Genomic DNA, 144,179 nt, shown 5'->3' with positions numbered 1-144,179 from the left:
CCCGCTCGCCCATCGCCGCTTCCCCCGGCAAAGTGAGAGGAGAGAGAACGAGCCAAGGCAGGCAAGGCTGGCTCGCTGTCATTCTCTTGCGACGACAACAACCAAACCAACAACAGAAAAGTTCATCATCGTCACCACCACGGGCCACCGCGAACTGGCCTTCATTTCAAGATCAAACCAAGGATGATTAGGAGGATGATGATGGTGAGGATGATGATGATGATCACTCACCCGCCACCCCCTTCCTCGGATGCGCGCAACGATGCAGAAGGCGGTCACCGGCGTGGAACGGCGGCAACAGCAGCGGTGGCAGCAAAACCCAGGAACTGCGATCGACTGCGCTTGGCTTGGCTCGTCCGTGGGCTGGACAAGGCGAAGGATCCGCGGCAGCCAGTGGGCGTTCAGCGCAGGCGGCGGGAGGAGGAGGAGGGAGATCATGCCAGAGTGGGCGTAGCCCGTCATGGGGGTGGGACCCTTTTCAACGTTGGGGGCTCAATAGTTTCCTGTTCAATCTGTCGCGCATTGCCGGGAGATCCCGGCCTCCCGTCTCTCCCTCTACTGCACCGGCGGTGTAGGGCGGGCAGTGTGTGGGGGGGGGGTGCCACTACCACCACCAACCACCACCACCCACCACAACAACCACCACCATCAACCACCACCACAACCACCACCACCCACCAACCACCACAACCACCACCACCAACTACCACCACAACAACCACCACCACCCACCACCCACCAACCACCACCACCAACCACCACCCACCACCACCACCACCAACCACCACCACCCACCACCACCACAACCACCAACCACCACCAACCACCACCACTAACTACCACCACCACAACCACCAACCACAACCACCCACCACCAACCACCACCAACAACCACCACCCACCACCAACCACCACCAACCACCACCACCCACCACCACAACCACCACCAACCACCACCAACCACCACCACTAACTACCACCACCACAACCACCAACCACAACCACCCACCACCCACCACCACCACCACCAACCACCACCACCCACCACCACCACAACCACCAACCACCACCAACCACCACCACTAACTACCACCACCACAACCACCAACCACCACCAACCACCACCACCCACCACCACAACCACCAACCACCACCAACCACCACCAACCACCACCACTAACTACCACCACCACAACCACCAACCACCACCAACCACCACCACCCACCACCACAACCACCAACCACCACCAACCACCACCAACCACCACCACTAACTACCACCACCACAACCACCAACCACAACCACCCACCACCAACCACCACCACCAACAACCACCACCCACCACCTGCAGCACGGCAGGAGCAGCGCTGCTCTTTCGGTGCGCGCAGACCGCCTCGGGGCTGTCCGTGCGTCACAAACCAACAGCAGCAGCAGCAACATCATCATCAACAGCAGCATCATCAGCAGCGAGCACAGCGTGGTCATTGAACCTGGTTTCTTCAATTCACAAAATAAGGGTTTCTTCGCCTCCATTCTGGAAATGTAATGTGATCCTGCGCCGGTGTGATACAAAACACAAACGATGATGCCGATCGATGATCATCGCTGATCAGCGTTATGCAGCCACGCTTTTGGCACGTGAAATAATACAATCAATGATGCTCGTTTTCTAATACAGGAGAGCCTCACTCGTGAGGCTCATGACTTTTTAAGGAGGGTCCCGAACCGAGTATTTTAAGCCAAAGCCATTAATGAGGATTTTTTGTAATACTGTATTAGGGTACTGTAAGCTACTATGAATCATACATAGCCATCCATTCGCAGGTGTATCGTCACAGACTGATGTCATGCTAATGCAGTGTACATGCTGTATACTTTTTCAAGGAAAAAACGAATGCTTGTAGGATTAATCTGCCAGGTGGAACGAACATCCTAAAAAAAATTTGACCCAGAATTACTGTATTTTGGCAACGTGTCAATATTTCTGTTAATTTTTTTTAAAAAATCCCATTTATTACAGCTGCGTCGCACAGGCCGTGTTGCCTATACAGTACTTCAAAGCCTTTGTAGCTGCTATAAAGTGGCATTTGCCGGTTAGGGGGAAGGGTCTTGCACAGGTCTGGCTTTGATGATCTTACGGGTCAGCCTGAGCCCGTCAGTATCCCAGGGCGCGCACGTTTTTAAATGCCCCCGTGAAAACGCAGGAACATGAAAGCATTTTGTCGTACGGTCACGGCATAAACTTACAGCTCACCTTCCTTTACAACTCCCCGGAGTGGACTCGTGACAATACCCTTGTAGTAGCTAGCCACACGGTCTGGCCTTGCAAGCTTCCTATCCCCACCCCGCATGTCACCATAAACAAATCCCAGCGTTGAGCAAACCCAATCCACTTTTTTTTCAACGGCCCTCCCACCCCCCCAACTATGCACGCAACTCCCGGCCAATAAAGTCACACCTATGCCAACAGAGGAAGAAGGCACTGTTCCTCAATCCAGGCTACCAGATCAGCCTTGTTGTGGGCCATTTCAAAGTTGCAGGATAGAACCCATGTACCAGAACTGAAAAGTGAAAACACAAAAAAAACACAACAATACAGATACTGTACCCAGGTCTCTTATAAAGAGACTTCTCAAAGTACACTGTACTCGTATCTGGTTAATAGATGCCTTCCATTTAGTATTAATACAAACCATGTACAACAACGATTGCTTGAAATTATGTAATATATTTAAAATGTTTATCCTACTTCGGTGAACTTTTAACGTTTTTTCAACGTTTTGTAATCATTGTACTGTACGGCACTTTCTCAACCCACTGCTGGATGAAGGTGTTGCCCTGTAGGTCACGGGGGTTGCTACCACCATACTTCACTTTACCAGGCGGGCCAGTGTAGGTTGAAGGGGTTGCGGGTACCCAGAACTGGTTGAAATGCTGCACGTCACTGACCATGAGCCGTGACCGAGAATCGAACCCAAGGGTTCATCGTGTGGTGTGCGAACCACTGAGTCACTGCCCCACGTAAATAAAATAAATAATAATTAAACATCTAATTATTATTGAAGAAAAACAATTTCATGGCAACACCGAGGGCAAGGGGAGATAATCGTGACATTTTGAGCAGATGACTTTCAGGAAATGTGTTTTTGTGTTTTTAGCCCTGTGGTGATGTCCATTCCAAGCGGTGCACTTCACTCAACGGCGGTTAACGGTCAACAAAATATTACATTAAATAAAGTGACCAATACATATCTTTCCACCATTGCCGAGAGCAAAACAAAGTCTGCCCGTCATCAAGCTGGGTCCCGTCTCTGCGTGTGGTGAAAACTGCCCACTGCACACAATGCACACCCAACAGTGCCACCATATGGACGGAAAGTTTCCTGCAGTTGTTGTAGCCTTGGAACGTAACGACGCATCGATAATGATGATCCATCAACGTAAATAAAATCTTACGCTCGCAACACGCGCGTCGAATCACGCGGAGCTCAAAATCAATTATTTTAAATGGCCAGATAATTACACACAAACGATTTCGTAGTAAAAATTCTGAATGTATTTCATGCTCACATTAACATTTAGGCGGTGCTCATTTTACGTTTACAGTGGCGAAGAATTCCACATTCGTATGGTGGTGGCAAGACTCCGCAGACCTATCACCGTTGACTTTCTAACAAAGTGGTATTTATTTTATATACTTCGCAGGGATGATGGGCTGAGTCAACCCCCCCCCCCAACATTATTTTTATTTGCATTTAGTCTCCTGAAGTTAACTAAACTGTACGCACAACGGGAAGAAACAACAAACATCACATCGTCATTACGAGTAAAAAAGGAAAAACTTTAAATATCGACTCTTTAAATAAATCACGATTTTGATTTATAATAATAGGTTTAATCCTCTCTGGCAATAAAACAGGTGTTAAGATGTTCAAACACCTAACAGAAACCCTTTTGCAAGGAATCATGTCTGCATTTATCACACATACTTGTGATGAACATGCAAAAAAAAACATGCTCTGGTAATTGTATGCATTGTCTTTGAAACTCATTGGTCTACACCAGAGACAGCCTTCTTTAGGGCCTAGTCTCAACCAGTGTCAAACCAGAAACGCCAAAAGGGAAACAGCACATAGCCAATGTACTCAGGGTGAGCATCCACAACATGGGACCATTCTTGCCAGTATCACAGTATAAGAATAGGTTTTACTCTTTCTGGCAACAAAACAGGTGTTAAGATGTTCAAACACCAAACAGAAACCATTTGCAAAGAATGATGTCTGCATTAACCACACATACTTGTGGTGAACATGCAAACAAACACATGCTCTGGTAATATATGGATTGTCTTTGAAACTGATCGGTCCACACCAGAGACGGCTTTTTAAAGGCCTAGTCTCAACCAGTGTTCGACCAAAGAACGCCAAAAAAGCAAACAGCACAATGTTGAATTGTTGAGTCATGGTGCTCAGCAATGACCACGTCGGGCTGTCGTGCAGGAAGGTGCCGAAGGTCCCTGCTTACTAGCTATGCACACATTTTCATGCAAACCCACATCATGGGAAACAAGCTCACGGCAATATTCACCACCATCAACAGCCAGTTTACTGTAAATACCCCGTGCCACATGAGGCGTGTCCTGGAAACACCTGATAATGACCCGCACAACTTCACGGTCCAAAAAAACAGGCCCCTTTTTGGAAGTAAGCAGATTTCATGGACGAAGACAGTGAATGCATTATGTTGATTGTGCCATTATCTGGAAAAGGGGATTCATCAAAAGTGGATCGTTAAATGTTCCCATGATGCCGTAATGGATTAATTTAAAACTAAATACGTAGACGCGAGTTTCCAAGTCATTCCAGGGCACCGCCTCAAGCGAATTGACAGGGGCGCGGGAGAGTTGCAGAGCTAACGCCAGACAGCAGCTTCCTACAAAGATCCCCCGCATAGCCTGAGACAGACTGTTAGGGCAAGTGTTGTTAGCGAGCAGCACCGATAAAGGCCGGCTTGGCACACGAGAGGGTGGGTTGCCAAAACCACGTCCGGCAGCATTCGTATCCTCCAGTGGCAATGTTTACACACTGCGATCAGGTACTCATTTGAGCCGGAGTTGCCCTAGGAGAGGCCCAGGACCGGTTCAGATATTCGTCACGGTGTTGGCCGTGAGTGGTAATCGAATTCAGGTTCCCAGGTTGGTCGTGCAGCGTGCTAACCACTGCGCCACCACTCTCCACAAGCACGCTCCTTCCTTCACAGACATCACAAACCGATGCAATGCACTGTCATCTTGTATTTTAAATAACATTCAAAATATATACAACATAAAATATTCTAATATTTTTTGTGTTTTGTATTATATATCTCTTATACAAAGGTCACTCGTTCAATTGAGATTCTCCTGACCTCCTGAGTTCTCATCTGGTTAAATAAAATAAACTTGACTACTTTGTATAATTTATTGTATAATTTTATGTTGACCTAGACCCTGTATCTGAGATGGGGTTTTCGCCGATACACATCTTGTAGTTCACCAGCATTGGTTCAAGTAGGCTTGACTGCTGATGAAACACTGACTGTCGAAATCGGTCCATGGTTTGCTTGCGATGAAACCAATGCTGTTAAAAAATTTACCCATGGCTTATGGGATGTGTAACAAACACTTTTATTTTACGTGTGCTAAGGGGACATTATTTATTTCTCTTCTTAATAAAAAATACAGCAGTACAAAGGAAAAAAAACGCCCATTGACCTGTGCCAACCCACGCTTGTAGAAGCAATATAGTGTTCGTGTTGACAGTCCTCCTCGGAAGATTACATTTTGTCTGTGCCAGACAGGGCGAGCTACTGCACAAAGCCGGCTGGTGCCACGCTGCATTTACGGGACAATGGAGCGCCCACAGCCCACGCCGCTGGCAAACACCGCAATAAATAAATGAGACACCGGTCCTTGATTCATAACCGCCCACGTGTTCCCGTGCCCATCGATATTTACGCCAGTCTTTCATCGTAGTCGCAGAAAGCGCGAACAAGCGCCCACTGCGGTGACACTTCCAGACAGACGCTTGGCTCAGCGGAAAAAAAAAACACAACAAAATGCGGTCAACACGCCCCTGTAATTAAAGTGTAGCTTTGCAGTGAGCACGGTGCCAAATGTATGTCATTACCACTGCGGGTCAACGTGGGAGAACAATGACTCGCTGAGCAACCCGAAGCTCATTAACGCTAAGAATACTCCGTCTCTAATCAACAGGCATTTACAGGTCCCAGTTAGAGGGCACCGAAGAGTTGCTTATCTCCAGATGAGTGATTCAACTCGGGGGAATTGACCAGCCTGAAAAGGACCACTAGGAAACTAAGAAGGAGAGAGACCCATGGTTGTAATTTTAACCGAGAAATGATAGTGTACCACGTGGATGGTGGAAGAATGCAAATGGCAGTGGAGACGCAGTGGTTTAAGACAAGTGGGCTTGGGCCGGACACATTGCCAGAGGAGAGACGATGTCCCAAGGGATGAGACTTGGATGGAGGGAAACGCGTGCGAGAGAGCGTACGTCCACCGTGGGAGATGGAGCAATGAGATTAGCTCACATGGTGCAGGAGCGGGGTGGACTACGGCATTGGAAGACCACCTTTATCCAGCAGTGGAGAGATCACGTCCCTTTAAAAAAAAACATGTTAAATTTTGTACAAATATTTAAATGATCTAATTTCCGAACGTTGATTTATTACAGCATCAAGTATTAGATATTGCATTCTGAGATATAACAATTATAATAAATACACTAACTGCATCTTTCACAGATCCACCACTCCAAGAGACGCTTAATACGAATACTATACAATATACAATAATCATTAGCGTCGTAATGGAGAATATATAAGTAAATCATCCGAACGTTCACAAGCATTGCTTTAAACAAACCTGCTGCTCCTGCACAACGTGTCTTTTTTTGTTGTTAAGGAAAACGCCTTTGGCAGTGGAGGGTACAGGCGCAGCCCTGCAATGTCCTTCTCGCCGCCACCGCTGGGGTAAGAACCCCCCTCTACAGCAATGTTAATACATACATAGGGTTTGATGAAACAAAGTAGTTGTACTTCCGTGCCCGTGCTTAATGTGTGTTCGATAATGTACCTTCAAAAAAAAAGATCTGCCCATCTCTCGCACCCCCAAAAAGGGCATCTCGCACGCCCGGGGGGGGGAGCGTGCACCCCAAGTGAAGAACCACTGCTCTGGAGGGAGCTCAGAGGGTGCTTGGTCGATTCTCCCACGTGGTCCAAGTGATCTTGGCGAGGTTGGAGTATCGACAATATTAGCGTCTGGCTTGCAACGTCCTGTGTCTCAAATGTATCAAAAGGCTAAAAACATGACTACATTTTTGTTCCACCGCGCGCAGCGTGCACATTAGGGAAGACAATAGTGTGTACAGAGAAACACAATCCATCCATTGTGTGGGTTGTTGACTGCGGGGGGAGCAGTAGTGTAGCGGTCAGCGCACCGCGCTACGAGCCCAGCGAGCCGAGTTCGATTCACGCTCACGACCAACAACAGTGGCGAATATTTGCACCGCTCTTGGGGTCTCCCCTAGGTCGACTCGGCCTTAAATGAGTACCTGGTGCAGTGTGTAAACAGCCGCAATGGGGAGACAAAGGCTGCCGGGCGTGATGTTGGCCACCCACCCCCTCGTGCGCCTTGCCTGGCCTTGAGAGGTTCTCACTCGAAGCATTTGTCTGCCGAGGCTATACAGGGGACCTCTGTCTGTGATGTTGACCGTAAACATACCCTCCTCCCTATAGGGGCGAAACCAAACGGAGAAAGAAAATCACTGCTGAGGCTCCCACTCCCAACTCCTGGAGATTCACCAAACTCGCAACGAGAGAGCAATCGGATGTGGCACGGGCTGCTGCTGCTGCTGATGTCAACGTCACGAGAAAAACATCCACACGCGCGCGCATTGACTACCTTACATGGGCAGCACAGTTGAAGGTCACGGGGCCTGAAGCCGCAGCCTTACTATTACTGGCACGATATTCTTGGCCCGTCCTAGGACGGAAGCTGTAATATTTACGAAAATAATTGAGCGGAGTATAATTGTATCTTGTGGAAATTGAATGGCAGTGAATCTTGCACGAAAGTATGCCATCAAACACTTCACTTCATGTCACTGTAGCACTGTATATAACTGACCTTCAATTTGTTCAAATTCACTGCTCTGATACTTTATTCTCTTCTGCTTTCGGTCGCTGGGGTTGAAATAAATTGGAAATCGATACAATATCTGTAACATTATTGAGAAATGTCTATTTTACCATAATGTAAAAGCATAAATTAGTCTCAAATGTTGAAGAAATAAATAAAGACACCAAATCCACTTTGTTGCTGCGTATAATTATTTTTTAGATTCACTTTCAATAAAGAAACGTGAAACTTAAAGCGAATTTGCGAAAAAAATATTTCTGCTAGACCTTCTGTGTGAGTATAAAAATCCACCCGCTCATGAATATTCATGACTGGGGGGAGGGGGGGGTGCATGTGGAGTGACGTCACGCGCGGGACACACAGACAGACATTCTTGGCTCATTATGGTAGTAATACGGACGCCTCCTGTAAAAAAACAAACACCTGCAGCAAAACAAAAAATATCCTCCACTTTTTTTTATTATTATACAGAAACTTAGTAAACGCCGTGGATCTCATCGGATCTCGGAAGCGGAGCAGGGGTTTGAGCCCTGGCCGGTGGCTATGCACGTGGCCTGTAATTCAGTACTGTGGAGGTAGGCGATGGTTGGTGTGGATCAACCGCACAAATGTTGTGAAACTCCCATCCCGTGGGCGTCGCGGAGGTGGATGCCCGTACCGTGGCTCGCCAGGAGAAGGCGGTACACCACGTGGACTAATCGCCATCCGTTTCAATCTGTACAGGGCACAGCGCGTCGCCACCTCGGTGCGCGTGTCTTTTTGTTTCTTCTGCTCCTACGGGTGCTCCGGTTTCCTCCCACACGTAGGATGAATACACGCAACCATTTATTGGCTGAAAATAACTGAGTGTGGCTTTTCCTAGATAAACTAGAAAATAAAATGAAAATGTGCAAATGGATAGCGCCGCGATGGGTGATCGCCGGCAAGGATCACATTGGCGCTGTGGGCTGCTGCTGCGAGGTTAAGTTGTACTCTACTACGCACAAAAGTCTATGCTCCGCACATCAACAAATATGCACTGATCAGTGCCCCCCCCCCCCAAGACTGACCCGCCGTGGGGAGGCCCTCATCCAGCAGTAGATTAAAATAAAAGTCTGCGCGTGTATTTGGAAGTCAGAATGACGGGAGAGACCAATTCCGCCACTCAGGAAACAACCGCTTGCAGAGTACAGTACAGCGGTAGCCAACAGCGGCGTTTTTAACTGCCACACGATGCGAGGGCATTCCGTGCGTAGTAATTAAGTGAAGAACCACGTCCCGTATCAAATGCGCTTTGCGATACCTAATCTCATTCGGGGTGTACTGAGGAAGTGGAGAGAATTCCACATTCCTATGCCAGTCCCCAGTTTGTTTGATACAAAATAATCCCACAACGTAACGCAGTCCCCCCTCCCCCCCTCGCCGTGCCCCCACCACCACCCTCCACACAGATGCTGCTGGCGGTAACTGGTCAAATGAACTTTTTCTTTTCCTTGCAGTCACGAAAGCTTCAAATCTAGAATTAATGCCCTCTACGGGGAGGAATTCCACCTATCTGTTAGAGTTTTTAACAGACAAAGAGACAAGAAGTCACAGCTTCTCGAGACGCTGGCCGTCCTCAAGAGATGCCGAGATAACAAGGTAATACCCATCGCTTTCACACTCACATCCGCGCTTTTAAGGGATTACATCTTGAATCATTGCCTCACTTGATACAGCTAATCTGGCTGTGACGGTCCCACCTGATGACGGAGACTTGTGTTGCCTCCGAAACGTCGTGATTTTTGTTTTTATTTTATTTTACTTTCTACGTGACTTTACCGAAAAAACCTAAGAAGATGATTCCTTGCAGTCACGAAAGCTTCAAATCTAGAATTAATGGTCAAATGAACCTTATACCAGGATTCGAAGTCACAACTTTGCGATCGTGAGCCAAACTGCCGTCTACCCCCACCGCCGTATAAGGCCCGCGAAATCATTTGGTGTGGCCCTGCCAAGGCAACCGCAGGCGGGACTCGAAATTCAATAAATCTCGGAGCAAACCTGGAAAAGCAGTTGCGAGTAGCAGCAACATCATCAAAACCAGCTAACATCACGTGCCTCGCCAAAGAGAAGCAGTTCCAGCCATCGCATTAGGGGGCGAGTTAATGAAATGTTTGACCGAATATAACAGGCAAATTTTTAAGTTGATAATTTTGTATGGCCCGCGAATGATGTTATAAATATCCAAATGGCCCTTGGCAGAAAAAAGGTTCCCCGCCCCTGCACAATGCAACCCATTTAAACCGCGCTCCCGTACCGGAACAATAACAGCGCACTCATTGAACTCAGCACGGCAGAAGGCATTATTTTATATTTTTGTTACGCCAACGCAGCAGCAGTTTACCAAAGTTACCCATTCACCCAGACAACACGAGCGCCCGGCGTTTGAACGATCGCCCTGACAATGTTCCACTCTCGTCGTGCGGCAAAAGAGCGGCTTCCGAGAAGGGAGCCCTTGCTTCAAGGTCAAGCGAGGCAGCCACGGGCCCAACTCGGCCCAGATTAAAATCGCCGCGCGAGCCAGACGCCTGGGAGCCGCCCACCACAGCGACGACTTGCGGGTCAAGAGGGCAGCCGCGTCGCGCGCTCAGGCGCGAGAGGGAGAGAGAGAAAGGCGACAGAGCGGGAGGCACGGGACCACCGCTTCGACCACGGGTGGTGATCCGCGCGCCGCCACCCCACGGGACACCGCAGACAGAGAGAGATGGCTGCTCCATTAGAGCTTTGAGCCAATGCTTCGCGGCACTTTGCATTTGTCCCCGTCAAGATTCAATGTTTGGCTTTATTTGAAATATTCTACGCAGCTGTGGCCAAATACCTTGAAATGGCATTGATTCTGCAATGCTCCCTTCCTGTGTATATGTAGGGCTGATATGATGGCCCAGCTGTTTACGTATTTCCCACGAAGCCATTTTGCATAAACTTCAAGGTTCGTTTTCAAAAATCCGTGTTATTATTTCGGTGGCGATTTACTGAAACTGCACCATCTGCCACAGTCCTAGCTCAATTCCCAAACGTCAACATTATTCTTCTTGGTTCTTTCGGTAAAGTCACGTAGAAGGGAAGTAATAAAATAATAAAAATAAAACATAATAAAACAATTCTCACGACGTTTCGGCCACAACGCAAGCAGCCATCCTCAGGCGAAGAATGAAACACCCCATTCTTCGCCTGAGGATGGCTGCTTGCGTTGTGGCCGAAACGTCGTGAGAATTGTTTTATTATGTTTTATTTTTATTATTTTATTACTTCCCTTCTACGTGACTTTACCGAAAGAACCAAGAAGATGAATCCCTGCAGTCACGAAAGCTTTAAATCGAAAGTCAACATTATTTACAACGCCATTCCCAAAAAATCATAACGGGTCCCTAGCGAACTCCCAAGTTAATCAGATCTCCCATGAAGACACGATAATGGATCTCAGCGGGCCCGCGTACAGCTAAATAAAACACAATCCTAGAACGCGCCGCAATGTATACATCGCAGGCGCAGAGACAACATTGCTCATCTTGCATCCTATTGCTACGTACCTTCCCGCACCTCGTGGGGAAGAACAGCCTACGGGGCTGGACACATTACTCACTGGCAAGCCATACGCGGCACGAGTAAGCGGCGGGGGGGGGGCGTTGTTTACGTTCAAGAAGACAAATGATTCACCCTCGGCAGTGCCGTCTCGAGCACAACCTCCCCCACCCCCACCTCGCCTCTCCCCCCTCCAGAGCCTGGCCGTGAGACGACCAAAGCTGCTCAATGTGGCATCGCACGTCACTGGTCGCTGTTAATCGTTAAGCAAGATAGCCCCGGCTGGACTCTGCCATGGGCACCGCGCCCTTTGGAGAGAATATGCCGACCGGTTAAATAACGCCGTGTCGCATGGTTTCACAACTGTGTCGCAGGCCTGTTTGCGTTGGTGTAGAGCAGTGGTTCTTCACCTGGGGTGCACGCACCCCCCCCCTCTCCCTGGGGGTGCGAGATGCCCTTTCTGGGGACGCGAGAGATGCTAGATTTTTTTTTAGACGCTAAATAATCAAACCACAAATTAAGCACGGACACGTAAGTACTTCTACTTTGTTTCCATCAAACCCGATGCATTTATTAACATTTTATATTATTTAACGATCGAGAAGCAATGGGGCGCAATGCTGCAGTGAAGGCTAAGAACCACGGGTGTAGAGGGAGGCCCTTACCCGAGCGGTGGCGGCGAGAAAGACATTGCAGGGCTGCGCCTGTACCCTCCACTGCCAGAGGCCTTCTCCTTGACAAAGAAAGACACGTTGTGCAGGAGCAGCAGGGTTGCTTAAAGCAACGCTGCCGAACTGCCGGATGATTTACTTATATGTTCTCCATTACGACGCTAATGATTATTGTATGTTGTATAGTATTCTTATTAAGCGTCTCTTGGAGTGGTGTATCTATGAAAGATGCAGTTAAGAACCACTGGTGTAATGCAACGCTGTAGTTTGTATTAATTAATTAATTTAGCAGTTTTGAACCAATTCCTTTTCCCCGTGTGTTTGCGTATTTCTCACATTCCCCGAGGCTTCCCCTGTGAAAGACGGATCCATATCTCAATAGGATTTTTTTTTACCAGATTTAAGATATCAACCTATTAAAGAAAACACACCTATAGCATGACGCTGCTGTATCAGTACCGTGATGGAATTTAGCACGAACAACCTTTGCCAATCCACTGCTGCGGGTTAAGGCCTTCCGCGAGCCATGTCGATAATTATGAGAGCTGTTTGACCATACTTCACCGCGCCGGTCACTACAGGTTGGTAAATGGGTGCCCCATGACCTGTTTCAGATCGCCCTCGCCACCGGCGATAACCGCTGTCGGGAATCAAACTCAGGTGGCCGGGTTAATAATCACGTGGTCAGAAAACCACTGCACCGCACCGCCACTTCCCAACCCCGGCAATGCAATCGCATCTCGAGAATGAAGGTGTGTGTGGAGATATTCTGTTGGGGCAAGTGCTGTCAGCGAGCAGCTCTGAAGGCCGGGTACGGCACACGAGGGGGCGGGTGGCCAACACCACGCCCGGTCGCCTTTGTCTCCCTAGTAGCGATGTTTACACACTGCACCAGGTACTCATTTGAGGCCGAGTCGACCTAGGGGAGGCTCAGACCGGGTTCAGATAATCGTCACCGGTATTGGCCGCGAGCCAACGGTCTGGTCAGGCTATATGGGAGGGGGGGGGTCTTTGTCTATGTTTATTCAAAGGATGTCTTATTTTCCAAAAACGCGGCGCTCGCTGCGTGAATTCGAGCGCGTTTCAATAACCGCCGACGACGACGCCGCCTGTCCAACGGAGGGAGGGGATCGTAAACAAGCGATGCTCACAATGGCCGTTGCCAAGGCGAGCTCGGGGGTCATCACGGGCGCAGGGACTTGTTCCTGCGACGGGGCCATCCCACACAATGAGGGGGGCCAGGTGGACCGAGCGCGCGGGCAGGGTCAGGCCCACGGCTCGATGGGCCCCCCGTCACATCACTCGCTCGAGACCCGCGTGCCCGAGCCTCTTGAGCCGCGGCGCCGCAAGATAACCCAGCCACGACTGATAAGGCGCACGCACAAAGCACTCAATCGTATTTAGATTATTTTTTTTTGCACAAATCATAGTGAACACGCATACGGGATGATGAAGATTAATATTATTATTTTCTGAGATTTTTTTTTTAGTGGGGGGTGGGGGAGGGGTGAAGGGGGGTGGGTGCAGGGAAAAATATTTTCGAAGATAATAAGTGCTTTAAGGATTTGAAGCTTTCGTGACTGCAGGAATCCATACTCTTTGGTTCTTTCGGTAAAGTCACGTAGGTAGAAATATTTTATGAAATATTGTATTTCTACCTATGTGACTTCACCGAAAAATAAAATGATATATTGTATTAATACCTACGTGACTTTACCGAAAGAATCAAAGAGTTTGCTTTAAGGATGTTTGTGGTTGGTTAAGTCGATGAGCCGTGGCGGAGTGCTGAGCGTGAATCCGCAGCCACGGCCAACATCAGCAGCGAGTGGCACCTGAACCGATCCTGGGCACCCCTCCCCATCCTTTATCACCCCGCACTGACCAGCATTCTAAAGTATGGTCAATTAACCCCCAAAGCCAACGTGGCACTGAGAGGCCTTCATCCAGCAGTGAATGAAACACGCGGTGTACTTTATGTACTACAACAAGAGGACCTCTTTTGGGGGCAACAACAGTGGTGTTACTTTCGGAAATATTTGTCCCCAGCATAGGAACGAAGAACTTCCACCACTGGTTCATGACCTCTGGTGAAAATTCCCACCATTGCAAATTTTATTTGCGTGTGGTTAGCATGTACGGTGTACACTGCAATTAAAAAAATTCCCCCCCACGATGAATGTTTAAAAAACAGATGTATATTCTTACACCGATAGCTTGTCTCAATTCCAGTGTTGCTTCATCATTAGACCTCCTTTGCCAGTACCAAAATATTATAATAGGGTTTTTCCCCTTTTTTTCGTACGCCTTTTGGCGTCCTCTGGTCGAGCACCAATTGGGTCGAGGCTCAAAAGAAAGCCGTCCCTTGGTGTGGACCAATCAGTTTCAAGGACAATGCATTATATATTATCATAGTGTGTTTTTTGTTTGCATTTTGAATGCAAGTATTGCGGTTAATGCAGACATGAATCCTTGTAAAAAGGTTTCAGTTTTGTTGCCAGAAAAAAGGGGAAAACCCATGTTATTATTCCATTGTTGCTGTTCGTCGTTGCTTTTATCCCAATCATTTCTTGCGAGAGACTTTGCTTCTTTATGAGCTCTCGTCTAGGAAGACGATGAATTAAAAAAGTGTAAGCAAGGATTTTTTTTTACTCAACAGCGGATTATTTGTGTTCCACGCATAACGAATGGGTTACTTACACCAGCTAATAACCCCTCAATTAAACGAGCAAGTGCGCACCAACATTTCTACAAAACACACTGAGAAAACGTACCAGACTCCAATTAGGCAACATATATGAAAAAAGAATCAGGATTCTCTGAATTCCCATTTTTTGTCGTTGTCAAATGGAGTAATAATGATAATTATTTCCCACAGCTGCAGTAAATTGTTCTCCTTGTTAAGCACTTCGATTAAACAAAGAGGAGCGACGAAACTTGACAGCCCCTTGGTGTGTTCGTCGGTCAACCCGTAGCCACAGTAGCGGCCACACGTTCCCCGATAAGTGACGATGGCATCGCCACGGCGCTTTGTGCCACTCACCTCGGTGCCGGGTTACCCCAGTAGCACAAGTAGCTACACATGTAGCTACGGGCCCCGCACTTTCAAGGGCCCCGCGCTAAATGCTTTCAAGCGATCAATTCCGGTTCAGTGATTCTGCACTTGCTCTATTACTATAGTACTATACCGCCTTCAACTTTTATGAACGACTGGGTGTTTAAGGTTAGCGATTTGTGGCTGTATAGCAAATGAAACAATATACTAACTTTACAATGCAAGTAAAAAAATTTGTGTTTTAACAAAATATGCTACAGGCCACGCACTAACTTAATTTGGCACTGGGTCAGCCCACTTTGAAGCTACGTAAAGTGTGGGAAGGCTCGCTGGCAGGATGTCGCGGGACGGACAGACCCAGGTGTTATGGGTTGATCGAGATGACACGCAAAATGGGCCGCATGTGCTCCCCACTGCCAAATTGAACCGCCCGGCGCTCTGCTCGTTGTTGTGAGCGTTGCTCCTCTGTCCTCTGTTGATGATGATGGTGGTGGTAGGCGACTGCCTTCAAAGCCTAGAAGCTTTCCTTCACAAGCAGAGGTTGACACCACTGGTACCGGTCATTCGCAAGGTCACTCAGCTCCAAATTGTCTTTTACAACAACTTTATTCCCCTCTGTGCTCGGTACCAATCCCTGCCGTTTCTGTCCCCAAGTGCTGATGTTTATCCACGGAACCAGTCATATACGTCTCGGAAGGAGAGGTCCAGGCGGATAATCGCCAATATTCTTAGCCAGTGCCTGGATCCAACTCGGGTTGCCGGGTTGGTAAGCTCAGTGCGCTGTTAGCGAGCACCTATGAAGGTCAACACGGCACACGAGGGGGTGGGTGGCCAACACCACGCCCGACCGCCTTTGTCTCCCTAGTGGCGATGTTTACACACCTTACCAGGTACTCATTTGAGGCTGAGTCGAGGCCCAGGACCGGTTCAGATAATCGTCACCGGTCTTGTCCGTGAGCGGGAATCGACCTCGGGTCGCCAGGTTCGTAGCTCAGCGCGCTATCCGCCACACCACCGCTCCCCACACACACACAGAGACACACACACACAGCGACACACACAGAGACACACACACACAGAGACACACACACATAGAGCAGCACCCATTGTCCCATGACTCTCGACGCGAGCGATAACAAACAGAGGGCGTTCAACTCGCCGCGGCACCACGTGGCACCCTACGGCGACCTGTGCTGACGCGCCGTTTATAGAACACGGGACACGCCGTCGAACCCCAACGGCTCCATCATCGTCGTCATCATAATCAACGCAAATAAAGTCGAGGCATCAGCTGGATGGGTTATTTGCAATTCGCCCACGACCGCGCGCAAACCCCCACGGGAATCTCAGCGTCAACGCGACTCTTCCTCGACCGGTAGGAGGAGAACTCCTCACCAAAGTGGTCTTCATCGCAGCCGGATCTCTCCTGGCCGTCGGTGAAAAAGCAAACATCTAATTTCGCGTCCAGCAAACACCAACATCCCTCGCTATCGTGTCTGTGGCTTACTGCTCTCGCGGCAGCCCGGAAAATAGTTGAGTGAGAAATTAAGCCCTGGGTCGTGATTGATACGGCGCCGTGGGGGCCCAAGGACATACCAGCAGTCCAACTCGACATTCGCTTTACGCGCAGATCCGCAAACCTACTTGCTCCACTGCATCGCACAGGCACCACTCTTCCCCGTGCAGGCAGGCGTCTCGTGCGCAAGACCTCAGCGTTACCAACCAAAGCCTGGGGTCAAAGGCGGCGGAACGAAACATGTACTCGCACAGAATAGGAAGACTTAAACACATTGTTCTGCGGAGGGAGCTGGTAGGAACGTTGGGTTGCTCGGTCAATGGCCAGGGTCAACGGCGGCGTGGTGTATTCCGCAAATATGCCCGACTGTGAGGGCGGGCACAAGCCGGCGTGAGTAGGTGAAACGTTGAGTTTTATAAGGGCACCACGGGGTGACCAGCCCCTCCCCACCCAGCCCCACCCCTTCCACCCCCCACCCAACCCCACCCTCCCCACCCAGCCCCTCCCCACCCAGCCCCTCCCTACCCTCCCCTCCCCACCCAGCCCCTCCCTGCACGACGGACGGACACAATAATCCCCTGTGGGCTGGTGGAACCAGTGGGTTCCTACCAGTATCACATGTGTGTTTATAAAAGCATGGCCAAACGCGTACGTCTGTGTGTGTGATAGTGTAACAAGATGCTCGCTAACAGTACTTGCCCCCACAGCCTGTTGAGGCTATACGGGGGATCTTTATATTTTTTAGTGGAACAGAAGTGTAGTTGGGTAGCCGCATTGCGCTACGAACCCGGCTACCCGAGTTCGATTTCAGCACACGGCCAACATCCAGCCTCGGTGACCACGATTTGAGCCGGTCCTGGGCCTCCCCGAGGTCGACTCAGCCTCAAATTAGTACCTGGTGCGGGGTGTAAACATCAGCACTGGGGAGACAAAGGCGGTCGGGCGTGGTGGTGGCCACCCCACCCCCTCGAGAGCCTTCATTGATCCTCGCTAAGGGCACTTGCCCCAACAGTGTGAAAGGATACACGGGGGGGGGGATCTTTATCTTTTTATTATTTTACACGCTTTTATTATTTAACTCACTGTTGTTGTTGTTGTATCTTCAAATCTTGTAACTCAATTGTTACCCACTTCCCAATGTGGTATCGACTGCAAACTTGGTATACTTATGTCATACGGATGGCAATACTATATTCTATCATAAAAAATTTTAAGTATATCTTTTTTTACATTTTTTATACGTTATGTTTCGGCTCGGGTCTAATTGTCCACAATAAACTGACATTGGCAATAAATCACCAGGGTCCCTTACGTTATGGCAAGCTTGGGGGCCACCTCCTGGAGTCGTGGAGTTCTTCCATTACTAGTACGGTACAATTCATTAAAGCGTGTTTCCACATTTGTTTTTAAATATTACGTATTTTGTGTGTGCAAACAACCCGCGAGCCACCCTCCTCATATCGCGCGCCCGAAATGTATCACGGACATCGGGCGAGGCTGCGGGGCGTTCAAAGGTCAAACACGAGCGCGCGGAATTGAGAGCACCTCCTCCTCTTTCGGGCGTGCGCTAAGGTCCTCCGACTGCGTCTTCTTCCAGGACGTCTCTTCAATTACGTTGATGAGGGTGGCTGCATCGCCGCCGTCGCACAGATGATGCAGGGGGGACGACCACCACCCCACCCCCCACCCCCAATAGCGGGTGGCGAGAAGGATTCGCGTCCTCAAAGTGGCCTCGTCGTAGCGGCGAGCAATTAGGGCAGCGGCGAAGCAATTAGTCTCAACGAGCTCGAGTGCCCGGTCAAACGTAGCGAGCAGCAGACGCCACCGCGCGTTACGCATTGAACCGGGGGAGGGAGGGAGGGAGGGGAGGGAGAGGGGTCATTGCCCCTCCCCTCCCATCTCCATATTTGCTGGGTGTGCTTCTAGGATTCTGGAGATTCAACAGAAAAAAAAAATGTCTTGACTTAAAACTTTCGTGACTGTAGGAATGCATATGCTTTGGTTCTTTCGGTAAAGTCACGTAGATAGAAAAAATATAAAATAAATAAATAAAATATTAATGTAGACTGTAGCCTGGTTATTAGGTTTAGTGAGAGTACTGGCAGTATATAGTGTAGACTGTAGCCTGGTTCTTAACCTCGGTGAGCGTACTGGCAGTCTATAATGTAGACCGTAGCCTGGTTCTTAACTTTGGAAGGTTGGAAGGTTAAGAACCAGGCTACAGTCTACATTATATACTGCCAGTACACTCACTCCGATTAAGAACCAGGCTACATTAATGTTTATATATGTTTTATTATTTCATTTTTTTATTTAACATTTTTTTCTATCTACGTGACTTTGCCGACAGAACCAAAGAATAGAAAAAATATCCACGGCCTCCGACAGCCAAATGGCCAAATTGGGGCACCGTGAGAGGGCATGCGGGCCACGCCGGCCACGTCAGCGCACGCTCACTCGACCAACGGAGAGGGGAGGGCGGGAGGTGGTGGTGGGGGTGGGTGGAGCCTGTATCGGCCACTGAACGGCACGGAGAGGGAGCGTTCGTCTGTCCTTGCTTGCTAACAGCGAGCCTCTTCCCTTTTATAATTCTGACGACACTGCAGCGTATCCCGCGGAGACCCTCACGCCCGGCACGCATCGGCTGCGAAGCACTGCTATCGCGGGGACTCAAACATCGCGCCTCCTGCCACTGGCGCATCTCCATGAGTGGAAAATGAAAGACGAGCCACAGTGCGACTCTGGCCACGAAACCAAAACGGTGGACCACTTAGTAAACCACCGTAGTCTGCGATCCTTCGACGGAAGAGCAGCAAAGACGACGCAAACTCTCGTCTGAAGCCATTTTCGTGGCTAGCAGACCTCGACATTGGCATGTAGCCCCTGAACCATATTGCCATACGTAATAAGAGGTGTGAAAAGGTAACGACTGGCGTGCCTAGCATAGTACATGTACGGTGTATATTAAATTGCATGACTGTGAGAATAAGACTGATAGGTGACCGTCATTTGCGGTAAAAAAAAGCCCATTGAGATCAGGAGACTCATTTTCAAGGGACCACATGGGTTTAAGTAGGTACAATTATTTAGAGTGTCTAAACAATATTTAGACATGAGAATAAGTTTTCCCCTATTTTTCTGGCAACAAACCAGGTATTAAGATGTTAAAACGCCAAACTGAAACCTTTTACAAGGAATCATGTCTGCATGAACCACAATACTTGTGGTCAGAATGCAAACAAAAAACGTACTCTGATAATATATGCATTGTCTTTGAAACTGATTGGTCCACACCAGAGACAGCTTTCTTTTGAGCCTAATCTCACAGACTACGGCTGTTTTGTTGCCAGAAAAAAGGTGAAACCCTCTTCTCATCTTTTGGTACTGGCAAAGGAGGTCTCATGATGTAATATTTAGACATTTCACCTGCAGGATATTCATGCCAGTCAACTCTGCGGTAGAGCCAGCAGCTCCCAGCCGGAAGAGTGAGAGTTCAACTCCCGGTTGGGGGTTGACTCAGGCCCATCATTCCTGCGTGGTCAATAAAATAAGTACCTTTCTGCGGGAAAGTCAACAGTGGTTGTTCTACGGAGTGACTCACCCCTGCCACAGGAAAGCGGATTTTCAACTCAGGGCTCGTTTGTGTTGGAAACCACTTTGGCGTTTGACTTGACAGAAGTTGATAATTGGTTTTTTACCCTTCTATCTGGCAACAAAACTGACACCTTTTTTTACATGGTTTGGCGTCATCTGGTCCAACCCATGTGAGACTAGGCTCTAAGGAAAGCTGTCTCGGGTGTGGGCCAATCAACTTCAAGGACAGTGCACATTATCAGAGTTATGTTTTTTGTTTGCATTATGACTGCAGGTATTCTGGTCTATGCAAACATGACTCCTTGTAAAAAAGGTGTCAGTTTTGTTGCCAGATAGAAGGGTAAAAAAACAATTATCATATTTTTTACTGGCAAATGAGGTTCCATTGATAGAAGTTGTGTCTTTTCATCGTTAACAGCTTGAAGCCTAATAGGCGCATAGAGTGGCTCAAATGTGTATTTGTCTCTTCCCCGATGTTAACGGAGTTTGTGACGCACACAGGACTCGCGGAAGAACTGGCTGCGACGTCTCAAGGTAGTTGTCGCTTCAACGTGGTCACGACGCTCTCATTCCGCCCATTGAATTGTGTGCTCTCTCTCGCTCTCTCTCTCACTACGGAGGGTTCTGTTACACGGGAAAACCAAAAAAAACACACACCCATTTGTCCATATTAGCCTCGCGTATTTTGTAACCCTCCTTTTCACGAGCACCGTCGCGCGTTTTACAAGGGTCACTTCAAACGGGAATGTAATTTCACGATTTGAGTTCAAGGTCGAGAGGTCCGAAACAAACAAACCGCCGCCCGATGCCACCACGCCACCTGTTGCCACCATCGCATCCAAACTTCTGCGCCCCGTCACCACTCCTTTCTCAAAGTCATCGCCCATCCTTGGGAAAACTAAAAAATATATGTAAATAAACAAACACGTTTCAATAACTCGTTGTAGACGTAGAGCCATCTTGTCAACCCGCTGCTGGATGAGAGCCACGCCACACGCGTGCCGGTCTCTCGGTTGTTCATTTATGTCACGTGCTAATCTCCCCCTGAGATGGAATGTCTCGTTTGCGAGGAGGGGTGTCTCTGGTGTCAAGCGACGCATGCGTGGCGAGCAAAAAACAAACCTCCCCGATCCTGGTTAGTGACAGGTGAAGGCAGCAAGCATCAATGGGGGAGCGCAGTGCGGCACAGCAAAGCAGTTTCACTGCTTTGCCCTTTGCTGCACGCAGCGTAGCTCAAAGAAAATGCGTCAGTACATACTGCGTCGGGAGTACATCAATTCAAAACCGGTGCTTTTGTGAATTGAGTGCTTCCTCAGATTCATAATGGCCTTGGGTGACACATGAATAACAAAATACCGAGGGTTTTTGTTGTTGTTTCGAGAAGCGGTTACAGACCATGCGGTCAATTATCAAATCGTCAGCAATTGTTGCCACTTAATGAAACCAAAACAAGCTCAGAAACCGACACCAAACGTTCCGGCCTTGGCCCATTGAGTGAGACATTTGAAAGCAATTTCCTGCTTTGCATCCTGTCGGATGACTTTGTAAAAGCCCCCCACCCCCTCCCCCCGACACACACACACACTTTTCGCAGGGCTCGGAACATTTCTTTTTGACCGTGAAGGTTTTTATCTAAGCTTTCCACCGTGTGTTTTTTTTTACATTTCTTTTTTTGCACGGTGCGAAGCAGACAGCGCGCAAAGGGTCCGCACCACGACGCGCTGCTCCGTGTCGCCTGTTGCTCTTGGCACGGCGTGGCGCCGCGTCGCCCGTGGCGGGCATGGAGGCGGCTGGGGGGCAAAGACGTCGCGCCCCGCGCGGGTTCAAGGACTCGCGTCTCATTTCCTTCGCGCGTCGCCGAGTGCCTCGCGAGACCTCCCCCCCCTACCTCTCTTCCACCCTAGGGGCGAAGTCTGCTCCCCATCCACCCACACCGTACACAAACCAGCGTTGGTGTACGGTGTTTTTTTTCTGCAATATTTTGCTGTCTTTTCTTGGATTTTCTGTTTGCACTCAGTCACATATTCACTTTAAGATGTGTTTTGTTTGTGTTTTTGTTTTTTGTTATGCGGTTGCACCCGATTGAAGAGCCGAATGGCTCACAGGGCTATACCTAATAAATGAACTTGAATCCAGCGCACTGGCGGAGCCAGTGGGGGGAGGGGGGCACGTGCCCCCCCAATGATCCGATCGAAATCCCTCATTTCGATCAGATCATTGGGGTTATTAGTAATACATCGGCATTTTGCGAGTCCCACTGCCTCTGTATAGCATAATATGATGTGCCAGGGACTCTATGAGCTGATAGGACAATAGTCTGAGTCTATAATTGCCAATAAGTAATGGCAAAGCAGTTATAAGTGACTCAGAATTGTGCGCAGTAGCGTATACAGTCCACGACTTCCCTGAAGGCATCAACACCTTCAGCGAGCGCGATGCCGATCACACCACGCGGTTCGAATTCGACCCTCGATTGATGGCTGCGCCATCGCCGCACACGCGTCGAATGAAAAGCAAGGGACAAGTCCTTACTTACTAACAACTCCTCTATCATGTTTCATTGCTGGAGGGGTTGCCCCCTCTACCTGAAAATCCTGGCTTCGCCATTGCTTCAGCGGACGTGTACGGCCCATTGGATAAACACGGCGCTTGTGCGACTCGTGAGGGAGAGTCTCCTTAAATGTGTGTGGCCTTTGTCTCGTTACGAATGAGGTCTTCGGAGCAAATCCTTGTTTAGTGCAAAGGCACATTCCACGCGCCCAATGGATACAGTTTTCCCGACTGCTCATTCCTCTTCTCGAAGGCAACCAATTATACACTGTGTAACAAAAACAATGTGTTCCTGGGTAGCAAGTGTTATTTCCTAATTGCTTATGCCTCAAAAGTACAGAAAATGCCTATCATTCCTCACAAACTTTGCTTTTGTAACCAGAACAGCGATATTTTGAAATGCAGCCATTTTCAATGAGAAAACGTGGTGTGCATTTGTGTCTTTCGTTCGCGTAAAGTCCTGGTCACAAAAGCAAAGTTTCTGGGGAACAATAGCCATTTTCTATACTTTGTAGGCATAAGCAATTTAAAAATAAAACTACCCAGTAACAAAAATCGTGTTACAAAGTGATAATTATCAATGCAGCTTCCGTGTTACGCTCCATGGCCCGATCTATCCGATACGGGGTGACCGGTTTATTTCCTCCCATTGAGAGCTCCCAAGGGGCACATCAGAGGGCACGAGGACATGTAACCAATGGACAGTTTTCCAATCATTTCACTTTATTAACTGCGTCGACGATCGCTAAATATAGGCCCTTTAAACCAGCCGCGGTTATCCAATTCTCATTCGGCTCGTGAAATGCAACGTCCCAGAGGGCTGCGGTGGTGTGGGTGGAATTCCCACGCAGAATTTTTATTTTGTTTAAAAACCACAGCAGGGCCATGACTGTTTGTGGGTCCCATCACGTCGCGCCAGCGGTTTTATATTTTTTTAGATACTTTTCACTTAAAATTTTCGTGACTGCAGGAATTCATGTTCTTGGTTCTTTCGGTAAAGTAACGTAGATAGAAAATAATAATAAAATTTAAATTAAATTTAAAATAATTGGCAATTGGACGGTATGCACCGCCCCAGTGACCCAGGGATTAAGAGCCCCTTCCACGGTTGCCGCTGCGGCGTTTGGGGCGTTCCGCACTGCCGCCAAATTTGGCGGTGGGCCGCCGTGACCCTCCGCACCAGGCAAACCATTTAGCGGCGTGAGAAAAAAAACCCACAAACCGCGGCGTTCGTCCGAGATGTTTGCGGTGGGTGACCTCGCCCTGAACCTCTGCTAATCGCTACTTTGTAATTTTTTCACAAATACGTACTCTCGCAAGCTTCCAACAACAACAACAACACAAACCACAGATGCCAAACGAGCTGTGTACGCAACATCAACAGTGTGGACACGTGACGGTAACAAAGTACAACATTAAACATCGCACGTGACGATAACATGCTTCGGACGACGACGATGACGACGCTGATGGTTTATTCTCGTATTTGTCTCGTGGTTTCTTTTCCTCGCATTCGCTCATATTTGTCTCTAGAATTTTAACAGACGTTGTTTCTAAATGTAATTTTTTTTTAAAGCGCCGAACGTTAACAGAGAGCCGGGTTCCATCCAGCTCTCGCGCTCACCGACGCTTCGTTCACGCTCACCCACCCACCCGCAGACGCGCTCCTCCGGACACTGTGATGGCTTTGCTCCAAGCACGCGGTGAGTCTTGGCCGAGCTGAAACGATAGCCACCACCAGTTACATCTCGAGGAACATGCCAAGAGTTATTTAGTAAAAAAAAACCCCAACAGCAACAAGGTCAATGATCCGTGTGACACGGCGCGCGCAAACTGTGCTCCTACAGCGAGCAACATTTACCAGCGTTTAAGTTTACACTGTGTCGTGTCTTAACCAAATACCGTTTGCATATTCCAGCTTGTCCAACTAGATGAAAGCCCAAACTGGAAATTGAGCCAAATGGTTTCTGAAACGCCTCTCAAAGCTCATCAAGTTTCCTTGCCAAGCCAAACATTTTCATGCCCAAATGAAGCAGCTAAATGCTGCAACAATGAATGGATTTCATTTGCTCATTTAATTAGGCTACCTTAGGGTGCATGCTCAATTAAACATCCCGTCACACATCGCTGCAAGCTTTGCACTTGACGCGCTCCGACAATTAAACATGGCAAACATTCTAATGCAGGATCCTCTTTGCAAGAGAGCCTTGAGACTCCGTGAGGCTTTCCTGGGTACGGTGATTTGCATCACATCTTACAATTTGCATATAGCTTGGTGTTGTTGTGTCCAAGTCAGTACGTAGATGGGGCAATAAGTTTCCTTCGGTCAATATATATATTTTTAAAATTCATTAAATGGTCTCACGTCGTGCATAGCGCATCATCAGTAACAAATGTCTCTAGTTCCTTCTGATCAGAAGGAGCCCTTACACGACTCTCTGAGACAACACTGTACCCCTGTCAGTGTTGTGACAGACTGAGTCAGAGACGGGCAAATGAAGCCTCTTGTGAATGTGAAATAAGAACAAAAAACATCCTCAAAGATGGAGGGATGATGACATCAGCTCGTGTGCAAAAACCGGACGTATTATTGCATTGAGTGAAGGCAACAGTGGATAGATCATGACTTATGTTGACGATAATGAAACAGGAATGGCTCTACGCCACGCGTGTTATGCTGTTAGACATCCCTGGGAAATGGCCCCTTGACCGTCGGCCTCGCTAAGGCACGGTCGATGACCCAGCAGCTCTTAATGTAGTCGGAGGCTTCAGTGCATACTCGACGCAGCCATTCATGCAACCGCCATAGTCGCACTGATACGGGTACCAGAGGGCATTATTTTCCACCTTGATAACGCCGAGTGTATGTTAATGTGTGGCCCTGCAAAAAGGAACGTGTATTTGGAAGTCGTGTTCAGCCCTCGGTAAGGAAAAGGTTCCCCGCGCCTGCCCAAGCGAATGAAGTTCTGGCCACAGGGTGAATAACTTGAGTCATAAACTTTTTCCCTCTCGCCCTGCACATCTCTGTACGTCTCTCTCGCTGTCTATCCGCCTCTCTGCACCCCTCCCTCTCTCTGTACTTGCACTCCACATGGACTGCGTGCCGGGTCTGTAACCGCGTTCCCATGACCACTGCGAAGCGGGCCGGTACGGGCAAATATATTCCGTTCAGGGCCGTGTCATACTTTCCCCACTCTACAGCAGAGGCACTGCTATACTTGCGAACATTTGCCTTACGAACTTTCAGAGATACGAACAAACCTGTCCGTATGTCAGGTTGCCTGTTCGGACGGAGAGTCGTGAGTTCAACCGCCGCGCAATGGATGGCGCTGGTGCGCATCTACATCTGCAGAACGTGAAGAGTCAGTGACATCTACATCTGCAGAACGTGAAGAGTCAATGACATCTACATTTGCAGAACGTGAAGAGTCAGTGGCATCTACATCTGCAGAACGTGAAGAGTCAATGACATCTACATCTGCAGAACGTGAAGAGTCAGTGGCATCTACATCTGCAGAACGTGAAGAACCAGTGGCATCTACATCTGCAGAACGTGAAGAACCAGTGGCATCTACATTTGCAGAACGTGAAGAACCAGTGGCATCTACATCTGCAGAACGTGAAGAGTCAATGACATCTTCATCTGCAGAACGTGAAGAACCAGTGGCATCTACATATACAGGAGATTATACAACTTTTAAAGCCATTCCCCGTATTTAGTGTACATGCCGCACAACACGTTTGGAATCGACAGGAGTAAAGTTGGATTTGCGAACAAATCGACTTTACGAACAGACCTCTGGAACCTAACTCGCTCGTAAGTAGAGGGAGTTCCTGTATTACAAAAGGGGTTGGTGGTGGGGGGTGTGGGGGGGTGGGTTGGGGGGGTGTGGGGGGGGGTTGGTGGTGGGGGGTGTGGGAGGTGGTGGTGGGGGGTGTGGGGGGGGTGTGGGGGGGGTTGGGGGTGGTGGGGGGTGGGCACTGAGCCACGTGCCTTGTGCAGCAGTGTGGGCAAGAAACGAGCTCAGGGCGGAGCGGTAAGGCTCAGAGTCAGAATATTTATTTACACTAAAGGAATCCGATGAGCCATCAAGCTCTTTTCTATACAGGTGTCCAGAGTGCTGCCTTCCAATTTGCCACAGCCCAGTCAACATGCAACGTTGGACCAGCGTTGGCCTGTGGTTTGAACTGGTGACCCGACGTTCCATGTCCACTGTGAACATGCATCGCCTGCTACTGGAGCCCGTGGGCTGCATCTCACCTTGTCCCGAAGTCCTCGGCTCGTGGTCTGTAGGGGTTGAGAGTGAAATCTGTTTCGATCCCAGGGGCTTTCTACCGTCTGATCCTGCAGCTCCAGGCAGTAATGTCAACGACGTCTCTCTCAACCAGCAAGGACATATGATGTGTACGCTGTTGTAGTCTTGGGTACGGGTAGAAGAATTCATCCCTGACCCCGGCGATTCGATTGTTCAGATTTAGGACCGTATGCTATCGATTGTGGGTGCCGCGGAGGGTTTTACCAAAACGTATTGCATACGCAGTGATCTTAATAATGGATATTAATCAAACATTTGTTATACATTACGATAACATAAATTCTAGATTTGAAGCTTTCGTGACTGCAAGGGTCCATACTCTTTGGTTTTTTCGGTAAAGTCACGTAGGTAAAAAATAAAAATAAAATTAATAGAAGTAATTTTAGCTGTGACGTTCCCACCTGATGACGGAGACTTGTGTTGCCTCCGAAACGTCTTGATTTATCATTTTATTTATATTATTACTTCTATTAATTTAATTCTTATTTTTTACCTACGTGACTTTAGCGAAAAAGCCTAAGAGTATGGTAACATAAATGTAATTCTCATCAGGCCCCATTGTGCAACGTGCAGTCTCCAGCTCGTATTTCCCTCTCTCTCTCTCTCTTTACTGTACGTGCTATGAAGAAGGGCCATTGGCAGGACTCTCACCGAACACGGTGTTTGTTTTCATTTTAAAGGACACGGTGTTATTATTGACGAACGTGCCGAGTTGTGTTTTGTTGTCGTTTATCGTTCGTACGCACCACTGCCGACGCCGCAGCAGCAGCAGCAGCCGCATCGTCAAATAATTTGTTTAATTGATGGATGGCTAAGCACCACCGCCGCCATCGGTGATGGTTACCATCGCGGAGCAGTAACCTTGACATTCACGATTGCCGTGCGGCGGTGGTGGTGGTGGTCGGGTAACCATTCTGGAGCGGGGCTCTTAAATGGCTCACGACAACGAATCTATTAATGAATAGGCGGCGGTGGCGGCGGCGGTGGCGCGTTGTGAATGCGTGTTTCTCGCCACCTCCACGGAGCCTCTTCGATGCAAACCGAGTAAATAAATGTACGATTATTGTCACTACGCCAGCGATACGATTGCGGGATGGGGCGGCGTGGCACCCGCGGAGAGGGCATCTCGGGAAGGTTAACGGGACCGCAATTAGTGCGCGCATTCGCGTTTAAAAGCCACGGATGGAACAATCAGCGACACCCCATCCCCCCCATCCCCATCCCTCCCCAACTCACGCTGCGTGACGAGACGTGGCACGTGCAGTGCTGGGGGAGCTGCAAAATGTGCCCTCGTGTAATAATAACAACCAGTCCTCCAATTTGTGTTTCCAATCACAGGGCGCCCATTTAGTTCACGACGATGTGTGCATTCGTGATGAGCTTAAGGCTGAAACAAAGCTTCTTCATTTGACCTCGGCGCCCCCCCCCGCCCCCATCCTTTGCGTTAAGGAACGCGGGGAGTTAATGGAGATTGTATTGAATCTGCCGAGTGAACTGGAATACATTATCATAAACTCGATTTACAATTCGCTTCTTTTTGCTTGATGGAATTGTGAGTTTAACGAAAAATGGATTGGAAGGTAAATTAGATTTAAAAAAATCAAGTATTAGCGTAATTTATTTAGCAAATGACCCCAACAAAGACCAGGACACATTTAAAATACTGTAGTTTATTTTTGTTATATATATTTGTTTATATACAACGCTCATCTCATTTTTACAATCCTGGGGCCAGTGTTGGATATTCCAAATGTTTACAGTGGGAGAACGAGTCTACCCATAGCACGACCGGTGTTGACTTCCCCACAAAGTGGTACCTGTTTTATCCACCCCGAACTCGGATTTGAACTTGCAACCCCTGAACCAACTGGCTCGAGTCTGCACGAAACATCTTAACGACCCTTCCTTGTGCCTACATGTGTATCATCGCCATTGGCCTTGGTCAATCCACTGCTGGATGGAGACGTCCCCAAGCCGCTGCAATCTCTCACTCTCCTGCAATGTAATCATCTTAAAATGTAGAAACGCACCTAAAAAAACTGCATAACCGACAGAGTACGGATTTAGGACATCGTAGATTTTAAGAGTATTGAGAAATTATTGTATGAATGGTATCTAAGTGGAGTAGATTATATAGCACCGAGGCCTTTGTGGAAACTTCCAATTAAAACCTTCGCTCGGTGGGCGGTCGCTCACTCGCCTCTGCTGCCCATAATTTAGGAACTCTCCCTCCACCCCAGAGACATCCGTGCTGTCAACTCTTCACCCTTCTTCAGCTCCAGGCTCGAGACTGTCCTTTGTCCCTCTGCCGATGACTGCATAAAAGAAATACGCCCACCCTTGCATTGCGGCGTTTTGACATGCGGTCGCACACACACACACATATATATATGCCACATGAATCAGAATTGTATCGTATGATAACGCTATTATATTAATCTTGATTTGAGGCTTTCGTGACTGCAGGAATTCATACTCTTTAGTTCTTTCGGTAAAGTCACGTAGGTAGAAAAAAAATGGAAACGTCGTGATTTATTATTTTTCTTTTATTATTATTTTTTCGTTCTACAGTACGTGACTTTACCGAAAGAATCAAAGAGTATGCTAAAACTCACAAATCACTCAATATGGAATATGCATGGCAATCAACGCCCCCTACTGCAAAACCAAATAAACTTGGCAAAGACCCTGTGAGACTTTCCTGGGTTAACAATCGCAATCATTTCTTCTAGATTTGAAGTTTTCGTAACTGCAAGGGTCCATACTCTTTGGTTTTTCGGTAAAGTCACGTAGGTAAAAAAAGAAAATAAATTAAATCAAGACGTTTCGGAGGCAACACAAGCTTCGGTTTTCGTTACTTTCTATAAGAAATCTGAGCAGAGCTTCTTAACGGAATGGACTGTACCATCCTTGCAAATGGTTTTGAATATTACAAAATATATATATCATAGAGACTCCGTTACTCGGCAACAGAAAATGAGAAAACAGTCATTGCCATACTCTTCTCACAATCCTGTACTCGGAACACTAAAAGTATTTTTTTTTTATCTAATAAAATGCCAATATAATATCTTTCGAGGGTTTTTTTTTATATTCTTTAGGATTTAATGAATAATCCGGCGAAAGTATTTCCATACATAGGAACACAAATTGAAAAGAGCAACCTTAAATGAACCGTGTCAATCTTCTGTACTCATGACTCCCGCCTCTACGGTCTCGCTATATCCACTAGACGTCTTCCCACCGTTTCAACAGCAACGGCCCGCAGCAGCAACTGACAACAACAGACTTGTTATTGTTGGTGCGGACAGGAGCCCAGCCAGCAGCCAGCAAGAAAACTCGAGACGGATTATTATTTTAAAGTGTATATGTATTTTTTTAAATTAATGCCTGGGTTTGTAAGAGATTGGGTAATTGCATCAGTTTGCACTGAATGAAATGCTTTCGTCATCTTTTACAAAACCTAGGCGAAAATAGTTTTTTATATTCATATTTTTCTGTATTGATCGACCTTACTTGTAAGAAAATCTCAATATGCAACATGCTCGTGCGGTTATTTGACCTCAAAGTTGCCTATCATTTTATTCCCTATGATTTTCTTAAAAAATCTACTAACGCGATACGAGGCTAATAATGCGTTTGCATTTTAAAAAAAAATCTGTTTCGTCTCGGCGTTCGAACAGAAGTGGCATTGAGCCACCATTCCACAAGCGAGCGATTGCATTTATCTCTACACACTTAGCAACAGCAGAACAACAATACTGGGCCCGAGTGAATAGCGGCACTGTGCTGTCAAGACTGGCGGAACGTTAACTCGTACAAATGCGTTACTTCATCTTAACATTTGAGAAGGGAGATAAGACTTACGCGGCGGTGTGGCTAGGACAGAGCCGGCTTGTGTGCCCAGGGACGATGGGGGGGGGGGATGTCATGGGTTCATGGGGGGGTTGATAGCGGGGTTAATGGGAGGTTGATGGAGAGGGAGGGCGCGGGTGCAAGAGGCTCTATCCCCCGCGGCGCTACCAGCGTCGGCCACGAAATCGCTTAGCCGTGAAATGGGCAACGCGGGGATTGCACCGCAATCAGGCGCGGGCTGGAGGTCCGGGCGCACGTGACGAGAGCAAGGGCTACTCTGTGTTTTATATTTGTACAGTCGGTGTCAAAATGATTTTCTGCTCAAACGAGCGTTGAGGCGGTGCACACATCCCGTTCGACAGCCTCGAGTCGGTGGTGGAAGTTTCCCATTCCGATAAAGGCGGGGGCTAGTCTATCGATAAGACGGCCACACATGACATCCCAACAAAGTAGAATTCATTGTATTGACCCCAGAGGGATGATAGGAAAGGTCAACCCCCATCCAGAATTTGAACTCGTAAACTTAAAGAGCACGAGCCACGTGGCCGCTTTCTGCACGCGGCTGCTTCATCACCCCGCACGGCGCCTATTTGTGCATGATCAGTGCTGGCCAGTGTCAATCCACTGCTGGATGGAGGCCACCCCAAGCTGCCACCATCTCTCACGACCCTAGGTGCAGTGTTATAATCGCTGTACAGTATGTGCATACACTTCTCAAAATCCCTGCATAATGCACGGTCGTCACCTGCAGCATAACCATGGTATCGCTCGGATGATGAATCGGCAGGGGTCCTATTTGTGATGCAAGTTCACTCCCTGGCATGGTCAACTTGGTTCATCGTGCAACTCATCATAATCGGCCAATGATCGAGTCACTGCTGGATGACGTCCTCCCTAAGCCGTTGCCATATCTTGCGGTCTGGCAATGCGGCAATTCATCTCGGACCGGCACACGAGCCGATTTGATTACATTGAACTTCTTTCGCACCGTACGAAGCCGACCGTGCTCATCGGAGGTGCGGGGGAAGAACAAATTAAACACAAAAAACAGTTTTAAAGAAATGAGTTTTCAATATTAATTTAAAAGTAGTTCCCTAATAATAATTACTCCACCTCCGTAGTAGAAACTCGTAGCTACTCTGGGGCATGTTCCCTCCCTTGGTTTCTCCTTATAGTCATCATCCCTCCGACATTCATAAACTATACATTCCCTCTGGATAAGGATGCCCCCACTTGTGGTTGGAGATCACAAAACTGTCGTCCTGTGATGTGGACCTTGTTCCCCATCGCAAGAATGTGGAATGTTCACCGCCGACTTATCAAGGGCTGGGCACGGCCAGCTGTGAGCTCACCCGGCTGTCTCTTCGCCAAGCGGCTCACAGTCTCGCAGGCCTCGCACCCCGCTTCCCAGTTGGGTTGCCGACACCATTTGGTTGCCACGCCAGTCCCTCTGCCAGCCGCATGCAAACTGGACGAGCGAGCGTTGGGTGCTCCCAGCTCGGGTTGCCACTGCCACCTGGTTTTGGTTTTCCTCGGATCATTCTTTTACTATTGATGGGGTCAAATATCTCCGAAGGTAACACCACTGTTGTTGCCCCCAAAAGAGGTCCTCTTGTTGTAGTACATAAAGTACACCGCGTGTTTCATTCACTGCTGGATGAAGGCCTCTCAGTGCCACGTTGGCTTTGGGGGTTAATTGACCATACTTCAGAACGCTGGTCAGTGCGGGGTGATAAAGGATGGGGAGGGGTGCCCAGGATCGGTTCAGGTGCCACTCGCTGCTGATGTTGGCCGTGGCTGCGGATTCACGCTCAGCACTCCGCCACGGCTCATTGACATAACCAACCACAGACATCCTTAAAGCAAACTCTTTGGTTCTGTCGGTAAAGTCACGTAGGTAGAAAATAAAATAAATCACGACGTTTCGGGCGCAACACAAGCGTCCATCAGACCGTAAGATATGGCAACGGCAACATCAGGTGATGAAGGACGCTTGTGTTGCACCCGAAACGTCGTGATTTACTTTATTTTATACCTACGTGACTTTACCGAAAGACCCAAAGAGTATGGATTCCTGCAGTCACGAAAGCTTCAAATCAAGATTGATCATTCTCTTGTTGAGGTAGCTGTCGTATGAAATCAATTAGTCACGCCCGGTACATGAGCAGTCTTGTTTTTGTCATTTGCATCATGAAACACAACTCAAGAAAACTCACTCACACGCAGTCTCGCCTCCTCTTGGGGTAAAACAGATGCAGAGGTTATCATGGCCACACATGGAATATTTCTACGGGATTTTCCAAAGCTTTTCACCAACATAAATCCCAGTGCTGCACTGTTCAGATAACACAAATATATAAAAAAAGAACACAGAACAACATTTGTTTGTCCTTAATTTATTTTAATACCCAACGCGCTGCGTGATGAGCTGGAAGAGTTACTCATACACGGAAGATTCTCGACCTCGGACCGACGCTCGATTTGTTCGTTAACGGAAGAGACCCGAACGCGGCGCCAATTTATTACCTCCCCACCCCCATCCCATATCGCTCGCACTTTGTGAATGTCCGGACAATTTGCAAGTTCTCCGATCGTATCGCATCGTCCTACCCCATCGTGTAGAACAGTTAAATAGCGAAATGACGAGAACAATTCTGCTGTGATATCAACAGGCATGAATAAATAAATGAAAATATCCATACGCCGACAGCTTTAACAATTTGTGTAAAAAGTAATCCACGGGTGGTGTTGGGGTTTCCATATTCAGAAGGAATAAACCCACATCGCGCCAAACTTAACAACAAGAGGCAACAAATCGTGGCAATCGTGACCACAGAACGACGCAGCGTTGGGGGGCAGCTCCAAGCCCGCTTGGCACTCGCTTGTCCCGGCACAGGGTCGCCGGCAAACGCGCCGAAGCCGGTATTTCATCGCATAAATAATTTTTTTTGTAAAAAAAAAGAATGCGTCTTCTCTTATGCCTTTAATTTAATACACCTTAACGGCCCTTGTGAGAACCAAGCGACATTTGGTACATTTACATATATTACAAAACAGCATTGAAGTGTTTGCTCGATTGCGAATAAAGTATGCGCACGTGTCATTCCGTCGGTACTGTTAGTTGCTGGGCGGGTATCCCTCCCGCAAGCGACCATCAACGAGGGGGACGCTTAAACGCACCGTCGCCGGTTCTCGCGCCGCGTGCGCGCGGCACGCGTGTGGCGATTGTGCCGCACGCCGAACACACAGCCCGACGAGCCCCAGTCCAGTGCACCGACTACAGGCGGCAGCGGCTGTCCCCCCACCACATTGGGGGGCTCAGCCACCGCCAATGCCCATTCACATTTTAGCACGCGGCGCGCGCCGACAACCGGGACGCCGGCGGCGGCTCGGGCCTCAGGCCTTTTGGCCATTCCCCACCACGACCACCACCGTGGCCCACCTCTTGTGTCATCCCATCAGCTGCAGCTAGGCTAGTCATGTTGTCTGTGGTACGAACAAAATGAAGGACATATTCATGGGAAGAAGAATATCTCACAACACCCCAAGAGGGAGAAAACTACATGTCAGCGAATTGTCTTGAGTTGTGTATTATTATGCAACTGACAAAAACTAAAAAAAAATCGAAAACAAGACTTCTAATGTCCCGGGATGACTAACGACAGCTACCTCGGACAAGAGAATGATCCGAGGAAAAAGAAAACAGGTGGCAACCCTAGCTGGGGCATCCAACGCTCGCTCATCCAGCGAGCGCGTGGGCTAGGAGAGAACTGGCATGGTGACCAAATGGTGGGCAACAAAACTGGAAAGCGGGGTGCGAGGCCTGAGAGACTGCGAGCCGATGGCGAAGAGACACAGCCGGTGAGATCAGAGTTGCCCCCGTGCCAGCTCTCCTCGTCACATTCAAGGCTCACTGCAGATGCCTTCGCGTCAGTGAAAGTAGCCCGTTGCACGTAACATTAGACAAGTTATGCTCGAAAGTGGTCACACTCCCCATGTCGGTATAGTAGTACTACTCCGCGGAACCCACTTACCGACTTGCGTAAAAACCGTGGTCGTCGAACTTTCATCGTAAGGTCACTCCCCCACCCCACCCCCCCCACCCCCCGTGACCCTCACTGCCTCCGAGACGACGTCACAGCGCCGACTGCTCTACTCCGCGAGGCTCGCGCACCTTTTTTTGGAAGATAGCGATACTCAAGGACGACATTCGTACGTCCGCAATTTTAAAAAAAAGAACGCGTAAGTACGGCAAACTTGTGGCAAGCGGCAGCCTGCACAAGGTAACCATGTGCAATCAGTTTTAAATGCACCACGAAACGTCATTGCTTATTGCATTCACGATTGATTTTTTGTTTTGCACATTTACACATATCCAATCCCGCATCCTCAAGAAAAATAAACCCTTGTGCATGTTAAACGAGACATCATACGCCCATGTGTGTATTTGGTTGTGCAGATAAAGCCCTTTAAATAGGAGTTTCGTACTGATATTTTAATTTGCTCCCGAAGGTCATTAGCGCAGCCAAAACTGAGATGAAGTATTTCTGCGATGTGATGCATAGCACCCTTTTTACGCAGACAGTAACAGCTGTGGTAGACATAATGAGGCCACGTGACATAATTTCCCTTGTGCAGCGTCCGTCTCGTGAATGTCTGTTGAGGGAATGAGAATGTTTCATCTCCAAGATCTCTACCCAACACAAACTGTAGTTCCTATATATGTACACACGCATACATAAAACAAATCTTGAACAAAGAGTCGGCTTTTCAAAGGTGACCTGGGAAGCATTTTGCTTTCTCCCCATTAAAGAGAATGCTGACAGACACAATACCTGTCAAGCAGACTTGCGCATCCATTTGGCAGTTATCTTTGCAATTTACCGAGCCCTGCCTCATCCATTCGAACTGCGTTTGACTCGCGCGGATGAGTCCCAACACCCGCCCTCCTTGCAAAAACACCACGCACGTTTAAGAAGGTTACGACTGTCCAAGGAAGTGCCTTTCGAGCTCGTAAAACATGGGGTGGTCCTTCCGCAAGGCGTTGAGGCGCACCGACAGCGGTACGGTGCCGTCCTTGCTCTGGCCGTCAACGTCCATGTCCAGGAGGGTGGCGGCGATCTCCGCGGGGGGGCGGCGGGGCTGGGGCTGCGGCGGCGGCTGTGGTGGCGGCGGCGGCGGCGGCTCTCTCCGCTCTTCCGCGTCGCTCGCGGCGGGCCACTTGGCACCCAGCGGCTCCGGCCAGGGGTTGGTGGGCGTGTCGGAGCCGGAGCTCTGGCCGGACGCCGGGTCCAGCATTGTCGTCGTCGAGGAGACGACGCGCCAGGGGTCGTGGTGAGCGAGCGCCGGCGAGGGGCGTGGCCTGGCGGTGAGCGCCAACGTGCGGGGCCGCTGCGGGGACGAAGGGTGTTCCGCCGGCGGCGGTGGGCTCAGTATCAGCACCGTCGGCGGTTCTGTTGAAGGTTGGGAGACATTCATGAACGTCGTTATTAGTCACGATCGATCCACTGCTGGATGAAGGCCTCTCTCTCCCAAGCGGTGGCCATCTCTCGTCGTCAGCGGAGATAAGAGATTATAGTGAAGAGAGATTGCACGCAGGTTAAAAGCAATCTCCAATCATCCAAGATGTGGTATGTGCTGTCATGATGGACAGTGGGTAACCGAATAAAATAATCAATAGACCAGGCTCCGTTTCACAACACTTTAGTCCATGGTAATGAAAGAAATGGCCAACATTCGCAGAGAAAACCTGTATGCTGATAGTCTAAAACGTTATTATGCTATCAGTGCTCTGGTGACGTAACTGTGTTGACATGAGTTAAAAACATGTGGCACTTAACAGACAATTTTAAGTCTATTTTGTCACTAAAGAAGCACCAAATTGATTATCGGACAGGCCAGAACTCACGGGCCAGCTAAGTACCTACAAGATAAAAGCCGTTCGATGTTTTGGTCGCATCTTCCTATTTTAAGGGATCGTAAAATAACTCTTACCTGGTAGAGCTTGGCAGGAGATGCACACGCCGTTTGACACCGGTTGCTCGAGCGGAACGTCAGTGATGGTGCTGTCAGACGCATTCCGTTGGTGGCCTCTGACCGCCGGCTCAAAGTGCAGGTTGGCGCACAGTGGGTCGGCCGCAGAGCCGGGGGTGACCTGCGACGACACCGGAGACCCCTCCGGCCAGTGGGGCCAGTGCGTTGTGTCCTCGCTGTCCGAGCGCAGCAAGGAGCGCGTCGAGTTGCATATGGAGAGTGACGACGAGGGCGACCCCTGCGGACCGTTGACCCCACCGCCGCCTTCCCGTGGCGACTTCCTCCACTGCACGGACATTCCCGCGCTGCGACGGAACAGCCCCGTGCGCTGGAAAAACGCCGCTCGCTTTCGCTCTTGCTGCTGCCGCCCCCCCCCTCGCTGGTGCTGCTGGGAGGTGGGCGGGATGCGCCCGGCGTGCCGCACGTCCTCGCCGAGGGCCACCACCGACAACACCGCGGCACAACCGAACAGCGCCATTCCACTGTGGTGCTCCCTGCGAGGGACGAGGCGCAGACATTCGCGTGGTCAGTGGAGGCCAAGTGACCGGCTGTGGAAACTCAAACCCACTTACAACCATCCGTCAAGCAATTCGGAAATGCGATTGTATTTATGAGAGACACGAGGGCGCTCACTTGTCTTTGGAGACCTGGTGGACCGGGGGCAGGACGTCGGGTGGGGTGTGCCGCGGCGTGTGCCGCGGGGTGTGTCGCGGGGTGTCGTGTGGGGTGGCACTGCCCGAGGAATCGCACGTGGCCCCGGGAACGCCGTCGTCGTCTGCAGTGGCGGCGGCGACCGCGGTTTTCTCGAGTTCGTCATCACTCGTGGACTCATCGCTCGTGCCGCCGTGGCGCGAGGAGAGGTTGAGGCAGGAGAGGTTCGGGCGCCGGATGATCTGCTTTGTCCTCCTGACGCTCCGATCACCTGCCGGAGAAATGTAAGCTCAAATGTAACAATGACAATAGCACGTGTAACGCTACGACTAGGTGGTGATTGCGATAATGTTGGTAGCAGTTGTGGTGAGCGCAGTGATCGTGCCATGTGAAAAGATGGAAATAATAACGCCCTTTCACCCAGGAAAGCCTCACAGAGTCTCAATCCACATGAAGCACGCAAGTAGACTAGGAATAACACAAATGCATCAACATAGTTCAACAACCTACTTGCAGTACTGCCTTCTAAAGACCACCGCACAGCCCTGCAGATGTGTGCCACATGCACGTGATGTTGTCCGCGAGATTCAAACAACCCCGTCGCCAAAGCGTCGGTCCAGGAACTCGTGCGCTAACGCATCCGTTTTTGTACGCACTCGTTACTTACAGCTATCCAGCTCCCACCCAGAAGCCATGTGTAAAGACGACTTCGACGCACTTGTCTTGAGATGGTTTCTTTATTAACGAACCCGCACAAAGCCAGGGAAACCTGTACTCCCAACTGTGTCAAACACAACTACACTTGCTTTCGTGGCTAAAGAGCACCCTCTGCAGGGATCGGTAAGGGACATCCATTGGTGTGAAACACTTGGAGGGGGGTGGGGGGGGTGCTGCCATCCATGCGTCTCGTGCAAAGGTTGGAAACCGATTTTTTTAAATTAACATCTGTGAAGTCACGTGAGCAATGCGCTGTGACATTGCAACGTGCCGCATGGCGCAACGTAGATCGGTGTCCAATCTAAACACGTGTGCCTGGATAGTGTTGGGCTGGGCGTGCACAGACATGTTTTCATTGGGCTTGCCGGGTTACATGGTCTGAAGTATTGGGTAAGTGCAGCGAACATCCATCGTCGTACTGTACTCCTACATTTCGATTTAAAGCTTTCGTGACTGCAGGGATTCATCTTCTTGGTTCTTTCGGTAAAGTCACGTAGAAGGGAAATAATAAAATAATAAAAATTACACATAATAAAATACAATTCTCACGACGTTTCGGCCACAACATTCAGACGCTGTCTTTCCGACAGACCTGTTCTTCACCTGAGGACGGCTGCTCGCGTTGTGGCCGAAACGTCGTGAGAATTGTATTTTATGATGTTGAATTTTTATCATTTTATTATTTCCCTTCTACGTGACTTTACCAAAAGAAGCAAGAAGATGTACTTCTACATTTACGCTCCCCGCCTTCATCAACCCGCACTGATCAGCGTGGAAAAACACGACCAAAAAAGCACGACCTCGCGCAGGCGTGAGGTGGCAAACTCATCCAGAAGTGGACTGACGAAAGGGCTCTACAGGCAAGTGTATAATGATGGGGGCTTCGTAGTGAGAACTCACCCGTTTCGCGAGAGCCGCTGGGGGTTGCGGGCGAAGATTGGACTCCTCGCAGCAGCTGCCGGGAATTTCGGAGTTCTCCTGGGCTCACCTTGATCCCATTCGCCACAGGCTTGAGTCTGCTGAAACGGCGATGGCACAGGTAGCGGACGCACACGGTTAAACATTACACAAGTGGCATCACAGGTGGAATAATCCTCTGCAGTATAATGTGCCAGGGCGTTAGGCCGAACCTGTCGTCACTTTCGCTCTCCTCCGTCTGTAGCACCCCATCAGGAGATTCTCTCCCAATCTCGTCTATCCTGCTTGGGGAACAAAACATTTAAAACGATTAAACGTTGAACAAATCGGAAAACACGATTTAACACGATTTTTGTCCCTGGGTAGTAAGTGTTATTTCTTTAATTGATTAAGCCTCAAACGTATAGAAAATGGCTATTTATTCCCCACAAACTTTGCTTTTGTGACCAGGACTTTGTGTGAAGGAATGACACAAATGCACACCACGTTTTCTCATTGAAAATAGGTCAATTGTGACCTCGTCACAAAAGCAAAGTTTGTGGGGAATAATAACCATTTTCTGTACTTTTGAGGCATAAGCAATTAGGAAATAATATTTACTACCCAGGAACAAATCATCTGTTGTGGATGGTTTAACAACGGTCACACTATCCAGATAGTATTTGTTATTATTAAATACTGTTCCCCAATTATATCCTGATTGCGCTGTTGACGTCACATCACGAGACAGAGAACACAATTAAATCTCTCAATGCAACCCATGGGGTTAGAGACCTGCCTCGAGAAGCAAAGATCAGAGAGCTAGATCCGAGATCCCTTCGAGTGACATCTCTTCCATACAAGTAGGGCACAGCCTATTTTCCAATCCTCTCTGTCACGTGATATCGAAACTGATATTTTTTAATCTATTATTTGGTGCACACGCACGCATAAACAATAAAGAACGCAACACGTGCTTCAAAAAAACGCTGCCACAAAAGGTAAAACCACAAGCCTCGGGACAATGGGCCTTCCCCCACCGCACACGTATTGTGGGTAAGAGCCATTCGCCCAAGGTGTCGCCTGTTGTGTATTTTTAAATCCTTTATATTAAGTTCACTTGCTTGCTTGCTTGCGTGCTTACGACCGTGCAAATCTTTCGGTCATTTTTTAACCCACTTCCCGTGATCCAATCGAGCTGACATTTTGCACACAGACTCGTTGTGCGTGACAATTTATTTTCGTGAAAAAAATATTCCAAAATTTTCCACTTTTTAGGAAAAATTTTTTTTCACATTTAATTTAAAATACCAATGTGATAAAAATGAAACTCTTACTCAAGAAAAACAGAAATGAAAAATAAAATAAAACCGATGCCACGCATATAAAGGATTTATAGTGAAAAACTTTGTTTTCACGGGTTAATTTTTCTTTTTGCAAGCCAGGCGATAGTGGGGCACGCCGTAATCCAGCACTGTGGAGGCGAGAGTTGGTGATCGTATAAATGTTGTGAAACTCCCTTCCCGTGGACGTTGAATATGTGCCATGCCCTAGCTCGCCAGGAGAAGGCGGTACACAGCTGGAATTTATAAAAATGAATTCTAGATTTGAAGCTTTCGTGACTGCAAGGAATCATCTTCTTAGGTTTTTTCGGTAAAGTCACGTAGAAAGTAAAATAAAATAAAAACAAAAATCACGACGTTTCGGAGGCAACACAAGTCTCCGTCATCAGGTGGGACCGTCACAGCCAGATTAGCTGTATCAAGTGAGGCAATGATTCAAGATGTAATCCCTTAAAAGCGAGTTGAGGGGGGAGGGAGAGGGAGGGGGGAGCTCATCAGACTATGGTAGCCAATGAAAGGAACGTATCGGGAGGGAGGGGGGGCGAGGCCAAAAGGGTGAGCGATGGACGTGGAAGCGCTTGTGCGCAAGCGGCCAATTATTTGTTTTTATTTTATTTTACTTTCTACGTGACTTTACCGAAAAAACCTATAAAAATGAAGTGCAAAAACAATTTGAATGAGGTTTGTTTGTGTGTGTGTGCAGTGACTGAGGACTGGACTAAGGCCGTCAAACTCACTAACGCATGAGAACTTGAACCCAGGATCTTAGTGGTACCAGCTCAACACTGACCTCTGAGCCATTTGGCTACCTCACCAGGTCATCAATCCTGTGAGTGTAAACACAACTGTGGTTTCAACATATGACCCTCCTAACACATTCAGGGCTCCCCATTGCTTGTGACGCTGCTGGAGCACCAGTAGGAAGGGAGAGAGTGGGAGGCTCACGCACCTGTCCTCCAGGCTGCTCCTCTCCCTCTGAGGCCCAGAAACGCCTCCCCTCCCTCGCCCCTTCTTGTCCCCGTTCCTGCGATCGTCATCCTTTCTCGGCGAGCCCGCGCTGCGGCCCCACAGCCTCGTACCGCTCGATCCGGCCACTGCAGTCAGTCCGTCATCGCAACCGGTGGGGGCACCACAGAGGGAACAATCTCAGAATCAGAATCTGTATTCATCCTGGAGAAATCCGATGAGTTATGAAGGTTTTTTTCCACAGATGTCCGTTAGGGGCAGGTCAGAAAGTTACGACAACAATGTATAACGTAAAGATGGGAATGCAAAGTGTGGGAAAGGTAAGAACATCACGAAAAATAAATACGTAAAATGGATAAAGTATATAAGTTCAAATTGCATAAGTACTCAAATTCCCACACTTTGGCAAGGCAACAAAACAACAACAAAAAATAGTCGCAGACCACACCAAGACCAATAAAATTGCACGTTAAAAATCTTACGCATATATGCAAGTGTGTGTGTGTGCGCGTGTGGGTGCAACGTGCGTGCGAGACCCACGGTGGATGGCGCGCAGGCGGGGGATGAGTGCGGGGCTGCCGGGCGGGGTGTCGACGCTTATCCTGCGGTCGGGGGACGCCTGCACCGTGATCTTGTGCTGGAAGTCTGGAGAACGCAGTGGCGCCAATCAAAAAAAAACCGAATCAGAACCACGAATGCAAAAACAACACAATTATATTTATTTCTAGATTTGAAGCTTTCGTGACTGCAAGGAATCATATTCTTAGGTTTTTTCGGTAAAGTCACGTAGGTAAAACATCAAAATTAATGAAAATAAAATAAAATAAAACAAAAAATCACGACGTTTCGGAGGCAACACAAGTCTCCGTCATCAGGTGGGACCGTCACAGCCGAATTAGCTGCATCAAGTGAGGCAATGATTCAAGATGTAATCCCTTATAAGCAAGTTGAAGGGGGGAGGAGAGGGGGGGGGGCTCATCAGAATGTTAGTACAACTCATCGGGAGGGGGAGGGGGCCAAAAAATTGAACGACGGCTTGGACGCGGTTGCTGCTGCACACGCCAACACAATGGACAGAGAGGGGGAGGGGAGGTCTGATACACATGATAGACAAAAGAACGAAAATGCCCATGTTTATACCAATGCTGGCTGAACAATGAAGAGGGTACTGTTAAAAAACAACTGGGGATGTTAACACTCGGTAAAGTAAAGTAAAATAGTGCCTGTCAGATAAGATGGTCCAAAAAAGTGTAATTAAGTCTTTTTTGCGTGGTTGATAACATCTTTCCAATGATTACAAAGTTTGTACCCATCATCACGGTTGAAATTATGTCTGTGTTTGTATGTTTGACTGACTTACAGTATCCTGGAGTCTACAAATTGAGTTGCATTTGTGGTGATTGCTACATTGGAGAAACGAAACGTCATGTTTCTGATCGCGTCCGCGAGCACAAGTCAGATCTGAAACACGGCAGAACTGATTCCTCTGCCGTTGCCGATCATTGCTACAACTCGGTGGGCTCTCATGAAATTGTCTTTTCCGAGACCAAGGTTCTCTGCAAACCTCCCGGTACACGAAGCCATACAAATATAAAAACACAGACATAATTTCAACCGTGATGATGGGTACAAACTTTATAATCATTGGAAAGATGTTATCAACCACGCAAAAAAGACTTAATTACACTTTTTTGGACCATCTTATCTGACAGGCACTATTTTACTTTACTTTACCGAGTGTTAACATCCCCAGTTGTTTTTTAACAGTACCCTCTTCATTGTTCAGCCAGCATTGGTATAAACATGGGCATTTTCGTTCTTTTGTCTATCATGTGTATCAGACCTCCCCTCCCCCTCTCTGTCCATTGTGTTGGCGTGTGCAGCTGCAACCGCGTCCAAGCCGTCGTTCAATTTTTTGGCCCCCCCCCCTCCCCCTCCCGATGAGTTGTACTAACATTCTGATGAGCCCCCCCCTCTCCTCCCCCCTTCAACTTGCTTATAAGGGATTACATCTTGAATCATTGCCTCACTTGATGCAGCTAATTCGGCTGTGACGGTCCCACCTGATGACGGAGACTTGTGTTGCCTCCGAAACGTCGTGATTTTTTGTTTTATTTTATTTTCATTAATTTTGATGTTTTACCTACGTGACTTTACCGAAAAAACCTAAGAACACAATTATACATTATTGTAATTTTACCAGTTAAGACCCACTGAGCTATACAGCTTTTTCCAAAGTGACCTGGGCACAAATGATAGCTCAACTAAGTGGCTTATCGTGTGGAGATTTATAGCAGCCAAATACTCTAAACGCATGATTCCAAATGTGGAGAGAAAAAACCGGAGGACCCGGAGAAAAATCCACGCGACCACGGGGAGAACATGCAAATTCCAAATATACAGGCATCAGAGTTGGGATTGAACCCACGACCTTCTTTAGACCAGGCGAGGTAGTTAACATCTCTCCACCGTGGCGCACAAGGAAAGAAGCAGATATGGGCACTTCCGTGAATCCACGTTGATAATTCTGATAATTGACAGCCCGATGTCAATCCACTCGTGGGCGAAGGCGTCTCTAAGCCGGGTCGGTTGTGGGAGTTGTTTGATAGTACTTCACCTCGCTGGTCAGTGACATTCGATGTAGGGGGGGGGAGGGCAGGACAGGTTCAGATATCACGTGTCACCGATGTGAGCCTTGGCCAGGAATGGAACTCAGCTGGCCAGGTTCATGCTGCAGTGCACTAACTACCATGCCAACGCTGCACGCCGCCACCACAACACATTCTGCAGTGAGAATCATTGTCAAGTTTCATTTAATTTCGATCATACAGATTTGAAGTTTTCGTGACTGCAAGGAATCATACAGATTTGAAGTTTTCGTAAAGTTACCTACGGGTGACTTGACCGAAAAAAACAAAAAGTTTCGATCATACAGTCAATCTTTTGATTTTGTCAAACCCATTAACATATACTCTTCCTTGATTAGAAGCTTTCGTGACAGCAGAATTTCATACTCTTAGGTTCTTTCGGTAAAGTCACGCAGATAGGAAAATAAATAATAAATCACGACGTTTAGATCGCAAAAACAAGCGATCGTCCTCAGGTGAAAGAGAGAAACATGCCTCCGTGACGAGGCATTATACAGAGGGGCATGGGGGGAGGCCGTAAAGGGGTGAGAGGGTGGGGATGAAATTCTAAATTTATCAATCGTTGGAAGGACTTGATCAACCAGGTAAAGTGTTAACTGTTGTGTTAGCCGACTCTCTGAGTTGCATTACATTTCTAAATGTTGTTAAGTTTGATATCTCAGCTTCCTTGTCACATTTCTTTTCTCTCTCTCACCCAAACCCTCGGGATTTTATCCACACCCTCTCGCCCCTTTACGGCCTCCCCTCCCCCCCCCTGTCCCTCTATATAATGCCTCATCACAGAGGCATGTTTCTCTCTTTCACCTGAGGACGATCGCTTGTTGTTGCGACCAAAACGTCGTGATCTATTATTTATTTAGTTTCCTATCTACGTGACTTTATCAAAAGAACCTTGGAGTATATACTCTTCCGTACACTCACCAAGAGAGACGTGGAATATGATTTTGGCCATTTACGCCGCAATTACGCGCGATATTAGTCATCGACGCAGCGGTAACGTAATCACAAAAAAGTAAAAATTTTTTTGAAAAAAAAACATTTACACTGTGTGCAGATGGGTAGAGAACAGAAGCCTAGGAACAGAAGAGTGGTGTGGCTCAGAGGTGGACCAGTCTGATCATTTTACTGATGTGCGACAGTCAGTTTAACATCCAATCGGTGAAGCATTGTGGGTCTAGTCGTGCGGTGGGCAAGGTGCGGTGGCACTCTGGGACGGTACGGTGGGCGCGGCGGGGACCACAAACCTGAGGGGAGGCTGATGCGGTTGCCGTCCTTGCTGAGCTTGAGCCGCGCGCGCGCAAAGTGCCCCTTGCGCTTCTTGACGCACGGCTTGTCCTGGTAGATGTGGTGGATGAGGATGTGCAGCTCTCGCTCCAGCACGTCGATCTCGCGGTCGGCCAGCTCCTGCTCGCGCCTCTTGAGCAGCTCCTCCTGCGACTTCTGCTGCAGCGACGCGCGCATCAGCTCCTCCTCGCGCGTGCGCAGCTCCTGCGCGCAGCGATCAGCGACAGAGGAGGGGTGGTGGTGGGGGGGGGCGCGCCTCCGTTGAGGTGAACTTTTTCAAGTCGCAAATGTACGTTTCTCAACGAAGAAGAACAATAAGAATGCGTACGCAAAGATTCTGCAACGCTTTCCAACGTGCGTTTGTCCTCAGGTATAACAGTGTTTTGGGCCGCACGACGAGATGATGTCGCGAGATGACATCACAAGTGATTACGTCACTGGGAGGGGGGAGGGGATGCGTGCGTTTTAATTTTATCGTTAACACCGGCTGTCGTCTCCAGATTTTGGGCCAACGCTTTGATCAAAACGAACTCGACGGATTCGTCAAGAACCACCAACGTGGACAAATGCGTTGAGCGTTTTTGTTATTTGTTCTCGTGCACCACCGCAAAACGCAGCATCACCAAATATTTTTTTGGATTTTTCATCAATTGCCCGGCGTTCTTCAGGGTAAGTCCCTTCTCTTTTCGTACGGCTGATGTAGATGCAGGGCAACGATTACAATTTCACACTTAGGTGGTCAAACCAGATAACTGCGTCAGTAGCAGCGGAGTGTGTCGCCGTGACGTCTCCTTCGTATCTGTGGATCGGGAATCGCGTCGTTATACGTTGCACGGTCTTGTTCTGCAATGGCCAAGCACTGGAGAGTTTTTTTTATTTTCCATCTGTGCGTCAGGTGTGTCCGCAGCATCTGCCACAGTTTGTGCGTCAACGTGTTGCTCCCACAGGGTCCTCCCCGTGGACGGCTGTCTGGCAGCCAGTGGCGGTGGGCGCCCCACGGCGTACCTTCTCCTTTGCGCGCAGCTCGTCAAACATGTGCTGGATCTCCAGCTTCCAGTCGTCCTGCAGGGAGTGGAAGGACTCCTGCGGGATGTGGAAGATGCCCGACTCCTGCACGGCCACCAGCTCGTCGAGGATGCGTGAGAACGGGGGCCGCGAGTGCGGATCGGGGTCCCAGCACTCTGCGATCGCATCGCAGGGAGGACGGGCGGAGCGCTTATTATTATTTCGTGGGCGGGAACGATGATGCATCGACTCGCACAATACATTTATTTTGATCGATTATTAAGTTCACGATATACATACAGTTGCATGGATGGGACCATAAATATAACAGTTATACCCGAGCTATGAATGCTTTATTGTTTGCATTGCCTTTTGATGCTTCATAATCAATGTTTTTGGGTTTAGATCGCGTTATTTATAAATGTGTCGTAACCCTCCACCACCCGACACGGCCAATCAGTAAAAAAAGTGTCACGTTGACAAAAGACAAATTCGTTCACTGCTTTAGCCCACCGGTGTGTTGAAGCGTGAAACCACAACATTTACAATTTGAGTACGACGTTTCGCTGGTAATTGCATCCAGCATCATCGGACAATTCGCCAGAATGGTGAGGGGCTCTGCTCTGTCTCCCGTTCTTATATAGAGCAGCAGCAGCAGTAGCAGGGTGACGTCATCATTAACTCATCGATGCTTGTTTGTCTTTTGGTGGTCGCTGGTCTGGTACTGGTGAGACAAGGCCAAATCAGTTTCAAAGTCCAATGCAAACATTATCAAAGCACGTTCGTGTGAATGTTTTACGACAAGCACGCACGTGTGGTCCAAGCAGACTTGTTGATGCCTTGCGACACGTGTCTATTTGGTATCTGAACATCTCAACTCCTGTATTATTTCGAGAAAGGTTAAAGCCTTTTCTTTTTTCATACACAGTGGAGTGAAGTGTGGTTAAATAACCTCCATGACCTGCACGGCAGTGGTGGAAATGGAAATATAGAGTCCCGGTTATAAATTGTATTCATTCCTGCAGCCTGCGTTAACTCCAGTCTCCCCTCTACGGAAACATCATAATTCTGTATAGGAATCGGAAGTGGTCCGAAAACCGCCGGGAAACGTGTTTGGCCTACTGAGAATTGCCGGTAATATATACAGTTGCATATCGGCTCGTTGCGACCACTGCATGTCAATGTAGTTGTGTTGTAGACAATTGGTTCACATCACCACCCCTGCAGTTACTCGAGGTGCTACCATTTGTTGTAAATTATCGGGCCTCCGCACTCCATCCCCCTCTCTCACGCTCGGGCAACTTGTTTTGCATTTGACACGTTTCTCCAGCGGGCAGCCTACACGTGAGGCAGCGGCGCGGATCGCTCAACCCGGGTGGCAATCCGCGTTCCTCGCAACCCTTACCTCGACAGCCGCCGCTGGGACAGCACGGTGACACACACCTAAGCCAGAGGTCGCAACCGGGTACCCGATACCCGTACCCTACCCGATACCCGGCTACCCGTACCCGGCCGGGTACGGGTACGGGTACCCGTTTGCGACCCTGGTGCGGCCGGGTACAGGTACGGGTAAGGCCGTGAGTCACTGGTGAGTAACTGTTTGTCACTCATTTCCCAACGTCTTGTCTCTTCTCACAATTCAAGTTCCTAGAATCAACCCACCTGCGCCTGCAACATGGCTTCATCCCAGAGGTCGCAATCGGATACCCGTACCCGTACCCTACCCGATACCCGGCCAGGTACGGGTAGCCGGGTATCGGGTAGGGTACGGGTACCCGTTTGCGACCCTGGTGCGTACGGGTACGGGTAAGGAATCAAACCCCATTTGCGACCTCTGACCTAAGCCCACCGAGGCTGCGTCTGCGCTGCTAGCTCGCGGCTTTCGCTACTGGAATTACCTGCAGGACGTTTGGACATCTCGTCACCGTGGCGCCCACTTGTGCCTCACCATATCCTGGACCCGAGTTCAACGTGAGCGCAGGAGCCACTCGCATTTTAATAACCCCCCCCTCCCCACCACCGGGGCACCTCGCGGAGAAAATAATATCGACAGCAGCAAGCCTTCCCTTCTCCCTGTTGTGCTCTGTACACACAGCCATTCGGCCACCATCTGCAGGGTCCGCATACGTCCAACAGGGGGCAGCATAGGCTCACGCATCCACACGCAGGGACTTCCCCCAAAGTGACGTAGGGGATTGTTTTTCATCTCTATAAAGACCTTAATCTGTATGTCTCAAAAACCTCTAGGGGACTTTCCCGATAAGGTAGAAAGCAGAAATTTGGTACATAATGTAGCTTTTAGGACACAAGCAACAGGGAAAATCCGAGAATTGTCATTTTAAGGCCCCCAAATATCGATTTTAAGTGCCCTATTCACTTATTCAGAAACCGTTCAAAATATGATTGCGAGTTTTTTCCTTTCGTAGGGCGTTAAACAACAAATAAAATTTAAGCGAGAACCATTGTTTGTATCTTTTATTGTTTTTTAGATATTTTGGATTAAAACGGTTTTGAACGAAAAAATACGCATTTTAATGATGTTCAAATCCGAATTCGAAAACGAGTATTAAGATAATTAATTGATGTTCTTTCTAATAAAAAAGAACGGAATCTTTAAATTGAGCCGTTTCTCATGGGTACGTCTTTAAATATAAGCTGAATCAAGTCGTTAACAACAAAATAACAAATTTTGGAGTAGTTTTGTGTCTGATTTAGATAAAAACAATCATAGCAGGCTAATAATTATACATTGAAAACTTTTGCCTGGTGAAGACGGGCTTCATGAACTCGTAATAAATAAGTAGACAATTCACCGACTTCCCATATTTGTCTCACCACGTAAAACATAAAAGCACCTTTTTTTGTCATAAACCCCCTCGGCCAAACGACCTCCTCAGAGGGATTTTTCCAGCGTCAGTAACTGCTGCTGCCGCTACTGCTACAGAAATACGTTGTTTACAATGAGGCTGCGCTTCACATTAAATAGCGTAAAGGATAAAAATAATATTTCTGTTTCCTACTGACCTGGAAGTGCCTGGAGTTGGTTGTGGGCGAGAATAATTTCGTAACGTCAACTAAAACGTAATTACTGGAATAAGAGTTTGGAGAAAGTGCCTGGGAGGCGATGCCACGTTTGTGTGGGCAAAGCAGCCTGTTTGGACAGTGGCAAAAAGCATGGTTGGCATGGACCCCCAGTGGAGGGAATGAAATGGGGTTACCGGGCTCAGTTTCACCCCCTCTTCGTAGCACCGTGCCGAAGCCTTTCATCAGGCCCCGTGGGCCTCGGTGCAATTGCACGGCCTGCACACTCAATAGCTAGGGCAATGTGTTCCGACACCACGCCACACCACGGGGTTGACGAGTCAGGAAGTTTCATGGAAAAAAAACACATTTCTCAATTGATCGGGAGGTCTTGCCACACTGCCAGTCACGGGATACACATTTGGCCTTTGGAATGTTATTGAATCGACCAATGGGCTGATGGCTTAAAAAAATATCGGTGGTCTTGGTACATGCCATGCAAGCGGACTGCGCAATGTCAAATTCTGATAACACGATAGCGTTTCACACGGCGCAGCTCAAGAGCCAAACACCAACAGTGGTCGGTGTGATCGCTGTGCCGAGATGAACGTGTTTTGGACTTGTTGTTTTTCGATCGCAGCAAATATAGAAGCGGTCCCATCACAAACGCATAGCAGAGTCAACAGAGTTCGAGAATAATAGACTGAGCGGCGGATCGTTTACGATCCACAGCGATTCTCCTGGCAAACATCAAGTTTCAACTTGTGCGGATGTGACACGTGAGGTGCAGTATCCCACAGCTACTCTTAAGGGCAGACACAACCCAAACAACACAGGTCTTGTGTTTCCATCCATGCGTTTCAAGCTCTGGGTACGAGCTGTATGCTATGGTCCGTCTCAAATGAGGTTTTAATTTGGTTAATGACAAAAAGTGATGTATTCTTCAAATGCCTTTAAGGACCACAATCTCTCTCTCCCTCGCTTGTTCGTCCACTGGTAAAAGAGATCTCATAGTGTAAATGCTTACCCCGAGCTCTCAATACTCTGATATTGCACTGTGTTTGAGTTGTACGCCTTCTGGTGTCATCTGGTCCAACACCAATGGGGACTAGGCTCTAAAGAAAGCCGTCTCGGGTGTGGACCAATCAACTTCAAGGACAGTGCATATCATTATCAGAGTTGCTTCTTTTTGTTTGCTTTTTTGACTACTTGTGTTGTGGTTATTGCAAACATGATGCCTTGAATAAAGGTGTCAGTTTTGTACCAGTTTAAAAGGGTAAAAACCTATTACTATATTTTGCCACTGGTAAAAGAGATCTCATAGTGTTCGTCCATCAAGTTGATGATGACCATGGCACGTTGGTCATTTTGTTGGGTTTTGATGAGTGCGCAGATGGCTGAAGAGGCCAATCCGAGCCCGGAGTTCTCTGTGGCACACTGGACAGGTCAGGGAGGATGTAGAGCTCTGAGGTGCAGCCACAAGTCCTTCCTTGGTAGATCTGCGCTGCTGCCTCTTCAAGATAGCACAGGAGCTTCTCCTACTCTCACAGAGGACTGCTCCGTGCTGTACTTTTCTTCTCCAGGCAGGTCGGTCCTGTGCTAAAGGTTCCCAGCTTTTCAGGTCGAATCCAAAGCTCTTCAAGGAAGCTTTAAGGAGCGCAATCACTGCAGTGGTGTATCAACATTCTGAAATGTCTTAATTGACAATGAAACTTACACCGCAGTGACATGACGAGTGTGTACGGCTCTAACGACGTCACAGGCTAATATGATTTTTCTCTCGTTACACGGAACAACACTGCTTCTCTTTCACTTTTAAAGCCATTCCTTCCCAATGAGTATTTATCGGGAGGCGATATTCGCCGCGTGGACACGATGAATGTACCGCGATTGCTTTCGAACCACAGCGTACACCAGCTTTTGACACGACTTCTCCCTCTCCCTTTTGCGATGATCAGGGCCCAGTGAAGTTCTTCGACTTGTGTGTGTCCTGCACAGATCGCCTTGCACTGCTCACATCTAAACATCTCTGTTTCACGTCCCTCTCCGGTGCCCATCTGGCGCACAATCACTCTTCCTCTACTTCTTGTTCCTTCTTTTCGAGATTAGTAGGCTTCCGAAACGTACGTAAGTCGTCAAGTTGGTCATCTCTGCTGATGAGACACTGCATGTCAAAACCAGTCCAGAGTTTCCCTGCATAGAATCAATGCTATTGGAATTACGCACTCCCAGAAGGCCGTGTGGCTGGCGGGTTGTGTAAGAACTACTTGCATTTTTTATGTGAAGAGATGGATAGATGAAGGAGACACATTATCCGTCGATGTATTTCGTTCCTAAATTCAAGTTCCGTCAACACTTTGTATATTGCTTCATTTGCACTTTGTTACACGTTCACGTAATTTGCTTGGTTACCGAATATATATGCGATTCTTTTCAACACTCATTGACACGTGTACTGCATCACTCCTGTGAACCAGCTCTCCCTTGAAAAAGAGACTTTAGCCTCAACCGGCTCTCGTCTGTTCAAGTAACGACCACTCGTAATTAGAGATAAAGACTCGTGAGCAGCACGAGGCAGGTGCAGTAACAACAAATGCTTTTTTGTTTTGCCGGTCGCGTCTCCCTTTAACGACGACGGGCAAACGAAGGATCATCGAGCAAGGCAGCAGTGCGGGGCAGGGAGCTGCTCACCTGTCATGAGCTTGGAGAAGGGCTCCGGGCAGGTGGAAGGGATGGGCAGGGTGAGCTTGTTGACGGCGACGCCGTACGCCACGGCCAGCCCGTCGATGCCGCGGTACGGCACCTCGCCCGTCAGCAGCTCCCACAGCAGCACGCCGTAGCTGCAGAGGGGGGGGGGGGGGGGTGGCACACGGTGGGCAAACGCGCGAGGGGGGGGACGTGTGAGCATTTCGGCCGGGCCTTGTCCGGCTCGGCGACCCATAAAATATACTTCTGCACGTGGCACACCGAATCCAGTACACATCTCACTGTGGCTACCAGTCACGTGCCACTGCCCGGTCTACCAGCGACTCAATGAGAAGTTAAGTCCTAGTGATTCACCACGTCGGGTGGACGGACGGAGATGCGTGTTGGGGGGGAAGGGCCGCTCGCACATAGGGCGGTGCTGCTCGTGCAGGAATACGTTGACTTTCGTCTGGTTAGGACCAGAGCATGGACGAATGTCAAGCAGAGCTTTTATTTAGCTTGCAAATTGATTTTGGCTGGCGAAAAACGAATATGCAAATAACTAGAGTAAATATAAAAACGCCTAATTGCGACTTATATAAGCATGGGACATGTCTTGCTCATTAAGTTTGATCATGTCAAGCTCTTCTTGCAAATTTAGAACCTTATGGGTTATTTGAGCTTTTCTATCACCACACTTAGGACCCATTATGAATATATTAGAGGACAAAAATAAGTATTTTACAGTAATCACAAAAATAAGCACAGTATGAATACTGTACACGTGTTTTATAATCGCGAAAATAACTACGAACACTGTAGTATTATACTGTTATCATAAAAAGAACGATGCATTGTTTACAGTATAATCACAGCAATAAGTACAGTATTAATGATATATGAATAAACACAAATATGAGAGATTCTCACTGAACGACTTCTATTCAAAGACTGAACGAAAAAGACGGCGCGTGGCACGAACGTCACGGAAGGTTTTGGATGAAATTGGACGAAAGAGGAAAGCCGCGTGGACGAAATTTGAAATGTGGTTACAATTTAAAAAGAGCGAAGCGACGAAAGTCAAGTGGACGAAAGTCAAGGTAATGCTGTATTAGATACGATAAATTTACTGATGCAACAATTTAACCCCACACGCAACCCAGCCTGATTCAGGACCGCACATCCACTCGCGAATCAATTGCCTGTACTGTTTGTCGTTTCGTTCACACCGTCTCATTTGTTTCATAATGCCAAACGTGACACCGACATATATTCAGCATGAGTCCTAAATAATCAATTCTTAGATGCACAATTTAATGCGTGTATCAAATCATGACAATCAGTAAAGCTACATGCCCCGTTTCATTCCCTACTTTGTACAACGCTGAAAACTCGATGGCATGGAAGGCGGTGTATAGGTCAGAGCAATGAGCTAGCACATTGCCAAGATCCTGGGTTAAAATCCAAGAATCTGCCAAAAAATGTGTGCGAGTGCTTAATTTGCCAAAATTATAGCTCTGTGAATTACAAACATCAGTTTGACTATCATGCGATGAGCAATGCTCTCTGCAACAGGCCAAGTGGGAAAGTGTTGCCCACTACTATCTATCTGGTCCACTACTATGTGAACCAGATTGGGCGACACTGCTCTGTGAGAGGAACTGACACGACACGAATAGAACACCATGGAAACTATTTTGGAAAAAAAGTAAAAAAAACCCAAAAGCACGGTGAGGCAGCACATGCGTTCTCACAGCACCCTAGGCACCATTGGAACCTCATTTGCCAGTAAAAAATATAATTGTTTTTTTACCCTTCTATCTGGCAACAAAACTGACACCTTTTTTTACAAGAAGTCATGTTTGCATAGACCACAATACCTGCAGTCATAATGCAAACAAAAAACATAACTCTGATAATGGATGCACTGTCCTTGAAGTTCATTGGTCCACACCCGAGACAGCTTTCCTTAGAGCCTAGTCTCACATGGGTTGGACCAGATGACGCCAAAAGGCGCACAACTCAAAGACAATGATGCACCATCAGAGTATGAGAGCTCGGGGTAAGCATTTACACCAGTAGAATCTCATTTTCCAGACAAAATATGATAACTGTTTTTTTACCCTTCTATCTGGCAACAAAACTGACACCTTTTTTACAAGGAGTCATTATCAGAGTTATGTTTTTTGTTTGCATTATGACTGCAGGTATTGTGGTCTATGCAAACATGACTCTATGTAAAAAAGGTGTCAGTTTTGTTGCCAGATAGGAGGGTAAAAAAACAGTTATCAGCATCCTAGGCAGTTAGCTTAAGGCTCAGTTAATGGCATCGGCAGTCACCAACATGGGTAGTGGATTGGTCAGTAGGTCAGTGTCCAACCCCAATCCCCAAAGTGTGCCGTCTGCTGCAAATGAGGAATTGCGTGACCATGCCATCATTCACAAGGGAAAGCCACAGAGTTGCTTGTGTCATGGTGCATATTCCAAACTGACCACAGCTAATTACGAAATTCTCAGTGTTCAAGACCAGCGGTTTGTGCCTGCCGACCACTGCTAGAAGTAGCCATGACGGAAGCACTTCATCAAGCTGCCCATAAGAATGCAAGCATTAAAGTAAAATAAAGAGACAACGCGACGCATACACATCTTGGCGACACAGCCGAAAACACACCGGGAGCCTTGGAATTTGACCCCGTCGGTGTTTACGGGCGATATCGGGACGCATCTTAAAATAATCGTACGAACAAGAACGCTCGCCGAGGCACGACTCGGGACGACGCGACGCGCCTCACCTCCAGACGTCGCTGCCCTTGGAGAAGGTGGACGACTTGATGACCTCGGGCGCCATCCAAGCGTAGGTTCCGGCCGCGCTCATCATCGTCGTTTTGTACCACTCGCGGGCCAGCCCAAAGTCGGTGATCTTCAGCGTCTTGGCCTCCAGGTCGTCGTTCTCCACGCGCTCCTGCAGCAGCACTTTCACGACGGACAGAGACAGCGCGTCCCCCCCCGTGAGCACGCGCACAACGGTGGACCCCGCCGCGAGCGGCAGCCGGAAATGTTTAAGATCGGGCAGACGGGTGGCGACGCGTCGATTCCGAGATTTCACTCGATTCGGACACTCGTGACACGGCGAACTCTCGATTATCCGTGGGTTGCATATAGGCCTCGGAAAGGTAAGGTAATTTACCCTTTCACCCAGTAAAAGGGTAAAGATGTCGACATGCCAAGGGGTAAGGTAAAGGGTAGGGTAAAGGTAGCTGGGAAGAATTACCCGGTAGGGTAAATGTAGCGCGAAGTATTACCCGGTAACTACGGTACCTTGTTTACCAATAAAAGCTCCGTGGCGCAGTCCGTGGGCTCCATTCAATAAGTAATATTTAAACAAATAAAAATTTAAACATGCTTTTATGAAATGTACTAGTAATGGCAGAACTCCACGACTCCAGGAAGTGGCCCCAAAGCTTGCCATAACGCAAGGGACCGTGGCCAATTACAGCCAACGTCAGTTGAACGTGGACAATTATACCCAAGCCGAAACATAACATATAAAAAAGAATGTTTAAAAAAAGATATATTTTATGATAGAATATAGTATTGTCATCAGTATGACATAAGTATACCAAGTTTGCAGTCGATACCACATTGGGAAATGGGTTAAAATTGAGTTACAATATTTGAGGATACAACAACAACGACAACAACGACGATAACAACAAGCGTGTAAAATTGGAATCATCGAGAGTATTCTATATGAGTAAAGCGCTCTACCTAGCATTTACTGTTATAAACCTTTTTCATTTGTAGTAGTACCCTAGTAATTACCCTGTAATCGGGTAATTTGTATGGGGTAAGGGTAAAAGGACGGGTAAAGGTAGGCTCGTTGCTTTTTACCTTTTACCTTACCTGCTAAAGGGTAAAAGGTAGGGTAGAGTGATTGTATTGTGGTAAGGTAAAAGATAGGGTAAAGGTAGGGTAAAGATAGGCTCGTTGTTTTTACCTTTTACCTTGCCGAGGCCTGTTGCATATCCGGGTTCGCGATTTAACCGTCATTGCGAAGAAATACATAACATCTATTTTGAAGGTGCATGCTGGTTTCATTGTTTAGCTGCTCTTCACTCATCGAGGGTCAGCGAGTGAACTCAGTGCCCACATTGCCACAAACAAGTCAACAAGAAGTCATAAAAACAGACGACACAATTTAGACATCCAACCACATTCTACATACGTTTTTCGCCTCTAATTTACACACGTTTTGCTGTTTTGCATTTACCGTGCGTTCTTGCGTTATATGCCCAGAGTAGCCGAGAGTTTACTGTGCATCGCATGAGTTTGCATGTGTGAGACTCGGGCTGTATTGTCATGTTTACACGTAGGCTAACGGGGCAAATGAAACTGTAGATAGAAAAAAAATAAGACGGATACAAAAAAAACGAGGAATAACCCCAACGAGATGACAAATACGAGACAGAAAAAAACTGGAAATTATTTCATTGCATCGTGCACCTGAATCAAGACAATTCGTTGTATTGCTGGGGGGGTAATTGCTACACGCTTGCCACTATGTTGACCGTATAAATAAATTCCGTCCATTTCTTAAGGTTTTGTATTAAATGTTTTGGCGTTCTAAATAAGTTGTTTCCCCAGGTCTCCCTTGAAAAAAGGAATGTCTCTCTGGGCTTTTACTTGTGTAAAGAAAGACACCTATTTCATAACGCAGGTCTTGACTAAATCCATTAGCTGTACCTATTGTACGTGCAGATGGGAGTAGTGATGGTGCAGTGTGGTTAGCACACGGCCTCGTGAAACCCAGCCGATCTGACTTTGAATCTGGGCCTACGATGGACATCAGTGGTGAGTGGTTATCTGAATCAGCCCTCAGGAACCCCCCCTCCCCCCACCTTGCAACCATCGCCAAACCGCACTCACCAGCGCGGAGAAGCATGGTCAATGTGTATTGACGAGAGTACTGTGTATTGTTAGTATCATGACGACGTGTGTACCGATGTTCACGGTTACCACATTGAAAAGTAAGCTATAGTATTTTAGCGTTTGGTGATTTTGTTTTGTAGTCAAGCTGTATGGAATACACACACACACTGTGCATTGCTTTACTGTTCCATTTGCTCAAACCTCATTACCGCCTCCCTTACCCAAAAGTAAACGTACACGTGCTTTATAAAACCAGATAAGGGTTAGGTTACTAAGAATAACACGGTAAAGCCTGAGGAATTAATAGACAATGACGAAGTATTAAAATAGGCCTCTAACGATACGCCGTGTCGTAATTCGAAGAATTGTCATGATTCTGGGGTCGCAATGTAAGAATTTATCCTTTTTTTGACAATGTGGTGAATGTAGCTCCGCAAGTGGCTGCAGGGTTCACGCAATCCAATTAAAATGTACTTGTAGCGAAGTTAAAATAACTCGACGGGAGTTGGTTTGTGTATCATGAGCAAGAGAATCAATCCAATCGATGCATCAAGTTTTTTCAAGTTTATTTAATTGAAGCAAGTGAGAATTCACATTTTCAAGTAACCTGGGGAATTAATCTGCAAGTTGGGGGCGACAATTGCAATGTTTCATTGGCAAATTTGGACGCCGATGCAGGCAATGGCTACTCTACTTCACGTCTGCTGTTCAGAAGACGTGAAGTAGCCTCATTATGGTAATTACACCCACAGTATTAAACAGGGCAGTTGCTGGATTCGAACCGTGAAACTCTGCAACACGCGGCGAAATGTGCTGCTGCTGGGCCCAGTCACGTGCCCGACTTCAAATAACTGCCGCTGCACGATCAGTAGCATGTACACACATCAACGTGCCGTACATTGCCAGGTGATTAATTTCGTTAACTCATTAAGGCTTTTACTTGAACTATTGTCGATCATTTATGGCGACATTTCATTTGTTAAAATTTGCGTAGGCTGCGAATTCTGACAAACTCGGCGTGGTCAACACCTTCAGCCACGTGCACAACAACTCACAACCTGGTCCCAACACACAAAGACAAAGATCCCCGTATAGTCTTAACAGACTACTGGGGGCAAGTCCTCTTATAGCGAGCATCTATGAAGGCCGGAACGGGACACGAGTGGGTGGGTGGTCAGCACAACGCCCAGTAATGGATACACATCGCACCAGGTACTCATTTTAGGCTGAGTCGAGCTAAGGGAGGCCCAGAACCAGTTCAGATAATCGTCAAAATGGTGTTGGCCGTGCCGTGAGCGGGAATTGAATTCGAGTCGCCGCTACACGACCGTTCCCGACACCCTAGTCCCAGACAAAGAACCCCCGTATAGCCTTAACAGACTTTCGGGGCAAGTGCTGTTAGCGAGCACCTATAAAGGCCGGCACAGCACACAAGGGGGTGGGTGGCCAATACCACGCCCGGCCGCCTTTGCCTCCCTAGCGGCAATGTTTACCCATCGCACCAGGTACTCATTTGAGGCTGAGTCGACCTAGGGGAGGCCCAGGACCGGTTCAGATAACCGTCACCGGTGTTGGCCGTGAGTGGGAATTGAACCCGGGTCGCCAGGTTCGTAGCGCAGCGCGCTAACCGCTACACTACCACTCCCCACAACCTAGTCCCAACACACATACACACACAAACATACCCAAAAGGCACCTGTGTTTATACACGCACACAACAAAACAGAAGCCTTGTACAAACGCACCTGCCCTTGCGCGCACACACACACTCTTAAGTGCAAACGCACACAAATTTGCTCACACTTTCTGCAGGAGCGTGCTCATATCCACGCCGAGACCGTTTACACCAACAGGTGTAACATCATGAATACTATGTTTAAACTTTTCTCTGTGTAATGTCCTCCCGGCTGTCACAGCGAGAAAAGGCCCTCAAAGTGCTGTTTTAAAAAAACAACAGGCGATGGTGAAAATGTTTGGGCTTTTTTTTGCCGTTTACATTTTTTAGCAAAAAAAAAACTTCACCGCTAAAACAGTGACGTAAAAACGTATCAACGCGAACGTGAACACCAGAGATTAGTGTGAAACACGGTGAATGAAGATTCCTGGAGGCCAACGCTCCGTTCAAAACTGCTGAAAATGGAGTTTCTGACAGTGATTGTGCGCCCTTTTCATGCAACCCTGTTGTCTTCCACTCCAATAAAAGCACATCCATCTGCAGTTTTACAGCCGGCAGACGCATACCGCGCATAGCACGCATAGCAGGCACACAAGGGCACTCCACCGCAAGCCACCAACGCCACTCGCTTCACATCCCCGTGCTCTGTCGATGCCTTGAAGCTAGGATTTAAAATCAGTTCCAATTCCTCTCCTTCGGTCTCGCTTATGAGTTAAGCACGAGTGGTAGCCACCAACACCGCCGACGAGGCTGCGTGCTCTTAACGCACAATATTTATGCCATCAAAGAGTGTACGTTAACCGCTTTTATCTCTGGGATTTGTGCGCCGGTATACAGGGGAAGTGTTATGGTTCAGACGAAGTTGACCCTCTTCGCAGTGTTTATTGACTGGTTATGACTTACAAGGATTCCATTCAAGTTTTTTTTTAGTTTAAAGAATACATTCACAGATCCTTTCTAAGAGGAGGTCCTCAAAAAACGTGCAGACTCACAGTCACGATGCGCGACGGAAAATTTCCGAACACAAATTCGTCACAACATTTTTCGATTTAAAGCTTTCGTGACTGCAGGGATTCATCTTCTTGGTTCTTTCGGTAAAGTCACGTAGAAGGGAAATAATAATAAAAATAAAACATAATCGTCACAACGTGTTTCTGTCGGATGTATTTGAACACAGGTGCTTTGTGATAAAACGTGCAGAATGAATGGGCGCGGAGTTTGCCTACGTCGCGACCACGCACGCCACCGTCATCCTGCGTCTCGTGACACCACGCCGTAGCCGCTGACGGGGACCCGGTTGCTTCGGAACAATGTCACGCTCACAAACAACAGTGACCCGCGACTCCCAGCCAATCACAGCACGGCCGGCGTCCATCCCAAGTAAGAATTATTGGGCTCCAAGCGGCAGCTACCTAATTGGCTGAATGTCTCTCATCTTGGCAAGGAAGAACTTGGCAAGAGCTTTCACTGCTAGGATTTATAGATTTGTATTTATTAATTTTATCGTCCTTACACGTTGTGGGAACACTGCTTATGTTGGTATAAATTAAATCTAATCGTTCATCTGTTGGTCTTTGGCCAGACTACAGCCTGGGCAGCCTGGGCAGTTGGACTCCAAAAAACCCATAATTTATTCTATGCACTTAATCTTCTAACAATCTGGTACCATTATTTTTAATTTCACTGTACTATTTGTCTTACATTCACAATTTCTAAAACGACGTATTACTCTGGTGCGCAATATTAATCGGTTACGTCTGCTGAGTTCGTAAAAGTAATGTGGAGCTTGTGTATCCGTGCTGCCATCTGGCCAGGACACCCTTGGAAATAAGATTTGCATTTGGAGGGATTATCCGAGCCAAGTGAATAACATTATTACGTTCACAGCGCGAGCAAAAATTCTCAGTGAGGATCAAATTAACCGAATCATCCGACCGGTTCCGAGAATATGAGTACAACGCAGCAAGGGGGGGTGTGCTTAGTGGGGAAGTTACAGCAACTGTCTTCTGAAAGTCCTTTAAAAACATGACCATTGTGTCACAATGCTACAACAACAACATACCATACATCTAGCCACAGGCCACGTGGCATGAAGCCTAAAAATATCTGCAGATGGACATATAACATTTCCTAAACTTTGCACAAAGGCAGCTAAGATACGGAAACCAGCGTCTGTGACCGAAGGCGTCAATGAGACGCCCATTGTCAGACGATGTGGCCACGTGTCAGTTAGCAAGTCAATTACAGACACAGCAAGCGGCCACCCAAATAAACACGGATCGCAGCCATGACGACCGTCTCGCTCATTCATGGGCCACAAACAGGATACTGCTCCCTTACTCTGCCGCCTCTGTTGATGCACCTGAAGAGTCAACATCGCAGGTTCGGGCTCTGCACACTCAGCTATGGTCTTCAAATTCACGAGCATTAAAGCCGGTGACAAGGTTTGTGAAAATGGACAGGATTTCCCGTCAAGATCAACCGACAGCCTCGTGGAGCCCGGCTCCATGAAGGCATCGCGCTGATCGCCAAGTGCACATTCTGCAGTTACCAGTCGACAAATCTGTAAAGCACAGCGAGTCGCACGGGCCAGGGTGCGCCAAAAATGCCACAGATCCTGCAGAAAAAGTGACACTGCACGTGGGGCCGTGGTCACAAGAGCTGTGCGCCAACATGACCAGCCCTCGCTATCCTCCTCTGCAAGGTGGAGCTTTGTTGATGCATGAACAACTGCGTGTTTGTTGTGGCAAATAAATGAGGGTGTTGGGAGGGGGAGGGACGCCGGTTCGGCCGGTGTCTCGGCGCCCTCCAGTTCCGCTGTGCCGCGCGCCTGCCTCTGCGTCCGCCTCTGCGTCCGCCTCTGCGTCCGTGTCTGCGAGCGCGACAGGGACGGTCCGGTGTCCATGTGCGCATAGCCCGGCTCAAGCGCGATCGGTCGTTGCGCAACAACAGCGGCAAGAGAAGCAAGCGCAGCGAGTGATCAGCTGACGCAGAGACAGACATTCTGTGGTATGGCCCAACAGATATCGCATGCTCCAGGGGCACAGAGCCAGCATCGCCTGTGCTTACACAGACAAATACCTGGATGCTTAAATGTAAATATGCATATGCCTAAGAGGTGCGGATTTTGAATGACGAGCCAGCTTTTTGGACGAAAAAATGTTTTGGTATCGTACTTTATAAGCAATGATGCTCATATAATACCATGGTTATTTAAAATAACAATTTCTGTGCTTTAAACATACTGCGCAGCTGCTTACTCTGCACACCGTAATGGAATGCTAGAATTTGTTATGCTTTTTAAAAATAACATGAGCAAATTCGCCCCAGCACACCAGAACACAGTAGCATATGGTGGTGAATGGTGGCAGTGTTGTTAGTGTGTGATTGAGAACAGATATGCACGGCCTTGACAGCTCTACCGAACACCAGAGGTAGGAGGCAATATTCCAGCTGCTCCACCCTTGCACCATACAATAGAAACTCATTGCATGCTTCTTGGTTCCTTCGGTAAAGTCACGTAGAAGGGAAATAATAACATAATAAAATAATAAAAATAAAACATAATGTGAGAATAATTTTATGTTTTCTTTTTATTATTTTATTATTTCCCTTCTACGTGACTTTACCGAAAGAACCAAGAAGATGAATCCCTGCAGTCACGAAAGCTTTAAATAAAAATCATTGCATGCTGCTGCAGTGGATTCATCATCATCATCAATCCACAGCTTGACGAAGGTCTCCCAAAGCTGTCGCTCATGCTCGTGACCCTGCGATGTCACAATCCATCATCTCCACACGAGTCGATGTCATTCCCGTCTCCAAAGTGGACGTATCGTCAGGTGTGTTCACATCTTTGGCTGCCACTCTGCTGTTCGTCTCAACCACCGGCTATTACTCCTTCACGGAACATGTCCTGGCCAAGTACACTTACCTTTCCCAAGTCAACATCATGTCTCTAAATTGTAAATGTTCATTCATCCATTCGTTCTACTTTTTTTGTCTCCCGAAGTAATTCCAAGCATACACACTTCATTGTGCACTTTACATTTTTCCGTCACATTTTTACACGCATCCTGCGTTTGAGGATTATCGTTCCTAAAGTAGGTTACTTGGCTGCCGTGGATGTATTTTTCAGCCACACTCAAGTCCGCGTAGAGACCGGACGGGGCACATACTAAAAAAACCTCTTTATAAGCCTTGTTTCCATCAATAAGAATCCGCATTTTGACGAACAATCCAGCGCCCACCGCATAGTGGATGGTTTTATCCTAAAGTCACCGAAAATGTGCTGACATCACTACGTCACAAAAGTGCCTTTGTCCGTCGGCCTTCAGAGTAGGCGAACGCTTTCTCCATCGCCGCACAAAGCAGACAGCGGGGCGAGGAGACACGCGGGCCCACGGGCGAACACGCCGCCCTGGCAGACACGCACGACCCTGACCTTAGCCTAACCCATCCTTGGGGTAAGGGGACCTTAGTTCTAACCTGGCTGGCTGGGTGGAGATGTGGTTTGCGCTCAGGTCGAAATCAGAAATGTGGCAGGTTAAAATCCTTATTGGGGGTCGACTACGCTTTTCAACCCCACCTCCCCCCTCCCCTCGGAGCTGATAAAATGAGTGCTGTTTTATTGAGACTGGCACCCATCATGGGAATGTGGAATGTACACCCCTGGCCTAAGGCACTCAGTGGAGATGAACACCACTTTACTCACAATATAGCAGAGACACTTTTCTCTTCAAGCCAACCAAATATGAATACAAACCATCCCTTTGCCCAACTCTAACCTAACCTTAACCCCGAAGCCATAAACCAGCCCTAATCCAAAACTAAACTTAACCCCTGAGATCTAAACACATGTGTTTTTAGGGTTGACAGTGACGGGTTTTCCAAAGTTATGATTTCCCAAAACAGACCTATTACTGACACTCGATTTGCCATCAGTTGCTGTGGAAATAATAAAAACACACACAAGGTGCCATGAAAACTGAGAGTAGACATGTGCCAGCCAGGGATTGATGGCATGCACCTTATACTGCCATGACAGGCGTCGGGGGCTCTGACCTACCAAGGAGCCTCCAGCACACGCTGCTCTGCAGTGCTGTATCTACAAGGAGGCCCCCTAAGACAGTCGATGATACCAAGACAACTCTGAGCAGTCACCGTGACCTGATAAAACCCATGGAGCAGAGAAGCAGGGTTGTACTGCAGCAATGTGCAAACAGGCATTTCTCAAGAACCCACCACCGATCCTTGACTTGAGCCGCTTTACAATCTGGTCAACTCATATCAACTCATATCAACTCATGTCAACTGATGGCTGACGAGGGAGCAAATCCTCAGTTGTTCCGTGGCCCATTCCGGCTCGAACGTGGAGCTTCGCCAGCTTCCCCAGCCCAACGCGACTTGACCCCGTCAATCACGGGAACCCGTCGGTCACGGGACCCTGGCTGGCGAAGGGTAAGGGACCCTCGGAGGGGACGCTGCTACCACACATGCCCCCGTGCGTTGCAACATGGGCCGCTCACCAGTGCGGGCGGGCGGGGGGGGGGATTGCACAACGGGACATTTCATGCTCTCCGCAGGCCCCACTACAATTTGAGTCCTCCCACACAGGCATGGATTGATTGCTCCCTTTATTCGTTTTGCCAACTGCCTGCAGGGAGAGAAGCCGTTTACACACGAGGCAGGGGGAATGGTGCATCTTATAGCACAACTCTCCCATACTCGGACAAGAAGCGATTACGAAATGCTCAATGTTATATTGGTATGGAGAGGCCTATCACTGCCAGTGCATTGATGAGGCTGTCAATTAGTATTTTGATGGTTTAATAAATATGCCATACTGTGTACGCTCCACAATGTGCACGATCATAAAGTTTAGTGGATGCTACAACCGCAAGGGTCATGCCGACCTGACGGTTGATTTGTAAATCTTACTCAGACGAGCTACATTATATTAACGCAAATTGTCAGACCCGACTACAGTGCCGAATAACGTAGAGGACCCTGGCATAATCGTTTGCCTGCATGCGCCATATTCCATTTCATTTTTACATTAAATTCGGCATCATCCGTCGTGCACATTACACTGCAGAGTGTAATAAAATGCTAAGAAACTTGCCCACGGATCTTTGGAGGACTATTTTAAATACACCGGCTCCATTATATGCAAGGACCAAGCCCGACTTGTTTGTATGCATTCCTGAAAATGCATATCTCCGACACCGAGTCGGCCTAAAAAAAAAGTCAAATACACACAAAGTATGCGTGCATCGTTCGCTGGAGATGAAAAACCTGTGGGGTGGAATCACTATCGGTGTCTAAAGCAGAACAACTGGTGCTGTGGAAGGCGAGCTACTTTGGGGCTGGAGATGAGACACGAGATAAGTTTGTGTTGTTGACGAGGTTAGCTGGTTTCCAATTGAGACTCACTGTCCCAGTCAGGAAAGATCACAGACACTGATAACAATCATGCAGGACAACCCCTGCACCCCCCCCCCCCCATTTCCAAATCCTGTGTCGTCTCAGACTCTTTGTTCGCTGGAACATCCGAGCCAAGTCAGAGCGGGTGTGCACGATTTTCCACTGGTTATTAACCAACGCCGAGCCATTTGGCTGGTTTCACGAGACATCGGAATCTGGCAAGGCCAAGCAGGGCCAGGGCTAATGACGCGTTCATTGTTTGTGACGTCGGTCAGCACGCTGTGGGGGCGATAGGGATGTGCTCTCGAATTTCGAAATAATCCGAATTTTTTTTAAAATAAACGAAAATAGGCCACGATATGAAATTTCAGATATTGCGAAGGAAAAAAGTGTTACAGATTATTCCGAAAGGTCACGCCAATTTAGTTTTCTCAACAAAAATGCAGTCAACGTGGCACCGAGTGATTTAACTTGTGACGAAGACAAATAAAATGAGGCTGTTAATACTCTTAGGTTTTTTCGGTAAAGTCACGTAACGTGACGTACAGGACTTTACCGGAAAAAAAACCTAAGAGTATGAATCCATGCAGTCACGAAAGCTTCAAATCTAGATGCTGTTAATGATTAAAAATACAAAAATTATTCGAAATATTCCTTAAAAACCAGAAATCCTTATTTTTGTTGTCCGAAACTCATCTCTGGAGTACGAACCATCGCCGCATCATTAACATGCGTCTCGACTCATTAAATGCATGCGAAGACGAAAGCGCAGAGACTTCTGCTGCACGCAAAAACAACAACCTGTTGCCTCCTGAGCCACGCCGGTCTGGCTCAGCACGGTCACGGCGCGGGTCACTTGTGAGAAAAGTGTCATCAGTGAACCCAAGCTGCCTCAATTCTGTTCAGCATTTGTACCTCAAACTGCTTTGAGCCACCATCGCCCTTGTAAAAGTGCTGCGTTGCCGGCAGAAGCAATGCAGCAGGGAAAATATTGACTGGGGCGGAGCAAGAATGGAGCTTTCCAAAAGCAAAATCCCCCAGCGAAACTGGTATGTTCCACAGATACTTTGAAGGTCATGACAGAACAGGGTCCAATGGTGAAGGCTGTTTTCGGGCCACCGCGCGGGCGAAGGCAATGAAGAAGGAATGTTCCAATTTGCGCAGGGATAGTATATAGCCTTGGATATGTTCCAAAGTCTTCTAACATGTCGAGGAAGGAAAAACGAATCCACTAATATCAATCACACACTTTCTAGGTACTCAATGAAATGAACTTCTAGCAAAGAAAGATCGCGCTCGACGCCTATATATATTTTACGCACCACATTTTTGACATTTCTCATCGGTATCAGTTTCCAAGAAACAGGCCGCAAGTAAGCCGTACAGTACAATTAGGCAGACGTTCTGCAGAGTTGGTAATGGGTTTTGTCAAACAAACTAAGGAAGCCAAACCTCAAAGGAAAACATCCACCCTGCTCCCAAAGCTCCTTTTTTTACATGGGTGACATTAAGTACGTCCCTGGCGTGACATCCAGCAAAATCCCTCCCCCAACACACACGGGATCCAGCAAGTCCCACCCCAACACACACGCCATCCAGCAAGTCCCACCCCAACACACACGCCATCCAGCAAGTCCCACCCCAACACACACACCGTCCAGCAAGTCCCACCCCAACACACACGCCATCCAGCAAGTCCCACCCCAACATACACACCGTCCAGCAAGTCCCACCCCAACACACACGCCACCCAGCAAGTCCCACCCCAACACACACATCGTCCAGCAAGCCCCACCCCAACACACACACCACCCAGCAAGTCCCACCCCAACACACTCGCCACCCAGCAAGTCCCACCCCAACACACACGCCACCCAGCAAGTCTCACCCCAACACACACGCCACCCAGCAAGTCCCACCCCAACACACACGCCATCCAGCAAGTCCCACCCCAACACACACGCCACCCAGCAAGTCCCACCCCAACACACACGCCATCCAGCAAGTCCCACCCCAACACACACGCCATCCAGCAAGTCCCACCCCAACACACACGCCACCCAGCAAGTCCCACCCCAACACACACGCCATCCAGCAAGTCCCACCCCAACACACGCGCCACCCAGCAAGTCCCACCCCAACACACGCGCCATCCAGCAAGTCCCACCCCAACACACACGCCACCCAGCAAGTCCCACCCCAACACACGCGCCACCCAGCAAGTCCCACCCCAACACACACGCCACCCAGCAAGTCCCACCCCAACACACGCGCCACCCAGCAAGTCCCACCCCAACACACGCGCCATCCAGCAAGTCCCACCCCAACACACACGCCACCCAGCAAGTCCCACCCCAACACACTCGCCACCCAGCAAGTCCCACCCCAACACACGCGCCACCCAGCAAGTCCCACCCCAACACACGCGCCACCCAGCAAGTCCCACCCCAACACACACGCCACCCAGCAAGTCCCACCCCAACACACACGCCATCCAGCAAGTTCCACCCCAACACACACGCCAGCCAGCAAGTCCCACCCCAACACACACGCCACCCAGCAAGTTCCACCCCAACACACGCGCCACCCAGCAAGTCCCACCCCAACACACACGCCACCCAGCAAGTCCCACCCCAACACACGCGCCACCCAGCAAGTCCCACCCCAACACACGCGCCATCCAGCAAGTCCCACCCCAACACACACGCCACCCAGCAAGTCCCACCCCAACACACTCGCCACCCAGCAAGTACCACCCCAACACACGCGCCACCCAGCAAGTCCCACCCCAACACACGCGCCACCCAGCAAGTCCCACCCCAACACACACGCCACCCAGCAAGTCCCACCCCAACACACACGCCATCCAGCAAGTCCCACCCCAACACACACGCCACCCAGCAAGTCCCACCCCAACACACACGCCATCCAGCAAGTCCCACCCCAACACACGCGGGATCCAGCAAGTCCCACCCCAACACACTCGCCACCCAGTAAGTCCCACCCCAACACACACGCCATCCAGCAAGTCCCACCCCAACACACACGGGATCCAGCAAGTCCCACCCCAACACACACGCCATCCAGCAAGTCCCACCCCAACACACACGGGATCCAGCAAGTCCCACCCCAACACACACGCCACCCAGCAAGCCCCACCCCAACACACACGGGATCCAGCAAGTCCCACCCCAACACACTCGCCACCCAGTAAGTCCCACCCCAACACACTCGCCACCCAGCAAGTCCCACCCCAACACACACGGGATCCAGCAAGTCCCACCCCAACACACGCGCCATCCAGCAAGTCCCACCCCAACACACACGCCACCCAGCAAGTCCCACCCCAACACACACGTCATCCAGCAAGTCCCACCCCAACACACACACCATCCAGAAAGTCCCACCCCAACACACACGCCATCCAGCAAGTCCCACCCCAACACACACGCCATCCAGCAAGTCCCACCCCAACACACGCGCCATCCAGCAAGTCCCACCCCAACACACACGCCACCCAGCAAGTCCCACCCCAACACACACACCATCCAGCAAGTCCCACCCCAACACACACGTCATCCAGCAAGTCCCACCCCAACACACACACCATCCAGCAAGTCCCACCCCAACACACGCGCCATCCAGCAAGTCCCACCCCAACACACACGCCACCCAGCAAGTCCCACCCCAACACACTCGCCACCCAGTAAGTCCCACCCCAACACACACACCATCCAGCAAGTCCCACCCCAACACACACGGGATCCAGCAAGTCCCACCCCAACACACGCGCCATCCAGCAAGTCCCACCCCAACACACACGCCACCCAGCAAGTCCCACCCCAACACACACGTCATCCAGCAAGTCCCACCCCAACACACACACCATCCAGCAAGTCCCACCCCAACACACACACCATCCAGCAAGTCCCACCCCAACACACACACCATCCAGCAAGTCCCACCCCAACACACACGGGATCCAGCAAGTCCCACCCCAACACACTCGCCACCCAGCAAGTCCCACCCCAACACACACAACATCCAGCAAGTCCCACCCCAACACACGCGCCATCCAGCAAGTCCCACCCCAACACACACGCCACCCAGCAAGTCCCACCCCAACACACTTGCCACCCAGCAAGTCCCACCCCAACACACGCGCCACCCAGCAAGTCCCACCCCAACACACACGCCATCCAGCAAGTGCCACCCCAACACACGCGCCATCCAGCAAGTCCCACCCCAACACACACGCCACCCAGCAAGTCCCACCCCAACACACTTGCCACCCAGCAAGTCCCACCCCAACACACGCGCCACCCAGCAAGTCCCACCCCAACACACGCGCCACCCAGCAAGTCCCACCCCAACACACTTGCCACCCAGCAAGTCCCACCCCAACACACACGGGATCCAGCAAGTCCCACCCCAACACACTCGCCACCCAGCAAGTCCCACCCCAACACACACGCCACCCAGCAAGTCCCACCCCAACACACACGCCACCCAGCAAGTCCCACCCCAACACACACACCATCCAGCAAGTCCCACCCCAACACACACGCCACCCAGCAAGTCCCACCCCAACACACACGCCACCCAGCAAGTCCCACCCCAACACACACACCATTCAGCAAGTCCCACCCCAACACACACACCATCCAGCAAGTCCCACCCCAACACACACACCACCCAGCAAGTCCCACCCCAACACACACGCCATTCAGCAAGTCCCACCCCAACACACACACCATTCAGCAAGTCCCACCCCAACACACACACCATCCAGCAAGTCCCACCCCAACACACACGCCACCCAAAAAGTCCCACCCCAACACACACACCATTCAGCAAGTCCCACCCCAACACACACACCATCCAGCAAGTCCCACCCCAACACACACACCACCCAGCAAGTCCCACCCCAACACACACGCCACCCAGCAAGTCCCACCCCAACACACACGTCATCCAGAAAGTCCCACCCCAACACACACACCATTCAGCAAGTCCCACCCCAACACACACACCATCCAGCAAGTCCCACCCCAACACACACGCCACCCAGCAAGTCCCACCCCAACACACACACCATCCAGCAAGTCCCACCCCAACACACACGCCATCCAGCAAGTCCCACCCCAACACACACGCCATCCAGCAAGTCCCACCCCAACACACACGCCACCCAGCAAGTCCCACCCCAACACACACGCCACCCAGCAAGTCCCACCCCAACACACACACCATCCAGCAAGTCCCACCCCAACACACACGCCATCCAGCAAGTCCCACCCCAACACACACGCCATCCAGCAAGTCCCACCCCAACACACACGCCATCCAGCAAGTCCCACCCCAACACACACGCCATCCAGCAAGTCCCACCCCAACACACACACCATCCAGCAAGTCCCACCCCAACACACACACCATCCAGCAAGTCCCACCCCAACACACACGCCACCCAGCAAGTCCCACCCCAACACACACGCCATCCAGCAAGTCCCACCCCAACACACACACCATCCAGCAAGTCCCACCCCAACACACACACCATCCAGCAAGTCCCACCCCAACACACACGCCACCCAGCAAGTCCCACCCCAACACACACGCCATCCAGCAATTCCCACCCCAACACACACGCCACCCAGCAAGTCCCACCCCAACACACACGCCACCCAGCAAGTCCCACCCCAACATACACACCATCCAGCAAGTCCCACCCCAACACACACACCATCCAGCAAGTCCCACCCCAACACACACACCATCCAGCAAGTCCCACCCCAACACACACGCCATCCAGCAAGTCCCACCCCAACACACACGCCACCCAGCAAGTCCCACCCCAACACACTCGCCACCCAGCAAGTACCACCCCAACACACGCGCCACCCAGCAAGTCCCACCCCAACACACGCGCCACCCAGCAAGTCCCACCCCAACACACACGCCACCCAGCAAGTCCCACCCCAACACACACGCCATCCAGCAAGTCCCACCCCAACACACACGCCACCCAGCAAGTCCCACCCCAACACACACGCCATCCAGCAAGTCCCACCCCAACACACGCGGGATCCAGCAAGTCCCACCCCAACACACTCGCCACCCAGTAAGTCCCACCCCAACACACACGCCATCCAGCAAGTCCCACCCCAACACACACGGGATCCAGCAAGTCCCACCCCAACACACACGCCATCCAGCAAGTCCCACCCCAACACACACGGGATCCAGCAAGTCCCACCCCAACACACACGCCACCCAGCAAGCCCCACCCCAACACACACGGGATCCAGCAAGTCCCACCCCAACACACTCGCCACCCAGTAAGTCCCACCCCAACACACTCGCCACCCAGCAAGTCCCACCCCAACACACACGGGATCCAGCAAGTCCCACCCCAACACACGCGCCATCCAGCAAGTCCCACCCCAACACACGCGCCACCCAGCAAGTCCCACCCCAACACACACGTCATCCAGCAAGTCCCACCCCAACACACACACCATCCAGCAAGTCCCACCCCAACACACACGCCATCCAGCAAGTCCCACCCCAACACACACGCCATCCAGCAAGTCCCACCCCAACACACGCGCCATCCAGCAAGTCCCACCCCAACACACACGCCACCCAGCAAGTCCCACCCCAACACACACACCATCCAGCAAGTCCCACCCCAACACACACGTCATCCAGCAAGTCCCACCCCAACACACACACCATCCAGCAAGTCCCACCCCAACACACGCGCCATCCAGCAAGTCCCACCCCAACACACACGCCACCCAGCAAGTCCCACCCCAACACACTCGCCACCCAGTAAGTCCCACCCCAACACACACACCATCCAGCAAGTCCCACCCCAACACACACGGGATCCAGCAAGTCCCACCCCAACACACGCGCCATCCAGCAAGTCCCACCCCAACACACACGCCACCCAGCAAGTCCCACCCCAACACACACGTCATCCAGCAAGTCCCACCCCAACACACACACCATCCAGCAAGTCCCACCCCAACACACACACCATCCAGCAAGTCCCACCCCAACACACACACCATCCAGCAAGTCCCACCCCAACACACACGGGATCCAGCAAGTCCCACCCCAACACACTCGCCACCCAGCAAGTCCCACCCCAACACACACAACATCCAGCAAGTCCCACCCCAACACACGCGCCATCCAGCAAGTCCCACCCCAACACACACGCCACCCAGCAAGTCCCACCCCAACACACACGCCACCCAGCAAGTCCCACCCCAACACACGCGCCATCCAGCAAGTCCCACCCCAACACACGCGCCATCCAGCAAGTCCCACCCCAACACACACGCCACCCAGCAAGTCCCACCCCAACACACTTGCCACCCAGCAAGTCCCACCCCAACACACGCGCCACCCAGCAAGTCCCACCCCAACACACACGCCATCCAGCAAGTCCCACCCCAACACACGCGCCATCCAGCAAGTCCCACCCCAACACACACGCCACCCAGCAAGTCCCACCCCAACACACTTGCCACCCAGCAAGTCCCACCCCAACACACGCGCCACCCAGCAAGTCCCACCCCAACACACGCGCCACCCAGCAAGTCCCACCCCAACACACTTGCCACCCAGCAAGTCCCACCCCAACACACACGGGATCCAGCAAGTCCCACCCCAACACACTCGCCACCCAGCAAGTCCCACCCCAACACACACGCCACCCAGCAAGTCCCACCCCAACACACACGCCACCCAGCAAGTCCCACCCCAACACACACACCATCCAGCAAGTCCCACCCCAACACACACGCCACCCAGCAAGTCCCACCCCAACACACACGCCACCCAGCAAGTCCCACCCCAACACACACACCATTCAGCAAGTCCCACCCCAACACACACACCATCCAGCAAGTCCCACCCCAACACACACACCACCCAGCAAGTCCCACCCCAACACACACGCCATTCAGCAAGTCCCACCCCAACACACACACCATTCAGCAAGTCCCACCCCAACACACACACCATCCAGCAAGTCCCACCCCAACACACACGCCACCCAGAAAGTCCCACCCCAACACACACACCATTCAGCAAGTCCCACCCCAACACACACACCATCCAGCAAGTCCCACCCCAACACACACACCACCCAGCAAGTCCCACCCCAACACACACGCCACCCAGCAAGTCCCACCCCAACACACACGTCATCCAGAAAGTCCCACCCCAACACACACACCATTCAGCAAGTCCCACCCCAACACACACACCATCCAGCAAGTCCCACCCCAACACACACGCCACCCAGCAAGTCCCACCCCAACACACACACCATCCAGCAAGTCCCACCCCAACACACACGCCATCCAGCAAGTCCCACCCCAACACACACGCCATCCAGCAAGTCCCACCCCAACACACACGCCATCCAGCAAGTCCCACCCCAACACACACGCCACCCAGCAAGTGCCACCCCAACACACACGCCACCCAGCAAGTCCCACCCCAACACACACACCATCCAGCAAGTCCCACCCCAACACACACGCCATCCAGCAAGTCCCACCCCAACACACACGCCATCCAGCAAGTCCCACCCCAACACACACGCCATCCAGCAAGTCCCACCCCAACACACACGCCATCCAGCAAGTCCCACCCCAACACACACACCATCCAGCAAGTCCCACCCCAACACACACACCATCCAGCAAGTCCCACCCCAACACACACGCCACCCAGCAAGTCCCACCCCAACACACACGCCATCCAGCAAGTCCCACCCCAACACACACACCATCCAGCAAGTCCCACCCCAACACACACACCATCCAGCAAGTCCCACCCCAACACACACGCCACCCAGCAAGTCCCACCCCAACACACACGCCATCCAGCAATTCCCACCCCAACACACACGCCACCCAGCAAGTCCCACCCCAACACACACGCCACCCAGCAAGTCCCACCCCAACATACACACCATCCAGCAAGTCCCACCCCAACACACACACCATCCAGCAAGTCCCACCCCAACACACACGCCATCCAGCAAGTCCCACCCCAACACACACACCACCCAGCAAGTCCCACCCCAACACACACACCACCCAGCAAGTCCCACCCCAACACACACACCACCCAGCAAGTGCCACCCCAACACACACACCATCCAGCAAGTCCCACCCCAACACACACACCACCCAGCAAGTGCCACCCCAACACACACGCCACCCAGCAAGTCCCACCCCAACACACACGCCATCCAAAGTGATCCCACCCCAACACCCAAGGCAGCGAGACACGCGTTAAGTGTGACACTGGTATACAGCAACGCTTGGCGGTGCGCTCTAGTTTGAATCGTTTTAGATTTGTTGTTGCTAATGATTTTTTTCTCGCAAGTGCTGCACATCATTCTATCATAAAAGGGGACGTGGGCGTATCATGACGCACGGGTCTGGTGAGAAGCTCGCAATGAGGTCGCGTGTTAATAATTTAGAGAAGGCTAACGGTGCGTTTTATTTCCAGCCCCAATGACCTACAGCCACAACACGTTGGGTAACAAGCGTTGAGAGGACGGCTGGACAGACATTCATGTGTGGCGGTGATGGGTTCGTGGCACTGTATATCCAGCGTTGGCTCTCTTGATCTCACCTGCACGCTGATTCTCGCAATGACAAAGATGACAGACGTTGGTTAAAAAGTGCCAGGAATGGGAAACCTTCCACCAGACACAACGACCTTGTCTCACATTTAAATTCAAGCTGCGAGAGTGCATACCCACGATCACACACGTACGCGCGTTAAGACTTTCTTTCCCACCGTAAGTAGCCAACTGGAGGCGCCGAGGAAGGACAGCGATCGTATTACCAACACCAACAACGCGAAGTTCGGGGCCGTGCTACGTTACATTCACGAGTCGCCTAACTCGTGCGTGCTCTTGAAGTTGTCGGCCCCAAACACAGGAGGGTTGCTGATACAGTGCGTACTTGACCGCCACCTGTTCTTATCAGCCTCACCTAAGGCCAGTAAACCATAAACCAGAACGACTTGCCAAGCCGATCATGAGCCACACATACAGAGCCTTGTTATAAAAGGGACAGATATATGTAACACGATTTTTCTTCTTGGTTCTTTCGGTAAAGTCACGTAGAAGGGAAATAATAAAATAATAAAATATTTCTCACGACGTTTCGGCCACAACGCAAGCAGCCGTGAAGACGCTGTCTTCCCGACAGACCTGTTCTTCACCGGAGGACGGCTGCTTGCGTTGTGGCCGAAACGTCGTGAGAATTATTTTATTATGTTTTACTTTTATTATTTTATTATTTCCCTTCTACGTGACTTTACCGAAATAACCAAGAAGATGAATCCCTGCAGTGACGAAAGCTTTAAATCGAAACACGATTTTTGTTCCTGGGTAGTAAGTGTAATTTCCTAATTGCTTAGCTTCATAAGTACAGAAAATGGCTATTATTCCCCATCAACTTTGCTTTTGTGACCAGGACTTTATGTGAATGAATGACACAAATGCACACCACGTTTTCTCATTGAAAAAAGGTACATTTCAAAATATCACTGTCCTGGTCACAAAAGCAAAGTTGATGGGGAATAATAGCCATTTTCTGTACTTGTGAAGCTAAGCAATTAGGAAATTACACTTACTACCCAGGAACAAAAATATATTTGGTAGTGTTATTATTAATGGAGTGGATTATTAACTTAATTTTTGTGTCCTGGTCACAAAAACAAAGTTTGTTGGGAATAATAACCATGTTCTGTACTTTGAGGCATAAGCAATTAGGAAATTACACTTACTACCCTGGAACAAATTTTTGTTTGTTACACAATGATATATATAATTGGCCTAGACCTACACACCATGTACCCATTCCCGACCAGTCCTGCTGCCAAAAACCGCACCTCGACTAAGTACAACCGTACACTCTGATGTTGAATACACCTTGCACTCGACCGATGCGCGCTAAACGGCGTAGTGGTGATGCCACCACCACAGCGTTTGCGTCTGGCAGGGTGTCCTTTGAGGCCACGTGAAGCGGCGATGGCTCGCTGGCAAAAAAAAAGAGGTCACGGAACAGACCCAGGTGGTGCCATGGGGGGTTTGACTGGCCGAACCGACTAGCAAGATGCACCACCTGTGTTCCCCCACTGTACCAACTTGCTGCGTTTTAGCTACCCCCGAGCTCTGCTCGTTGTTGTGAGCGTCGCTCCTCTCCGCCCACCGTTGTGGCTAGAGTGTGGTCAACAACCCCAAGCCCGACATGGCCTAGGGGGGGAAGGGGGGGAGGAGACCTTCATCCGGCAGCGAATTGACATCGGGGGCCCACAAACAACCTGCATGGCCTATGTGAGAGCATCTGCATCAGACAATTGGACACGACACAAAAGCAGCAGCAGCAGCGGCGGCGAGAGGCGCGGTGTTTTCCGCTCCCAGCAACGCCAATTCGTTGCCATTCATTGGGCGCGCAGACGCACATCATGCGGCCGCACATGCAGCCCTGCCCGGCACTTCTCACGTGCGAGAATCCGTGGACTCTGTGCCGGTACGCACCTCCCCCATCCCCCCCTCCTCCACGACGCTTTCCAAGTGGCTCAAAGCCGAGAGCGCCCGCTTACAGTAGAGCCCCCGTTTGGTGACAATCTTTTTTTTCGTTGGGGTAGAAGGGGGGGTGTGTGTGTGTGGAGAGAACCAGAAATTCCAGTTTCGCTGGAACGTGCAGTAGTTGCTACAGCGACGGTAAACACTCGGCACGGCCCGGCGCCACTGGCCGGCTTGGGATTCGCCCTCCCTGCATTGTCCCCCACAACATCAGCTTCGGACCAGATAATTTTTTGTTCACTTTGTCGGTAGGCCTACCGAACCAGACCTGCACCCATCTCCCTCCTTTGCCCTCCGTTTCATCAACGTAGCTCAGTATGGCCACACAACCCGACATCCAGCAGCGGCTTTAGAACGGTTCCACGTGAGCTCGGGTCCAGATAATTTTTTGTTCACTTTGTCGGTAGGCCTACTCCATGTGACGTGGCGAGCTTGGTTCGGATTTTAACATTGTGCCGGTTGGGACGGGTAAATTGCAGTTGTTTTTTTGTAAATGATTGATGTGGCCAATAACGAGTTGAAATGAGTGTGGTTATCAAAAAAGTAACTTTTACTAACCACGAATGGGTACTACTTATGGGTTTGCTACCCATTGAGGTCCATGAACAGACACGTAGACGAACGCCACTGGGCGCTGTCAGATTTAGTAAGTGGCCTCCCCGCTGCTAATTGAAGAGCGTCATTAAGTAACCGTGTTGGGTTTTCCCCACAATTTCCAATAATACATTTTTATGCGACTGTTGTAAAGCCACTCCTGGGTGTGGGTTGTGTGGCAGGTCTGGTGCGGTTATCACTCCTCACTGATGTTAGCCGTGGCCAGGAATTGAACTTAGGCCGCCGGGTTCACAATGCAGCGTAGTCACCATTGCGCCAACGGCCCACTCAGATTGTCAAGGGCTTTGTCCACTAACACCCATGAAACACGTGCAGAAACCTTTCTTGCGTTCCTCTCCTTCCTTTACTCTTTCTACTTGACACACTTTTATCTGCACAAAGCGAAATTAGCAATACAAAATACACACAACTCATTCGTGATCTCAGAGTTAAGTAGAGCGAGCTGGTTTCGATTTTCCATTGTGCCAGTTGGGACGGGTTAGTTGAAGTCTTTTTTTTTAAGGATTGATGGCACTGTATGTCGTACAATGCAGTGGTACACGCCCCCTCACTTTCCTCTGTTGCTCGGGAGTTCGGGGGAAAGGGCACGGCTCACTGGAAGGCATAGAAACAACAACCCAGATCCCCTCTCATACTCTACAAAGCGCCACCTTCCACAACCTCCGACTGAGAAAAGGAATAAGAGGCATGTGGAACTATTTGATACACGATAAGTTAACAAAAATCGGCAATGTCTCGATTAATATATCGATAACCGTCTGTCCACATAAAAACTAAAATGTTTCTTGCAAAACCCACCAGCCGCACGGCATTCCGGGAGTGCATAATTTCAGCAGCATTAATTCAAGACAGGCAAACTCTGGACCCGGACCAGTTTCAACAAACAGTGTATTATTGGCTGTCAGATTTCATTGAAACAATGCTAGTGAACTTGCCGATCTTACAGGCCACCCTCTTACGAAATGGGTCCCACTTAGACGCAAAATCATAACATACGCAACTCAAAATAACCATCAGGGTCTCGGTGGAGAATATAAACATTATTTAGAATGTATATTTTAATTATTATTTGAGTTAAGCATAAACACAAATTTAGGTTGTCACTAAATATCTTCCAAAACAAAATAAATCTATTATAAAGTTTTTTTTGGGTTAGATCACGTAAATGTGTCGTTAAATCCACCATCACCCAACAGCCAATTAATTAAGGTTTGTCTTATAAACAAAACTTGCCAATTAGTGACGACTTCAGCGCACAGATGTGTCAGAGAGCAAACCCACAACATTTACAATTCGAGTATGACGTGTTACTGGTGATCACAACAAACTCCATCAGGCAACAGCCAGAATTGTGAAGAAGTCCTCCTGTTTCAGTCTTAACCAGAGAAGTAAAGGCGATGGCATCGCTGTGAGCGAATCAATTAATAATGTCTTTAAGAATAATTAGAACGCTTGGATTGTCATTTTAAGAATGTTGACATGCCTTTAAGTCTCTTAAAAACTTACACTACACCTCATTATGGGTACAGTACGTCTTCACATACATAAAGTAATGGGGTGGAGCGAAGGCTCAGCAGTTTACACCATTGGAACCTCATTTGCCAGTAAAAAAAATATGATAATTAGTTTTTTACCCTTTTATCTGGCAACAAAACTGACACCTTTTTTTACAAGGAGTCATGTTTACAAAAGACACCTTTTGGCATCATCTTGTCCAACACCATGTGAGACTAGGCTCTAAGGAAAGCTGTCTCGGGTGTGGACCAATCAACTTCAAGGACAGTGCATACCTTATCAGAGTTGTGTTTTTGTTTGCATTCCGACTGCAGGTATTGTGGTCAATGCAAACATGACTCCTTGTAAAAAAAGGGTGTCAGTTTTGTTGCCAGATAAAAGGGTAAAAAAACTATTATTAGCTCAGCAGTTTGTTGACTGCACCATGAACCTGGCGACCTCAGTTTGATTCCCGGCCACGTCGAACATGAGTGGTGAATTATATCCGAATTGACCAGCATGGTGCAGCATTGTCAAACCACCGACACGGCTTACGTGAGGCCTGCCAGCAGGAGATTGACAAAAGGGCTGAACATTATTCGTGCATTTTCTTGGTTCTTTCGGTAAAGTCACGTAGAATGGAAATAATAAAATCATAAAAATAAAACATAATAAAATAATTCTCACGACGTTTCGGCCACAACGCAAGCAGCCGTCCTCAGGTGAAGAACAGGTCTGTCAGAAAGACAGCGTCCTCAGGTGAAGAACAGGTCTGTCAGAAAGACAGCGTCTGTTCTTCACCTGAGGACGGCTGCTTGCGTTGTGGCCGAAACGTCGTGAAAATTATTTTATTATGTTTTATTTTTATTATTTTATTATTTCCATTCTACGTGACTTTACCGAAAGAACCAAGAAGATGAATCCCTGCAGTCACGAAAGCTTTAAATCGAAATTATTCGTGCAATGGCAAATTGTAATATATGCAATTTAACGATAAAATACAGCCATTTCTATGGTTATGTTAATACAGCACCAAAATAAGTCAAATATATTTGGCACCGTTTATTATTGCACTGAACAAGCGAGAAAAGGTCTGAGCAAAATCGCTGACTTGGCCTTCCTGCTAAGAACAAACAGGAAGCCAGAGCAGCCCAGATTGTATTGTTGGAAACTGAAAACACCATTGGCTGCACCCCTCTCCACAGACAACTCCCTCGTCAGGAAGGGCCTTACTCTGCTCCTCGGAAACACTGGGCAGGTGCCGTACGCTCCTTGGCGATTGGCTAACGAGGCCAAGTTGGCAACAGCTTGCCCGCTCATTTTTAAGACGAGTTTTTGGCAAGTGCAACACCGCCCCCTCCACACCCCCGTTCTCAATTTCTTTGGGAACTCCCTTTCTTCCTCCAAAAGAAATATAAATAAACTCAAGAGGCCAGTAAATTTTAAACATCAAACGAAAGTTTTACATGGACTGTAAAAGAGGTGTCCCCCCCCAAAACAGAAGCTTGGAGAGAAGTGAGAACAACTTCGCACGTCAAGAGGGATGAGAGACTGCACTGTGGTAATCGTGCCCTGTGGCTACAGATTTTTTTTGCGTTGGTTGGCAATAAACAAACTACACAACTGAACTTTTGTTCCATCCAGCGAGTATGGAATTTCCCTCATTTTCAAGGTCATGCAGGACAGGCAGATTACACACACACACCAGACATGCATAGTTTTGAAGGGCTCATGAATAAGTTTGCACATCACTATGAGTCTGCACGACATTGATCATGCATGAACTTGGGGAATTTGGTTAAGGTAATTCCCAAAATTGTTGACTTCACCAATTCGAAGGTGTCACAATTTGCAAGCACATTCTTGATGGCCCCCCAATCTCCTGTGACAGCCAATCCCAACTGTAACAATGTTCACATTGTGGATGCTGCATAATATTTAACATTTAATTACACGTGACAACTCTGCTTTGTGGCTACATTCGTAAGGCAACACCAAGGAAAAAGGAACATCACAATAGATTCACTAAGACCTCCTTTACCAGTGGCAAAATATAGTAGTAGATTTTTACCCTTCTGGTGTCATCTGGTCCAACACCAATGGAGACTAGGCTCTAAGGAAAGCTGTCTCGGGTGTGGACCAATCAACTTCAAGGACAGTGCATATCATTATCATTATCAGAGTTGTTTCTTTTTGTTTGCATTTTGACTACTTGTGTTGTGGTTATTGCAAACATGATGCCTTGTATAAAGGTGTCAGTTTTGTACCAGTTTAAAGGGTAAAAACTTACTACTATCACAATAGATCACAAAAGCTGACTATTGTGATGACGACGAAGCTGCGGCTAATGAATGAGACTGAACAATGAAGGACTGTGATGGTCAATACTAATTCTAGATTTGAAGGTTTCGTGACTGCAAGTATTCATATTCTTAGGTTTTTTCGGTAAAATTAAAAATAATAAAAGTAAAATAAAAATAAAGTAATATAATATATTTACTTTTTATTTTGCTTTTATTAATTTAATTTTTTTACCTACGTGACTTTACCGAAAAAACCTAAGAATATGGACAATACTAGTTTTCACGATTTTATGTTGCTGACACCCATAACAGATGACGTACACTCCGATAATAAAAGAGCATGTAAACTAATGGGACTGATGAAGAATGCATGCTACAGTGCAGGACTGTGAAAGACTACCGTGGGCTTTGGAAGACCTTTATCCAGCAGATCATGACTGATGACGAAAAAAGCTAGCGAATGGGCCCCGCTGCGAGATTCTGCAACACCGGGCTGCCTGTCAGGAGCAGTGGCCTTCAGTCTGGGAGCAGACCCAGAGTGGGCTGACATTCTCACTGAAAAACAAGCACAACTATTGACGATGGCAGCAATACTGTGAGCGGGTCGAAACATCTAGAAAGACACGCGGGCAGCAACACCACTGCTAGCCTGTGGCCTGGGGAGCAGGCAACTAGCTCACTGTACACCCCTCATGAAAACCTTCTAGCCGTAAAAAATATGTACAACAAATAAAACTAATGTCGATGGTTTGGCAGCAACACAACGCAAACACCTGACTGCACCTTGGCAGCAGGCTGGTGGCCACGCTCAGTGGTGTTGCGAAACCTTGCGGGGCCATTTCCGTGAACATTGTTTTCACGTTGAGGGCTGGGGATTTCCAGCACCAAAGCAGACGGTGAAGAACCCTGTAATTTTGACAACGCGCCGCTGTCAACCGCACCAGACACACCGGCGGGCTTTCATTCCAGGGGGATTTTACCTGCAAAGCCCGTTTCCACCATCGTGAACATTTGTATTACCTTATTTTGAAACTTCGGTAGAAAAAAAAAGTTCACAAAGGGCACATTGTTTGAAAAAGGGGGCGTGCATACATTCACAAGACTGTCATGTGGAGAATATTACATTCTCTTCCACGATGTCATTGACAAGGCACAGCTTTACACGCCAAAAATTGTAGCAAGTTTGAATGAATGCTTGACTGAAGCGCATTACAAAGTGCAATAAAAGGGTTAAAAGAAAGCATTCCCGTTTTTAGTGGAAAATTCCGTCGAGTGAATGGCCCTCGTGATTGCTGGACCGAGAGCTCGTGGCTTCCGGTCACATCGCCAGCGGTGACACCCAGTCGCGACATTTGATCGCAGCGCGCCATCCACACAGCGCCGGTGGGAATCCCGCAGGAACGGACACGCACCTTGCAAGGTGGCACCAAAAACCTGACGGCTGCTTCTGAAACATCTTCGCGTTTACGCAGGATCAAACGGGACAGGGGCGATGTTCTTCGCCCATAGATTGTAATCGTGTCACCGAGTTTAGGAAAACTATATTCTTAGGTTTTTTTCGGTAAAGTCACGTAGGTAAAAAATTTAAATTAATAAAAGTAAAATAAAAATCACGACGTTTCGGAGGCAACACAAGCTTCCGTCTTCAGGTTGAACCGTCACAGCACGATAGCTGTTGAAACTTCCTTAATACAGCTATCGTGCTGTGACGGTTCCACCTGAAGACGGAAGCTTGTGTTGCCTCCGAAACGTCGTGATTTTTATTTTATTTTTTATTTTACTTTTATTAATTTTATTTTTTTACCTACGTGACTTTACCGGAAAAAAACCTAAGAATATGAATCCTTGCAGTCACGAAAGCTTCAAATTTAGGAAAACTATTTGGTTGTCGTCGCATAACAGTAAAAACAAAAGTCTATGTGAACAAACAAACATTGGGTCGTGCTTATATCTATGTCGGCAGTCTTGAGAAATCGCTGGAAACTTCACATTTCTATGGTGGAGACTGATTGTCCTATGAGGTCGTCAACAAATATGCTCCAATGAGGACTATATGACAATCGCTGTTGCCTTTCCACAAAGCTTTACTCATTGTGATTGACCATAGAAAGAAGTTGAGTTGAGTCGACCCCAAAATGGGAGTTGAGCTCGTGATGTCCTTGATTGAGGTGCGGGGTTGGCCCTAATAGAACTGTGGTCGTCTACAAATATGCTGCATTTATTAAGCTCTGTTACGGCACGACAATGTTGTTAAACCGAACAATAATAATAATTAGAATTGACAAAGAACTAGATGTAATGCCAATTGCAATACAATACACTTTACCATAAATTCATGGACGGTACAGTAGTATATTACTGTAGACAGTGAATGTATAAAGACATGGCTAACATATGTATGGTGATTTAATTGTATAACTTATCTGCAATTATTTCTTACCAACCCTCATTTCCCACAGCAACATTTCAACGGCCATCGTTTAAATGTTATTGAGCACCAAATCTGTTGCCACTTATTTCAAGACTACTGTGTAGTCATACGTTAACCAGGCACAGAGGAACTATCAAATATATTGCCCGAACTAATTCAACATTTTCAGTGACATGTCATTTTCGAAATCCCTGTGACAACTTGCCTTACATAACCAAGGCCAAGGAATTAGGCCGCAATCTGATGATTGTGACTTTCTGAACCACAGGACACCCAGTACGATGCGTCTCAGTCACGCGCTTCGCTTGGTTACCCTTACAAACAGGAAGTGACGCAGTGGGGCATTTGTAACCGAAAAAAAAAACAGCTCCTGGCCATCCACGTACATGTTTTACCTGTGGCTGACAGCGAGGCATCCAGAACCCAAACACACCCACGCACTCCTACGCTCAATTCTGACACATTTGTGAGTCAGTTCCTGTGTAAACAAGGGTGCCAGGGCCTCCATAGCAGAGGCAATTTGGTTTTGTTCATCTTTGTCACCCCGAGCACACAATGTCAAATAATTTTATCTTACCAGCCACGTATGAGCCAAACAATTCCTTTTAAGGGTGCACACATATCCGTTCCCGGCCACAGACAAAAAAATCCCAGAGCCCCAAGGGACAGTGCAGAGCGAAGGCATTACCTGGGTACTTCACACCCTGGGAGTTTCGACATGAACGTATAATTGCAGCAACACTCACAAGCACTAAATTGGGCTAATTCAAATAAGTGTCACTTGTTCATTAAGCCAGCGACCTCACATTAGGTAGGATGTGTTTTTTAAAACAGATAACCTTCACCCTTTAGTACTCTTGCAACTCTTAAAATGGGCTTTACTCCAACAGCCCCAAAATTCCTGAGACGAATTCTATCAAAAAGCAGTCAACAGGTTAGGCCTCTCCATCCTGTCCCATAACACATCCCTAGACAGGCCACTGACGTAAGAGTAACATCCTTCCCGGAACCATTATTTGCCAAAGAAAACCACGTGCAGTCTCCAGCACCCCCATCACTACCACACACAAAGATCCCCCATACAGCCACACATATCGTTGGGGTGAGCATCATCTATTAAGGCCAGGATGAAACACAAAGGCTTTCAGCACCGTGCCTGGTCACTTTTGCCTCCCCAGTTTTGATATCAAACCGTAACAAGGCCGAGTTTTGTTGGGGAGGCTCAGAACATATTTATGCATTACGTTTGTATCACTTGCCAATGGTGTTGGTCTCTATATTGGGTTCAGAGCGCAGCGCGCAAACCACTGCACCACCAACCCCCACGAGAACACACGCAAATGTGACGTTCAAGCGCGCCGCACGTAATCAAATCGTCGCAACTTGTTGATCAAAGCACAGTCCTGCTGCCAATTAATACCCAAAAAAGACACCAGCACCAAATAAAAAGTGGTGCAGTCATTTCAATGTTTTAAAAGTACTGTAATTTTTTTAAGTTTGCAAGGCGATTGCAAACATTCAACACGTGTTATTTGCATCTGGCTTATCAGCCACCGAGATGCCTTTCTTCTTGTCTCTGCTGTGGCGCGTGGGTTCCACGTCCGCCAGGCATGTGGGATATGGTCACATGACAGCAGCCTTCATTGGCGCCAGACACCGAGAGATGCGCGACTCTGGTCCCACACACGTGGCACTATGGGACAGTGTCCGAGACTACTGGAGAGACTGTGCACATGTGACTTAAACAGTGCAGCTTTTCATTTCGTTGGGGGCAAGAAAACGATGAAAAGCAGAAACTTTTTCGTGAGATTGCTGGTAAAAGTAGGATTTAAAAAAATATATACAACATGGACAGTGCCTTGCTATAAAGCTACAATTTGTACGACATATTTTGGAGGTATAATGAACGTCCAGACATAGCATCTCGCAGAATCACGTGAAAAACTTTTTACTCAAAATTTGGTGTTCTCCAGATACTGTATTAATTACAACTCGAGCAGGGAAATGGACACTGGACAGACCACGTAGCAATGTGTAAAAACTGCATTGCTACGACCCTAATATGTTAAAAGCATAACCATACTATACATATAATGTATGCTCTTGAATGTGATCTTTAAGCTAACATTTTGGGTTTTTTCATGGAGTTAATGAAGATGACGAGGATGATGGTGCAATACAATGACACTGGTTGATGACTGTTTAATGATGACAGTGATTGAATATGATTAAGATTATAAAAAAGATTAGACTAATGGTGATGCATATATGTACAGTATGTTGAACTTCTTTCGCACCGTACGTAACCAACCGTGCTAATCGGAGGTGCGGGGTAAGGTCAACAAACCAAACTATATGGACATCCCCGGATGAAGATGCTATTAATATTGACAGTGGCGATGCCCACTGAGAACATTTTCACGACAACTACAATGGTAAGCATTTGTATAACGATGAAACATCACATTAACAATGAACAATGTTGGTTAACGTGATGAGCAAAATGAGTTTGAAGATTAACAAAGATGACAGCGGTGATAGTCTCCATGAGTTTGTCGTGGCCAAGATCAATTGCGAGACCAGTTAACACGTGAAATTCAAACATGTTCCATCGAATCCCACCTAATTCCATCATCACCGCCACCACCCGGCTCACCATTGCAGGACTTGAGGTCACGGTGGATGATATTGACGATGGCCTCATCGTGAAGATACTTCATCCCGCGGGCGATCTGCACGGCCCAGTCGAGCAGAATGTGCGGGTGGATGCGGCGTCCGGCCAGGGCCCTGTTGAGAGCGCCTCCGCGCGCATACTCCATGATGAGGCACAGGTTGGGCGCCTGCAGGCACACGGCTTTCAGCGCAATGATGTTCGGATGCTTCAGCATGGAGAAGAGCTTCCCCTCCTGCCTCACGTTCTCCATCGTCACGCTGATGTCCTCGTCGGGGTCCTGACGAGCGGCCTTCACGGCCACCTCCTCGCCACGCCACGTGCCCCTGTAGACTTTGCCAAATCCTCCGGCGCCAATGATCTCCTCCAGGGAGAGCTCCGCGAAGCCCACCTCGACCGGAGGATCCGCGAACAAACCCGGCGGCCTCTCGTTGTGCAGCTTGGCGTAGCTGCTGCCCCGAGACTTGCTGCACGTCACGTAGTTGCTGGGGAAGATGCCCACCCTGTTGTTGAGCTTGCCCGTCCACCAGCCCACGTCGCCGGACACCTCCGAGTCCTTGGAGAGCACCTCCACCATGTCGCCGGGACGCAGCGTCAACTCGTCCTCGGCACTCGCCTCGTAGTCAAACACGGCCGTCCAAAGTGGGTTGGTGCAGCTGTATGGCTGCTCCTGCTGTTGCTGCTGCTGCTGTGGATGCTGCTGTTGATGTTGTTGCTGCTGCTGAGAATCGCTGTTGCGCAGTGAATCGCGGAAACTTTTGGTCCGAGAGAAAATCCCCTTGAGAGGTTCCATGGCTCCGATGTGGCCTCAAACGGGGCCCCGATCTCACGCTACGTGGCCATGAACAATGTAAATCACCTTCGGCGCGACTCAAGTCTCTACAGACATCTGCTGAACCATCTCGCCGGTCTCTGCGGAACCCCACGTCACTGACAAACACAGCGGGAACGCGCGCAGCTCCACGTGAAGAGGGTCCCCATCAGCACCTGGAGACGGCACCAGGAGTGGTGGTGGTGGGTGGTGGGGGGTGGTGGTGGTGGTGATGGTGGCCTCGGGAGACTTCCACTCAACTCAGCGCCCCCCTTGCGCGAAGCGCGTCTCTCAGTCTCGGGCCACGAAACTCTCGCCCGCGTCCTCTCCGAACGGAGCCGCGTCCTCGTCCATTCAAGTCGTCCTCCGCGTCGTCGGACCCGATCTCAGCGAAGCCAGGGACAGCGATCTCAGGACCCGATCTCAGCGAAGCCGTGGACAGCGATCTCAGGACCCGATCTCAGCGAAGCCGGGGACCCGATCTCAGCGAAGCCGGGGACAGCGAGCGAGCGAGCGAGTGGCTACGGTGGAGCGAGGTGGGGAGCGAGGAGCGGAGCGAGCACCACCGACGGGGCCGGCTCTGTGGGTGTGGCGCGCCGGCTCGGAGCGTCACGCGCCCCGGCTGCCAAAAGCCACCAAATGTGCTGCTCTTACACGCCCACACCAACCCCTCTCTCTCTCTGTCTCTTCTAAAAGTCTCTCCTCTCTTCTCTCTTTCTCTTCTAAAACTATATCTTATCTCTCCTCTCTCTCTCTCTCTCTCTTCTAAACGTATCTCCTCTATCTGACTCTATCTTCTCTCTGTCTCTCTCGTCTGAACGTATCTCCCTCTCAGTCTCCTCTTATAAAGCATCTCCTCTCCCTCTTGTAAAACTAGTTCCTCTTGCTCTCTTCTCTCTCTCTCTGCGCAGTGCTTTTAGCGCCACAGCGCGTCGATTTGTAGCGTTTATTTTCATTTCTTTGCTGGTGACTTTGTGTATTTCATATTGAAATCGCCTCCAGTGCTTTTGCTGCTGGCGGCAATGAATGTTGCTTAAAAGTCAAAAGTCTCTCTTCTAAAAATATATCTCTCTTCCTTCTACCTTCTCCCCCGGCGGAAAGACTCAGCTCCCCCCTCCGTGTAGCCTTCACAGACTGTAGGAGCAAGTGCTGCCACTGCTTACCTGTCATAAACCCATACGGGTTGTCCCGTATTCTTGTACAGGGAAATTGAAAATCTAGAATTAAGGGACATTGAGTTTTCAGGTCCAGCCGTTTAAATAGGGCAACATTTGTTTAATGTGTTGTCAATTTGTTTATGTTTCTCCCTTGCGATGGGACGTTGTAGGATGCACGTTGAGATGCTTTAGGGCACGGGGGTGACCAAATAAAGTCTGAATTGGTCTGTAATAAGGCAGAGGGCACTGATTAAGGGGTTGACAGGTATGCACCTACGAATGTCGTCGCGGTACGACGAGGGGGATGGGTTGGCCAACAACCAAGCCCGACCGCCTTTGTCTCCCCGGTGGCGATGCTTTTTCTGTTCACACACCGCACCAGGTACTCATTTGAGGCTGAGTCGACCTAGGGGGTGGGATTCGAACTCGGGTCGCCGGGTGTGTAGCGCAGGACGGGGTGGTGATGAGAGACACCGCGGAAGACCCCACAAAGACAAAGACCCCCCGTATAGCCTGTAACAGACTGTTGGGGCAAGTGCTGTTAGCGAGCACCTATGAACGCCGGCACGGCACATGAGGGGGTGGGCGGCCAGCGCCACGCCTGACCGCCTTTGTCTCTCTCGTGGCGATGTTTACAACACCGCGCCGGGTACTCGTTTGAGGCTGAGTCGACCTAGGGCGAGCCCCAGAACCGGTTCAGATAATCGTCACTGATGGGAATGGAACTCGGGTCGCCGAGTTTGTAGCGCTGGACCGGCGGTGGTGAGACACCCACAGACACGCGCACCACAATCCACGCTCTCACGCCGCCATCTGGCGGGGGCTTTGAGAGAATGGATCTCTTGTTTTGGTTTAACACGTCGTCAGGCTTTCGAGACCAATAATTGATCCATAATCTTTTTTTTTGGAGTTAGATCGCGTAAATATATCTGTGTCGTTAAAGCCGCCACCACCCGATACGGCCAATTAGTAAGGGTTGTGTTGTATATATTGGGTCTTGAAAAATGTATAAAACATTAATAAATAATCAATGAAAATTGAACAATGTGTAATTTTAGAAATTATGCTAAAGTATACAATTATGCAACTTATGCAAAACATACATTATGCTAATTATGAATGTGTTATTGCATCAATTTATGCAAGTGAATGTAATTATGCTAATATATGCAATTATGATAATTCATATGTTTCGGTGTTTTTTGTGTATCATCAATCGGGATAATATAATGAAGGTTTAATTGTATTAAGTTATGCAAGTGTATGTAATTGTGCTAATTAGGCTCTGCTTCGTTGTCGAGGGTTGTATTATCAATCAGGATAATACAATGATTCTCGCTTTAGCTTTTACTGATTATGTTTTAGTGTGTTTATGTCAGGTCTCAAAATTCAGATCTCTCCGTCGGATACAGTTCCTATAATTAAGATTATTATGCATGAACTTAGGAAGGCACCACTCAGACTCTTCTGTGTTAAGCAACTTTAATATAAATAAAACATAACACTCGAATATGCGAACTCTTATGCGAGGAACGTCAACACAGTATTCCTGGAGATGTCCTCTTCATTGATCCGTACATTTAACCCTCAATGATTACGTTTGTTAAACTGGGTAACAGAACAATTGGCTCATTCCTCAGAGTAAGGTGAGCATATTCGGCGATGGGAAAAAGTCCTTAAAAATTTATGAGACAATATTCATACGAACAGTAATAAAGAAACGTCCCGAAAGCAAAAGTAGACCTCAATGAATTATTTGGTAAGATTATGCAATTCACGAAATGTGCCTGTTTGTCGAGCAAATGCTTATCAATTGGCTAAGGCTTCAATAAATTCATGGGCAAGATTCTGTGATCAAAAGAAAGATTTTAACACAATAGTCTCCCTGTGAGTGTGTAGATTCGTAACATAGCTGTTTATAAATGTTAATTTCATCAATGCATTCATTGGTACAGATTATGAAATTAACAACAAGAATGACTGAAATACTTCTAAACGACCATATCCACGTAACTCAATGGGCAGCAATGCTTTCCACGATCAGCTAATAGTTGACGCACCACCTTAGGATGGACACCCTTTTAGAAACACAAAGATAACTTTGGAGTAATCTTATTAGTCCCAATATGTGCGTTATGTGTGTCTTGGTGTATTGTCTCCTTGCTCAACTCTTTGCGTTAAACAGACGCCGAGGTGGGGGCGTTTCTTGTCCCAAAAATGCGTTGGTTCCCTGCTGAGCGATGAGTCGTGTGTGTGTGTGGGCGTGCCATCCACACGGCGCTCGCTCTCTCTTGGCGGCAGCTGCCGCCAAGAGAGAGCACGACGCTTGTCTTTGAAGGTGCCCGATTGCGCTCGCAGCTCGTTCGCTGGTTGCCAGTGCTGACACTCTTTCTAGGTTGCGCCGGTCACGCTCTCTCCCTTGCACCAGGCACGGTTGGTCCTTGTAGACCTGACCTCTGCAGGAGTGTGCTCGGCTTCCAAAACCGCACGTTCGTGGGTAGTCGTTAGCCACTGCTGCTGGTCCTGTGCGATGCTCGCTTGGTCGATGCTTGGCGCTTTTCCGCCCTTTCTCCAGGTTGATTGCTTGTCGTTGCTCGTCACTCTTTCTCTCTCTTTCTCTCTTGCTGCAGCTACTGGTGGGAGCTGGCACTCAATGTAGAATACAACTTTTAGCGATGCTTCGTCTGTCAGCGCCGAACTCATACTCGGTGACACATCGCTACTCTGCAAGCCTCGCCATCCTTGGTCGATTGCGAGGCCCACCCACCGGAGCTTGCCGCAGCAAGACTGAATTGTGTGGGCTGTATTCTTGCTTATATTTGAAATTCTCCTACCTCGGCTCACCTCCTCACAAGGGAACAGAATTCGTTTGTTTTCGCCCGGTGTACGTGCGTGTGTGTCTGTTCTAATGTATTGAAGTAACTGTTAAGTCTCATCAAGGTCTGGTTCCTGTCCCCCTTCTCAAGCCATCTCGGCAACTGTGGAATCATGCTTTCAATTGCCCCTAAGTGTGTTTTTCTGCAATAATTAATCTGTAAGGAGGAGGGGTTCCTTTTGTCAGGCTGCGTTCTCCCCCCCCCCTCTTCCCTCCCGGTTGGAGGTGTTACATTTTCTTGTCTCTCACAAAGAGGGACGCCGTCTCTTGAAGTGTGACCTCCCGTTACCATGTTTTCCGTTCACTCTTATGGGTTGTGAGTTGAGAGAAAAATAAACATTTTTTTACACCCCTAATCTTAGTATGTATCCCTTGTTGCGGTGTTGACTCTTTAAGTGACTCAAGGTATGTTTTGAGCAGTGTTTACAGTACGTCCGTCGTGGTTTGGAATGAAAGGCGGTTGGGAGGCTCTGATTCTATGGAATACATATTATCTTGGTTGTGTGTGATTGATGTGTTTCGCATTGTATTTCTTCTGGATGGCCGTTGGTCTAATACTTCATAATTATTATTTGATTTCGATTTAAAGCTTTCGTGACTGCAGGAATTCATCTTCTTGGTTCTTTCGGTAAAGTCACGTAGAAGGGAAGTAATAAAATAATAAAAATAAAACATAATAAAACAATTCTCACGACGTTTCGGCCACAACGCAAGCAGCCATCCTCAGGCGAAGAATGAAACACCCCAAGCTTGGAGCGTATATTTAAGCTGGGTTAGAGGGGGGGGAGGTGGGAAGAAGAGCGCCTAAATAAAACAATCTGCATATCAAGAGGAATTCAGCATATGGAAAATGCGTAGGAGGTGGGCGGGGGGGGGTTCCAAATCAATACTATGCCCGTGCATTATGCAGGACCAGCAGCATCAAAGGGGGGGGGGGGAAGGGGGGGAGCATTAACAAAGGAAAGGAATGTCAATAGCATGTAGCTGTAGTTACTAAACAACCACGTAAAAAACTACAGTATAAACTGCATGACAAACTTAAGTATAAACTACATAGCATCATCAGTAAACTTACTATACTCTACAATAAGCTGAGTTACTAACAGTAAGTAATACATGAAAAATTCTACGTTGTAAAAAATTATATAATATGCTTCCATCTAAACTTTATTCTCTTACATCACACGCGTCTATATGTAATTTAATGTTGGTTTTGCAACATTAAATTACATTGCCTATGGAAGTATATAGTACGGTATAGACGCGTGTGATGTAAGAGAATAAAGTTTAGATGGAAGCATATTATATAATTTTTTACAACGTAGAATTTTTCATGTATTACTTACTGTTAGTAACTCAGCTTATTGTAGAGTATAGTAAGTTTACTGATGATGCTATGTAGTTTATACTTTAGTTTGTCATGCAGTTTATACTGTAGTTTTTTACGTGGTTGTTTAGTAACTACAGCTACATGCTATTGACATTCCTTTCCTTTGTTAATGCTCCCCCCCTTCCCCCCCCCCCCCTTTGATGCTGCTGGTCCTGCATAATGCACGGGCATAGTATTGATTTGGAACCCCCCCCCGCCCACCTCCTACGCATTTTCCATATGCTGAATTCCTCTTGATATGCAGATTGTTTTATTTAGGCGCTCTTCTTCCCACCTCCCCCCCCTCTAACCCAGCTTAAATATACGCTCCAAGCTTGGGGTGTTTCATTCTTCGCCTGAGGATGGCTGCTTGCGTTGTGGCCGAAACGTCGTGAGAATTGTTTTATTATGTTTTATTTTTATTATTTTATTACTTCCCTTCTACGTGACTTTACCGAAAGAACCAAGAAGAATTATTATTTGGTTTATGTTAAACCAAGATTTGTGATCTACCATAGTTGTTACCACAGGTATTCCGAGGGTTTTATTAACTCGTTCTCCGTCTGTGTCGCCAGGGATCCGTGCTTCTTATTCTCGAGTTATATTTGATATCCTGAGGTTGGAGATATAACTAAGTTTTTACTTAAGTTTTCGTGGCTACTGGAATTCATATCCTTTGGTTCTTTCGGTAAAGTCACGTAGATAGAAAGATACAATAACCAATATATGAGGTGAATAAGGGTTAAATTAAAAAAGTAGTAATAAAAGCCACTAATGTAGACTGCAGTCTGGTTTTTAATTTGAGTGTGTACTGGCAGTCTATAATGTCTATTTATTCTTGTTAAGTTTCAAACTTTTACCGTAAAAAAACGGTTGTAATGTTCGTTTGCCCTGTTTTGTGTCTGTGTTTTAAGCCCCCCACACTGCACCGGGGTTTTATTACATTTTATGGCTTATCTCTAGCTGCCTTCTTGTATGGCTTGTGAGAGGCAACGGGGTGAGGGTGTTTTGTTACAGCTTTTTTGTGCCCCATGCTACACCCCGATTGATTATTATTTTTAAAAAATATTGGCAGAATTATTCTTAATATAAATTTTTGGAAAAAGGCCTATATATACAACAGTTGCCACGTAAACAAGCTGACTATTCAGAATGTAAATGTTGTGGATGAGCTCTCCAACACACCGGTGTGCTGTACTAGTAACGAATTGCCATCAAACCTTACTAATTGGCTTTTTTTGTTGTTCGTGGACTGAACATATTGGGCGTGTTGCGCGTTGTGCATTGCAACAGCCCTTTTGTCAATCCACTGCTGGATGACCAAATCCTCACACCGTGCGGGTGGTCGTGGGGGTTATATGACCATGACCTCGCCACGATGGTCAAGGCAGAGAAGGCAGATAGATCTCGAAGTGGCGAACATATCAATGCAGAACCGTGGATTCGTTTTTATTTTTGCCACACTGCCGTCTGCTGGCCATGACATAGCCCCAGCACTCATAGCGCAGTCCATACATGAACGGAATAAATAAATAAATATAAGATTATTCGCGACATTCTTACAGCGCACATGCTTTCGCGAAGACGCTCTGTGGTTAAGCTTCGCAGGCTTTGCTGGACATTTCCGTCTTGACTCTACAGCTCCTGGAACTGGTGAAAGAGTTCGAAACGAATGACGAACAGTGACCGGCACAGTTCGAAAGTAGCTGGGCCGGCCACCGCAAAATTGCGGGTTCTTAGAGCGTGGGACCATCACCCGGTGACTATCATTGTGGGTTGGGCACCGCGGGACGACAACTGTAGGATGATCATCATGGGCTGGTCAGCGTGGGATGATAACTGTGGGATGATCATTGTGGAATGCTCATCGTTGGATGATCATCGTGCGCTGGTCAAAGTAGAATAATTATTGTGCGCTGGTCAACGTCACCATGGAACGATCACCGTGATACTTTCATCGTGCCCTGGTCACTGTGTGCTGTCGGTCGGAGTTGACGGCGACTGGAAAAGGCGAAACCCGGTACGTACATATCAGCCGGGTAAGACGAGCAGGTTGATGTTAAACATTACGGCGCATTTGTACTTACGCGATCTAACCCAAAAAAAACGTTATGATGAATAATATTGGTCTCGAAAGCCTACGTGTTAAATCGAGATAACCAATCTACATAATCAGTATTATACTCTTAGGTTTTTTCGGTAAAGTCACGTAGGTAAAAAGAAATAATAACAATAAAAATAATAAAAATAATAATAGAAATAAAATAATAAATCACGACGTTTCGGAGGCAACACATTATTTTTTTACCTACGTGACTTTATCGAATAAACCTAAGAGTATGAATCCTTGCAGTCACGAAAGCTTCAAATCTAGAAATAATCAGTATTATATTCACGTCTGTACACACGTGTCCTCGAACTCGTAAACCGCTACACCAATTGCAATGAACGAGGTTTCCATCGGAAGCTTAAGTTCATGAGAACAATGTGGAAATTACAACAACAAAATCCCCAATAAAGTGAATTCGGATCAATTGCCCCGGGGCTGCTTATCTGTTCTGTCATTTACAATCTCCATATGCGTGACACCAGCCCCGTTTTAAAATCGCACGCCGGATAGGCGCGGGTCGTTTTGGAGGGGTTCGTGTACTCGGAGGTGTGGTTATCGCATTGGAAAACATATAAAATCCAGGTTATTTTATTATCATTGACATGTCATTGTTAATTAATATAAGAAACGAAGGGAGTTGCCGTGGTGTGAGAGTTATCACTTACGGACTTGTAGTTCAGAGGTCGCTGAAAAATTAGTGGAAACAATGGGGCACTTTTTTAAATGAACCCCCCCTCCAAACTTCTGTCCGTCCAGCAGTATATATTAAATAGGTACAAAGTTTGTTAATAGGAAGGTCGAGTGTGGTTGAGTAATGTGTGGGCTAACTCCCGCTTCTTCTCTTCCATGCTGACCTGACGTTCTTAGTCAATTGTAGATCAAATCACTTATAGCGCTCCCTCTCGTCCAGACCATTCGGCAAGCAGTTGTACGAGTAAAACATTGCAGGGCTGCAGCTTTTAACTGAGATTCGAACGTGCAACCGAGTCGTGTCTGTACTTTAGCACGTGCCAAACAGTGCATTGATTCCTAACATTCGCCTGGGAACGACTTCTGGTTCCTGACTTTTAGAATGATGAATTGATTCTGAAAACAATTACCGATTTACCTGCTATCGTTTAATAACCCTAGACTATACTGAGATCGGAAGAGGAACACGTGATCAGAGAGCATGTAAGCTATACTGGCTGTTAAGAAAAGTGGAAATGGGCAGGATGGAGATAACTCGATGGAGATGGAGCATTGAAGTGAGCTGTTTTGCGGGAGCGAGATAGAATGTTACATCGCGTGATCATGATCATCCGTCACTAACTAACACATTCCTGCGGATGGAGCTGGTAGGAACGTTGGGTTGCTCGGTCAATGGCCAGGGTCAATGGCGGCGTGGTGTATTCCACAAATATGCCCGACTGTGAGGGCGGGTACAAGCCGGCGTGAGTAGGTTAAACGTTGAGTTTTATTAAGGGCACCACGGGGTGACCAGCCCCTCCCCACCCAGCCCCACCTATCCCACCCCCCACCCAGCCCCACAATCCCCACCCAGCCCCTCCCCACCCTCACCACCCAGCCCCTCCCCACCCTCCCCACCCAGCCCCTCCCCACCCTCCCCACCCAGCCACTCCCCACCTTCCCCACCCAGCCCCACCCTCCCCACCCAGCCCCTCCTCACCCTCCATTCCCCACCCAGCCCCTCCCCACCCAGCCCCTCCCTGCACGACGGACGGACACAATAATCCCCTGTGAGCTGGTGGAACCAGTGGGTTCCTACCAGGATAACATGGCTGAAGATGACATACATTTTGTAACAAGGTGAGAGCTTACAGAGAGAGGTGCTGAGTTGCAAAATACTGTACAGTGCACATTCTCTATGTAAAAAAATACCTTATTGATAATTATCATACAAATATTTAAAAAAAAAACTATTACGTAAGTTTACAGTTACCTATGTAAAATGACAGTATACAGCAATACATCATGTTTTCTGAGCTGATCTGGTAGTTTTGTGGGCAAACAATGCGTGGACTATCGGACAGGGGTTCATTTCACGACCAAAATGTGAAAATACCTGTTACGTTGGTTACAGAGCAAAGCACGACCAGGTGTGACCTGGGTCACATCGCTAGAGTGGAGTGAGTGGCCTTTTAAACCGGTTTTTCTACAGTACAGGCAAGCATCGTCCTCAAAGAACTGTTGAGACCTACACAAGACATAACCTGCTCAGGGTTTGCCTGTTGAAACACATTATCCTGGTCCTGAAGGCTCATTTGCTGATGGATGATGACATTTGCTGATGGATTGATGTGAATGTCTATTTATTTTGTGGTGTTTTTTGGCAGTGAAACAGACCTCTTGTCTATTCATTTACTAACTATTATAGTCAAGACTACTGTCCCCTTGTTTGCTGCATTGAAAGAAAAAACGTCTCGATCACTGCTGTTCCAAGAGTATCTATGATACATTAATAGCCGACCCAGCATGCACATATCAACCGAGTCTATATAAGTGGAATGTGTATGGGCGACTCTTGTCGTCCACAACCTCAGGTGACACACAATATTGTCCGGAACTTTGTGATCCAGCGTGTTTGGAGAGAGGTAAATTATGTTTGTGTTCGGACAAAATATACAAGTACAGTGTGGTGTACATGTTTTCTGCAGGTGAATCTGACATGTATATTTAACTTGTTTCTTAGTGCTCACCATCACCATTCAGAGGCTATAATTGAAACATTACATAACACTGGTCAACAAAAAAAAAGACCTTTTTTTCTGGCCTGGACTTTTGCAGCTGTTTTAGACTAATTGCAGGGTGCTGATTCCAAATCTGATCTCAGATTTGTTCTATCACATCTCATTTTTATATATCGGCATACCCCATTTTCATTGCTTTTACTCGAAATTAACTCTGTCACTTATGATTGCAAGTTGTTGCGAGTCAGTGACTGCTTTAGTGTTAACATATGGTGCTGTAATTTTAGGATAGTGTGTTTATAATATAATTTTATGGTAATATCCACATTTATTTAATATTTTTCTTCTGAAGTTTTTATTGCAAATGCAATATTTGATATCTCAAAAATCTGATGTGATAGACAAAAACTGATGCCAGATTTGGAATCAGCACCCCAAAATTACCTTCAAACCGTTGGAATACCTTATGCCAGAAAAAGTGTGTTGACCAGTGGAATGTACGTGAGAGGCTGTAGAGATGTGTCGATAGCGCAGGGTCTTTGTCCACCTTGTAGCAGAGGGCGCACTTTATCAAAGCGCATGTGCGGGATGAAAAGCACAGGAGAGAGATACACTGAAAAGTGGTGGCCAATTTGTATCTCTTGTTTGGCAGAAGTTTTTTTTATAAATTGAACATTTCTAGTAGTAGGTTTTTACCCTTTTAAACTGGTACAAAACTGACACCTTTATTCAAGGCATCATGTTTGCAATAACCACAACACAAGTAGTCAAAAAAGCAAACATAAAAAAGCAACTCTGATAATGATAATAATATGCACTGTCCTTGAAGTTGATTGGTCCACACCCGAGACGGCTTTCTTTAGAGCCTAGTCCCCATTGGTGTTGAACCAGATGACACCACATTTCTGTTAAGTAACCCCGCAGAATTAATCATGAACATTTTGGTGTTTTCAATGTTTTGTGTATTCAATTCACAACTTAGTGCTTTATTCTTGTAAGAACTTTTATCACTGTTCGTTTGCTTTGTTTGGCATCATCATGTAGTGATTCCAAAGAACACAGGATGAGATGTTACTATCCTTTGTGCAAGCACTTCCAAGAGTTCATGAACAGTGAGCCTGGTGAAATTTGGGGAGCGCATCGTCAGTAGTGAACTTTTGGTTCCTAGGGTGTTTCGGCCTTTCATACTATACACCCTCCCCAAAGGCGGCCAGCGACAGGGTGATCAATCCTACGCTTGCTTCCCATTCCCAATTAGTCATAGGAGTTGCCTTGTTACACTAACTTGTCAACCCATACCGGTTACCCGTATTCTTGTACAGGGAAATTGAGTTTTCAGGTCCGTACGGCGTACAGCCGCTTCAATACGGGCAGAAAAAAACGAGTTATATTTGTTTGTGTTTTTCCCTTGTGATATGATTTTGTAGGATTAACGTTGAGATTTTTAAGGGCACGGCGTGACCTACAAGGTCTGAATTTGTCTGTAATAAGGGGTTGACATGTATGCACTTATATTACGGGGTGGGCCCAGTCTCAACTGACATGCGTGAAAAAAGAGCTTTTCAGATCATCGGATTCCTCCAGGAATTTTTTTCAGATTCTGATTCACCCCCCACCCCACCCCCACCCACCCCCACCCCCACCCCCACCCCACCCCACCCTCACCCCACTCCCACCTCCACCCCACCCCTACCCCCACCCCACCCCTACCCCCACCCCACCCCACTTCCACCCCACCCCCACCCCCACCCCACCCCCACTCCACCCCCACCCTCACCCCAGCTCCACCCCCACCCCACCGTAACTCCAGCAAATGAGCAGCCCCGATGCACCCCTTCTACGTCGTGACGTAACCCAACGCGACGCGCTGACGTCACGCCACCGCCCCACGTCCCCGTTGCGCGGTGACGTCGCCCCGTTGCGCAGTGACGATGCGTCGTTGCGCGGTGACGTAGGGGGGGCGCGGTGACGTTGGGAGGGGGGGCGCGGTGACGTAGCGCCGTTGCGCGATGACGTAGCGCGGTTGCGCGGTGACGTGGGGAGGGGCACCATCGACCCACGTTGGCGCCAAAATAGCAGCACGACGCCGGTGCGGTGGGAGGAAGGAACAGGACACGGGAGGTGACGACCACGACGACGACGACTTGAAGCGCGCATTTTTACCTCAGCGATGGCCTCAACCGCGGAAAATCGTCTTAACGGCGAACAGGCCACCGACTCTCCGGCGTCCAAGCGGCCCCGTCCCAGCCTGGGCAACAAGATCACGGTGGTGCTGGGCGCGCAGTGGGGCGATGAGGGCAAGGGCAAGGTGGTGGACATGCTGGCCACGACGGCCGACCTCGTGTGCCGCTGTCAAGTGAGTTGTATTTGTGTTCTCTCTCTCTCTCTCGTCACCTCGGCCAAAGCTAGACACTTTAAATGCCTACGAACTAACTTACCAAGCGGGGCGAGAGCGGTGACTTGGTTTGGGTTCACTGCCAACATTTGAGGCGGCCGCGATTCCGCGTTCATCGGCGCGTGACGTCTCGCGAGCGCGGGGATTTTTGTTGTTTTTTGTTAATTTGTCTCGACCTTTAGATTTTCTGCGTTGAACGCGATGCAGTTTGCCGAGTTGCTTGTTTTTGCCCGCTGGTTTTTTTTATTAAAAGATTCGCGCGATTCACGCTCCCCCGTAGCCTAGGCCGCGCCCGAGGGCCCTCAATTAACGCCGTCGCCGCCTCGTCGTCGTCGTCTTCTCGGTCCCGTCTCTCTCCCCTCTCTCGTCGGCACCGATTCCTCTCAGCAGTGCTGTGAGCTCCGTTGTAGGGGCCCCAAATCCGTCCTGGGTTCGTTCGGGGTTTATTTTTAGGAGCCTCCGAGAGCGAAGTTCGCCGGCGTTGGGGGTCGGTGTGACCTCCACCACCACCACCACCACAAGGCCCCCTTCACACAGTGGCGAGGTTATCTCTCATCACCTGCCCGGGTTAACAACATTACCTCCCTGCCTGTGGGGGGGGGGGTTAGCACCGGGTAACGGTGTGATTCGCGAGTATGTGTTAAGAAGCCGTGCAAGGTTGTCGTGGTTAATGTCCTACGCCTTACTACGGTTTAAGCACGTTTTCTAGAACATTCTTTCCGTGGGCTGTGTAACCGGTTAACATGAAGGCCTATGTACGTTTATCACGGGTGAACCATTTACTTGACCATCACCCGATAACCTTCATGGTTCTACGCATAGGCCATCACCTTAACCGCAAACGTTAATATCTTTGCGCGTTTATCGCGATGCTTAACTCCGTTGGGTTTATGATTAGCTAACCCGAATATATTTTGCTCTACAGTTTTACATTAAGTGTATTATTGCAGGAAACTGTAATAAGCACATGCATGTAAAATGTATCTTCTCGAACTGGTATACGTGAAAGAGTTAACGCCATAAAACTGCAGTAAAGCGTTGACTTTTACTGCGTCATATTCGGGTGGAGTGTCCGCAAACACCGTTTTGAGTTGCATTGAATTCGGACGGGGTTAATCAAACGCTGCATGTGTAGTATGTGTTCCCTTGGTTATTACAGTAATACATCCAGATTCACTGCAACGCAGTCGTAGGTACAAGGTGTGGTGGATAGGTTATTTGCAACCCTGCCACGTTTTATGAAACACTTTGGTCATGCGACAGCCGAGAGCACATTGACGTTTTGTCCTGACACACAAGCATGTGCTTCCCATTAAATGCCAAGCCACGTTAAATGTCACGCGTTAAATTCAAGTGCCGTGAAACATGTATTTTTTCCCTCACAATGGAAATAGTTACATCGTATTCCGATAAATCTTGTAGAATCTAAATAATCGTTTTTCAGAAGAGTCATACTCAGGAAGTTTGGTCATAACTCGCGCATTTTCTGTATTTCAGTCATGGCAGGAAACCAGTCATTCAGATGTGGCTGAACTCTGGTAGAAAAAAGCAAGTGAGAGCCAATCTGAACGGGCGTGGGCTTTATTTTAACGCCATCTGATACTCTTAAGAATCCAAAATCTGAAAAGGCCAACGTCGTGGGCCGTGTCTGAACAAACCGCAGGGACCAAGATATCAGGTTGCACCACGCGCCCTTTGGACCAGTGTCCAATCACCGCTGACCAGGTTGGCAAGCTCTTGCAACTTTCAATGGCTGATAACACCCATAAACAACTACATAAAGTACCTTTCTCAGGTGCCATCATGCTATTGCCTCCAGATGCGTACGACATGCAGACAGGCATTGCTTCCAGTTGAAACGGGCAAAATGGTTGTGTATGTACGTGCATTTGTAAAAGACAACACTTTTTATGGAATTGCTTGAGTTGCTTCCCATAAGGAGTTTCATATTTACGTGGTATTTTTAGGTTGTTGCTAGAACCATTGCTGCAAATACGAGTCACGAGGCTTAAACAGCCTTGCCTCTTGTTGGAAATAACCTTTGAAGCAATGACAGTTGTAACATGTTGTTGCTGTTTTTTTTTACTAACTAAAAATCACGGCTTATCTTCACACGTTTTACAAACGCGAAAGTGCACTTTACATATGTTATATTGTTGTGCTGAAACCCCTGGGTGGGTTTAGAAAACTTTTAGGTCCCATTCTAAGAATTAAAAATAGTGCTTTTACACATGTGTTTTAAAGCAGTATTGTAAAAACATCCTTGCCTTTGTAAATGTGTTGCTAACTAAATCATTATGGTTAAATCAACTACAACTTGTTCTTGCTCCTCAAGACTTAAACATTAGTTGCAGAGAACACTGTAAGAAGATTTTCAACAGGTGCATATCACCTACTCTGACATATGGGTCTGAAACATTGACACTAATAGAAAAATAAACAATCGCCGAATGCTGCTCAAATTAACGTAGAGAGATACATGCTTCACATTACACTGAGACAGATGGACACTTTAAACGAGAGCACAAATGCAAATTAGAGACATCCTATTAAACGTAAGTGGGCTTGGGCAAGGCACATCACTAGAACATGTATGCATTTTGAACTTCTTTCGCACCTTACTGAGCCAACCGTGCTAACCGTTGGGTCGAGACTGGTGGCAGTGGCAACCAAAGGAGAGAACGTGCCAGGTGGATGACCACAGCAGAGAAGAGAGTGAGATCAGCTCATGCAGTAGCTAGATTGATGGATTCTTAAGATCATAAGAGACAGTGATGACGAGTTGAGACTTTCATCAACAAGTGGATAGAGCATGGCTGAGCATGTTATAGAGAGCCCATTAAGATCAATACTTTTTCAAAGAAGACTCAGATTTATTCAGGTACAAACAGTAGCAAATGCATAAATTAAACACAACATCTATCCAAACAATAAACAATGTTAAATAATGCACTATAAAACGAAAATAGCTCCATATGTTTTTTAATATCATTTCTAAAAACATTTACGTTCAGGGTTTCTAAATAATTGTCTTAATATAATTATATAAAGTGTCCATATGAAAGCAGTCTGGTATATATGTATGTTGAACGTCTTTCGAACCATACATAGCCAAACGTGCTAATCGGCAGGTTTCCCAATTTACAATGATTTCTATCCCTGGCTGACCGTAAATGTGTGCAAATATATACAAACTAGCCTTTTGGCCGTCCAAGGACGGGTGTATTTCAGTAAATCTGAAACTTGCAAGCGAAAAGCAGACCGCGACGTGATATTCATTTTATCAATTTGTGTGCATTTTGCAAGGCCGCGGTGACACAGACTTATTTCATTTAAAGGTTATAATCCCTTGTTCATCATGATGTCCTTTTTACTTCTATGTCTCAATAGCGTTACGGAGATCACGTGACGTGAGGGTTCTGCCTTTGTAGTGAGGGTTGTAAGTTGACTCTGAGTAGGGGGGAGGAGGCGCCTTGCCCCTCCATGTGGAGTGACGTCACCTGCTAATTAATATTAATGGTGGGGTGTCCATTTGGAACACGTCACCTCTTCATGAATATTAATGAGGGGGGCTGTTCGATGTGGAGTGACATCACCCGCTCATGATTATTAATGAGGGAGGGATGCTACATGTGGAGTGACATCACCCGCTCATGATTATTAATGAGGGGGGTACTACATGTGGAGTGACATCACCCGCTCATGATTATTAATGAGGGGGGGATCCATGTGGAGGACGTCACCTGTTAATGATTATTAATGAGGGGGGCTGGCCGACGTGGAGTGACGTCACGCATGGGACACACAGACATTATTGGCTCATTATAGTAGTAAATGTTTTCGGGCCAATAGAAACATGTAAAATGCTATATTTTTATTTATTTATACATTTGTAAACAAATCAGAGTGCTTTTGTCGACCATAAACGTGGACATACAGTACTGTATACCATAATCAACTGTTATACGGTGCCACACTGCTGCTGTATTTGAACTTGTGAGAGATTTATTTGTGACCGGACCCAAACCTCACTGTGCTGCTTGCAGGGAGGAAACAATGCGGGGCACACAGTCGTCGTGGACTCGGTGGAGTACGACTTCCACTTGTTGCCCAGTGGCATCATCAACAGGAATGCCACCTCCTACATAGGTGGGGGCTCAGCACAGTACATATTTTGTTAAAGTTAAGTAAACTTAATATAAAGGATTCCATTAGCATGACCAATAGACCCCCCCAAAGAAATGTGTATTTTGCAAAGTCATTGCCTCTGGAACAAGTGTGTTATTTACTTTAAAGGAAGTACAGCCCTGTGTGGTGGAGAGCATGGTAACCAAACAAACGGCATGGCAACATGATTTTCTTGGTTACTGCTTCTACTGGAGCATATTGACAACAAAATGGGCAGTATAGTAAATTATCATGTGAAATGTATCTAACAATAAATAATGGTCATCCTTTGTAGACTAACAACTGCCATATGAATGTGTAATTTCCACCAATGGCTCAGCACTGGCCATGGAGGTGAGCCCGACCCAATGCTTGCTTTGACAACAAATCCAGGAGGAATATGAAATAACCCTATGCGCTAATTGTGGCCTTTTAAACATATTAGCATTGGCCTTTGTGTGCATTCAGTATATACAAAATATGTCGACAAGTGCGATACAATGGAAAAGCATGTATATTATGGTTTATTTTGGAAAAGTAGATTTTCAAAGCCATTATTGCTGTAGTAGCATGTGTCTGCCATGCCTCGGCTGCCAAAGAATTGTATCACGTGTATTTTATATTTTGAAACACAACCAGCCTTTGCACTTGATGTGGTGTAGAATTACCAGCTGTCAGGAGGGGAGTGGCAGGAAAATTAAGAGGGACTGGCCAATCTGCTTGCAGTAACGAGTTATCTCCTGACACTGAAAATTATTGACCTTTGGATGCTTTATTGCCACAGTTTCACATGTCATAATCATTCTCCACTTTCATCTAAATGAGGTGTCTTGTGGATGTTATTAAATTCTTCTCTGTGGATGCCAACTGCTCCTTGCATTTGTTTTAAAGCTTTTTTTGTGAAAGGAAAGCTAAGTGTGCGACGCTATCAAACAGCTTTTTTTTATTTGCCATTTATTCAGGAAACGGTGTTGTCATCCATCTCCCTGGCTTGTTTGAAGAGGCAGAGAAAAATGAGAAAAAAGGTAAAGTGCAAGCATTGACGGGTATTCACCAGAATGAAGTGAATATCACTGAATATTGCTCTCATAATTTTTTGTGCTCTTACTTTCTCTCTGATCAGGTCTCAAAGACTGGGATAAAAGGCTAGTCATTTCGGACAGGGCCCACATTGGTAAGTAGGGATATTTACATATGCATATCCTGTAGTTGCACATTTCATTGCATTTTAACTTTCGCAGCGGTCATGATAACGATGACCTGCAGATTGACGTGAATACTTTTCCAAGAAACGTCACATTCAGATCTTTAAATGACGAGAAAACCCATTTCAACAAGTCTCCCGCCTGCATTAATTTTTCTATGGTGATGAGTTATCTCATCATTTACAGATTTCTATGTATTGCAAGTGCTAATATGGTCCTTCCATTTTTGAGGTTTCCCAGAGACATATATGGCAGCAGCGAACATTTATGCGAGTACTGTACTGATGAGTCCCAATGAGGACGAAACCCGTCTGTTTAGATGGCCATGTTTTCTCAAGTCTTTGAGTTGGTGGTCTAAATGACAACATGGCAATACATTAATTTATATTTAAATCGTGGTCTGGATAAAGGTTTAGTACATGCAATGCACACCTCTATGCGTTTAAAAAGCTATTAGATAACCATGAATGTGACGCCTTGCACTGTTCCTTCTTGTTTTGACAGTGTTTGATTTTCACCAGGATGTGGATGGCCTACAGGAAGTACAACGCCAATCGGAGGCTGGAAAAAAGTGAGATTTGGTGGGAGAGGAACTTTGCGAACAAAGTCGGGCAATGTTTGGTGTGAAAACAGAAAAAACAGCTCAAATTTTATTTTTGCATATTCACTGACGCAAAGCACGTAATCATCAGCTGCTGAAATATTGTTTCCTACGCTTCATGAAATAGTAGCCACAGCTATTATTTGCATAAATCTATTTTTAAAAACTATCTGCAATACTGATTAGGTTAAGACAATGTAATTTGGCAGTGGTGCATAATCACAAATAACAAAAGTCAATCACACTGCCTTAAAAGGAAAAACATTTTTTTTGTGAAACATAATAAGCAACTTAAAGCTTTCGTGACTGCAGGAATTCATATTCTATCTACGTGGTTTGACCAAAAGACCCAAATAATGTAATGAGCAACGTTTCTGGCAATGCAGTTTGTGTGCGATGAAATAGGGCCATTTCCTAAAACATCAGCTATTGTATATTGTTCCTCTTTAAGGCAGTGTTATTGATGATTGTGAGTTTCTTTGATAACATGGTTATTGCTTTGTAGCCTTTAAGAATTTGTAATACGGAGCAACTTGGCCTGTATGATTGAACTTCTTTCGCACCGTATGTTGTAAACATTTCACTTATGGGATCGGTGCACTAGCAGACCTTTTTTATGGCTTATTTGTGCATAGGGACAATTTCACTAAAAGGATCTTGCATAATGAGAATAACAGTCAAAATTATCTGTCATATTTTGTATCGTGCACTCAATTGCCCATTTAGCAGCATGCTGACTTATGTGCAGTTCAGTTTCATGAATCGGACTGCTCTACATATATTTTCCACTAGGTGGCGTGAGTTCATTACAATTATATTCTTTAAACAGGAGTGAAATCGTTTAATTAAATGTTTTTATAAGTGGTACCACACTAATCTGAGGCTAATGGTGAATAACTTTTGAAATAACTACACTCATTGATACCATTGTGTTGAAAAAGTAAGTTTGAAAAGTGAGTGTGCACACCGTTTCTCAAAATAATTTTATCAAGCCATTATCATATCTAGCAAAAAAAAGTGGTAACTCTACATTTCGTTATGAGCTTGTACTTGGCTACATTTTAGAGTGGTTGCGGTTGATGAAATGTGTGGCTCTGTGTGCCTGTGCTTGTGGTGCTGTAAATTAATGCCAGCTTTGGCTCCCCGCTCCCAGCCTGGGCACCACCAAAAAAGGCATCGGGCCAGTGTACTCGGCCAAGGCTTCCCGCAGCGGCCTTCGCATCTGTGATCTTCTGGCAGATTTTACTTATTTTTCTGAACGGTGAGTTCTTAATTAACGGCCTGTTCCACAATGCTAAGACCGCACGATTGTGGTGGAACAATGGCCCTGATGTGCGAATCAAGTTTTTCGATTCCATTGTGTTTTGTTCAAAGACTAATTTCTTGAAAATATATTTTAAAGTGGTCAAATTAAGTAAGTTTACAGTTTTCTCTGATTGCTTTGTGCTTCGCTGTTCCTATTAATTATGTATTTGCTGTGTAGGTTTAAGGGCCTGGCACGGCACTACCAGACAATGTACCCTTCTCTGCAAATAGACACAGAGGACCAGCTGAAGAAGCTCAAGGTGTGCCTAGCAGTTTCCCATAATTCATTGTTTGGGGGATTATTGTGGAATTCCAAATCGTGGTGAAGCAGTATTTTTAACCTCACTGATAATATATTTTGCATGTGGTTGGCACAAAAATGTCCTTCAAAATGAAAATTTGCTGTTGCACAAAAGGCTCATTATGGCAGAAGATGATGTGGATATTCTCTTGTTTAAGAGCAAATTCAGTGATGTGCAGGAACAGTGAGCCGATATAAAAGGCTAAGCCATGATGCAAATTGTATTCCTTATGAAAAGAACACTTCACAATTGATGCACGCCATTTTAAGCCCTCATTTTTGTTATCCCGGCTGTCCAAATTTCCTGCAATGTGCCTGATCTCATCTGATCTCAGAAGCTCAGCTTGGATAATGTTTGGATGGGTGACCACCATGGCTAAAACGGATATAATAGGCTGTGAGGCTATGTGGTAGATAGCAGGGCAGAACAATACATTGTCGTACTGTACTTATATGCTCCCATGTATGTGGTCCCTGCATTCAACTCGCACTGACCAGTTTGGCCTACGTAGCTTAGACCGTGCCTAGCACATCAGTGGGGATAGACTATAAAACTAAACTAAAGGGTTTTTTTTCCCCCCAGGTAAGGCCCACTGAGCTATATAGCTCGTTTTGAGAAGCCACTGGCCTCAAAAGGTTTGCCAAATGAAGTGGCTTATCACGTGGACATTTATTGCAGCCAAATACTCTTAAACACATGTTTCAAACAAAAAATGGCTAAATATTACCAGCCCAGTTGCTAATTGTTTCCATGCACAGGTGTATGCGGACCGCATCCGGCCCATGGTGAAAGATGGGGTGTACTTTATGTATGAAGCACTGCACGGAGAGCCCAAGAAGATCCTGGTGGAGGGCGCCAATGCTGCCCTTCTCGACATTGACTTTGGTATGGGAATGGGACTTCGGAGGCGGAATTCCCCTCCGTAGCTCTTCAGCTGCATCTCGACAGCTTACAAAAAACATTCCCATAAATACTGCAGTATTTATTAACCAGGTTAAATAGATTGCATATTTTTTCCCCCAAAGTTTATCCCAATAGCGCTATTGGTGTAATGTCATGAGGCAAAGGATCCATTCGGATCCCGCATAGAGCAGTGAGCTCTCTGTCTTGGAGAATGGTCCACCAAAGCGGATAGCACCGTGCCACCTTTAAGATCTGGTGCATGAGGAGACCATCCACTTACTACTTAAGAAATGGTCTAGTCACAATGGGATGCCTGGATTCGAACCCAGGTTCTCAGAAGTTATGGCTCCGCTCTCTGGTCTATATGTTTAAATTATGACTTGGTCTATTGCACATTATGTCACAGGTTCAGTATTAATTTCAGAGTATTTTGCTGTAGTTTAAAATGCTATATTTTTCAATTGTACATTTATTTTTGGGTTCTTCATTCTTCGGAGACGGGGAAAAAATGCTTCTTGATGCTCAAAATTCCAGCTTGGGATATATTTGCACCTTACTGGTGTGCATCTCAGTTTTCCCAGGTTAGTGATGAAAGTGAGGCACACGTACGTAAGAGAGCACATTAGAAGGCGGTTTCTTGTTCTGTACAGTCATGACATTTTACTGGCAGCGTTGTAAATCACCACACTCCTGTTTGAGCTGTCACTGTCTCAGCAGCTGCTGAGCGCCTATGAGTCTGTGTTACAGCCAGGAAACTGCAGGGAGTGCTGTGGTGGGCTGAAGCTCAGAAGATTAAATGTTTTAGCAGGGCAGTTCTCGGTGGGATGCAATCCTAGCCACTGCTGTAACCTTATGCTTGAGCGGCGGAGCGTTGTGAATCGGTCAAGGGCTACTGCAGTAGCAGCAGCGAGGTGTTGTTTTGCACGATGGTGTGCTAACATTAGGCCAAGTGTCCGTGGGAGTGGATTAGGAGGGCACACGACTGATTGGCAGGGAACATGGTTCTGACCTTCCAGCTTCTAGGGTTTCACTCGGATCCTGGTCCCTGCTGGAACATCCACATCTGGCCAAAACAAGCCATGAACTTTTAAAAGGCATTAGGCCATCAAATATAAAAACCCATTGCGGTATATTTAAGCATTATACAACACTGTTAACTGAAGATAAAGAGAGATGCACTGTTTTCACATTGCCCTTAAGACTTTTGGACAAAGGGAATTAAAGTTCAGAAATTTAGCTTTCAGATAAATGTAAGCTAGTAGCTATGTATAAGTGAAAACAATTTATGAGCTGGTCAGAGCAGCAGGCACCCTTTAGCGAACGAAACTTGAAGAGATTTCCACAACAGCAAGTTAGGAAGTTCTGCGGTACATGGAACAGAAAATTACCACTTGGAGTGAACATTAAGGGCCATTTTACAATGGCATTTGCATCACACCTCCCTTCGACTGACTGTTTATATGCATGTGCTCTAGCAGGCTGTTAGGAATTAGGAATTTTATGGGTGTCGTGGGTTCTCTTGAATGTGAAACCAACCGGAGATTTTCATAAAGAACCACGTAGCTTAATGATGCCGGTAAAGATGGCTGCATTATAAAGTTTTTCTCCAGACAATATGGGCCAAACAATGCTCGCTTAACAGCACAGTGCATTATAACAGGCCTGCATGCATCGCTTTACTTAAATGCGAGCCACGGATACAAAACAATTTAAAAGAACTTAAAATGTATTACACACACTTATCAACATGTTCACATAGGTTATGATGCCTTCGTGCATTTAAACTTTAGTATACGTTTAAAAAAATTAAATAACCAACTCGCAAAGCTTTTTATTATGTAGTATACAACTGCGTCAGAAAGCAATCTTATTCCATCCAGTTGCATGACTTCATGAAAGAGTACCATCAATATCTAAAGTCTGGTGGACAGTCTTGAGATGTTGATGATGAAAAAAACATTGATGGCTGTGCGTGTTCATTTTGACAATCATCAGCAGGGTATTTATATACAAGTTCATTTACACCACTGTCAAAGGCTATGCCGAATTCCAGTGATGTTTATATACTGCTTTTGTACCACAATGTTGGTTGCCTCTGAATTGTCAACAAAAACCTGAGTCTCATTATATTTAGACAATTGTTCTCGTTAAGCACAAGCGCTGTAAGTACCATCAGGGTTAAACTAGGCCACTGGGAAACCGGGTTAGCTAGCCCAGGAATTGCACTGCTTTGCACTTGGTTTAACTTAACTTCAGTCTGCTGGCAGCTGATTTAAGTGGTGCATGGTGTGTAACGTCTTAACTCCACGACGGTCTAATCATGCAATGTTACGGTTGCCCAGTCCAACCCTTAGTAGCCTCACTTCGAAATGATGTAGTCCGTACCATTTTTTGTTAACAAACCTACAACTGATTTTGAGGTATGCGCTTCCCATTGTCACAGTTTCAGTGGTGCAATAAGAAAGAAAATCGTTTTCCTTGTTCAACCCTGTGTTCCATTCCCACGGACGTTACAGGCACGTACCCCTTCGTGACATCATCGAACTGCACGGTAGGCGGCGTGCTCACGGGGCTCGGCGTGCCGCCCCAGAACGTGGGCGAGGTCTACGGCGTGGTGAAGGCTTACACCACCCGCGTCGGCGTTGGCGCATTCCCCACCGAGCAGACAAATGTAAGCGCTTCCCACTCGTTTTGGCAACGCCGCTCCCGTCTCCTGCCTCCTCCCCGCGTCGTGTGCATCTGGTTATTTTTGAGTCACAACGGGACACTGGGTTCATTAAACGAAATGCCTTTAAAATGTATATATTTACAAGAGTTTAAGCATGTGAACGCATTACATGCATAGCTTTATAAGTGAAAGCCCAATGAGGCAATAGTCCCTTAAAGGGGCAACCTCGTATGGATGCAAAGAATGTGCAGTCCAATATTTCTCGGCGCAGAAAAAGATACCCTTGCAAGAACAACCTCGGCACATAAAAAAGTAAAGACGTTTTCATCGTAATGTAAATGTAGCGTATGCATGCAAGAATCCGCATACGTACCCTTCAGCTATACGTTTTACACAAATTCATTGGAAAGGTTCAGTGATCTGATGTAACACCAGCTGCGCTGAACCATCCGGCCGCCCTCGCAACACAAAGTCAATGATTTATTTTTTACATGGAGAAGTTGCTGATGTAAGTTGCCTTCATTATGAAAGGAAGGGACTTGGAGTCAAGGTTGGGTTGCTGCTTTTCATTGTTTCTGTTTGTGCTGGGCTCGTAGGACGTGGGCGAGTTGCTGCAGACGCGCGGCCGGGAGGTTGGCGTGACAACGGGTAGAAAGCGACGCTGCGGCTGGCTGGACCTGGTGCTCCTGCGCTATGCCCACATGATCAACGGCTTTACCGCGTAAGGGATGCACCCGAGCGTGACCCGAGGCATCGCTCGTGCTGTCTGCGAGCAATGCTACCATGCAGCAGCCAAGCCAAAGTCTATGGAATGGGGGGGGGGCGGTGGAGAGCGGGGCTGAGAAAAGATGGGCAGACGGAAATCAATCAATACTTGAAGTTATGAGGCTGAATTAAATTTTGAGATTGAATATTTTTTTGTTTATTGTTTATGCAATACAAGGTGATTCATGAATTAGTTATGCCTCTTGAGCTAGAAAGCGATCCTTAGCTGCCCATTAACCTTTGTAATTGTGTCATTTCACGTGAAATAATGTTTAATATTTCTTTCAGCCGATGGGCTTGAGGTGGTGTGTAACACTCGCATGGTCTGCACTACTCTTTCCTATCAGGCTGGCTCTGACCAAGCTGGATATCCTGGATGTTTTCAGCGAAATTAAAGTGGGCATCTCGTACAAAATTGACGATAAACCCATTCCTTATTTCCCTGGTAAGTAAATTCTGCCGCTGACACTGCCTGTTGGACAAAAATATCACAGATTCTGACCACTGCCCTTTTCGAGTGCAGTACGAGCTCTTGACTCATTGCAAACACGGCCGTGTCCGAGCAGCCAACCAGGAGGTGTTAAACAAGGTGGAGGTGGAGTACAAGACGCTGCCGGGCTGGAACACGTCTACAGCAGACGCACGCACCTTCGAGGAGCTCCCGGCGGCCGCGCAGAGCTACGTGCGATTCATCGAGAACCAGCTCAGCGTGCCCAGTGAGCCCTCCGCCCGCTACTGCATCGTCCCTCTGGCATTGTTGTCTTAGGCCACATTTTACCCGCAAACGATTAGCATTGCATTTATTGCTCGTATTACAGGCTTAATTTAACCACGTAACGATTTTCTTTTCCACTTGTGCGGTAATTGGCATGTGTGGTCAGTGAGTGGTGTACAATGGGAACTGAATGCCACATGAGGCTGCTCATGTGGTATGTACGCACAATGATGATTGGTTAACGTACATTAAACTGGTAGTTAAAAATCCCTGTGCCGTTATTCACATAAGGCAATTTCAAACCAGGTTCACTGTACATTGTGTAAGGTTAAAAATGATTAATCTGAATGCAAAATGGATTTCCACAACGTGGGCTGGAAGTCACTGCAAGCATGACCTCACCTTTAGATCTCCACCGTCACTGAATGAGAAATTAAATTTGTGATGCACGTGCTACGTAATGGCAGTAGGCTGCCATCGCGGTGTGCTGATTGCTGTTTGTGATGTTGTGTTGTGCAGTTAAATGGATCGGCGTGGGGAAGGCGAGGGAGTCGATGATCCGTCTGTTCTGAGGAGGTGGCGCTGCAAGCTGCTCCGTGCAGATGCGTGCAGATGCGTGCAGCTGGTTGTAGCTGGGACACGCGGTGCAGCCACGGTGCAGCGAATGGTGGTCGGGTTGGCCAGCAATGCATGCGACTGCACGTCTTCACATTTACAGGTGTTGACAGAGCATTGAGGAGTTTAACGCTTGGGTTTTTGCATTTGTTGCTGTACAGTGATGTTAATACGATGTCAACGTTGTGATTTCAATCGTGGCTGCATTTGCAGTGTGCCTAAATAATACTGGCTACAGAGATGTGGACATTTTGCTATTATGCTGCTACATTTTAGTCAAAATGTTTTAAACGCACAAGGAAATTTCGGAAGTAAATTAACACGTAATCCCTTAAGTTGTAAATGAAAAATGCCTTTTAGTTTTAAAGTTAAATTTTAATCCTGTACAGTTTCTCTTTGTCAATATTTTGCCAGTCTATATAAAGCCAAGTCTTGAAGTGGGTGGTTCTTGCCTTACGTGACTTTAATGCTTCAAGATCTTATTATGTCCAAGCTTGCATTTGCAGACATTTGTATTCATGCAGCAAAATAGATTTTTGTTTAACCAAGAAGGAAATATAGCACTTGCGGTTGTAAGTTATATCATACATAAACTTCAGCAATTCATCAGTTGCTAAATGCCATCTATGTGTTTGTAAACATACTGTTTGCGGGACTTTAAAAAACACCATAAAGTACACTGCTTGTTTTGGGACCAGGCCCTTCAGACCTTGACAGTCCTGCATTTCTCACTCACTGCTGTATTTGTTAAAATTGCGTTACCTTGCACACTGATGCAGCAACTAACATTTGTGCGCTTGTAAATTTTTTCAAACTTTTCCTCATTAATGAGCAAGTTTTTTGATCACAGGTAACTTGGAGGCATTGGTGGTGATCTGTATTGTTTGGCTTGAGTGGTGACACCTGTAGCACTGGGAATGAATTATACCTGAACAGTAAAACATTTGTCCTCTTCCTTTATTTGCTGTCTTGACATATGATGGTCTTGATTTGTGTTCTGTTATGCTGCATCCCGTAATCTTGCTGCAGGGGAGCGACATTCTCATTCAATGTGGTTAAGGGACAGGGCCATTAATTTTGCAATTCTTACTCTTTGAAGTGTAAAGCACTTGCTGGAATATCTTGCACCAAGGGCTCTTTATTTTAGTCATAGCTCACCAAAGTTATAGGAAGCATGAGGAAAACCGTCATTTCATTGCTGTGAAATGGCTGCAATTCTACGTGAAATGAAGCACGCCCTGAAATTACAATGGATTGACAAGCCGGTCTGTAGCACAACATGTCCTGGCCCATGCTGCCCCGTCTGTATAGCCTGAACAACTTCTACAAAGCAAAGTTTTTGAGTGCACTGGCATATTGGAATTGCATTATGCAACTTTGGCTCGTAGAACCTTTCTTATTCAGATGTTTCATATGACACATCTATTAAGCTCCAGGCAAAAGTAAATCTTGCGTGGAAAAATTGCATAATTCTAATACCTGTAGTCATAGCTATGTTTTTCGATGCCTATATAGGTTTCCTCGTTCCGTTTGTTCTGGGGTAAGAGAGGCACCCAGGTTGGAAACGGCTGACACGCAAGATAGCCAGTAAATACTGGTAGGATGCCAAAACAAGTTGACATTTTTTCTTTTACCAAGCATTTGACGAATTGACGGGTTGCTCTTGAATTTCACCTGTGGTAGCATGGCCACTGCAGATGCGGGTGTAGGGGCGGGGGGACCACAGGTTGATAGCTGTGGAGTTGGGTTGACCCGGCGGTAGCATTCGTACGAAGGTGAAGATTTTAATCGCCGATCTTCAGCTTAATGAAGACCTTTGTAAAGAGCCCACCATTCATTCACTTCCAATTAAAGATGTCAACGGGGCCAAAACCATCGATGCCGCCACACTTTGAAAACGCTTTCTACTCCATTCTTTATTGCAAGGCCCGCGGGCCACTAGTACGGCCCTGACGTGCGGTCCCCGACGACACGTGTGAAAACACCCCCTCATCCATCGTGCTGTCACAAACCCAATGGTTTCAAATGTGTGACGGTTCTCGCACTGATGTCTTATGGGCGATAGTGGCCCCTCTGATGAAAATTCGTGAAGAACTGCTCTCCTCTGACGAAGTCCACAGCTGATGCACAGTGGACACGTGACCTCCACGATGCGCCCCATCTAGTTTTTGGTCTTCCCCTCGGTTGCCTGACTGAACACCATTCCAATGTAACTTACTTTTCAGTTTCAATCGATATCCTCTGAAAGTGTTCAAGATTCTTCGGAAATCAATGTTAAAGAAACCCCAAAAAAGAATATAGTTTTACCTTGTAGATGTTCATATACGTACCGAAGCCATGTCCTGTGTAGTTCTAAGCTTCATTAATGATTTTAAAAAGAATGTTAGTTGAGCCAGGCACTGAGGTGATGTCACTCACAATGCCAATACAGTTACCACCTCGCGTAAGAGTGCTGTGATGAAGTGCTTGACCGTGATTTTTGACACAAATTGGATAAGAGATGCTTGTTTTGGGTGTGGTCTTGCCTTTAATAGATCAACAAAGGGTTATATTCCAATGTAAGCACGACCTCCAATGTGTCCTATTGCATTTAGTATATTGATCCGTAACAAGCACGTGGGTTTGAGTTTCTGATTTACGTTATAGGGGAAAAAAATACAATATACTACAGATAGTGCTTTAATAGATTTATATGGACGTTCAGATGTGTTCTGCTCAAATCAATGGATATTTTCATACGCAACAAATCAATGGGGCTTCATATCTTCTTAATGCCGAAATTCCAGCGATTCAATCGTCACCGTTCAACTTCAATTCTTCTCACGTTTGGCCAGCAAATCGAATCTGCGTGTCACACATCAATCGGGCGTGTGTGTGTAATACGCCATTTTAATCGTCAATTTATAATGTAAACAAATCTGCAGCGCGGGTTTCGACGCACAACCTCCAAAAACAAGTTTGCATCAATTGTGAAGCACTGAAATATTTGACAAGATGACGACAAAAAAAGTTCGGTTTAAACGCCACGACAGCACACGTGATTACTGTAAAACCACATCAACGCAAGAGGATGTGAGAGCTCATTGTATCGTGGCTTCGTGGCTAAAGCCGTCGATGTCTTCCACACATCGCCAACACTTCTACCCTCTGGCAAATCCCGCGGATGCTACACGGGAAACACGCGACACGTAAACAGAGGCTGCCCTCACAAGTGTCTAACTATGCGCTTTGGCGTTCCCCCGTTGGTTTTTGCCGGGCTCGTGCGAGACCGCAGTAATGCCTCTGTCGGCAATCGGCCGCCCTTCATCCTGTGCACGCAATGTCCCTCCCTACCCACAACGCAGTTGTTTTTTTAGAAACCCGAATCGTTTCCATAGTTGCCGTGGCACGCGCGTTGTATTTATCTCATTGTGCCCGCGCCTGATTCTCGGCCGATCACGCTGACCCAGGTGGAGAACGCAAACGGCGCTCCGTGACTTTGAAGATCGCCTGCCGGGCCGAGTCGGGTACTCATGCGGCACGGATCCCGTTGCGCGGAACTTGGAGCAGTCGCTGAGTGCGCGGCCATCAAAATGCCAGCCGCTGTTTCCCTGCGTTCTCACCCCCCCCTCTTCCCACGCCGCTCTCTAAGCTCGCACCTTTAATCCGTTAGGACAGAAAGAACGTTCAGTGCTGCTTCGCAAGAGGTCTTCATGTGTAACTCTTCCCCGCGAACCGAAATGTTCGCACTTAATATTAATACGCTCCCCGTTGTGGCCATTTCTTCGTCTCACGGCGGCCAGGATCATGGTCCGCCGTGAGCGCGTTTGCTTCATGTGATGGGTTATTTTTTTTTTTATAAGACGGGATAATATACGGACGGTGATTTTCTTGTCGATGGCTCCAACGAACATTCAACGCAGTCGCGTAAATTTGCATGTGAATGTCAATCCATTCGGCCTTGATGTACAACACCCTGTTTAATATATATGCGCGTTGTTTAAATCGCTTTAATCGAGTGCAGGTGCGTGTATGACCGCCATCACAAACGTTTTCTGCCACAACTCTAGGTAGCGCCATTAAAACGGCAACATGGCTATATGTGTACAGTTTATATATCTGCCCCAACAGGGAGGGAACAACTCACAGACTGCAGCGAATCCACGCGTTTGGTGGTAACGTCGATTACGGTAAGTCATCGCCTAGCGCGTGCTCGCTATAACGCGGTTCTTCCATTGGGGAGCACTTTTAGCACAACGCGAAACGCGCCCGTTATAACACCGTCCGCGCCCGTTATAACACCGACTGCGCCCGTTATAACACCGACTGCGCCCGTTATAACACCGTCCGCGCCCGTTATAACACCGACCGCGCCCATTATAACACCGACTGCGCCCGTTATAACACCGACTGCGCCCGTTATAACGCCGACCACGCCTGTTATAACACCGACCACGCCTGTTATGACGCGGGTTCTAAGCAGTCGATGACGGAACTGTTCTTGAGCAGCGTGGCTGAGCGATGCAGGACGCGGGGTGATACAATAACGCGGCGGCGTACCCTCCGTTATTTGTTCCGCCATCTTACCGTGTGCGCGTGTACATCGTATCTCGCCAAACTTTATCGTTACATTATTTACGGGGAAATGTTTTCGCTTAATGCGTTATTCGCTCAACGTGGCACTTTTCAGGAACGCATCTACCGCGTTCAACGAGGACTTACCGTATCCATGAAGGAAATCCTCTCCGCGTCTCGAGGGTCTTTCTTTAGGAGGGTCCTACATTTCAATGTTTGGCCAGTGACTTTTTTTGGGCGTATGGAAATACAACTGAAACGCCCAGAGAGAACGCACCAAACACAGTCGGGCTGAACGATTAATCGATTTCAAATCGAAATCGCAATTTGAGACAATGCGATTATCGAATCACAAAGGCTGCGATTTGAAAAGTCCTTTAACTTTATTATTGGAATTGTTTTATTTTTTATTATTATAACTTTTTTTTAACTGAACAATTGTTCTATGTTTGCTTGTTCTATTTCAATTACATGTTTTTTTTATAAATACATGTAAGCAATTCATATATTTTAAGTTATCATCCTTGCATTAGAATATATAGAGCAGTTGATATTTTTATGGTATCATGTGATAATGCTCCATCACATGTTTTAAATCTATTACACAGTGAATATTGAACTGAAGCTTGACTTAAACAAATTTCATCGCAAATCAAATCTCAATCGCAATACCTGTCATAAAAATCGCAATTAGATATTTCCCCCAAATCGTTCAGCCCTGATTCACAGCAGCACAAAGCGATGACACTCAAGAGACATCCGCACACGCGTGTTCACGAACACACTTGCTGTACTACCCCGCAGCCCGGCAGCTTTAATGCTTTCAAACGTGACCAGCGCTCCACCAGCCCTCGGACTCCAATGCGTCGCATCGCAGGCGTGAAGAACCGCGCTAAGAGAGTTGCCGAGTGCGTGCGGCTGTGAACTTCTATCATCCGTGGGCCTCAAATTGAATTCTCGCTTTCGCGCTGTGGGGTTTTTTTAAAAATCCTTTATATTAAGTTCACTTGCTTGCTTGCGCGCTTACGACCGTGCAAATCTTTCGGTCGTTTTTTAACCCACTTCCCGTGATCCAATCGAGCTGACATTTTGCACGCAGACTCGTTGTGCGTGACAATGTATTTTCGTGAAAATTTTTTTCCAAAATGTTACACTTTTTAGGACAATGTTTTTATATTTAATTACTAATTGCTTAATGGTGGCAGGCAATCATCGGACCCATAGGTGGCAGCCATCTCAAGCCAGAGGACGAGAGGACTCTAGCCGCCCGTTTCAAAGACCAATGTGGGCTGGGTTGTGGCCCATTGAACACGCATATAAAGGATTTATAGTGAAAAACTTTGTTTTTTACGGGTTAATTTTTTCTTCTTCTGTTGTGCCCGGGGCAATCCCTCTCTTTGGCGGTGGTCGCCGTTGCTGTCTGCTAGGCCAGCGGTCTGAAACCTGCGGCTCCGCAGACGCACGCGTCTCTTTAAGGGACTGCTTCGTGACTTTATTTATTAAGGACCACCAGAGGTGTGGACTCGAGTCATGTGACTTGGACTCGAGTCAGACTCGAGTCATGAATTTGATGACTTGCGACTCGACTTGGACTTGCATAACAATGACTTTGTCCCACCTATGAGATGTGGACTCGAGTCATGTGACTTGGACTCGAGTCAGACTCGAGTCATGAATTTGATGACTTGCGACTCGACTTGGACTTGCATAACAATGACTTTGTCCCACCTCTGAGGACCACCCTTCTCTTATTCACATTGCGGCTCTTGAAATAGTGAGGGTGTTTTTTCTTCAGCATTCCAAAATAAATGCCTCTTTAACGACACATTTATCTTTACGCAAACTTACCCCCCCCCCAAAAAAAAAACCGCTTTGATTATTGATAATGGCTCCTCTTGTTATTTTGGTTGTCGGACATTGTGCTGGAATGGCGTGAACGACCTCGCCTTGATGGGCTTGCCCACGAGGTGGCGTCAAACCGATGCCCTTCGAAACTCGCCTCCAGATTGCGGCCGCTTTGTGAGGCCCCCCCCACCCACCCACCACTGTCTCCGGCAGGAATTCCATGGACCTCCCCGTGGCCCCGTGGCGAGCCGGGGAGGGCTTCTTAGCTTGGGTCCGGCGTGCGCAAACCAGTCGTGCGCGTGCGATGAAGAAGAGTCATTGCTCGAAACGTCGCCGATTATATTGTTTTCTGTGAAGGCGGTGTTCATTGAAAGGGGGGGGGGACCCAACCACACACCTCTATGTTGTCCATGTTGGAGGTTTTTCGCGTTCGATCGCGTACATAGCAATGTGTCGTTAAACCCGCCACCACCCGACACAGCCAATCAGTGAGGCTTGTCACGTAAACAAAACGTGACGATTCGTGACTGGTTCAGCGCACCGCTGTGTTGAAGGCTAAAGCCGGCAACATTTACAATCGGCGTACGACGTTTCGCCAGTGATTACAACAGGCATCATCAGGCGGACAGCCAGAGTTGTGTGTCGTGTTTTGCAGTCGGCATGTGGTTGGACCAACGTTGCATTCTTGCTGGGAAGTGAACTTATGCCTGCGCGCGTGTGTGTGGAGTGGGCTAACTACGTAACGGGTGTATGCGTCGAAGGGTTGTGAATAGGCGCGTGGAGGGTGAATATGCGCGTGGAGGGTGAATACATTTTTGGAGGGTGTGGATTTATGTTGGCGCTTCCACCGTGGTGCCTGGTAGAGGGGCACAGCTGGTGTGGTGCATCTGCCGGTCATTTCAGTCAGCCGACCCACGGCATCTGCTGTGTCTGTCCCGAGACCTCCTGTCCAGCGAGCCTTCGACACTTCACGTGGCAGCCTCGAAGTGCACCTGGCCTGGTACAGGCTCCGTGGTGACGTCGCCGTCACTTCGTGGCGAATGGCGAGGGTATTGCGTTATATTGGAGGGTGCGCGTTTAACGGTGTTTGTGTGTGGTGGGGCGTATGCGTGTCGTGGTGTAAGCGTGCGTGATAAGCACGGGGATGTGTCGTGTGTGTGTGTGCAGTTCTGCGTGTGTGTGTGGTGGGGTGTAGCGGTTAGTGGGGAGCGGTAGTGTAGCGGTTATCGCGAATGGGCTCCGTACCCGGCCACACGAGTTGGATCCACGCTGACGGTCAACACCGGTGACGATTATCTGGACCTGGGCTCCCCCCTAGATCGACTCAGCCTCAAATAAGTACCTGGTGCTATGTGTAAACATCGCCACTGGGGAGACAAAGGCGGCCGGGGGTGGTATTGATCACCCACTCCAACAGCTTGTTAAAAGCTCTACGAGGATCTTTGCGCGTGCGTGTTTGTGTGTATTGTGTGTTGCAGTTCTGCGCGCGCGCGGCGTCACACCACCATCAGACGGGGCTCACGGACCGTCACGGCGATAAGGGGGGTTTCAGGGCTGGTCAGTGTAAATCTGATTTTTATTAAAGACAACAATCATTCATTCATTCATTCGAAGTTTAGTGTTTCCCCCCCTCTCCTCCTCCTCTCTCTGCCTTGTCAATAAAGTAAGTTTGTTTTGCGTATACCTTCTCAAGATAACCATTCCACAGCAAATGCCACGTGTATTATTGCCCCGGCGTTCAAAACAATCAATACACCGGCATTGGCAGGGCCGAGTGATTTACAACGCGGGAAAAGAGCGAAACAAAAACGATGCCTTACGAATTTCAAACTTCTGCAAATGTGGGAGGGGGAAAAATTACAAATCTGAAACCCGGAACAACCAGCAACTTCCGTTTGAGATTGTCCTCAAATTTTCGTACACATTCCAAATATATATCTATGTGTCCTGTGCATCGCGCTTAAAGAATCTGGGGTCAATACGAACGACACCAATCGATTGTTCAAGGCTGGCGCGCTGAAGCAGATATCGCTGGGAAGCTGGCACCTGCCCGTCGCTTTTACACAAAGACCAAATAACCCCCTCGCAGCCTTTCACAGACTGTTGGGGTAAGTGCTGTTAGCGAGCACCGAGGAAGGCCGGCACGGGGCGCCCATGGAGAAGGGGTGGGTGGACAACAACATTGTCCTGCCACATTTATCCTCCTCGTGGCGATGTTTTACACACCGCACCAGACGCTCATTTGAGGCTGAGTCGACCTACGGGAGGCCCAGGACCGGATTGGATAATCGTCACCGGTAGTTGGCCGTGAGCGGGGAAATAGAACTCGGGTCGCCGGGTTCGTAGCGCGGCGCGCTAACCACTACACCGCCGCTCCCCCGCACGTTATAATGATCTGATAGACAAGAAGACGCGTAATGCACGGGGAAGAGGGCACGGGGCAGGTAAACTCCGAGCTCCGTGAAGTCAGGCACAGCGGTCAGGGTGGACGTCAACCGCATTCAAGCAGTGGACGGTGACTGTGTGTGTGCGCGCGCGCGTGGTCAGGCACTGGCTTTCCAATTAGGGGGTCTTCTTCCTAAGTTTTGGCACGAATAAGTTGTGATTTTTATTCGCGTAAAATCTGTTTGGAGAATCAATTAAGAGTCTATACCTTCCTTTTAAAGTTTAACCTTCCTTTTAAAATACCCCCCCCAACCCACCACTTACGACATGTTTTTACATTACACGTGATGGGATTTGTTTTGTATTCTTCCTGGAATGCACCTTAACTCGGAAGCTACGCAGGCTGGAGCATGGATTCATTGCTTGGCTTGGTCTTCGTAGGTCGCGGGTGCGTGGCCACGTAGCGTGCGGCAGAGGGCAGCGCAAAGGAGACCGTCAATTGTGTTCTCCGCTCTCTGCATTGACCAGCGTGGTGAAGTATGGTAACACACAAAAACACCGGCAAGACCCTCATCCGGCAAGTGAGATTGACGAATGGCCTGCAGGCTTAAATGTGTTTCCACCCCCACCCCGCCCGCCCCCTCTTGAATACTGACATTTAGAGCGATGAATACAAATGAGGAAACTTTTGTTTTCCTATGATATAAGTGAGGGGCGGAAGGAGGTAATGCCCCCCTACCCCCAAAATTGGAAACCAGTCAGAGAAACGCGTAGTTTGCATTGCTCAAGCAACTTACACAACAAACAGCAAACAGCGACATTGCATTTTTGGGGACAAAGTCTGGGAGTAATTGGGGTTATTATATTTATATTTTTCTAATGTTAGTTTTTTTGTTGTTGTTGCGGTTCTTAAATAAAAAAATAATTCGTGGGGTTTAAAAAAAAAAGTCTCTTTCTCACTTCGCTTTCTGGAAGCCTTCTTATAATGTGAGTTATATTCTCTTCTGTGTGTGTGTGTTCAATTCATAGTGCTCTTTTGAGGAAAGGCTGACTATACAGATACACGAGTAGTAGTCGTAGCAGCAGCAGCAGCAACAGCAGCAGCAGCAGCCACGTGTCACTGTGAACTCCGCCACCACACTTTGCCTTTGTTCTCGCACCGCATATGATTCATCTGCATAATTAATTATTCACTCGATATTCTCAGTCTCATAAAACGTCTCAGAGCGACGCTTTTTGTGTAATATCAATATATATTATATATCTTTAAAGACAGTGTTCTATACCTGTTAGGTTCACTCAAAAATCACGCGAGTGTGTGCAGGGGGGGTGGTGGGGGGAGGGAGGGAGGGGTTCGAGTGTGAAGCGTGTGTGTCGGTGAGTGATTAGTCCTTTGTTCTCTTCACACAGAGTCCCGCCACGTACCGCCGCACGGATTTGAACAACAACAAAAGAAAAGGTTAATTTCCCGGCAGTACCAGACTCACGCTACCCAGGTGTGGAGCTTGTGTTCGGCAGTGGGCTGGGTTAATGACCTGTACACGTGTGGACGTAAACAAAATACGGGGCGAGCACGCTCTGTACACGTGCACACAGTGACTCCTGCACGCAGGGCCCAGCACTGCTGATGAATGCCCTCTGGGTTTTAACGCCAGCGCTGGGGGATGGGAGGGGGGGGGATGGGGCACTTGACGCCCCAAAAGTGACAGGCGAACTACAAGGGCGAGAGCCACCCAAACTCGAGCTCTAACCCTGAAGAGCAGCCCTTGCTCTAACTACACTTTTCAACCAGACCCTCGCCCTGATCATATCAGTAGCAGACTAGCTACCTCGCCTACAAGACAATCCCTAACATCAACCCCACTAAGGAATATCCCTACCTCTAGCATACCATCCAACCCGACCATCTCACTATCTGCCACCTTGACCTTACCTATGACCCCCCTCCATCACCTCACTTCAGGCGTCTTAACCCAGCCCACTTTCACAACTCTGCGTTCGCTTTTCACTTTGGGGCCAAACCCACGGCGCCCACGGTCCCCCGCGCGGAGTCATCTCGGCAACGATCACCGGCGAGAAGTGCAGGGCAACGGAGCAACGGGGACCGCCGCCACGCGGATCCCGCACGGAGAGACGGGGAGCCATCGGCGAGTTCACTGCGCGGTCACGGAGCCCGCGAGGCCGCCGTGGAATTTGCGCATGTGCCGGTACAGGTCCCCCGACTGCGTGAAGCGCCGCTCGCACCACTTGCAGGCGTGCGGCTTCTCGCGCGTGTGCACGACGGCGTGGCGCGTCAGGTTGTGCGAGTACTGGAAGCTCTTGCCGCACGTGGCGCACGTGTAGGGCTTCTCGCCCGAGTGCGTGCGCTCGTGCCGCCGCAGCGTGTACGCGCACGAGAACGTCTTCCCGCACGTGGCGCACGTGGGCACGTCCCCTTCGGCCCCGCCGAGGGCCGGCGGCGAGGCCTCCGCGATGCCCACGGGCCCCGGCCCGAACGGCGCCGCGCCGCCGGGACACGCGCCCGACAGAGGCGGCGGCGGCGGAGGGGGCAGGGGCGGCTTGACCTTGCCGTTGCCGTGGGGCTGCAGGCCGTGCGGGCCACGGTGGCCCGCCACGCGTTCCACCTTGGGCTCCGTGCGGCGCTCGCTGAAGTGCAGGCTGAGGTGGATCTGCAGAGCCTGGGGGCACGGCATGGCCTGGCCGCACAGGGGGCAGGCAAACACCAACCCCGCCGAGCCCAGCAGCGGGCCGCCGCCCTCGTGCAGCGACAAGGGCAGCAGCAGCGCCTCGTCCTTGAAGCGGAAGTGGCCCAGGGACGGGGGCGGCTTCATCTCTGGCTCCATGCCCTCGTCCGAGCTGCCCACGTCGTCCTCGTGGTCCAGCTCGCTGGAGGTCGAGGGAACCTTCTCCGAGAGCTCGCAGCTCACGCCGCTGGAGCGGTGCGACGAGTTGCTCGCGAGGTCGTCCGCTCTCCTCGTCGGGTCCTCGTCCGCGTCGCACATCTCCACGTCGCAATCTCCTCCTCGCTCCTCCTGCGGCGGGAGGCCCTTCACCGAGACAACAGCGGCAGCAGCTGTAACAGCTGCGGCGGCAGCCGCTTCCCTTTCACCTAGGCCCGTGTGCCCCGGGAGGTCGGGGTCGCACGCCCTCGCCGCCGCAGATGCCGGCTTGACTGACAGGTCGAGCGCGCTCTCACCGAGGCCCTTAATTGAGATGCCAGAGCCGCCGCGCAACAATGGAGCCGTTGACGCCGTTTTCCCAGCTGCCGCGCCGTACGGCGCTGCCCTCGCCGCCAGACGGCTGCCACCGCCGTGAGAGCCACCCTCGGCGACGCTTCGCACGCTGCTCACGCCCTCGTCGCCGCACACAGCCGCCAACGCCACCTCCTCCTCCTCCTCCCCCGCCTCTATCTTCACGCAGATGTTCTCCGCACACGGCCGGGGGCACCGCTCTGGCGCAGGGACCCCGACCACCCCGTCGCCGCGCCCTCGCAGCCTCTGCTTGCACACCTTGACGATGTCGTACATGTGTAGGTAGCTGGCGGCCGCCAGCACGTCCTCCACGGGCAGCCCGTCCACGCGCAGGCGGCCCTCGTACATGAACTCGAGCAGGGCCCCGAACGCGGGCGCCGTCACCGCGTCCCCGTTCAGCCGCACCACGAGCCCCGCCGCGGACTCCGCGGGGGGCCTCGGGACCCCCCCGGAGATCGACGCCGCCGCCGTCGCCTCCGCCGCGTCGCCCGCCGTCTCCTCCTGCTCCTCCTCCCGCTCCCGCTCCCCCCCCCCTCTCCCGGCCTCGGAGGCCGAGGTGGTCGCGGAAGCCACGTCGGGGTCTCTCGTCGCGGTAGAAGAGGTGGAAGTAGCCGCTGCAGGAGGCGAGCACGGCGCGGTGCGCTCGGAACTCGGAGCCGCCCACGAGCACGGTGCAGTCGCACAGGAAGCCCTGCAAGCGCTGGCGACTCAGGCACTGGAGCAGCTGTCGGCTGTGCTCCGGGAACTCCATCGCAGGACCAGCATCACGGGCTGCGGGGAGCGATGGGGGTGGTGGCAGAGGTCGCAAACAGGTTTTGATTCCTTACCCGTACTCGTACCCGGCCGCACCAGGGTGGCAAATGGGTACCCGTACCCTACCCGAAATGAGTGACAAACGGTTACTCACCAGTGGCTCACGGCCTACCCGTACCCGTACCCGGCCGCACCAGGGTCGCAAACGGCTACCCGTACCCGACCGGGTACAGGTAGCCGGGTATCGGGTAGGGTACGGGTATCGGGTACCCGGTTGCGACCTCTGGGCGGTGGTGGTGGTGTGGTGGTGGGGATTGGTCGTCGTGGTGGTTGTAGCGGTGGCGCGGAGGATGGTGATGGGAATGGTGGTGGTAGTGGTGGTGGTGATAGTGGCGTTTTGTGGTGTATGAGGTGGTGGATGTTGTTGGTAGTAGCGGTGGTGGTGAGGAGAAGCAGGTCGTGCCGGCACCAACAGTCGTGGGTTAGCACTCGAGCTCCGGCCACGTGCAACGCACGCGACCCCACGGAGATCATCGCACGCGCGTTTGTTTTGGAAATCTCGGCTCACGAAAAAACGCGAGCGCACATGTCCATTCAACGCACAGAGGCGTGCTCACGTACAGACGGACACGGGCACAGACACACGCAACGCCTCAATACACGCACACGTACATAAGATGCGTATGCAGACACACATACATTAAAGATACATACACACGTTCGTAGCATAAAACACACACTTACGCATATGCACACAGGAACATAACCCAGACACGCGTACAAACCCATGAACAATATTTTTCAGCCACTCTCAATCCACGGCTAGAGTCACAGACCCATTAAAAGGCACGAATATAAAGGCACAAAGATGAAGGCAAAGAGATCCCTTACATCCACCACACACACCGCTGGGGCGAGTGCCGTCAGCGAGCAGACACATACACTCATACACATTCACAATGCACACACACACACACGCGCAGCGAGATGTTCTGGACACCGACTATTCATCTAACGCGACGCGTAGGCACAAGAGGCGAGCTGAAATGGAGACATACAGAGAGAGAGAGAGGGAGGTGGGAACAGCTGATGAGGCTGATGATGATGATGCCAGATGGCGGCAGTTGCGGTGCAGATAAACGCGCACGGACGCATTAACGCGAGCGCTCATCCCAGCTAAAGCATCCACACCTCCTTCCCAACAACATCATCGCCAGCAACAACATCATCGCCAACAACATCAGCAGCAGCAGCAGCGCGCGCGGGCGCGATAGCGCGGGCACGCGCGTTAGTAACAGGTACGACCAGTGGTCGCCTGCTGATGCTCGAGTTAATTCATGGGGTGTGCGGGTGCGTGCCTGCCTGCCTGCACGTGTGTGTGTGTATGTGTGTGTGCATGTGTGTGAGTGTGTGTGCGTGTGTGAGTGTGTGTGTCTGTGTGTGTCTGTGAGTGTGTGTGTGAGTGTGTGTGAGTGTGTGTGCATGTGTGTGTGTGAGTGTGTCTGTGAGTGTGTGTGCATGTGTGTGTGTGAGTGTGTGAGTGTCTGAGTGTGTGTTGGCGTAAGTGGGGAGTGGTTTCCGCGCTGCGCTACGACGCCGGCGACCCGAGTTCGATTCCCGCTCACGGCCAAACACCAAGTGACGATTATCTGCACCGGTTACTGGGCCTCCCCTAGGTCGACTCAGCCTCAAATGAGTACCTGGTGCGATGCCTAAAAATGTCGCCACTAGGGAGACAAAGGCGGCCGGGCGTGGTGCTGGCCATCCACCCACCCCCTCGTGTGCCGTGCCGGCCTTCATATGGGCTCGCTAGCTGCACTTGCCCCAACAGTCTGTTAAAGGCTATACGGGGAATCTTTGTCTCTGTTGGCGTATGTAGGGAGCGGTGGCGCTCAGGTTAGCGCACTGCGCATCGAACCCGGCCACCCGAGTTCGATTCCCGCGCACGGCCAACACCAAGTGACGATTATCTGAACCAGTCCTGAACCTCCCCTAGGTCGACTCAGCCTCAAATGAGTCAACCGTTGCGGTGTGTGTGATCATCGCCAACAGGGAGACAAAGGCGGTCCGGGCGCGGTGTCGACCACACCGCCTCATCGTGCGCAGTGCCCAGCCCTTGAATGTGCTCGCGAGCGGCACTTGGCCCAAAAAGTCCGCTGAGGCTACCCGGGGGACCTTTGCCTCTGCCTCTGTGAGCTGGCTACAGAGAGCCGCGAGTTAATGACAAACAGCGCAGGGCGGCGCGCCGAGCTCGCGTTCAGCGGCACCTCAAACTCTGTACCGGGCTCACACCACGTGTACACGCACCCCGTGTACACACACCCCGTGTACACACAGACTACATACCACGTGTACACACCCCGTGTACACACAGACTACACACCACGTGTACACACCACGTGTACACACCCCGTGTACACACAGACTACACACCACGTGTACACACCACGTGTACACACCACGTGTACACACAGACTACACACCCCGTGTACACACAGACTACACACCACGTGTACACACAGACTACACACCACGTGTACACACCCCGTGTACACACAGACTACACACCACGTGTACACACCCCGTGTACACACAGACTACACACCACGTGTACACACCCCGTGTACACACAGACTACACACCACGTGTACACACTCCGTGTACACACAGACTACACACCACGTGTACACACCACGTGTACACACAGACTACACACCACGTGTACACACCCCGTGTACACACAGACTACACACCACGTGTACACACCACGTGTACACAGAACCTACATACAGTCTACCCCGTGTACACACAGCCAATACACAGCCTACATACAGACTACGCACAGCCTACCCCGTGTACACACACAGCCTACCCCGTGTACACACTCCGTGTACACACCCTACACACAGACTACCACGTGTACACACAGCCTACACACACCCCGTGTACACACACACACAGTCTACCCCGTGTACATACACACAGTCTACCCCGTGTACACACAGCCTACACACAGACTACGCACAGCCTACCCCGTTGTACACACACAGACTACCACGTGTACCCACCCCGTGTACACACAGACTACCACGTGTACACACAGACTACCACGTGTACCCACCCCGTGTATACACAGACTACACACAGTCTACCCCGTGTACCAGCCGACTACCCCATGTGTACCAGGCACACACCTCGTGTACTCGCCATCCTAGCACTGGATTCACCACGCGCCACATTCCGTGTAACCACCAGCACCACTGCCACCAACATCCCGTGTACACACACACAGACACAGTCTACCCCGTGTACACACACACAGACACAGTCTACCCCGTGTACACACACACACAGTCTACCCCGTGTACACACACACAGTCTACCCCGTGTACACACACACAGTCTACCCCGTGTACACACACACACAGTCTACCCCGTGTACACACACACAGTCTACCCCGTGTACACACACTCAGTCTACCCCGTGTACACACACACACACAGTCTTCCCCGTGTACACATACACACAGTCTACCCCGTGTACACACACACACAGTCTACACACACACACAGTCTACCCCGTGTACACACACAGTCTACCCCGTGTACACACACACACAGTCTACCCCGTGTACACACACACAGTCTACCCCGTGTACACACACACAGTCTACCCCGTGTACACACACACAGTCTACCCCGTGTACACACACAGTCTACCCCGTGTATACACACACACAGTCTACCCCGTGTACACACACACACAGTCTACCCCGTGTACACACACACACAGTCTACCCCGTGTACACACACACAGTCTACCCCGTGTACACACACACACACACAGTCTACCCCGTGTACACACACACACAGTCTACCCCGTGTACACACACACAGTCTACCCCGTGTACACACACACAGTCGACCACGTGTACACACACACACAGTCTACCCCGTGTACACACACAGTCTACCCCGTGTACACACACACACAGTGTACACACACACACAGTGTACCCCGTGTACACACACACACAGTCTACCCCGTGTACACACACAGTCTACCCCGTGTACACACACACAGTCTACCCCGTGTACACACACACAGTCTACCCCGTGTACACACACACAGTCTACCCCGTGTACACACACACACACAGTCTACCCCGTGTACACACACACACAGTCGACCACGTGTACACACACACACACAGTCTACCCCGTGTACACACACAGTCTACCCCGTGTACACACACACACAGTCTACCCCGTGTACACACACACACAGTGTACACACACACAGTCTACCCCGTGTACACACACACACAGTCTACCCCGTGTACACACACACACACAGTCTACCCCGTGTACACACACAGTCTACCCCGTGTACACACACACAGTCTACCCCGTGTACACACACACACACACAGTCTACCCCGTGTACACACACAGTCTACCCCGTGTACACACACACAGTCTACCCCGTGTACACACACACGCACAGTCTACCCCGTGTACACAAACACACACAACTCCGCTCACCCTCCTACCTACTACAACGCCTGCGTGTGCCACCCCGGCAGCAGCAGATTTCGTGGAGCAGTCGCCTAGCACCGCGTACCCCCCCCCCCCCACCTTGTGCCACCCTGCCCACGCGTACCCATCCACAGCTCGTACCAGGACCCAGCGTACCAACACCCCCCCCCCACCTTGTACCACTCTGCCCACGTGTACCCATCCACAGCTCGTACCAGGACCCAGCGTACCAACCCCCCCCCCCCCCACCTTGTACCACCCTGCCCACGCGTACCCATCCACAGCTCGTACCAGGACCCAGCGTACCAACACCCCCCCCCCCCACCTTGTACCACTCTGCCCACGCGTACCCATCCACAGCTCGTACCAGGACCCAACGTACCAACCCCCCCCCCCCCCCACCTTGTACCACCCTGCCCACGCGTACCCATCCACAGCTCGTACCAGGACCCAACGTACCAACACCTCCCCCCCGCCCACCACTACCACCACACACAGTGCTACCCAGGCAGGCACCCGGCTCTGCATACCTGATCCTGGCGGCTGCTGCTGCAGTTGCGTCTTCTCCCCTCCGCCTCTCTGGTCCGGCCCGGCCCGAGTCGCGACAACGCAGCAGCAGCAGCAGCCGCAGCTGCAGCAGCAGCAGATAGAATAAGAGTATCGATGCAGCGTTCGCAGAGCGCCGGGGCAACAAGCGTGCTGCTGCTGCTCCTGCTGCTGCTTGTGTAGAATAAGCGGCGGCGGCAGTAGCAGAAGCAGCAGCGGCGGCAGCAGCAGCAGGAGGAGGAGGAGGTAGAAGCAGCAGCAGCAGCGAGTGTGGCTGGCAGCTGCTCTGACATCACGGCTCCCCTGCCCGGGAATGCTCCCTCCAGCTGCGCGCCGCCTCCCGCGCCATATGGCACCGCGCTCTCCTCGGAACCCCCCGCCGCGCGCGACCCGCGGAGCCCGCAGCGTGGCAAGCGTTGGTGTGTGTGTGTGTCTGTGGGGGTGTCTGTGTGTGTGTGTGTCGGTGTGTGCGTGTCTGTGTGTGTGTGTGTCTGTGTGTGTGTCTGTGGGGGTGTGTGTGGGTGTGTGTGTCTGTGTGTGTGTGTGTGTCTGTGTGTGTGTGTCGGTGTGTGCGTGTCTGTGTGTGTGTCTGTGGGGGTGTCTGTGTGTGTGTGTCTGTGGGGGTGTGTGTGTGTGTGTCGGTGTGTGTGTGTCTGTGTGTGTGTGTCTGTGTTTGTGTGTGTCTGTGAGGGTGTGTGTGGGTGTGTGTGTGTGTCTGTGGGGGTGTGTCTGCGTGTGTGTCGGTGTGTGTGTCTGTGTGTGCACGCGGCTCGTGTGTGTCTGTGTGTGTGTATCTGTGTGGGTGTGTCTGTGTGTGTGTGTCTGTGTGTGTGTCTGTGTGTGTGTGTCTGTGTGGGTGTGTCTGTGTGTCTGTCTGCGTGTCTGTCTGTGCCTCTGTGTGTCTCTCTCTGAGTGTCTGCGTGACTATTTATCTGTCTGCCTGTGCGTCTGCGTGTGTGTGTGTGTGACTGGTGTGTGTGTGTGTATGTGCGTCTGTGTGTGTGTCTGTCTGTGTGTGTGTCTATGTGTGTGTCTGTGTGTGTGTGTCTGTGTGTGTCTATGTGTGTGTCTGCGTGTGTGTGTGTGTGTGACTGGTGTGAGTGTGTGTTTATGTGTGTCTCTGTGTGTGTGTGTCTGTGTGTGTGTCTATGTGTGTGTGTGTGTGTCTGTGTGTGTGTCTGTGTGTGTGTCTCTGTGTGTGTCTGTGTGTGTGCCTGTGTGTGTCTATGTGTGTGTGTGTGTATGTGTGTCTATGTGTGTGTCTGTGTGTGTGTGTATGTGTGTCTATGTGTGTGTCTGTGTGTGTGTGTCTGTGTGTGTCTATGTGTGTGTCTGTGTGTGTCTGTGTGTGTGTCTATGTGTGTGTCTGTGTATGTGTGTGTGTCTGTGTGTCTGTGTGTGTGTCTGTGTGTGTGTCTCTGTGTGTGTCTGTGTGTGTGCCTGTGTGTGTCTATGTGTGTGTCTGTGTGTGTGTCTATGTGTGTGTCTATGTGTGTGTCTGTGTGTGTGTCTGTGTGTGTCTATGTGTGTGTCTGTGTGTGTGTCTATGTGTGTGTCTGTGTGTGTGTGTATGTGTGTCTATGTGTGTGTCTGTGTGTGTGTGTCTGTGTGTGTCTATGTGTGTGTCTGTGTGTGTCTGTGTGTGTGTCTATGTGTGTGTCTGTGTATGTGTGTGTGTCTGTGTGTCTGTGTGTGTGTCTGTGTGTGTGTCTCTGTGTGTGTCTGTGTGTGTGCCTGTGTGTGTCTATGTGTGTGTCTGTGTGTGTGTCTATGTGTGTGTCTATGTGTGTGTCTGTGTGTGTGTCTGTGTGTGTCTATGTGTGTGTCTGTGTGTGTCTATGTGTGTGTCTGTGTGTGTGTCTGTGTGTGTCTATGTGTGTGTCTGTGTGTGTGTCTATGTGTGTGTCTGTGTGTGTGCCTGTGTGTGTCTATGTGTGTGTCTGTGTGTGTGTCTGTGTGTGTCTATGTGTGTGTCTGTGTGTGTGTCTATGTGTGTGTCTGTGTGTGTGTCTGTGTGTGTGTCTCTGTGTGTGTCTGTGTGTGTGCCTGTGTGTGTCTATGTGTGTGTCTGTGTGTGTGTCTATGTGTGTGTCTGTGTGTGTGTCTGTGTGTGTCTATGTGTGTGTCTGTGTGTGTCTGTGTGTGTGTCTATGTGTGTGTCTGTGTGTGTCTGTGTGTGTCTGTGTGTGTGTCTGTGTGTGTGTCTGTGTGTGTGTCTATGTGTGTGTCTATGTGTGTGTCTGTGTGTGTCTGTGTGTGTGTCTGTGTGTGTGTCTATGTGTGTGTCTATGTGTGTGTCTATGTGTGTGTCTATGTGTTGTGATGCTCTCCAGCAGCACCAACAGTCTATAACATCTATACGGGGGTGGGGGGGGGGGGACGTTGTATTTGTGTCTGTCTGTGTGTCTGTCTCTATGTGTGTGTCTGTCTCTGTGTGTCTGTGTGTGTGTCTATGTGTGTGTGTCTGTCTGTCTGTGGGAGTCTGTGTGTGTGTCTGTGTGTGTATGTGTGTGTCGGTGTGTGTGTCTGTGTGTGTCTGTCTGTGGGAGTCTGTGTGTGTCTATGTGTCTGTCTGTGTGTGTCTGTCTGTGTGTGTGTCTGTCTGTGTCTGTCTGTGGGAGTGTGTGTCTGTCTATGTGTGTGTGCCTGTCTGTGTGTGTCTGTCTGTGTGTGTATGTGTGTGTGTCTGTGTGTGTGTGTCTGTGTGTGTGTGGGAGTCTGTGTGTGTGTCTGTGTGTGTCTGTGTGTGTGTCTGTGTGTGCGTGTGTGTGTGTCTGTGTGTGTCTGTGTTTGTGTGTGTCTGTGTGTGTGTGTCTGTGTGTGGGAGTCTGCGCATCTGTACGTAGGGCGCTACCTTGTGTCGCCACCCCCATTGTGAGGCTTCAGTCGCTGTGGGACGTGGAATGCGTGACCTGTGCGGTGAGCGTGGTGGCAGTGATTGTTGGGGGGGGTGGCAGTGGTGGATTAATGGGTGATGGACGCGTCCTTGTGGGGCAGCTGCAAGTGCAGCTGCGGTAACAAGAGGGACACAGAGAGAAGGTGGTGGCGGAGGAGGAGGAGGGAGGAGGATGGGGTTGGGAGAAGGGGCAGATTTCTAGGACGGCAACAGCAGCAGCAGCAGATTAAAGACGCGTGGGTTTATTTGTCTTGGGCAGCGCGAGGAATGCCCGTTGTAGGTCGCTTCGTTTGCCTGCGTCGCAATAACCCCCCCAATCCACCATCACCACCACCACCACGTGTGTGTGAGGCCGTGCTGTCACGCACGGAAGGAAGACGTCGCACTTACAACACGTGTCACCTCTCTCGAGCATACTTACTTTTTATTACGATCCGCCACCACCACCGCCGCCGCCGCCGCTACCACAACTACCACCGCGATGTCCTGATTATAATACGCATTGCCACCACCACCACCACCGCCGCTACACGTAAAGCCAGACTTGTCCTATACTCCAGGTAGGTGGTTTGTGTGTGTGCCATTACTGGTTTTTGTTTTTATTATTTTATTTTTATTTATTCACTTTATTTTTTCTATCTACGTGACTTTACGGAAAGAACCAAATCACATGTGTGGTGTGTTTTTGAGACAATGTAAAAAAAACGTTACTCAGAATTAGAATTTGTATTTTTACTGGAGGAATCCGATGAGCTATTAAGCTCTTTTTCCACAGATACCCAGGCACACGTTTTGGTGGGGGGGGGGGGGTCTTATAATCCAGGAGAATATCTGCTGATGCTACGACTGCTACCGATGACCAGCGAGTTTGTAAGGGTGTGGGAGTGAGTGTGTGTGTGTGAGTGTGTGTGTGAGTGTGTGAGTGAGTTTGTAAGGGTGTGGGAGTGAGTGTGTGTGTGTGAGTGTGTGTGTGAGTGTGTGAGTGTGTGTATGAGTGTGTGAGTGTGTGCGTGAGTTTGTAAGGGTGTGGGAGTGAGTGTGTGTGTGTGTGAGTGTGTGTGTGAGTGTGTGAGTGAGTTTGTAAGGGTGTGGGAGTGAGTGTGTGTGTGTGAGTGTGTGTGTGTGAGTGTGTGTGCGTGTGTGTGTGAGTGTGTGTGAGTGTGTGTGAGTGTGTGAGTGTGTGTGTGTGTGAGTGTGTGTGAGTGTGTGTGTGAGTGTGTGTATGAGTTTGTGTGTGTGAGTGTGTGTATGAGTTTGTGTGTGTGAGTGTGTGTATGAGTGTGTGTGTGTGAGTGTGTGAGTGAGTGTGTAAGGGTGTGTGTGAGTGAGTGTGTGAGTGTGTGAGTGTGTGTGTGAGTGTGTGTGAGTGTGTGTGAGTGTGTGAGTGTGTGTGTGAGTGTGTGTGTGAGTGTGTGTATGAGTTTGTGTGTGTGAGTGTGTGTATGAGTTTGTGTGTGTGAGTGTGTGTGAGTGTGTGTGAGTGTGTGTGCGTGTGTGAGTGTATGAGTGAGTGTGTGTGTGAGGGTGTGTGTGAGTGTGTGAGTGGGTGTGAGTGTGTGAGAGTGTATGTGTGAGTGTGTGAGTGAGTGTGTGAGCGTGTGTGTGTGTGAGTGTGTGAGAGTGTGTGTGTGAGTGTGTGTGAGTGTGTGTGAGTGTGTGTGAGGGTGGTGTGAGTGAGTGTGTGTGTGAGTGTGTGAGTGAGTGTGTGTGAGTGTGTGTGTGAGTGTGTGAGTGTGTGTGAGGGTGAGTGAGTGGGTGAATGTGTGGGTGAGTGAGTGAGTGTGTGTGAGTGTGTGTGTGAGTGAGTGTGTGTGTGTGAGGGTGTTTCGCCGGTTGGAAACATTTAGGCTGGCCTGCCTACGATCCATCGTGGGTTTAACATGGCTGGATTGTGTGAGGAGCTCACAAATCCTTAAAAGATCTGGTCAAAGTCCCATCGGTGAGCTCCTCCGGCAGGCAAGGCTGCGTTGGCTGGGTCATGTAGCCCGCATGCCCAGCCACCGCATGCCTAAACAGCTTTTGTTCGGCCGGATCGAGGGGGCTAAACGGGCGCGGCACGGGCTAGAGAAGAGATGGAGTGATGTGGTACAGGATGACGTGGAGCTGAGTGGACTTGCCGATGACTGGTACCAGCGGTGTCAAGATCGGCCTCAGTGGAGGAGGCTCGTGAAGGACGCTACTGGGCAGTTCGAGGCAGTCGCCCTCCAACAACAACGGAGGGCGGAGGAGCGACGCTCACAACAACGAGCGGAGCGCCGGGTGGCTAAATCACAGCAAGTTGGTACAGTAGGGGGCACAGGTGGTGCATCAGCCAGTCATCTCGGTCATCTCAGTCAGTCGACCCGTGGCACCTGCTGGGTCTGCCCCGTGACCTCCTGCCAGCGGGCGTTCGACACTTCACGTGGCCTCAAGGTGCACATGGCCTGGCACAAGCGTCGTGGTGACGTCACCGCCACTTAGTGGCGAATGGCGGTTGTTGTTGTTGTGAGGGTGTATGAGTGAGTGTGTGTGAGTGAGTGTGTGGGTGAGTGTGAGGGTGTGTGAGTGAGTGTGTGTGAGTGAGTGAGAGTGAGTGTGTGTGTGAGTGAGTGTGTGGGTGTGTGAGTGTGTGCGTGAGTGTGTGTGAGGGTGTGTGAGTGTAAGTGAGTGTGTGAGTGTGTGTGAGGGTGTGTGAGTGAGTGTGTGTGTGAGTGAGTGTGTGTGTGAGTGTGTGGGTGAGTGTGTGTGAGTGAGTGTGTGTGTGAGTGAGTGTGTGTGAGTGTGTGTGAGTGAGTGAGTGTGTGTGAGTGTGTGAGTGAGTGTGTGTGTTTGTGAGTGAGTGTGTGTGCGAGTGTGCGAGTGTGTGTGAGGGTGTGTGAGGGTGTGTGAGTGTGAGTGAGTGTGTGTGTGAGGGTGTCTGAGTGAGTGTGAGTGTGTGTGAGTGTGTGCGAGTGAGTGCGTGGGAGTGAGTGTGTGTGTTTGTGAGTGAGTGTGTGTGTGTGCGAGTGTGCAAGTGTGTGTGAGGGTGTGTGAGGGTGTGTGAGTGAGTGTGTGTGCGAGTGAGTGTGTGTGAGTGAGTGTGAGTGAGTGTGTGTGTGAGTGTGTGAGTGAGTGTGTGTGTGAGTGCGTGCGAGTGAGTGTGTGTGTGAGTGCGTGAGTGTGAGTGAGTGTGTGAGTGAGTGTGTGAGTGAGTGTGAGTGAGTGTGTGTGCGAGTGAGTGTGAGTGAGTGAGTGAGTGTGTGTGTGAGTGAGTGTGAGTGAGTGTGTGTGTGAGTGAGTGTGTGAGTGAGTGTGTGTGCGAGTGTGTGTGCGAGTGAGTGTGAGTGAGTGTGTGTGAGTGAGTGTGAGTGAGTGTGTGAGTGAGTGTGTGAGTGAGTGTGTGTGCGAGTGAGTGTGAGTGAGTGTGCGAGTGTGTGCGAGTGAGTGTGCGAGTGAGTGTGTGTGTGTGTGCGAGTGAGTGTGAGTGCGAGTGAGTGTGTAAGTGCGAGTGAGTGTGTGCGAGTGTGTGCGAGTGAGTGAGTGTGTGTGCGAGAGAGTGATCTTTGTGTGCCACATCGACGTGGCCGCTGTACATTAATATTACGATCGCCAGGGAGGAGGGACAATGGATCGTTGTTCCAACGCCACCGACGACTGCCGCTGTTTACACGGCGACGAGACTTTAACCGGATTGGGACTCGCGGGCTGATCATCTCGAGCGAACGGTGAGAGGGGAGAGGAGTCCAGGAGGGGATTGGGGCTCGCGGGTTGATCATCTCGAGCGAACGGTGAGAGGGGAGAGGAGTCCAGGAGGGGATTGGGGCTCGCGGGTTGATCATCTCGAGCGAACGGTGAGAGGGGAGAGGAGTCCAGGAGGGGATTGGGGCTCGCGGGTTGATCATCTCGAGCGAACGGTGAGAGGGGAGAGGAGTCCAGGAGGGGATTGGGGCTCGCGGGTTGATCATCTCGCGCTGTCGGCGGAGTGCGGCTGTGGGCTGAGCCGGTTCACTGTGGGCGGAGGGAGAGGGGGGGGGGCGATGGGAGAGGAGGAGGAGGTGGGGGGGGGTGGCGATGGGGGCGATGGGAGAGGAGGAGGAGGGGGGGGTTGGGCGGGGGGGCGATGTGAAAGGAGGGGGGCGATGGGAGAGGGGGAGGAGCGATGGGAGAGGGGGAGGGGGGGCTGGGGGGGCGATGGGAGAGGAGGAGTGGGGGGTGGGCGATGGGAGAGGAGGGGGGTGGGATTGTGTCTCTCCCTCTCGTTCGAGGTGCGCACCGGAGTGGTTATTGTGATGGTTGGAAGCGAGGATTGGCGTGGTGCGCGTGGGAGGGGTGGGGGGGGCATCGTGCTCGATACCCGCGGATTGCAGAGCAACTGGAATATCGAGAACGGATCCCTCCCTGGCTCCGTGCACGGCGGATAAGACGACGCGCCGAGGCCATGAAGTGTGGGGACGACTCGGGGCCACGGGGAGGCGGAGCTCACGAGCCAAACAAAACAGAGCCCTACCTCGAACATCAACCAACCAGCCAGCCACTAGTAATTCTAGATTTGAAGCTTTCGTGACTGCAAGGATTCATACTCTTTGGTTTTGTCGGTAAAGTCACGTAGGTTAAAAGAAAACTAATAAATTAAGTCAGGACGTTTCGGAGGCAACACAAGCTTCCGTCTTCGGGTGAAACTGTCACAGCAAAATTACTGTATCAAGTAAAGAGAAGTCCCAAGAGACACGGCCTTATATACTAGTTAAGGGGGGAGGAGCCAGGATGGGCCGCGGGAGAGGTGGTACCATAACAATGACACCATAACAATTATAATTGAAGACTTGGTCCAACATGGACTGAATCCTGATGTACCTGCTCTGGTTAGGCACTGCCTCACCAACACTTACTTTACCTGGAATGGTACCTTTTAGAAACAAAATGAGGGTACCCCTATGGGTCCCCCTTTGTCACCAGTGATAGCCAATGTTTTCATGGAGAAATTTGAATCAGATGCCACCCAGACATGCACCTTTCGTCCTTCTCTGTGGAAGAGATATGTGGATGACACTTTCGTCATTTGGCCACATGGCCTCCCGGCATTAAACCAATTCCTGGACCACATCAATTCCAGACACCCATCCATCAAATTTACCATGGAAGTGGAGAAAGATGGCAAACTACCATTCTTGGATGGTCTGTTTGAGAGGAGGCCCGATGGCTCTTTGGGTCATTCTGTTTACAGGAAGGCCACCCACACAGATTCCTACTTGAAGCCTGATTCCCACCACCACCCGGCTCAAAAGAATTCCCTCATCAAAACATTACACCATAGGGCTCATTGCATCTCTGACCAACACCACCTGGCCAGTGAATTAAAACATGTACATCGGGCCCTCAAGATGAACGGATACTCTGACCACATTATCCGCAAGCTGTTTCTCCCACTATGCAGAAACAACCACCTGAACCTCCGATCAAAACCATCACGTTGCCATACATAGCAGGCGTTACCAAAAAGATTTCCAAAATTCTAAACAAACACAAGATCCAGGTCCGATTCAATACAGTACACAAAATCCGTGATCTGATCCCATCCGTAAAGGACGCCATTCCTGAATTACAGTACCCTGGTGTTTACAGATTGAGTTGTACCTGTGGTGACTGCTATATCGGGGAAACGAAACGACACATTGCTGACCGCATTCGAGAGCACAAGTCGGATTTGAAACATGGCAAGACGAATTCGTCGGCCGTTGCTGACCACTTATAATACTGCTAGTTCTCATGACATTGTGTTCTCAGACACCAAAGTACTTTGCAAACCTCCTGGATACTACCAAAGATTTGTCCACGAGGCCATCCAGATATACAAACACAGACATAATTTCAACCGAGATGATGGATTCAGATTGGGCAATCATTGGAAAGATGTAATTAACCAAGTTAAACTTTAGTTACTGTGCAGTTTACTGATAGACAGCCAGTTTAGGTTTATCTTCTGAAACATTTCCATATTACCAGTCTGTAACCCCCAGCTCCACGCACCACCATCAACATCACCACACGTTGCTTATCATGTTTAGCTTCTTTTTTTACTTTAGTTACCGTGCAGTTTACTAATAGACAGCCAGTTTTGTTTTAACCATGTTTAGCTTCTTTTTTCACACGCTGGTGGCCTGCTTTGAATTTTACCCACCCAGCAGCATAACAAAATGTGGCCTAATCCTAGCTTGCTAATCTACTTCTGCCATCTACATTACAAAGGCTCAGTTCCACCAGCCATACCACCTCTCCCGCGGCCCATCCTGGCTCCTCCCCCCTTAACTAGTATATAAGGTCGTGTCTCTTGGGACTTCTCTCTACTTGATACAGAAATTTTGCTGTGACAGTTTCACCTGCAGACGGAAGCTTGTGTTGCCTCCGAAACGTCGTGATTTAATTTATTTGTTTTCAGCCACTAGTACTCGCCCTACCTCTAACCTAAACCAACCAGCCACTAGTACTAGCCCTACCTCTAACACCAACCAACCACTAGCACTCGCCCTACCGCTAACCTCATCCAACCAGCCACTAGTGTAGAGGTGATAGCTACTCATTATTCGGGGACCTACGGTACAGCGTTGCCTCCCTCGGTAAACGGTCGGGGTCAGGGAGATGTGAGAGCGGATCGTATTTACAGATTCCCGCCAGACAAACGGCCAAGGGTCAGATGAGGGAAAACAGGATCCAAACGGCAGATTGGGAAGAACCAATCAGAAGGGTCCACAAAGTAGCGTGTGATTGGACAAGCCCAGCCACGAACCAGTATAAAAGCCAGAGCGCTGAGAGCTCCGGCTCAGTTCTCCACACACGAAGACCGAAGCCCGGGTTGAAGGAGATAGGACCCTGGACCAAGCCTTCTAGCTCTTCTAAGGGCTGAGGCTCAGTGTTCCAGCGGTCAAGGGGAGAATAGGTCCTGGATAGGCAGGACCCTGGGTCCCGGCCTTCTAGCCCTTCTAAGAGCTGAGGCTCTGCGTGACCAGAGGTCGGGGACCCACCGAGCCAACGGTGGGTCAGTTAGCCTCCCCTAGGTCCCAGCCGGAGGGCGCTAAGTTAAGCGGGTAGGCTTGTGTGTAGGTCCCGCCAAGCCCGGAGGCTTTACCTCCTTAGGTTAAGCGGGTAGGCTTGTGTGTAGGTCCCGCCAAGGCCGGAGGCTGTACCTCCTCAGGTTAACGGGTAAGGGGACCGTATACCCCTTGTGTGTTAGGGACCACGTCAAAGAAAGACAATAAACATTGTGTGCCTCAAAGGATTCATACTCTTAGGTTTTTTCGGTAAAGTCACATAGGGGGAAATAAATAATAAAGTAATAGAAATAATAATAGAAAAAAAATAAATCACGATGTTTCAGAGGCAACACAAGTCTCCGTCATCAGGTGGGACCCTCACAGCTAAATTTACTGTATCAAGTGAGGCAAAATTTCAAGAGACAAGCTCTTAAATATAAGTTAAGGGGGGAGGGGGGGAGGGGCTTATCTGAATGTGGTAGCCAATGAATGGAACGTGTTGGGGGGGTGGGCGGGGCTAAAAGAGAACAATCGGTGCACCTCGACATAACCGGTGTTGGCTGACAATCCAAATACAAAAAAGCAGTACTGTTAAACACTGGGGATGTCAACACTCGGTAAAGTAGAATAGTACCTGTCAAGTAAGATGTTACAAATATGTGTAGTTATTAACCATGTAAAAAAGATTTAACTACACATATTTGTACCATCTTATTTGACAAGTACTATTCTACTTTACCGAGTGTTGACATCCCCAGCGTTTAACAGTACTGCTTTTTTGTATTTGGATTGTCAGCCAACACCGGTTAAGTCTAGGTGCACCGATTGTTCTCTTTTAGCCCCGCCTACCCCCCCAACACGTTCCATTCATTGGCTACCACATTCAGATAAGCCCCTCCCCCCCTTCCCCTTTAACTTGTATTTAAGAGCTTGTCTCTTGGAATTTTGCCTCACTTGATACAGTAAATCTGGCTGTGATGGTCCCACCTGATGACGGAGACTTGTGTTGCCTCCGAAACGTCGCGATTTATTATTTTATTTCTATTATTATTTCTATTACTTTATTATTTCTTTTTGCCTACGTGACTTTACCGAAAAAACCTAAGAATACGAATCCTTGCAGTCACGAAAGCTTCAAATCTAGAATGCCTCAAAGGAGTTTATTCGTCCGTGATTCAAGACACTCTAAAATCAACCAACCATCCACTAGTACTAGCCCTACCTCTAACCTCAACCAACCAACCACTATTACTAGCTCTACTTCTAAGATCAACCAGCCACGAGTACTTGTGTTTTGACAATGAATGGGTCACTGTAGCACGTGGCGCTGGGAGATTGGTAGACAATGGAATTAGGGTTGGCAGCCCATTCTACCAGTTGGACCCGTGGGCCAAGCGCAGAGCCTTCTGGGGGATCCAGAAGGGTGCGTGGCCGAGGACGGAGCCTGGCCACGATGGGGAGAATAAAAGGCGAGCTCCGACTCCCAGTCGGGGCTGGCTGCCATCAGGAATGGAACTCGTCATGCTGCTGTCGTCGTGGTCTTCGCCTCTAATAGCTGTGGGTCTGGAAGCAAAATTGGCTGTACCGACCCGGTATGGAGTTATCCCGTATGGCTGTGAGAGCCGGAATAAACAAGAGGGATAACGCCTCCTACTAGTGTCTCTGAATAAGTACACTACACTAGCGCTACCTCTAAGATCAACCAACCAGCCACTAGTACTCGCCCTTCCTCTAACATCAACCAACCAGCCACTAGTACGAGCCCTACCTCTCAGATTAACCAACCAGCCACTAGTACTAGCCCTACCTCTATGATCAACCAACCAGTCACTATTACTGGCCCTAACCTCTAAGATCAACCAACCAGCCACTAGTACTGGTGTTGTGGCGCAATGTATGACTCCGAGGCAGCTTCAGTTAGGGGCTCACGCCAAGTTTATTAAGGGTTTACGCCGAACCAAAACCACCCTAGCCTATAACTCCCCAGGGGACAGGGTACTGTGATCCCTACAACCCCGGCTAATTCAGCTCTCTTCCCTGCCCCAGGCCGGGACTATCCCAACCTCGGCCGGTCGGGCGGAGTAGCCTCCCCTAGCCTCGTGTGAGGATCACCTACCCCGAGTCCCCACTCCTACCCCCGACAACTCCCGGTTACATCCCGGGTCCCCCTTTAAATACCCCCCCTCCCGGGGGCATGACGTCACCATCCCCCAAGGTCCGCCTGACGTCACGTTCTGCGACGCCACTCTCTCCGACGTCACCCACTACTCCTCTACATTACCCCCCCCCCTCCGTGAAAAAAACAGCCGACCCGGCTGCAATCATCCTGAGAGCGGGTCATGCGTGAGCTCACTAGAAACCCACAACGTTAGGGCAGCACGGCACATGATAAAGTAAGGACAAGGCACCCACCGGACTATGGAAGAGGCCACGAGGGTTGGGAATGGAGAAGCTGGCCCGCCCCCGGCCGTCAGTGGCTACGCATGCCCCTCGAGCGTGTGTTAGCCACCGGCCCGCCACCTCGTGCAGCCCCGGTCGTCGGAACTGGCGGCGTGCCGGCAGGAAGTGGGCGCGCCGCTGGCACATCTGCCAGTGTAGGCGCCCCTAGCGGCGCAGTCGGTGGGGTCACCGGTGACGCATCCGCGGGCAGGCCACTACTCCGTGCGGCCTTGGCCGTCGGAACAGGCGGATCGCCCGCCGGACCCAGGTCCGTTGCCGGCAACCCCCCTGTACGGCCTGACGCCGCCAGCTTCACCTGTGGGGGCTCTGCGGATGCACACACGGGCAGGGCATCGCCCTCGTGATCAGAACCCACAAGGCCCGGCTTGTCGTACGCATCAATCGGCGGCCGCTTCAGAAGTGGGGATGAATCTTGGAGGCCCGGCGGTACAACCTCTTTGAGCCTAGACGGGTGAACGATCCACCGGCGGCGACCCAACCTAATACGCACACACTGCGGCTGACGAACCTCCACCACCTCGACGGGACCCTGCCAAGGGCGATGCAACTTTGGGGATGTGCCAACAGGTACTTGGGGGCAG

At 48.9% G+C, this 144,179-nt stretch overlaps 4 protein-coding genes across 9 annotated transcripts in view; 1 reads left to right on the top strand and 3 right to left on the bottom strand.

Moving 5' to 3' along the window:
- The window catches only part of LOC144719813 (signal-induced proliferation-associated 1-like protein 2), a 103,461-nt gene extending 103,051 nt beyond the window's left edge, over window positions 1-410 (bottom strand). For 2 of the 3 annotated variants that reach the window (XM_078596019.1, XM_078596022.1), the window contains exon 1: window positions 232-405. The gene's annotated coding sequence lies outside the window, so the exon portion shown is untranslated. Of the gene's footprint in view, window positions 1-231 lie in introns of all 3 variants that reach the window. The other variant, XM_078596023.1, reaches the window with a different exon arrangement.
- A 33,268-nt stretch (window positions 411-33,678) lies between these two features.
- Window positions 33,679-88,590, bottom strand: LOC144719812 (mitogen-activated protein kinase kinase kinase 10-like). 4 transcript variants are annotated; one of them, XM_078596014.1, is made up of 12 exons: window positions 86,716-88,590; window positions 55,341-55,521; window positions 52,555-52,703; window positions 46,843-47,018; window positions 45,798-46,041; window positions 42,446-42,550; window positions 41,889-42,033; window positions 39,830-39,901; window positions 39,600-39,718; window positions 37,965-38,253; window positions 37,293-37,825; window positions 33,679-36,751 (listed from the first exon to the last, which is right to left on the bottom strand). In XM_078596014.1, the coding sequence occupies exons 1-12, from the start codon at window positions 87,521-87,523 to the stop codon at window positions 36,279-36,281; spliced, it is 3,294 nt and encodes a 1,097-aa protein (XP_078452140.1). In that variant the 5' UTR covers window positions 87,524-88,590; the 3' UTR covers window positions 33,679-36,278. The 4 variants fall into 4 exon arrangements, with proteins under 4 accessions (XP_078452140.1, XP_078452143.1, XP_078452142.1 ...); XM_078596017.1 differs by having other exon boundaries at window positions 39,600-39,715; XM_078596016.1 differs by having other exon boundaries at window positions 39,830-39,898.
- An 11,116-nt stretch (window positions 88,591-99,706) lies between these two features.
- Window positions 99,707-114,324, top strand: ADSS2 (adenylosuccinate synthase 2). Its single transcript, XM_078596013.1, has 13 exons — window positions 99,707-100,098; window positions 104,184-104,286; window positions 105,267-105,329; window positions 105,428-105,478; window positions 106,014-106,080; window positions 107,264-107,371; window positions 107,594-107,675; window positions 108,476-108,602; window positions 111,137-111,291; window positions 111,885-112,009; window positions 112,401-112,498; window positions 112,620-112,769; window positions 113,288-114,324. The coding sequence occupies exons 1-13, from the start codon at window positions 99,913-99,915 to the stop codon at window positions 113,338-113,340; spliced, it is 1,368 nt and encodes a 455-aa protein (XP_078452139.1). The 5' UTR covers window positions 99,707-99,912; the 3' UTR covers window positions 113,341-114,324.
- A 9,173-nt stretch (window positions 114,325-123,497) lies between these two features.
- ZBTB18 (zinc finger and BTB domain containing 18) lies at window positions 123,498-132,170 on the bottom strand. The gene is made up of 3 exons (XM_078596012.1): window positions 131,241-132,170; window positions 125,988-126,189; window positions 123,498-125,827 (listed from the first exon to the last, which is right to left on the bottom strand). The coding sequence occupies exons 2-3, from the start codon at window positions 126,167-126,169 to the stop codon at window positions 124,321-124,323; spliced, it is 1,689 nt and encodes a 562-aa protein (XP_078452138.1). The 5' UTR covers window positions 126,170-126,189; window positions 131,241-132,170; the 3' UTR covers window positions 123,498-124,320.
- Window positions 132,171-144,179: the final 12,009 nt, after the last annotated feature.

This window comes from Lampetra planeri, chromosome 7 (genome assembly GCF_965212315.1).
Source record: "Lampetra planeri chromosome 7, kcLamPlan1.2.h2, whole genome shotgun sequence".
Taxonomy (NCBI): Eukaryota; Metazoa; Chordata; class Hyperoartia; order Petromyzontiformes; family Petromyzontidae; genus Lampetra; species Lampetra planeri.
This window is presented reverse-complemented; position numbering and strand designations above follow the sequence as displayed.

Coding starts and splice junctions, on each gene's coding strand:
- ZBTB18 (XM_078596012.1), bottom strand. CDS start 126,169: ATGGAGTTCCCGGAGCACAGCCGACAGCTGCTCCAGTGCCTGAGTCGC. Junction 125,828..125,987: donor GACGAGAGACCCCGACGTGG/CTTCCGCGACCA, acceptor CGCGGCGGGGCT/CGTGGTGCGGCTGAACGGGG.
- ADSS2 (XM_078596013.1), top strand. CDS start 99,913: ATGGCCTCAACCGCGGAAAATCGTCTTAACGGCGAACAGGCCACCGAC. Junction 106,081..107,263: donor CAATCGGAGGCTGGAAAAAA/GTGAGATTTGGT, acceptor CCCCGCTCCCAG/CCTGGGCACCACCAAAAAAG. Junction 112,499..112,619: donor ACCCATTCCTTATTTCCCTG/GTAAGTAAATTC, acceptor GTGTCCGAGCAG/CCAACCAGGAGGTGTTAAAC.
- LOC144719812 (XM_078596014.1), bottom strand. CDS start 87,523: ATGGAACCTCTCAAGGGGATTTTCTCTCGGACCAAAAGTTTCCGCGAT. Junction 42,034..42,445: donor CCGCCTGCGCGCCATCCACC/GTGGGTCTCGCA, acceptor GACTGACTGCAG/TGGCCGGATCGAGCGGTACG. Junction 36,752..37,292: donor CTCCTGCCAAGCTCTACCAG/GTAAGAGTTATT, acceptor AACCTTCAACAG/AACCGCCGACGGTGCTGATA.